Below are 144179 nucleotides of genomic sequence, written 5' to 3' on the forward strand. Positions count from 1 at the left end.
AGTAGACAAGACCTCCATGATATGGAAAATAAAAAAAGTTTCACAATAAATTCTCATATAATTGGGATACATAATGCAATGAGAGAGCATATTGCTAAGGGGAACTTGAGTAATTAAAGAGATAATATAGCAGGAAAACACATTGTCACGAGGAGCTTATGTAATGAAAGAGACGATGCAACATGTAATAATATTGTTAGGGGGAGCTATATCACATGGATATATCATCAATGACGTGTCAACCACCCTTTGCCATTGATGTCAAATGGGGAAATAATATTGGAAAGAAACAAAGAGGAGGATGATGAAGTCAAAGGGAGCTTATGTAGCATGCCAATTTATGATCCATGTGTTGACATCAATGACAAAGGTGGATATTGTTGACATCAAGGAAATATCAGGTGCAGGATGTGCGAGATATCATCATGGATGCCGTTGATATGTTGGCTTCTATTGATGAGATGATGCAGTGCTGAAAGACTATCTCCACAGTTTGGACTCTGTTGACAATGTTCATACCCCACATTTGTTGGAGGTCTTTGAAGAAGTATGTCACTAAATTTTCCTTAGAGATCATTTTCATTAAGTTCTCTTTTTCATGTTGATTCTATTGATATGTGGAGTATCTCATTGGCCCTCATAGTTTCAGAAATATGCTTAGTCAAATTTGGTGCATCTAATTTATGGATGAAAGCACCAAAGCATGGATGATGTGGTAGCTTCAATGGATGATGACATGGCATCCATGTGGACTACTCCACCAGAAGATGCGCAAATGCTTCTATGTTGTTTATCTCTAACTGAGTTGGGACTATTCCCTTTTGACCTGAGACTCACTCTCACCCTCTCCCTCTGTAGTGAAAGAAGTTAGACACGAGTTACAATAAGAACACACGAAGCACATGAAACTCGTTGTTTGAAGACTATGTAGACCACTCTCATGTGCAGACAAGAAAGAGCTAAGGCATATATTTAATATAATGGCAACTGGTCCATCATACCGGATGGGACTCCTACACCAAACGATGTGAGGTCCAGTTGGTACTTCACGCCAGGGAGATCCCCTGAATGTTGGTGGGTCCAACACCATTGGTGGAGACGCGAGTTGTTTATGGATGAATGTCCTCTCACTGCCACTCATGAATCATCTTGTCAAGGAAGTAACTCGCACTCCTTCTCACCTAGGTACAACTCTGAAATTGATTACTCCTCACGTCCCAAATGTGAACATGAAATTTGATATAAACACCTTCGCTCTATCCATGCCATCACCCGTCACTTTTCCAAAGTAGCTATACTGATCCCAGGAATACAAGATCTTCCATAAACATCAAAGAAGCCAAATGCCACCCTCATAGGAGTTGTTGTCTCATCAGTGGAAGAAGTAGTTCTTGCTACTCTCTAAGGTCTGGCAGAAGATGTTGATAACAGAGACAAACCTTGAGTCTTCTGATAGGTAGAACATGACACCCTCATTATCATGGCCTCAGACTTTGGTACAAGAGGCAAAGGGGAAGGAATTGGAGGAGGAGGAGGTGAAGATGAGCCAACTGACTCATAGGCACAACCATCAGATTTTGAAGAGGATGAGGAAGATGATGAAGAACAAGACATCGCCGACCAAAACTGGGAGTGGATGTGTCAGGGACTATTGGCTCTCCGAGGCGCTTTGCACAATATGCCAAAGAGTTTGAAGAGGATGTTGAAAAAGTATGATCCTAACAAAATAGTGAAGGAAAAAGACAACTCGAAGAACTTGTACCTACAACTATAGACTTTTTCCATGTACTTTGGATGGCGGAGTAGCGGTATGGTATCACATCCTTCCTGTCAACTCCATCCAAAACTGGGGTATGCTCAATACAATGTTTTTGGAAAGCTTTGTTGATGATAAGACCCCTACCATGTTGATAAAAGAGTTAGGAAGTCTCAAGATGGAGTCGAAAGAGAAAGTGAAAGACTTCAATCAAAGGTGTTTACACATATTGAATAAGTTTCCAATAGACATAAAACCTCATGACTTCATCATTGTTGACTATTACACATACGCACTCCCAAGCAGTATTGTGAATTTTTGTCAAGCGAACTATGAAACCATCATTACTTAAAATTGAAAAGAGGTGATTCCTATGTAAAAATACCTGTGTGCAATTGGAAGTCATCAAGGATGATGAACCAGCAAAGGACTCCAAAGATGTGAGCAGGAAGCGCCAGGATGTTGCGAGTAAGGGGAAAGACATTGAAGAAGGTGACATTGAAACCCTTACTTCTCTTGTCAAAAAGTTGAAAATAGAGGTGTTTGAACTAAATAAATGAATATTCGAGATGTCTCCTAACAGTCGACCTCTGAGACAATAGAAGAGGCATTTCATCAGGAAGCAAAAAATTCCCATCTAAACTATGCAAAGCTCCAGCTTAGTGTTCCAGACGGAAATGTGTGCGAAATCTGATTTTTGCTCGTTCGACGAAGACCATCACACAGAAAGGACTTTTCTGGATTGGAAATTATTTATGGACTCAATGTACAATGGTATGAGAAATGTGGTAAAGAATGTGAAGTGTCAACCGAAAGATGAAGATGATGAAGAAGATGTTGGATGTGATGAGGCACAAGGTGCTCGGTAGGTGATCAATATGCATCAATGTGCATGTGCAACACAGAAAACGAACACTGAGAAGCAACCCCAAAAGAAAAATGGTGGATATAATCTTAGAAGTCAAGGGGCTCCCTTTACTATTGGGGAGTTGTAAGAAAAGCTAGAACTGATGAGGAAGGTTGATCTACCAGCCATCCCTAAGTAGAAAGCACAAAGAAATCCCGGGAAGACAACTGCAAACAAGAGTACATCCATGATCTGTAAACTTCAAAACACTTCACCGGAGAGTACAAACACAGGTCTAACACCAGACACCTCAGCGATTTTACCTACTCTTGACTACAATATTGTTGAAGATATGAAGAAAACAAGTGCAAACATCTCTTTGTTCGAGTTAGATAAGCTCAAGGGCAGCGGGATATTATGTTTCGTGCATTGGGGAAAAATCCATAGAGAGCACAACCTCTACCAACAAGGGAGTAAGCACATTTCCCGATTCACTCAAAACTATGCTCAACACACTCCGAATGGAAGAAGAAAACTCTATTTTCCCTCCATTCTTGTTGTCATTTAAAATCTTTAACTACAATGTTCACAACTACTTGGTTGAATCTGGCGCATCAGCTAATAGCATGCCACTCTCCATTGCCAAGAGGATCAATGTGCAATGGAGAAATACATCTGTACATATCATCCAACTAGATAGAACATGTGTATCAGCCATTGGTGAACTACAGGATGTGATCATTTGATTACCTCATGACAGTCGTGTTCACCAATGCATCAACATTGTCATTATGGGCATACCAGAAGCATACGGCTTACTGCTTAGTAGAGACTGGTCCAGCAAGTTGGATGGGTACTTTTCCACAGACTGGTAACAGTTACGGCTTCCGTACCAGGGAAAAAGTAATCATATCTAGATGTTATCTGAGAGATACATGAACCATAATGTCACTCCCATCAATGGTGAGAATGAACCATTGGCTTTCGCAGAACTCATGTTCAAAAACTGCCTCTTGGATACACAGCTAGGGTGTTATCTCACACAGCCAGCTCCAACCCCACCATGCATGTAGTTGGATCCCCTTCCTTGCCCAACTGATGGTAATGAAACATGTACAATACATTGTAACACTAATAGCAGTAGCAGTAGCAGCAGTAGTACCAGCACATCAAGTGGTCTATGTACAAACAAGTTGTGGACCATGTATTTTGACGGATCAAAGACATAAGATGGCTCTCTATCTAGGTGTGTCTTGATAGACCCAAAGCACAAGAAACACTTGATATCAAGTCACTTGGAGTTTAAGTGAACGAACAACAATGCTGAATATGAAGCACTCATATTGGGCTTGTACAAAGCCATTAGCGTCAATGTTGTTGTGCTCAAACTGGTAGGTGATTCAGAAATCATGGTATGAAAGGTACATAAAAACATACACTATTTATTACCTCATCTCAAAATTTCTTGACAAGAGTTATGGTGACTGATCTCTAAATTCCAAGCTTTCAATATCATTGTTGTGCCAAGAATGTGTAATGCAATTTCCAACTGCTAGGATGACACCACTTAGGGATAGGTTTAATGTTGAAATTTTGTATAAACATTCTATCCTTGATAACATAAATAACTTACACATTTTTTATGATGATCGATATATACTGCACTTCATGGCTAACGTTGATGTCTTTAAGGATGCAACGATTGACGAAGATGAGCACGGGAAGTCTCAGTAAGCCGCAACTGATGACAAGAAAGGAAACCTCATCCCCAAGGTTGTCGTATCTCTCAAAAATCTCTACCACAAGTAGAACCTCTTTCAAGGTCCAAGGAATAACAAATCCCACAGTTCCACCATGATGCATGAACAGATCAACCTCAGAACAAAACAAGGTCTAAAGTTCATCAATGTCGGTACATGTTGAATGTCGCAGGAGCGACAAGCCTTTATCCGCTTGTTCATGTAGTATCATGATGTGTTCATGTGGACATACAATGATATAAAAACATATGACACATGAATAATCCAACATGTGATTGCGATCAAAGAAGGTTTCAGGCCATTTCAGTAGAACCTACGAAAAGTACATCCGTCTCCTGAACCCCTCATACAGAAAGAACTGACTAAGTTGTTGGATTCTCAGATCACTTACAGAGTTTGTCATTCTACGTGAGTTTGCAACTTAGTTCCTATACGTAAGAAGTCCAGGGAGATCTTATTATGCGTTGATTTCTAAAACTTGAACCACACCTTAGACAAAGAAAACTACCATGTATCGTCGATGGAACATATTTACAGACAGTATCTGGAGCAGAAATTTTTTCTTTGCTCGATCATTTTTCAGGATACAACCAAGTTCTAGTAGGGGAACTTGATAGATTAAAATCTACCTTCTATAACCAGTGTGGAAAATTCATCTACAGAAGAATGCCAGTTGGGCTTGTGAACACATGCACAACCTTTCAGAGCGCCATGGACATCGCCTTCTGTGGAGTTATCGGACAGAGCATAGTGGTTTATCTTGACGATGTGAATTCCTTTTCCAGAAAACGAACAGACCACATATGCCATCTGAAGAAGATATTCAAGCGATGCCAAAAATACGGGATATCTTTGAATCCCAAGAAGAATGTATTTTCAGTGTCTGAGGGGAACCTCGTCAGGAACATCAGTTCTAGAAGTGGGATCAAGGTTGATCCGGACCGAGTTTGGATGATTACATAGATTCCTCACCCAGCCAACAAGAAAGCCATGTAGACCTTCCTGGGAAAGATCAAATTCCTCTGGAAGTTCATCTCAGATTATACACAGATAGTGAGACCTATGCAAGACATGATCAAGAAGGATGGAGCCTACATCTAGGGTAAGAAGGAAAAGAATGTATTCACCCATTTCAGGTAGGCTATAGTAGACTCACCTACACTTTACCGCCCCAACTTTAACAAGGATTTCTTGCTATACACCTTCGCCTCCAAAAATTTTCTTGTTGCTGTACTCACTCAGAAGGACGAGCTGAACCATGAATGTCTCATATCCTTCATGAGTGCAAGCTTGCAGGGACCCGAACTCAACTACCCCGCCATCGATAAGAAAGCATACATAATATACAAGGAGGTGAAACACTTTAAACCCTACTTGCTGAAGAACAATTGCATAGTCTTTGTGCCACACCTAGCAGTTAGATCACTACTTGTACAAGAAGAGCTGGGTGAAAGACATGTGAAGTGGATGATAGTATTGCAAGAGTATGATCTTGACATTAAGCCAGTTCACACTATCAAGGGCCATGGTCTCTGCAAACTCGCAGCTGAAGTAGTGCATGCATTGGAGGACAAAGAAGAGCTTGATGGCTGGGAGAAAGAAATCGAGATGTACGATGTAGAGCAATCACCGCCTACATCATACAGAAACTCTTGGTATGAAGATGTGCATGAGTACCTTGAGCATGGCACCCTACCCTCTCACTTTTCCATGAGATAGAAGAGGGCACTTCACCTAAAAGCATTACCTTATCAATTAATGCACAGAGTGCTTTACAGAAGGCACAACAACATAATTTTTCTCAGGTGCCTGGAGGCACATGATTTAGAGAAGGTCTTGCATGATCTGCATGATGGAATAGTCAGGGGCCATTTCGTGGGGAACACCACTGCACATAAAGTCGTGCCTGCAAGTGCCTGGTCTATCAGTGATGCACTAGCCAAACATGAAGGTCGGCAGCTCTGTTGCAACCTGTTGCAGTGAGTGAACCATTTCAACGGTGGGGCTTAGACATCATTGGGAAGATATTCCCACATTTGTCGAAACAACACACTACATCTTGACATCTGCAGATTACTTCACGCGGTGGATAGAAGTAGTTCCGCTTAATCAAGTAAACGACCAGGAAGTCATCAACTTCCTCTAGTAGAATATAATCTCACGCTTTGGCATTCCGGTATCACTTGTTTTTGACAATGCAACTTAATTTTATTCCTTAAAGATTTATGATTTTTCATTGCAATATGGTATCATGCTTAAAAAATCAACTAACCATTACGCAGAGCGAAATGGTCTCACTGAATCCATAAATAAAAACCTTATGTGCATCATCAAGAAGACCATTCACCTTGAACATCAAAACTGACACTTTTCTTTGACAAATGCTTTATATGATGACTGTGTAACACCTAAACCATCTGTGAACACTTCGCCATTACATACTGGTTTGTGGAAAATAAGCCATCCTCCCAGCAAGCATCTACTTGCCTTCTCTCCAATAATAAAAAGAATCTCAAGGCAAGACATGTATATTAGTTCAGTGTGGGATGAATACACTTCACAAGTTGCAAGAAGAAAGGATGAAAGAAAAAGAAAAATTCACACTCCACCAGAACCATATCAAGAGATGGTTCGACAAGAAGTTTACAAGGAATGCTAACTTCGATGTGGGTGACTTAGTCTTGAAATGGGACAAACCCCATGAAGACAAAGCAAAACATACGAAGTTCCAGTCCCAACGGATTGGTCCATACACTATCCAGGAAAAGCTTGGCCCACACACATACCATCTGCAATCACTTAATGGGAGGATTGAAAATCTTCCTGTCAATAACCAATACTTAAAGCATTCTTTTCAATAAGTCAAGGTCGCGCCCCGCGCCATGTACATAGTTTGCTTACTACATGTTGTCTTTTCACTTTGATTTGCTATTTTTACTTCACTTTGTTTTGTTTTCTTAATATCATGAAATTTTTGGTTTTGTCAATAAGTGATTCCCCCTACTAAGTTAAGGCTTTTGAATGAGTATGTTGTTGAGATCCAAAGTGTCTTGTGACACTATAGCACTTGGCCAGTCCTGTGTCTGTCTTCTCTATGCTTGATTATAACCTTCGGCCGATGAAGTATTGACGCAAAATATGAGTGTCTATAAGGGAAGCTCTGGTCTAACATTGAACTTATGTCCACACTAGAAAACCCCAAGCCTATACTCAGTCTTCTCCTCTGTGTCCTCAAGCTCATCCAACTAGTAGAAATGAAGAAGGGGAAAATCTAAATGGGAAAACCTAAATCAGAGTTATTACATGCATCTTTGAAGGAACAACCTCTTCTTCTCTCAATAATTTAGGATCCATATTCCGCCCCAAAAATAAATAAGTTCCTATGCAGAGAGGTGAAGCATGCAACTCCACCGGGGTATTGACTAGGCTCGCTCGTAGTGGAGAAATGCATGTGTTCTTGCATGACTCCATTGGGGTACTATCGAGGCCTACTGGAAATTGAGCAACACCAAATATGCAAACTTATACTCTGAAAATTTTAAACTCACGAGCCAAACTACCCTTCCCGATTTGAAACATTGTGATCAAGCTGAAACTTGTTGTTGTGTTTGACTGAGTTGGAAAAAGGTGAACCATGTCTACCCATGGGGTAAGTGGGGAAACCGAAGTAACCTACATAGGAATTCAATACTCCCTAATAGACCAAGGCATGGCATTGTCGATGAACTGAGACAAAGAAGCTCGTATTCAACCAGTGTGTCGCCAAGTGTTGTAGCGCTACAACACCCTCCAAAATTTTCGCTCGCATCAAATTTCAGAGCCTTCCTTATTTTTTCCATGATGATTGAAAACACTCAGGCTCATCTCATGAGCTTGTGTCGAGTCTTTACACCCTCTTAGCTTCACCATTCACCAATCGTCTTTTAGCATGTTGGTTGCAATGTCATGCTTGCGATCTTGTTCTGGCTATGTTCAAGGTTTGGCTTGTAGGTTTTAACCCCATACAGAAATTACCTGCATACGAATTCTTAAAACACAGAAAATAAACAATGCGAGAGCATAACACATAAAACACATATACATAGATATTTCCCCTAGATCCCAAAACTGGGACTACGAGCTTGATTTTTCATTATGTTCCTTTCAATGTTATTATACACACACACACACATATATATATATATATATATATATATATATATATATATATATATATATATATATATATATATATATATGCCGAAGCATCCAATACCATGGACCAAGAACAATCACGTCCAAAACCATGTGCGAAAACCATGCACAAAACCATAGGTAGGTCCGCCCAACCTAATATAGGGTCCCAAAATATAACACATCCGAGCATGCCTTTGTGTGTACAATTTGTGTTCGCTATGTAAGATTTTGTCGCAATTACACACGAAGTTGTATGCAATGTCATGCAAGTGTCATCATGATCATTCAATGATATATCTCAAGTATCGCACTTGACCGGAACAGTCTAAGCTCTCATTGACCAAGCAATGTTGCCCAGAGTTGCGCAAATATTGAGGTTTCCCTCCAGGCAGTTTGCAATGCACAATCTTGGAATCATCCTCACTGACATTCATCTAGAGAAATGCAAAAGTATCCCAAGAAGCTATCTTAGTTTGCTCTTCTTGCAAGCCTATCCATCAAACCTCCCACTCGTCAACCAAAGAATTTGACTTGGGCAGTGACCCAGGGATGCACTCATCCCTAAAATTGTGCAAAAGATGCCTACCTGTATGATTGCACTTCGTGAAGAAATTGTGCATACAAGAGGGAAAAGAAATCGTTGCTTTACACTGCATTGTCTCTGAAAATTGTGCAGTTTAGTGAGTCAGCCACCCTGCTGACTTTCTTGCCACTCGTCCTGAAAATTGCACAGTTTTCATGGATTTTCCACCTACTGCCTGACACCCCGCTCAGCCTAGAAAATGCGTAGGCATTTCCTGCATGAATACCTCCTAGATCCGTGCAGTTTTGTTCAACAAGCTCCCACAACCTGCTCCTGGCCTCCTCTGGAAATCGGTGCAGTTTTCACTGCCAGTGCCTGCTACTGCCCGCACTACCTTCCTTGAAAAAATTGTGTAGTTCTACCTCCCAGCTGAGCTAGATCTTGCAGATTTCACTATTTCCCTAGACTACTCAACCCATCCTCTTAGTGGCCTCTGCACAGTTTTTCCCGACAGTTCCATGAAGACTCGCTTCCTGGCATAAAATGTGCTTTGCATAGTTTTAGAGCTTTGTCCTCTCTTCCAGGCACTTGTACCCAGGAATGAAAGATGATGCATCATGGTAGACTAGGGGGTTTATGGATTTGATGTCATCTCATCATCAGTGATTGCAGAGACATGTACATAAATGAGACATGGTGCGACGATGAACGAGATGAACAAGGAGTGCATGCTAGGAGACTTGTTCATGATGGATGAATACATGAAGCATGCCAAGTACTAGGGAAGGGGATACATGCAAATGAAACATCAAGCGAACACCAAACCATGGAAGGCTCTAAACACCTTTTCATGTAGATGTGAAGCTATGATACACCATGAGCACAATCATCACTCAACAACACAACAACTTGACAAGGACACCACCATCAACATGAACATACTAACAATGTCATGTTGATTGATGTCATGAGTAATCTCGGCCACATCACTATTGTGGGCCATACTACTGTAATTAATGTAATGTAACATGGAAGTCCAAGATACCCACATACGAAGTTGAAGAGTCATGTCAGTTGAAGAGTCATGTAAGTCAAATAGTCATGAGGGAAGTCAAAGAGTCACAAGGGTCAAGTTCACCCTTGACTATATATACCCCTCATTTGTATACTTAAGGGACTTTTCACCTTGACTCCTCCCACATATCCTTGAGCATCTGTAGTATTTTCTTTGAGTACATAACTACGATGACATTACTAACACAAGAAATAACCAACATGTATGCATGAAAAACACATCAACGATTAACATGCATCCATAAAAATCAAAACTAGCCTATCGAGTCGATGTGTTTGAACCTAAAAGCTCTGGTACCACCCTGTAACCACCCCATCTCAAATTTACCCAATTGCACTCGCTTGCTAGGGTAAACATGAGATGAAGAGTCACTATGACACGACCCGACCTCCAAGCTTTAGTTATGAAAGTGGGGCTCACAAACGTCTTCTCACAAACATCACTTAGGGACAAAAGGAGCACCCAAGGTGACCAAACCATAAGTTGGGGCTTCTTTTCTCAGATATTAAGCCACAAACTAATGTACAAATAGGAAAGAGTGTAGTTATAGGCCTCCAACCGCACACATGACACTACTTCCATACGATTATAGCCCAAAATATCAAGTTCAAAGGGTGCGTTCCCAAGATATGAGCCATAATTCCAGGCCAACCTCTAGACCACTGTCAAGAACTATCTGAGGCTTTACAAAATCATTGCTGACATCAGGAAAATGCCAAATATTCAAACTTGAATCAAGATCATGAAATAGGATTCCTAGCACACAGTGGACATTTCATCAAACACATGGAAAACATGTAAGATACAGGTCATGAATGCATATCTGATCATAAAGTGTGAGATTCATGTGAGAATCACCAAGGAGGCTCTATTCCCTCTCCACATAGCAGCAACAAAACTTACTAATCCATACATTCATCAATAAATCAATAACTAAATGACACTCGACAAGAGCCATAGATAATACACATCATGTAGCCAACATATAACTAGAAAATATCCAACATAGAAACCATGGTTTGGTGATAATTCTACAAATACTCATATATTTTAACCCCACCAAATCCAAGTGAAACTAGAATGCTCCATGCATGCTCCAAGAATGCTCTAATTTTTCAAGAGTATGAGAGAATGAGAGGATAAGAGAGAGCTCAAAAAGTGAACTTACAAAAAGTTGTGAACTTGTCCCTATAAGCCTTCTTATCATTCAGGCCTCTATTTTCTTCATTTTCCCTCATTTTTATTCATTTTTCTCCTATTTTTATTTATTTCATAAACCAACCTAGATCCATCTTAACCCCCTGGTCTATCAAGCACCGAGAGTGATCCAATCTCTCGAGGCGCAAACCTCTTTTTTTAGTGAAAAAATTGAGGGAATGTTTGCACCTCGAGAGATTTGATCCCTGTCAAAGCTTTAGAGATACGGGTTTAGATGAATCTAGGTCGTTTTCAATCATGTGTGGTCATACAAAAATTGTTGAACATCTAATTATTTTGATCATTTTAAATATAATAAATATTTCTAAGATTAATGGGGTCAATTTAATTTTAAATTTTCTTAGTTACCTCATTTTTTTGATATGAGATAGACCGTTAGTAACTTTAATGATGAGAAATGATGAAATAAATTTTTTTAGTGCAAGGTGGCGAGGCAACAATGTTGAATGATACAAAATGTGAATAATAAGAATATAGTCAATTACAAACAATCTTCATTGTGATCAATCTGAAACTATTTTCTTCTACTGTTTATTGTCACACCTATTAATTTTTCCATTTTCTCATATTGATCATATGAAAAGGGCAATTGAAATCATATACCACTCAAATATTTAACTCGAGCTACTACATTAAACATCATACCTCATCTCTATTTCTCTCCAATATTAATAGTAGTTTTCTCCAAAGTCAATAATTTTGACTTATGGATTGTTAAAACCCAAATAATTTCCAATGATACTTATTCTTTATTACAACATTTGAATGCAAAGTGATTAACAATGTTGAATGATGGAAAATGGGAATAATAAGAATGTATGCAATTACAAATATTTTATAGTTTTAGGAAGAAAACATTTCGGGTAAGTGAACATTTTAGATGAAAATTCAAGTATTGTATTTATGGTTGAATTATTGTAACACAGAAGTCAATTCATGTCATGAATAATTTTTATGTGCTTATACTTAGAGAGAGTGTGTATGTTTTGGGGTTGATAAGGAGAGATAAGGGGAGATGGAGGTGGCAGAGATGTGCACACACTGAAATCAATGGAAAATATTAATCTAATTACTTTGAAATTATTATACATCATACATCTAGTTGCATCAAATCAGAAATCAAAATCTACACTGAAATAAATGCATCTAGTGAAAACAATCAAGTACGATTAGAAATCAACATCTACACTAAAATCAATGCATCTAGTGCAAGAAATCAAATAAGATTAGAAATAAATATCTATGCTGAAATCAATGCATCTAGTGGAAGCAATCAAATATGATTAAAATCCAATATCTACACTAAAAACAATGTATTTATTGAAAACAATAAAATAGGAGTAGAAATCAACGTTTACATTGAAATCAATGCATATACTGTAAGGTATTAAATAGGATTAGAAATCGACATCTACATAGAAATCAATGCATATAGTGTAAGGTATTAAATAAGATTAGAAATCGACATCTACACTGAAATCAATGCATCTAGTGCAAGTGATCAAATATGCTTAGAAACCAATATCTACACTAAAACCAGTGCATTTGGTGCAATAAATCAAATAGGAGTAGAAATCAACATCTACATTGAAATCATTGCATCTAGTGTAAGGTATTAAATATGATTAGAAATCAACATCTACACTAAAATCAATGCATCTAGTGCAAATGATTAATTAGTATTACACAGTAACAACTACACTAAAATCAAAACATCCATTTTAGTGAAAAACCAAAATATTCATGAATTTATAGATCTAACTTCTATGTCTGTATTTGTCTCTATGTGTCTCTTTATTCTTCCCTCTCTCTCCACCTTCCATTATGATTATGTCTCCCTCCCTCTCTCTTCTCTCTCCCCCTCCTTCTCTCCCTCGTCTCTCTCTCTCTCTCTCTCTCTCTTCCTCTCCCTCCCTTTCTCTATCTTTCTCTTCTTCCCTCTCCCCCCTTGTCATCTATATATATAACTCCCTCCATCTCTCCTTATTTGTATCTCTCTCTCTCAACCCCCTAAACGCTCTCTCTCTCTCTCTCTCTCTCTCTCTCTCTCTCTCTCCATATATATATCTCTTCTTCCCTCCCTCTCTTTGTATCTCTCTTATTCCCGCTCACCCCCTCCATCTATATCTCTATCTCCCTCCATCTCTCCTTTATCTCTATATCAGCCCACACACATATACTCTCTCTCCATATCTATCTATCTATATATCTCTCCCTCTCCTCTCTATCACTCCCCCCCCCCCCTCTCTCTCTCTCTCTCTCTTCCCTCTTGCTCTCCTCTCTCCCTCTCTGTGTGTTCATCTCTCCCTTGTCAGTCCCTCTCGCTCTCCACCTTTCTCTCTACATGTCTTTCTTCCCCTTCCAAATCCATCTCCCTCTCCCCTTCTCTCTCCTCTCACTCTCTCAAGTCCTCTCTCTCTTCCTTCCTTTCTCTCCCTTTCTCTCACACCTCCCTCTGTCCCTCCCCCCCATCACACTCTTCACTCTTCCTCTGTCTCCACCCTCCAACTCTATCACTATCTCCCTCCCTCTCTCCTTCTCGCTCTCCCCTTCTCTCACCCCTCTATATCTATGTCTCTCTATCTCTCTTTTCCCCTTCTTTCCCTATCTTTCCCCTCTCCTTTTCTATCTCTTCCATCGTCTCCTTTCTGCCTCATTCTATCTTCATCTCTCCCTTGTCATTCCCTTTCTCTCTCCACCTCTATCTCTCAACTTCTTTTTTCTTTTCTCCCTCTCTTTCCCCCTCCAAATCCATCTCTCTCTCCCTCCCTCTCTCCTCCTCTCTCCCATGTCCTCTCTCTCTTCCTTCCTCTCTCTCCTTGTCTCTCCCACCTCTATGTCTCTCTCCCCCACTCTCTTCCCCCTCCATATCACTCTCTCTCTTAAATATCATTCCATTGTATTGTACTAAATAAAGTTTTAAATAAATAAATAAATAAAATATTTGTTGTGAAAGATTAAACCTATATTTTGGATCAATCATGTAAGATAAAATACAATAAAAAAAAACATAAAAGAATCATGCACTCTCTTTCCTCTATCATTGTTAGTCACTTTTCTTTCTCTCTTCACTTGGATCCTTAGTTAAGATGCATCTATCCTAGTTCATTATAATATTATTTATATTATATAAACTTTACACACACACACACACACACATATATATTTTCTCACTTTTAATTTACTAAAACCTAGATTTAATCTCTATGGGATATTTTTAGTAGTCGCGAGGATGGCCAGTTTAGATATACCTCAAAAGTAATTATAACCTTTTTGCTTTTAGATTTAATTAAAAAATGTTATAAAATTAAATAAAAATAAAGTATTTGTAAAACATATTGATTTTGAAATAAGTTATGGTTTTTGGGCATGTGGTAATGATAAGCCATGGTATTGGCCCATTGTATTGTAAGAGAATAATTAAAGACTAGATCCATAACATAATAATCAAAGTCATAGATTGCCCATGGTATTAATAAATCATGGTATTAGCCCATGGTATTATGATTTTCGTCTCTCCTCTCCCTCTATATATCTTTCTCTTTTGGGTATTGGCCCATGATATTGTAAAAATACCTATTTAGAAGTTAATAATATGCGTGATAAATATTCATGATTAAAAATGTTCATAATTTTATTAACAAAAAACCAAATTACACTATAAAAAGAAATTGAATTTAAAAAATATCTCACATCTCACATCTAGCACCTAGACATCTAATGCTCAAATCTCACATCTAACGCCTACACATCTATCGCTTACATCTCACATCTAATGCTCACACATCCACCTTATAATGGGCTCTATAGCCCCTCTCTGTGCAATAAAATGTCAATTAATGCCTCTTTGCCTTTGCGAATGCCTTTGCCAATTTTGATAGCCATAAATTAATCACGAGTGGTACCCATCACTATGTTTTGTCCAACATTTAACTTGGAATATGTGTTCCATGACCTTGGTATTCTATTCGTTTATAGGTAAAATCAACTAGGGGTTGTTAGAGAACATGTTTATCACTAAAAAAATGCAAATTCTATAAGTTAAAATAGTAATGCTTGAAGCCAAAAATTAGAAATGGACACCAAAATGAGTCAAATATAAATATATAAATAATTAAAAAATAACAAAAATATAAGAAAATCTGAACACTTAGTTTCATCTTGTCCAAAATACTAAACTATGTCATTCATTCATGTGTAGAGCTCACTGAAAAAGTGCACTAAGTTATGAATTAAGCAGCCTAGATCAATCTTAAATCCTAATAGAAGGATCAAATCTCTTATTGTGCAAACCTATTTTTTTAGTGCAAAACTTGAGAAAATGTTTGCACCTCTAGAGACTTGATCCCTCTCTGCACTTAATAGATTGAGAGTTAAGATGGATCTAGGATGGTTTGATATATATATATATATATATATATATATATATATATATATATCTAAGCTCAATAGTTAAGACGGTCTACTTGAAGTTTTATCACTAAACCCTAGAATATAATAAGCTTCTATACAATAAAACCCAATATAAATATATACCTTTTCCATTGTTATTATTACTATTATTTTTTTCATTTGACTAAGGAAAAAAGTTTACATTACATATGTATACTTATGAGGACATTTAAAAAATATTCAAATATTTAACTCCTACACTTCTCCAATCTAATGCCTACACATCTAACATTTAACATGTAAAGTCTAACATCTACCCCATCTCACATGTACACATCTACCATCTAACATGTAACTTCTAACATCTACCCCATCTAACATGTATCATTTACCCATCTAACATGTAATGTCTAACATCTACCTCATTTTGGGTTGTAGAGCTCCTTTCATGACAATAATGACATATTTTGATGCATGAAAATCTCTTCAAAATCAACAAATGGGTTCACTTGATTTAATTTCAATTAATAAAGCTATAAAAATAGAATTATGAGGTTTTTTTTTCAAAAAATGATGTGAAAACAATTAAATAGAGGAATGAAAAATTATTTGGTTAAACTATGTAATCCATTATTTTAAATAAGAAATTGAGAAAAACAAAGATTCAAAATATTTTCCAAGAATTCACACATGAATCTCAACTAAAATATCATATTGGGTAAAGATGAATTTTGTAAATAGAGGAATAAGATAGAAAAAAGTATGAATATGTAGGTAAAAAGAGTCAGAGTTTTGGAGAGATTATGAAAAGAAACAAGAATATTAGAGAAATTGTGTAACCTTCCCCTTTCAGATTAAATGAATAGGAGTTGTCTTTACTGCTACTTTTTGGAAGCTTTTAAGGTAGGTTTTTCTGGTCAAATTTCTCTAATTGAAATCACAAGTTTGATGGGTAATCGCAATCCAAGTGCACTAGGGATTTTCAATTGTGATGAATCCATATATAAAGTCAAAAAACTAGTTTAAATAACACAAATCAAGATTAGTGAATTGAGGATTCTGTGATCCATAACATTTATAAGAAAAGTTTCCGCTGAAATCACATGTAGAAAACCTTTGTCTACGAGTTTAGAACGAACTAGTCAAGAGAAGTTGTCACCTCAAATTTTTCCACCCGCTGAAAGTCCAAAAAGTCTAAAAACAACTCCAAATAAATATACATATCTAATGTATGGTGTTCTGAAACATTTGATTGAGGCTCTAAGTTAAATTCTCAGGTTTTCAACTTCACTATGAAGTTCTAAAGTTTCCAAGGTTTCCGGTACAAGTTTTTGACATCTAGTAGCTAGAATGTATCGAGGTAGAATCTCTTAGCTAGAATGATTTGAATGTATCTAGGTAGAATCTCTTAGCTGGAATGATTTGAATGTATCGAGGTAGAATCTCTTAGCTAGAATGATTTATGTTAGAAGTGCCAGCAAAATGTAGCACACAGCCTTTATAATATGCGGTTTGATAGACATCGAAATTTTGGGATGTGGATAGAGTGATTCGACCTAGATTCAATCCAGTTTGAGAGTTATGGAGAGGATCATCCAGATCCCAGATTCATCCTCAAGAGTAACCAGACATCTAAATTTTGGGATGTGGATAGAGTGATTGGACCTGAATTCAATCCAGTTTGAGAGTGATGGAGAGGATCATCCAGATCCCAGATTCATCCTCAAGAGTAACCAATCGACACCCTCTGAACCCAAAATCAGTCTGGTAAACCCTTTAATAGGGGTGTACCCTATCATTAAAGAACGAACTATGAGGTTTGTGATCGTGGGTTAAAGTTTCCATTGTTAAGAGTACCCCAAAGATCCAATATGTGTACCCATCACATATTTTAAACTTGTAAATTAAATTCAAACTATGCAACCTATAATGTAATATACAATTTGAATTACAGAAAACATGAGAGTAATGCACTGAGTTGCACACAAATACAAACATAGGTCGATGATTAATCGCATAGCATAATGCCAAACTGTGCAATCTCTAACTTATTTGTTTAGAAATGACATCCCAAACTTTTAAGTAACCGAATAAAACATACTGATGAAATATATAAATATGTCCTCCTGACTTTAAATACGCTGAAGGGCAGAAACCAACCACCATTCAAGCAACAAAAGTCATTCACCATTATTGTCCTCTGGGTATTCAATTTTGAAATGATCCAACACTGCCTTGCCATTAAATTCCTTAATTCTCCATATTCTCATGAATTCTCCAAACTCATATCCTCTGTACAGAGCTGGATGTTGTTCATCAACCAGGGATGCTGCAGGAGCAATGGAGGCATCGGGTGAAGGGACAGGAAACGTAACAACTGATATACGTGCAGTGGACGCGTTCGTCGTTGCTCGATGCCGAACACTCCTGAATCTTCCATTGCTCACTACCTGAAAAATCATTGTCATTAATAATTCCATGGTCAAGAAAAATTCTATTAGATCAGTTTTTGGTAATTACCTGCAGTTGATCTCCCAAATTGACGACGAAGGCGTTAGTTATGGGTTGTACGGAGACCCATTTTCCATTTTTGAGTACTTGCAAACCATTAACGTCGCCTTGCATTAGAACAGTGACGCCACTTGAGTCTGAATGGCTTGGTAAACCAAGGGTAAGATCTGGGTTTGGGCATGGAGGATAGTAATTGGTAACCATATCTTGGCCGTTGTTTCCAAAGCTATTCAAGTAATGAGAGTCCAGCCCTAGAGCTTCAGAAATGGCAGCCAGTAGCCTTAAAACCAGTGCTCTCACCGCCATAGAATACCTGGCTGTGATGTCTCTGTCACCAAAACATAGATTGGTCAATTTGTTTGTTGTTCGGGCTATATATAGAGATTTGGGAATGAAATCTGAGATATTTTGTAGTCTTTAGATATTAGTTTGGTCAAAATTATAAATTTAAATGATAAAAATAAAAATGATAATTCCATAAACTAAATATTTTATAAAAATTTAACCCAAAATTAACTCATCGAAAATCATATGTAACCCAAAAGGAAACCTGGAAAGTGAACTTCTTAAACCACCATAGAAGCCCAAGAACGTAAAACATCAGCAATTAGAACAATTTATAATTGATTACCTGTAGGCTACAGGTTTTTCAGGCCAAGAGTTCATGACTTCCTCCAGAGGATGACATGGGTGAGTCAGACCTTCTCTCCAGTAAATGACCTTTTCTTTGCTAAAACTGGTGATCGTAGAAAGCCGAACCCTCTGCTTTGGGTCCTCTGAGTAGAGGCATGCTCGGTCCTCCACAGGCATTTCGAAGAATTCTTTAGCGATTTCCATCATGCTTTTCATGACTATCGCTGGCACGCCATGGTTCACTATCTGGCCTCAACAATATGCAACAAAATTGTTTGCAACCATAGCAATTTTGCACCCAGTCGAGAAAGTTGTGGGTGGAGTCATCCATGGTGTGTAATGTTGATTTAAATATTTTAATGAGATGTTGATGCATAAGCTTAAGTCCATTGCAGATTTTTAGAATATTTCAGAATTGGGCAAAAAAAAATTGACTGTGTTCATGTCCATCAAATTGTGAATATTCAAGTAATCTGCAATGACTTAGGAATTTTCATGCATAAGTCTCTGTTATTTAAAAATTTAGAAAATCTTTTATATTATTTCTATGAGTTTTTATTATTTTGTTTTCGGTATATTAGGAGGGATTATCACTATTTTTACAGTAGTTTTAGTGAATCTAACAAATAGATTATTAGAAATCAAAATTTGCAATTGACATAAAATCAGAAGAGTCAGATGAAATCATAACCCTAAATTAGACACTGGGAACCTGATAATTGACAGTCCAAGATTGCAGATGAGTTGGAAGTGAGGTATATGGTCTACCTGGAAACAGCCATCCTCCTCCAATGCATGCTGGATTTGATGGACCACCTCTGCTCTGTTAGGTGTAAAATTTTCATTATGCATTAACAGCTAACAGCCCAAGATCATCAATACCGAATATTTCACAAACAGAACTTAATATGATAGATGACATACCTTGATTAACAGCGGAAGATGTAATGGCTGCCATCTACTTTGATCTGACTCCTGACTGTTCCTCTTCTTCAGAATTCGGTTTCTCTCCTCTTGCCCTCACTTCCTTTATGTGCTTCTTGATGGAGAAGAATGCAACTCTTGTGTGTGGGAGAGAGAGGACCCAATCCTTTATATATTATTTAACTCTAATTCGGTACGTCCATCATATACCAATTCAACGCTTAAGATCTAATGCTTTAGATTAGAAACTGCTTTAGTGCTTTAATGCTTTAAACTTCTTTAGTGCTTTAATGCTTTAATGCTTTTCACCGGGTCACATTAAGGTTTAGAAACTGCAGATTTCTTACATTCTCCCACTTGACCCGATTATTCATAATATTAAGCGTTGAACATCATACTATGATAAATTGCTGAGAGTTATGGCGGTTGTGCACTATTAATTCAATTCATTCCCTTCCATATACTACAATACCAGCAATCCATCAATTCATACTCATAATTTATATAAAACAACATAATGGTCCACATAATGTCTTATATCATAATGATTAAACATAATATCTTTATAAGACTCTTTCTTGTTTAAAATTACATAAAATACGTACTACTTCATTAAAACAAGAGACACATAATTGTATATCAGAAACACATAAAAGAGCTCAGAATGTCACACATCAATTATCATTAATACAACCAAGATCCATTCTTTGAACATGTTCCTTAAATTGTCTTGGTTGTAACCCTTTCGTCAAAGGGTCTGTAATCATAAGTTCTGTCCTGATGTGCATGATTGACATTCTTTGTTTCTGAACCTCATCTTTCACAACAAGATACTTCAGTTCTTTATGTTTGGCACCTTTAGAATACTTGTCGTTCTTTGAGAAAAATACTGCTGCAGAATTATCACAATAAATTTTCAGCAGCTTGCTAATGGTGTCGACAACCGCAAGTCCTGAAATAAAGTTCCGCAACCATAATGCATGAATTGTGGCTTCAAAACATGCCACAAATTCTGCCTCCATAGTGGATGAAGCAACGATAGTCTGTTTCGCACTTTTCCATGATATGGCACCTTGAGGAAACATAAACAGGTAACCAAAAGTCGATTTTCTAGTATCGATGTATCCAGCAAAATCTGAATCGCTATATCCAATCACTTCCGATTCATTGGATGAGCATGTAATCTTTCGTTGAGAGAAATTCCTTAGTCTCATGCAATATACTTAAATTATTTGCAGCAAGCAAGACGTCATCAACATAAAGGACCAGATAAATAAACTTGCTCCCACTGATCTTTCGGTATATACAGTGATCAACCGTATTTTCCTTAAAACCAAAAGATGTAATAATGGTATTGAACTTAATATACCACTGCCGGGATGCTTGTTTAAGCCCATATATTGACTTCTTAAGTTTACACACCAATTGTTCTTTACTTTCTACAGAAAAACCCTCAGGTTGATCCATATAAACATCCTCATCAAGATCTCCATTCAGAAAAGCTGTTTCACATCTATTTGATGCAACTCCAAATCATAATGAGCTACTAATGTCATTATTATTCTTAGTGAGTCCTTTTTCGAAACAGGAGAAAATGTCTCCTTGTAATCAACACCATCTTTCTGAGTGTAACCCTTAGCAACAAGTCTAGCTTTATACCGTTCGATATTACCACTAGAGTCGTGGTTTTAAAAACCCATTTGCTTCCGACTCTTTTACAGCCATGTGGTAACTCAACGAGATCCCAAACTTCATTCTGTTGCATGGATTTTAGTTCTTCTTTCATGGCATTAATCCATTCCTTTGACTCTTTATTTTCTACAGCATGTGAAAACGAAACTGGATCCTTATTGATTCCAATATCATAATCTGATTCTTGCATATAAACCACATAATCATTAGAAATAGCTGACCTACGATTTCTTTGAGGTCTTCTTAATGCTACTTGTTTTGGTTCATGCATATCAGCATTATGTAAGTCATTTCCTTCAGGAAGTACTCATTTATATCATGCTGTTATACAACAGTTGGAACAACATTTGGAGTAATAGTAGATGGAGGAACTATTCTAGGCAATGTAACATTTACCCTTGTTTCCTTTATTTCTACTATTTCTCTTCGAGTACTCCCACTGACTTCACCATTCTCAATGAATCTTGCATTACCAGTTTCTACAATTCTTGGACTATGATTAGGACAGTAAAACACATACCCTTTAGATTTCTCAGGGTATCCTAAAAAATACTCACTGATCGTTCGAGAATCTAATTTCTTTTCATGTGGATTATAAATTCTCGCTTCCGCTGGACAACCCCAAACATGCAGGTGTCTTAAGCTAGGTTTCCTGTTAGTCCATAACTCAAAAGGAGTCTTTTGAACAGCTTTACTAGGAACCCTATTCAACAATTAATTAGCGGTTTTGAGAGCATACGACCACAAATTCTTAGGTAGTGTAGAATCTGACATCATACTCCTAATCATATCTATTAACGTCCTATTGCGCCTTTCTGCTACACCATTTTGCTGTGGTGTACCTGGCATTGTGTATTGCGCACATATGCCATGACTTTCGATTGCAAATGGACCTGGACACTGGCCTGACTCATTATATTTACCATAATATTCACCACCTCTATCAGACCTTATGATTTTCACCTTTTTATCTAATTGCCTCTCAACTTCCTTTACAACCGTCTCAAGGACATTCACAGATTGAGATTTTTCATGAAGCAAATAGACATAACCATAACGGGAAAAATCGTCAATGAAAGTGATGAAATACTTTTCTCCATTAAAGGCTGAAGTGTCCATAGGTCCGCAAATATCAGTGTGTATTATTTCAAGAAGTTGGCTGCTTCTGGTGGCTCCTTTCTTATTATGTTTGGTTTTTTTACCTTTAATACAATCCACACATAATTCTAGATCACTAAAGTCCAAATTTGACAAAATTTCATTACTTACTAATCTCATCATTCTTTCTTTGGATATATGACCTAGTCGTTTATGCCACAAGAAAGCAGAATTTTCATTCAACCTGCTACGTTTACATCCAACATTATTTACTACATTCAACAAGGAATTCGCATAAGTGTCATTCAGTTTCAATTTATATAAACCATCAATTAGAATACCAGAACCAACATTATCAGTATTCTTATATAAATCAAAACAGCCAGATCCAAACATACATCTAAAACCAGAATTATCCAACTTACTTACGGAAATAAGGTTTCTAGATAATGAAGGTACATAAAGGGTACTGTTTAAGTCTAATACATATCCACTTTCTAGAATTAGACGATAAGTCCCAATGCCTTCAATTGAAGATTTCATTCCGTTTCCCATAAAGAGAAAACGATCTTTATTTGGATTTATGGTTCGGATCGTAAGAAATCCCTGCATATTGTTGGAAATAACTATAAGCTCATAACTAACGCGATTCAGATGTAGACATAATAGTATAATTTAGCACTCCTTTGGGTAGATACTATCTTATACTTAACATAATTAAATACCAAAACATAAGTAGGTAATAAATATATTTAATTAAATAGAACTGACATCTTTGGATGATCAATATTTATTTAATCAAAATATCTATCAAACCTCATCATGTCAACTAGTTATAGAACAAGACTTTCCTTTGGGTAAGTTCTCAGGTTCTATCATTAGTGACGCCAATTTTTAATTGGTATTATTATAACTGGCAATTTCTAACATTAATCATTATGTCACTTATGCACTAAATGATTATTCTGATTTTGACCAATTTGGTGATTAACAAAATCATAAATCTCATGTGCACAAATAACTTATAACACATACCTTATGCAAAAAAACATTCTGATTTTGACCACTTTGGTGATTAACAAAATCATAAATCTCAAGCGCATAAATAATTTATACCTTATGCAAAACAATCAGTCATAGAGCAATTACTTTTATGCCCAAATTTCAAACAATTATTTTGTACCAGTAAACTTTAATTGTGCAAAGCCAAAACAGTAAATCTGATCAATTCTTTTATGATTGAGAACAGAAATTGGCATATTATCACGAGCACCAATACTCTCGATAACTCAAATAATATAGACCTTATTTCGAAATCAGACGTCTTAAATTTGAGAGTCCTGGCATTGTATCAGTCATTATACTCAAAATTTAGTAGAACAAAGTTATGCTATTAAACGAGATACAGTTTCGAACACTCTAATTTTAACTTTGGCTTGAAACTTGATCTTTGCCCTTGCATCTCAAACATAACATTCGTTACAGATTAATTTTCGTTCTCGCTGAATACAATTTTTCTTATCAAAATTTTTAGACTACGACCTCAAATCTTTAGCTCAACGTTAAAACATCGAATCATAACAGCAAGTAAAAATTCTTCGTTAACGTATGGCGGGGCAAATCATAATCATGGTCCTCCACAGTAAACATTATTTACTAAGACCTTAGTCGTTATGGTCTTGGTTTGTTTCAAACGTCAAAGTGATAATAAGTACAAGAAGTATTTTGTCTCATTAAAAAGCAATATGAAACTTTGCCCAAACATCTAAGGGCTTTGCTTGAATTCGATAAGGGTTGTACAAGCAAAACCAAGGTATTTACTATTTATCCCTAGATCGTGAAAATTCAAAGTCATAAATCCCGTCTATGTACCAAAACAATTCCAATTCATGGAAGAAAAAGATCGTCACGAAAACATAAACCCAGTTAGCGGGATCATAGCGGCGATCGGATCTCCAAAAGACCAAAACCATGTAATTCATACACATTTCTTTAATTCGATACCATGTAATTCATACACATTTCTTTAATTCGATGACAGGGAAGAATTCAATATCCTTTTCGAATTTAACCCAGGAAACACAAAAAACTTGATTAATTCCCAGAAAACCCAGCAGATCATTGACAAAGGAATAATGATACAGAGGCGCCCTGCTAACAAATTTTCTGGTATTGGTTTTACTTTCTGTTACGGTACTTTTGTCATAGTCCTATATATCTATGCACTGATGGTTTAATATTAGCAAATATTCAACCTATGCAAAGATTAAAGATTAAATGTCAAGTTTGACTTATTCTTACATCTTGAAGGCCGTATGAAAATGAGAATATATGATGGACAAAGCTATATAACGAGACGAACGTTTTGTAAGACCTAGGGGATCAAAACATTGTTGCATGTCGTATCTCATTTTATAATTCAATCATAACAGACATGCAAACAGATATTTTATAAAGCCCCGCAAAATCCCTTCTCATTAGAGATACGCGGGACTGAACGAAATAACGGGATTCTCCGAGGCTTGATTAATTTCGGAAAAACAAACATGAGAACAAATTGATCAATTGCAATCATAGGAAATATTCAGTTATTGATTAGGCTCCGATACCAAATGTAAAATTTTCATTATTCATTAACAGCTAACAGCCCAAGATCATCAATACCGAATATTTCACAAACAGAACTTAATATGATAGATGACATACCTTGATTAACAGCAGAAGATGTAATGGCTGCCATCTACTTTGATCTGACTCCTGACTGTTCCTCTTCTTCAGAATTCGGTTTCTCTCCTCTTTCCCTCACTTCCTTTATGTGCTTCTTGATGGAGAAGAATGCAACTCTTGTGTGTGGGAGAGAGAGGACCCAATCCTTTATATATTATTTAACTCTAATCTGGTACGTCCATCATATACCAATTCAACGCTTAAGATCTAATGCTTTAGATTAGAAACTGCTTTAGTGCTTTAATGCTTTAAACTCCTTTAGTGCTTTAATGCTTTAATGCTTTTAACCGGGTCACATTAAGGTTTAGAAACTGCAGATTTCTTACATTAGGGCCATCCAGGTCCTGGAGATCCACCACCGGAATGCCCTCCGAGTAAGACACCTCAGACAAGTGGGGGCGTTCACTGAGAGGCAGGATATATTTACCCTCCACCTCACTTCTGTTCACTCCATTGGACAGTAGCTTTTCTATAATGACATTGAGGTCGCTCTGAACCTCCTCTGATTTAGATGACATTTCTGTGAACCACTGCACAGAAGGAGATGTTTCGAATTGGCTTCTTCTAAGAAATAAATTGAGGTACACTACATGGAATGGAAGTAGAGGAGCATTCTTATTTAGTGCGCAACTATTATTATATTACTAAATATTTTTTACAACTCACTGTGTGAACAAGTATAGATATTTTTTACAACTCACTGTGTGAACAAGTATAATGTAATCTAGGGAAAGATAAAATAATTATTTTAAATAAAACATTTTATATAAAATTTTGTGGGTTAATTTAATTTAATTTTGAGTTAGTTTCTTATTTTATTTATTTTTGTTTGTTTGTTATTTTTCTATATATTTTAATAAGAAGGAGATATGTAATTTATTTGTTGTTAGTTAAAATATAGGAGATGTGTAATTTTTTTATTATTTAATAATGAAATTATGATTAATATAATAATAATAAAATATTTGTGAGTTTTAATTTGGATCAAATTGTGGGTTAATTTAATTTAATTTTGAGTTAGTTTTTTATTTTATTTATTTTTGTTTGTTTGTTATTTTTCTATATATTTTAATAAGAAGGAGATATGTAATTTATTTGTTGTTAGTTAAAATATAGGAGATGTGTAATTTTTTTATTATTTAATAATGAAATCATGATTAATATAATAATAATAATAAAATATTTGTGAGTTTTAATTTGGATAAATTTGATCCAGCATGATAAATGGAGAGTTACCATCATTTTTTTATATTAGTTTGTGAAAAAAGATTTTGAATATTAAAATATTTTAATATTTTTAAATTTTAATATTAATATTTTAATATTTTTAAATGTTTTATAAATATTTTTATATTTAAAAATTATTTTAATATTCAAAAACAATTTCACAACACTCCCTCAAGTGATCAAATCACTCAACTTGAAAACCCAAAAGGAGGTGTAATCAACTCCCTCAAGGGATCAAATCACTCAATGTGAAAACTCAAAAGAAGGTTTACACATGAGAGAGTAGATCCCTCTAAAGCCTTGATAGATTTGGACCTAAATGGATTTAGGTTTAGGTTGGTTAATATTTTGTATTATTTTATTACATTAGACTAATACTAAGATGATTAAATATTTGTTAAGTGTGAAGCACCCTCTCAAGTGCACCTCAGATTTGGACTTAAATGGATTTAGGTTGGTTAATATTTTGTATTATATTATTACATTAAATTAAGACTAAGATGATTACATATTTGTTAAGTGTGAAGCACCGTCTCAAGTGCACCTAAGATTTAGACTTAAATGGATTTAGGTTGGTTAATATTTTTTATTATATTATTACATTAAATTAAGGCTAAGATGATTAAATATTTGTTCATTGTGAAGCACCCTCTCAAGTGCACTACCAACATTAATGACTTGTTGTAACCTAAAAATGTAACAAGATATAAAATATAGAATTATGGTTTACCCAAATGTGAGATGAGAGTTAGGATATTATAAGTGGATCTCATGCAACACATCCCTTATTATTAAAAAATGATGTCAAAAGATAAGGAAATTTTTCTAAAAATATAAGGAGACATAAAATATAGAATTATGGTTTACCCAAATGTGAGATGAGAGTCACCATATTATAAGTGGATCCCATGCAACACATTCCTTATTATTAAAAGAGGATGGAAAAAAGTAAGGAAAATCTTAAGAAATATTTACACAGTCACTTTCATTCACTTAAATACCCACCTTTAATTGCCATTTATATACACTTCTTCATTATTTATTGGTAGAGCTCAATAACTTATTTAGGTAGTGCTCACAAAAACCAAGAGAGCTAAAGGGTGAACATGCTTTTAGAGTAATTGTAATTATCTAGAGCTAGAGCTCAATAACTTATTTTTGTAGTGTTGACAAAAAACCACAAGAGTGAAAGGGTGAACTTGCTTTTGGAGTAATTGTAATTATATTTTAATTTTTTATCTAGTTGTGGCTATTAAAAGGGGTTTTTTTCTACTTGATAATTACATAAGGGGAGAATTGATATCAATTTTTATTTTTAAACATTCTTTAATGTGCTTTTAAGCCTCAAAATATATGTAAAGCATGTTATAGGTTTTTAGTTGTTAAATGGTATTTTAGAGTAATAAAATATGACATTAAAATCCAATATATGTATTAATATGAAAAATAATAGATGTACATATAAGTGTTTCAAAGAATTAAAGAGACATCTTGAAATTATTTTGAAACATTGTATCATTAAGACATAGAAAGATGTATCTAGATTTTTTTTTGTGTATATTGCTATAGGTAAGTTATCTTGTTGCTTGACCTTTCTATAAACAAATTGTGCAAAATATTTTGAAATGCCGAAAATTTCTTCCACTCGGTTTTCAATAGATGGACATTGGGTGCATTGTTAAGACACTTTTTGATGTTAAGACATTACTTAACTCTCATTTGGTCTTTTGTTAAGCCACGCCTTAATGTTAAGGTTACTAGCTTAAAACCTATGGGTAGTAAAATCTATCTAGCTATGTTATGATGGTACTTAATCAATAGAGAGATTTAATGTTAAAAAAATGTAGCAAGAAAGGCTCAATTTGAATTTAGCCTTATTCAAATTGAGTAAATCGAATTTCCACATCAATAGGACAACTTGGAGGTAGTTAACTAATGTGACATAGATCTTGTCACTCACTTAGCTTAGAAAATTCGAGTTAGAGGGCTTGGAGTTTAGATATGCATGTGTGATTGCTAAATTTTAGTAATACAGTTCAGTCATTTTTAGTTGCATTCAGTTAACTAACCTATAGCTATTTATAGAGTGAGTTGAAGGTTAGTTGTGGAATGGAAAAGGAGTCTAACTCAGAGATCTATGAGTTAAACGATGAATCAACCCAAAATAACTAGTCCATGCAAATAATTTTAGTTCCTAATCCGAAGTGGAGATGGCAAGGAAGTCTAACATCAGTGTAGACTAGTTTTGAGTGTATAGGTGTTGCAAGAGTCATAAGATCAATCCTTGGGAATTGCACAATCAATTTGGAGGAAATTCCTATTTTTTTGGGGCTAATTTCCTCAGGTTTTTTTCATGGAAATAGGAGACTTGATGAGCGAATAATTGGCTAAGCATTGGCTAGAGTTTCTCATTGAGAAGAGAGCACAATTATTCTTTTGTAGGTTGAGCTCAAAGAGAGAGTTAGCAATTGTAATAGTTTCTCTATTCAACGGATTAATGCAAAGAGAATTAAGGGGGCTTTTCCTACTTGGGTTCCCATATAAATAATTGTGTATGTGTGGTTTTTCTTATTTCATGTCTATGCGCATTTTTTTAAATTGCGGTTTCCATTTAGAGTATAATTACGTCTCCTTTTTTTTTTCAGTTTGAAATCTTAAGCAATTGCAATTTCTATCAAATTTATACATGGTATCCGAGCCCTAAATTCACATTAGAACTAGTATTTTGAACTTGTCTCTTAGGAATTTTGTGTAGTAGCTTCAGTGCAACAATTGTTCTTCAGGATCGGGAGAATGTCTTTCAACATAGTGAGATTGGACTATGTCGTGGAGGGTACCTCAAATTTCATAGCTTCGAAGGATCAAATGGAAGTAGTGCTCAATGAAAAAGATGTGTTAGAATATGTTAAAACTAACATTGCAAAACCACAACAGTGTGATGCACAATAATTAACCCAATGGAAGAATGATGTTGCAAAGGCCAAGAGAATTTTTCTCGAAGGTGTGAGATACCATGTGGTCTCAAATTTCCATGGAAAAGAGACACCATTTGTTATATTGAACACAATCACCGAGCTATTAGAAAATAGCAGCGACCATAGAAAATTGGCCCTGAAAGACAAACGTTGAAACATAAGAATGCAAACGAATGATATTATTCCACACTATCTCTCTAGGTTTACTCAAGTTTGTAATGATCTTGGAGGGGCTAGGGTGAATTTTGGAGAAGATGTCCTCGTGAGCCTAACTCTTATAGGCCTTCCAAAATCCTTGCACATCTACTAGGAGTCTGTGAATGGAAGGGAAAATTACTGAATTGGGAAAGGTTATGGTCTGATTTGGTTCAAGAAGAGTTCGAGAGAAATAACTGAGATGGAACATCATCCAAAGTTGAGGATGAAGAGAATTTTTCCTTGGTTGGAAAGTGGAAGAAGGGAAAAGCGAAGAAGACCCATAGCAAACCTGAACCTAGCCAAAATAATCAAAATAAGAAATACTTGAGAAAGATAAAATTCTCCCACTTCCACGAATTTGGGCATTATGCAACAAAGTGCCTACACAAGAAGTCTACCAAGAAGCCTTTAGGAGAAGAAGGAGGTGAAGAATTAGCTTCATAATTCAAATAAAACTTCACCCCAATAGCGTCCATGGCTCACACTATTATGGGGAGTGTGTGGTACCTTCATTCTGGTGCCTCATTCCATATGACAAGGTTCAAGGATTTTTTTAGTAACCTCGAGGAGAAGGATCTCCATATGCATATTAAAATGGGGCATGATGGGAGGTACAATGCTACTAGAATTGGTACTATCACCTTTGAGAGGGAGAAAACCTCTCCTCTTTGCCTCAAATATGTTATGTTTGTACTTGAGGTGAAGAAGAACCTGATATTTGTAGCAGTATTGGAGGATAATGGCTTTGGTGTTATTTTTAGTAAAGGGAAAGCCTTTCTTAGACATGTAGCTACGAGGAAAGTGAAGAAAATTTGGGTTCAAGTGAAGAATCTATACAAACATGAGGAGAGAGAGTGCACTGCATTGAGCAATAAGGGTGAATAGGTGCAACATCGATATGTTGGAGGACTTTAGCACAAGATATTGGGTCATCTACACCATGATGCCTTAAAATTCATGCAATAAATTACCAGCAATGTCCCTTGAATAACAAGATGTTTGCAAGGGCTTCACATTGGGGAAATATGTGAAATCCACTTTCAGTGGCCAAGGTAACAGAGAAGATGCAATCTTGGAGTGAGTCCACTCTCATGTTCATGGACCCTTTTCCTACAACCTCCACAACAAAACACAATTACTATGATTTTTGTATTGATCGTTTTTCTAGAAAATGTTGGATTTTCTTTAACTCGAAGAACGATAAAGTTTTCTCAAAATTTGTTGAATTTAAGGAATTGGTTGAGAAGGAGATTGCGAACAAGGTGAAGGCTCTTAGGAGTGATAGTGGAGGTGAATTTATTTTACATGCACTCAAGGATTTCTACGAAAAAGAATGTATTTGAAGAGAGTTGATAGCACCCCATCACCCACAACAGAATGGGGTAGCCAAAAGGAAGAACACAAGGATAGTGGGAGTAGCAAAGGCCATGTTGCATGATTAGAGGTTTTCATTGCATCCATGGGCATAAGTATGCAATACAACAGTTTAATTGTAGAACGAGTGTCCTCATACAATACTTGGCATGATCACACCGGTGGAACCTTTCTCTCAGAGAAACCTTAATGTGTTTGATTTCAGAATTTTTGGAGCTTCAGTTTATTGTGATGTCACCAAATATTCAAGGAAGAAACTTCGAGCCTAGAAGAGAGTTGGGAGTTTTTGTAGGATACACCAAAACTCCACACAATTATCAAGTTTATTTACCTTCACTGAGGATGACAATTCTGAGGAGAGATGTCAAGTTCGATGAGGAGAAGGCTATGATATGCTTTGTGGAATGAGAGATGAGTATCCCACCAAAGCAGGAGTTTGTAGGACCAAAGGAGGAGCCTCAGCATGAGCTTTAGGAGGTATTGGAGTAGCCACATGTAGTGGAGCATACAGGATGCAGAGTGGAGGTACCCACTTAACCAAAATCTTCTAGATACGGGAGAAAGAGAACAAAAGAAGCTGATATATTGTTGTAGGATGCAAGGGAGAATGTGAGAGCCCCCACATCACAGCGCAGGAAGAGGAGGTCACATGGTAGGTACACTGACTACATGGGTCTCATGACAAAGCTCATTGAGACAGATCCTTCCTCATTTGAGTAAGAAGTTTCTCAACCTATTTAGGTTGATGCCGTGGTGGAAGAATACAAATCCATCATGAAGAACGTTGTATGTGAGGTCGTGTCGAGACCAAAAGGGAAATAAGTGATTGGTCCACGATGGATCTATGAATTCAAGCATGAAGCTAATAGAAGCATCAAGAAGTACAAAGCCGGATTTGTGGAGAAAGGATTCTCTCATATAGAAGTTGTGGACTATGAGGAAAAAAATTCACCGGTTGCAAAATATTCCTCAATCATATCGATTCTAGTGTTGGCCTTGTAGATGGGGTGGAAAATCCACCATATGGATGTCAATACTGCCTTTCTCAACAATGTTGTTGAGGAGAAAATTTACGTAGAGGATACACAAGGATTTGAGAGATATGATTGAGAGTCACATGTGTGCACACTCAAGAGAGCATTGTATGGTCTCAAATAGGTGCCCTCAGCATGGTACACTTGGATCAATAGTTATCAACAGTTATACCACTTTAGGTCAAGATTTTGATGCAACCATTTATAGGCAGCTTGCAGGGTCTTTGATGTTTCTTGCGAATATAGACCTGAAATTTGCTATGTAGTAAACCAACTGAGTCAAGCTATCATGAGGCCTACCAAACTGTATTTGAAGGTAGAAAATCATGTATTACGGTACCTTAAAGGCACTACCGAGTATGGATTATGGTATAGGAGGAAAGGAGTGAACACCCAAGGCTTCAGTAATGTAGATTGGGTAGCAAGCCCATCAGACATGAAAATTATTTCACGTGCTATATTTAGTGTTTAGTTTACAACTATTTCGAGGTACAGTGGGAAGAATAGGGATGTGGCGCTCATCTTAGCAGAGGATGAATACATGGTTACAAGTCAAGCAACATGTCAGGCCATATGGATGAGGAAAATAATTGCGAGATTGTTTAGTTATGAGATGGTTCCGACTATGATATATTGTGATATTGATAGTTGCATTAAGCTCTTTGAGAATTTGGTATTTTATGATAGGTTGAAGCACATTGATATCTGGTATCATTATTTGCTCGACTCTGTGCGGAGGAGAATTATGTTGCTACAGTACATTCCAACTGAGGAGCAAGATGCTCACATATTGACAAAGGCATTGTCAAGAGGTAAATTTGAATTCCACAGGTGCAAGATAGGGGTGGTGAAAAATCCCTTTCTCGCTAAGAGGGAGTTTTAAAAAATTGGAGCAAGAAAGGTTCAATTTCACTTTAGCCTTAGTCAAATCTAGTAAATCAAATTTCCACATCAGTAGGACAACTTGCAGGTAGTTAAAAAGTGTGACATGGATCTTGTGACTCAGTTTGGGAAGAAAATTTAAGTTAGAGGGCTTGGATTTCAATTATGCATATGTGATTGCTAAATTTTAGTAATATAGGTCAGTTATTTTTAGTTGTATTATGTTAACTGACCTCTAACTATTTATAGAGTTAGTTGAAGGTCAGTTGTTGAGTGGGACAACATTCTAACTCAGAGACTTGTAAGTTAACTCATCAGTGAACCGAAAATAGATAGGGCATGTAAAGAATTCAAGTTCCTGAGGTGAAGTGGATATGAAAAGGCAGTGTAACATCAGTGTAGACTATTTTTGAGTGTACAGGTGTTGCATGAGCCAAGAGATCAATCCTTGGGAATTGAATAATCTCTTTGGAAAAAACTCCTATTTTTTTGGGCTAATTTCCTCAAGATTTACGTGAGGAAATAAGAGGCTTGGTGAGAAAATAATTGGCTAAGTTTTGGCGAGAGTTACTCATTGAGGAGAGAGAACCATTCTTATTTTGTAGGTTGAGTTCAGAGTCAGAGCTAGCAATTGTAATAATTTCTCTATTCAACTCATTAATGCAAAGATGCTCGAGCAGTTTTTCCCTGTTGGGTTCCCCTAGAAATCACTACGTATTTATGCTTTTGATTATTACATGTCTATGCACGTTCTTCTAAATTTTGGTTTCCATTCCACATACTAGTCGAGTACAATTATATCTCTTGTTTTTGAGTTTGAAATCTTGAGAAGTTGCAATTTCTATCAAATTTCTAAAGTTAATTGTTGCTTATTAGATATCAATAAATTGACAACTAGTGTATTTGAATAATGTTAAGAGGAGACTAAATTGTTAAACTAGGTTGGAGTTATTTCAAAAGGCATAACTACTTGTTTTGTGGTATAAGCTCACATTAATGCTATAATATATCGATGGAATGTGGTACATCCTCTTGTTAAGATATATAAACTGAAAATTTTGTTCTAATAATTTTTTTTAATATTTTCTATTTATATTTTTGAAAATATTTTAGTTTCTAATATTACAATTAGTTCATTTTTTAAATAGGTTTGGAACCTATATTGATAATTCTAACCTAAGATAATTTAGGTTATTATTCAATTTGTTATCTATCTTAGAGAACAAATTCAATTTGTTTATTTATGTTTTAGATAGGTTTGAAACTTTTGAAATATTGATAATTATAATCTAAGATAATTTAGATTATTGTTCAATTTATTACCTATTTACAAACCTTTTAGATGAAAAAATTTGAAGACCTAACATGCAAAGCCTATATTAACAAGTCTTATAGAGCACATTAGTCCCTACCAATGAAGTTAGAAGTTATTCTCTAGAAAAAATTGCATTAGCTAAATTAATAGTGGTTAATTGGAAATTAAATCATATAGTATAGCTTCAGCAGAAACTAATAAATTGAGATGTGAAGTGGATAAATTAATTTCTTTCTTAGATAAAAGGACTTGCATAAATTTTTTGTTGAGTATGTTGTCATTAAGGTCAAAGCAGGAGCATGGGAATGATGTACTGGATATTTTCATTCATGTCCTAGGTATGTCAGTTGTCATGGATGAGATGATGTAGTGATGAAAAAATAGCTCCAGGTTTTGGACTCCCTGGACGATGTTGTAGGGTAGAGGATCCCTCGCCTAACGGTTTTGGGGCTTAATGCCCACAATTTTGGGCAATGGTATTGTAAAAGCTCTACGAAGTGCACAGAGCATGAATTGTAATGAGTAAAGTCAAAGGGTTGTCTGCCCTCAAATAATGTAAGGTAATTTAAAGTGAGTCAGCCTGCCCATGGTCTACGAACCATGGGAATGTAAAAATAGAGCGAGGCTCTAAGTGTAGAAGTCAATTTTTGCTAGTTTGGATCTCAAGTATTATGTGTTTTTGAATGTGATATTTGCTCTGAGTCTGTAAGTCCGAGTCTTAGGTGGTAGTAGTAGAAGGAGATTCTGCAGCTGTGTGCACAGAGGCTTGGCAGAGTCCGCAGCTGGGTGCACAGACACTTGCAGCTCAGTGCGCAGGGCGGAGTTGGGATTGTAACGGGACATAAGTTAATAAAAGCTAAGTTGATTTTGAAATATTGTGCATTTATTCACATATCTGTATGTTTATATTTCTATTATATGTTTATTCATCTCTTTACAGTTTATGGTTGTGCGCACTGGATATAAATGTTGAATGATTGATAAAGATTACTGGGCCTACAAAATTAAGTCAGATCTATAATAATAACACAGTAAGGTTAGAGGATCTAGATAGCGCCCCTTCATGCTCTGTATAGAGCTACGCAAAAGTCAGAGAGCTACGTGGAGCTTCTCTACTATGCAGGATCAGTTCACAACCTTTCCAAATCTCATCAAGACATCCCTAGGGTGTGGAAATCTAGTTCCAACACCCTCCCATACTACCTGGGGTGAGACCTCAGTCCGCGCTCTATGGACTGTTGCCGAAAGGGCCTGTAGTTTCAAGATTTGTTTGGCTAAAACACTTATGAACCTCGGTCATGCCCTAATAAGCCAACAAATGGTTCCATTGCCAGGACCAGGATCTGCCTAAGGGATGTCTAATGTGGGAAAACTGGAACCCAATGAAGAAGGAAATTGAAGAGTGGTTAGATCAGAAGATTCACGAGTTCGCGACACAGGAAAACTGAACTCCGTGGCTGTCTGAGAATAGGTGGCTGGATCGCTACGTATACATGGAAATCCCCAAGATTTTCCTTGCCTCCTTTCCAACAAAATTGTATGATTGGATTGCGAGATTAGTCTACAGCCACGAAAGATATAATCTCAACAACCTAATAGTGTGGACTCTAGAGTTGGTGTGTAGGTTAGAGGCATCAGAGGACAAGTTCGCAAGAGTTGTGGACCACTGGCTCAACCGGATAATAGGGGGATTCATCATTGAGTTCGTGATAGACACAACCGTGAGCTACAACAAAGTAGAACGACGGTTTCTCAAATGACCGCGAGGTAAGTACATTAAGTCCTTGAATACCTGGATTAAGATGTTGTTATGTGAAAAGATGGTTATGCGAATACATTAATGTTTGGTACAACACGGAGTGGAAAGATTTACAAAGGTAGTGAGGGATTAAAGAACAGACCCCTCATTTCACCTTCGCGAGAAAGCTAGGAGGATCTCGCTTTGTTCTCACCGATAAGTGTGGTCCAGTTGATAAAGCAGTGCATTCCGCTGTCACTACCCCCATCCATGCCACGACATGCGTCACCTCCCTCACCTTCAACTTCACCCACTCCACCCATACTGATCCGGATTTAAGCAGGAACGCAATAGATTACAGAGATAACCATAAATACAGAGATGCGATAACCATACAAAAAAAGATGCAGCGGAAATAATACTTCATTTCATTAATGGAGAATACTGAAATATGCTTACAAATAGAAATAACCCAGCTAGGGCGATGGTAGCTTATCTCTGAGAAGAGATGTGTTGGCTACATGCCTCTGAACTATTTCAAACTGTCTTACAATGAGGCTCGAGGGCCTATTTATTGTTGAGAAACAATGGAAAACCCTTCACATTCCAAAACCTAACCCTAGAAGATGAAACGCCAAATTGTGGGCCCCATTTTTGGGTAAGTTGGTACATCAACTTCCCGGGGTCGTAACTTTGGCGTACAGTCTTTGTTTTATGCGCATGATAGCCCGTTGGAAAGATCTCTATGAGGACTACAACGGAAAAGACGATTCTTTATCCCAAAAAACGTCGTTTAGGGCCTAAAAACAGCTCCGGAAGTTTAGGACCCGAAAAACTACTAAAAATAGTAAACTGCACTATAATTAAGGAAACTGAAAATGTTGAGAGGAACAATGTTGGGGGTCCAGGTGGACTTGGCAGGTGGCCACCAATATCCACCTGGATCATTCCTCCCCCCTTAGGAAGCAATGGTCCCCATTGCGTTGAGTTCCTCCTTGAGATGAGGAAGCTCCTGCTGAGCTGGGTCTCTGGTGAGCTGTTCTGCAATCTCTGATGTGTCCAGAAATGGTGGGGAGCATGGTCGAAGACGGTCCACATTGAACACTCGGTGCAAGCGAAGGAATGGAAGAATGTTGTGCTTCAAAGCATTGTTTCCCGTAGCCTTGTTACTGGTGTAAGGACCATGTCGAAGTGGTCTGAGTTTCTCATGGGTTCTGGTAAGGCGCTCCCTCTGCAAATGTAGCCAAACTTTGTCGCCCACCTGAAACTTGTGTGGTACCCCTCCGGGTAAGGAGAAGTTGTTCCCGTGTTCTGTCACGACTGTAACCCTCTGTTGCTGCTGCTGTGTGGAGGAACCCTTCGCAGGGGTTATGGATGTAGCAACGATCTTCCCCTTACTTTGGGAGCGAACCAGACAGAAAATAAATTTCCTAGTCTGTGAGATGAGCTTGCTGCCTTTATTAACAGTGATCAAAGAGGTGGCAGTAGGTGGGGCTACCTCCGGTATCCTATATAATGAATTATACAACGAAATGATGACGGTGCGAGGCCTTGACTCATACACAGCATGTCGCCTCCACAAGTATGGCTGGCCTAATAGTACATCACAAACATCCAGAGGTGTAACATCACACAATACCTCGTCTGTGAAGGGCTTGATGCTGTAGGGAAGGTGGCACTCCTGGCAAACTTTGAGATCTCGTCCTTCGTGAAGCCAACCGATACTGTACAGCTGTGGGTGTGGTGTAGTTGGTAGGCCCAACCGCTTCACGACCTCTACTGAAATGAGGTTCTTTTGGCTGCCACTGTCGACAATGAATTGCAGCGGTGAACCCTTCACCCACATCTGTGAGTGGAAAAGACGTTCCCCCTCCTCTGGATCTTCAGGCTCATTTTTCTGGATCTTGGCAGTAGCAACAGTGGCATTGGGATCCGCATCAATGATCTGCTTCCCTTTGTCATTCCCCTTATTGGGTTCTAACTCAGAGTCGGAACATGCATCTGATTCAGAAGCCTTCAACTCAGCCACCAGCGACTGCTTGGTCCGACACTCACTTGTGTTATGAGTGGGACTCTTGTGGAACTCACACCACTTTCCTGTGTCCTTCTTCGGCTTCATGGTGTTTTTCTTTTCTTGCAGCTTAGAGGGGTTGTCTTGGGTCACCCTGCCTTGGCTTTGTCCTTTGGGCTTCGGATTTGTAGATCCAAAGTCTCGCTTCTTATGTTTGAACTTTTGCTCGATTTTGACAGCGTATCAGTATGCTGTGCCGAGTGAGGAGATGTTCAAGAACTCCATCTCTTCCTGGATGTATCTGTGTAGGTAGCCACGGTATTTGAGTACCAGATGCATCTCAGAATCTTTGATACCCAACTGTGTGCGAAGGGTATGAAAAATATTTGTGAACTCTGGTACATCTTGGTCTCGTCCCTGCCGTAGTGTGGTCTGTTTGATGTATTTGTCCTCATAGCTTTTGACAGGGTAGTACTGCTCCTTGATGGCATCCCGGAAGTCATTCCAAGTGGGTGCGTCCGAAAACAGTGAGCCTGTACTTTCATCCTTCTGCTCGTAGTATGTTTCCCACTAGTCCTTGACGTGGGCGGCTGCTTTGAGAAGAGAGAAAACAATATTTTCCTGACTTGAAAATTCATGAACAAAAAAATACCCATCTAGCAGATTTAACCATTTATCTACGGCATCTGCGTCTATTTGACCCTCGAAGATGGGGATTTTGAAATTAACTTGTACCTTAAATGGTGTGGCGTTTCCAGAGTAGCTGTTGGAAGCCGATGCGTCGCCTCTGGGTAGCCGCTGAAGGATCTGCGCAAAGCTATCCATCATCGCGTTCCTTTGCCGCTCGAGGGCTTCTTCGAGCAAGATTCTGATAGGATCTCCTGCCCCCTCGTCTTTCTTCTCATCCGCCATGGGAGGTCGTCGAGATTTGCGAGGCTGGTCTTGCAAAGGTTCGACCAATTCAAGCCCTAACTCCTTATATCCCGACCTCGTTGGGGACATGCAAAGAAAAACAGAGAAAAAGCAGACCGCTCTGATACCACTGATCCAGATTTAAGTAGGAACGCAATAGATTACAGAGATAACCATAAATACAGAGATGCGATAACCATAAAAACGGAGATGCAGTGGAAATAATACTTCATTTCATTAATGGAGAATACTGAAATATGCTTACAAATAGAAATAACCTAGCTAGGGCGATGGTAGCTTATCTCTGAGAAGAGATGTGTCGGCTACATGCCTTTGAACTATTTCTAACTGTCTTACAATGAGGCTTGAGGGCCTATTTATTTTTGAGAAGCAATGGAAAACCCTTCACATTCAAAAACCTAACCCTAGAATATGAAACGCCAAATTGTGGGCCCCGTTTTTGGGTAAGTTGGTACATCAACTTCCCGGGGTCGTAACTTTGGCATACAATCTCTGTTTTACGCGCATGATAGCGCGTTGGAAGGATCTCTATGAGGACTACAATGGAAAAGACGATTTTGTATCCCAAAAAACGTCGTTTAGGGCCTCAAAACGGCTCTGGAAGTTTAGGACCCGAAAAACTGCTAAAAATAGTAAACTGCACTATAATTAAGGAAACTGAAAATGTTGAGAGCAACAATGGTGGGGGTCCAGGTGGACTTGGCAGGTGGCCACCAATATCCACCTGGATCACATACTAACCCCAAAATTCAGCATGGAAAACGCGATCAAGTTACCTGTATTCAGAGGAGTAGGAAATAAGGACCCAAATCAGTTCTGGTTCATGGTAAGAGCAGTATGGGAAACGTAAGCGGTTATGGATGATAACATCAAGAAGGCTACATTGGTGAGCATGCTGCAGGATCATGCATTGACGTGGTATATCAAGCACTCTAGCGATCACTCGAACACAAGGATAGCTCAGATCAAGAATGCATTGAACATAGAATTTAGCAGGCTGAAATTTGAGATGCAGTAAATCATTGGGTTCAAAGAGATCGTGATGCTCTCGGGCGAGACCCCCTGGGATCTGGATAAACAACTGAAGAATATGATTTTCAAGGCTAATATGACTCTCTCAGATGTGCAGCACTGCGCATGGTTTGTGTCATCCCTGACACCGCACCTGAGGACGGCGCTGTCACAACAGAAGCTTTCAACCCATGTTGAAGCATTGGAGATGGCAATGAGGTTGCATGAGACTCCAATACAAGATCTTGGGTTGGGAGTTCAACAAATCCATGTGAAACTACATAACCTATGCTTGGAGATGTAGAGTCTGAAGCAATATAGGGCACCGCGGCTGGAGGCGCATGAAGAAGTGTGGTGTATAAAATGTAAAGGTCAGGGTCACAACAAGGATCATTGTCCCGTATTCGCGAACTATTTGGTAGGAGGGGGGCCAATGACGTTGAGACTAGAAGCATAGGAACGGCCGAGTGCAACACCAGCATTATGGTGTGCGATCTGTCAGATAGGAGGGAAACATACGACAGAAAATTGTCATCTATTGCAGAAGTATACACAGGGACCACAATAATTGTTTTGTAAGTTCTACAGTTGAGTAGGACATGACGAGCGCACATGTCACAACTATGAGCTAACGATGGATCGGACTCTGACATATAGGATGCAAAAAGAAACGCAAGGCCTCAATCCAGCTGTAGGGATGGCACGTGCAGGATTTCACGGCCGAGGTTGAAGACAAGGAGGAGTGGGACCAAGAAGGGGTCGTAGACGACTAGTTTGCTACAATTGCTGAGGACCAGGGCAATATGCACGTGATTGTACTAACCCAACGATAATGTCTTGTTCATATTGTGAGTAGTTTGATCATGAGATGGTGGATTGTGCTACGTTAATCCCACAGATGCATGAAAAAGGAGTACTCTAGTCCCTCCGACTCAGAACATCCAAATGATGAAATCTAAACCCCACGATGAAGATCCGAACGTGAACATAATGCTGAGAAGTGGCACGACCACAGGGTAAGATAAGGGAAAATAGCCTGAGGAAGATACATCGATTCGCAAGGCTCCCGTAAAGGAACCTGAGTTTGACTTGGAATGTACAAAGGAGACGTTTATGGTAGCTACGAAGAGCTTCATGGAGGCCTCCAGTTCAGGTAGTAAGGAACCACCAAAGTCGGGGATGGATCCTTCCATGCTTACTACCTTTATGGAGACCTACATGAATTTGTTGCGAGACAATAAGGCAGTTAAAGGACTACAAGAATTGATCACCAGGTGTGCGGGGTTGGGAGAATCGTGCGTAGTCTAGAAGCTAAGGAAGCGTAAATTGCGCATGGGAATGGAGATGAGATTGATGACACAGATTGGTGAATACAAAATGGATCAGGTTATCCTGGACCTCGGGTCAGATGCAAATGTGTTACCTAAGAAGACCTAGAAACGCATGGGCAGGCCCACATTGAAGTGGTCCCATATTCAATTACGGATGGTGAACCAACAAAAGATCTTGCCCATGGGAAGGCTACAAGGAATTACAATTGATATTGAAGGCACGAGCACACAGACCGACTTTGAAGTGATAGAAATTGTCGATGATAGCAATCCTTATCGCGCATTGTTAGGGATAGACTGGGCGATTGACATGAATGGAGTCTTCAACCTGAAGAAGAAAAAGATGGTATTCGAGCAAAATTCCTTACGCGTAGTAGTCCCGCTAGACCCCGCTGAAGGAGCACGGTACACTGAACCTATGCACGATGATGGAAGCGACGATGAGATGGATTGCCTTTACAAGATAACTGTGCACGATCAAGATTGGGTGAATCCGATTATAGCTGGACGATATCATGGGAGCGCGCAGGATCCTACACCTTAGATTCAGATGAAGAAGATGAGTGCTGGCATAATCAGTTGAATAAGGTAACAACGTTGAATTGTAACACAATGACTCGATCCCTGCGTTGTGTAACAACATAAGCACATGACCTACCAACATATGATGGATTGACAATGGTGGACGAATGCTTGAGAAATTTTGAGAGCACAGTTCCAGAACAACAATGTTTCGATGCGTTGAAATGGGCACTACGCGGAACACCTGTGCGCTGGTGGGGAACACACCAAGGAAGTTTTGAGAATTGGCACAGATGTAAGAGGATGATGTGCCTCTGGTTTGGGAAACGAAAACTATGGATAGAAGATAAGTACGATGAACGAGATGACCCATGTGCACAGTTTGCAAAATTGATGAAGGCCTACGAAGAGGAACCACAGCCGGAATTGGTACACATGTTATACCATTCTTTGGATGTAACAACCATGAACTAGTATACTGAGACATAACTCCGACATGGTACGGGCAAGTGGGATGTCTTGTGTGAGGGATTTTCGCTAACATTCAAATTTGAAGACCGGTGGTCAGATACTATTGATGACGCGCTGCAAGTGGTAAAAGCCGCCATCTTCAAAATACCGCCGGAGCCAATGGAGGTGCTTCAACTAGCATGGAAAAACCAGTTAAGTAGTACCCTAGAATGTTATAACATGCAGGCATAAGAGGATGAGGACGACTCCTCAAAGGTTAATATTGTAGAAACCGAAGGTTTTCACGAGGTTCGAGGACCATCAATTGAGGATCTCCATGTCACCGTGCCACTCAAAACAAGACAGGTAAATATTGGCAAAGAAGTGGAGCCAAAGTATGCGACACTTGGAGACTATTGGGATGATGCTACGGTAGATAAGGTTGTTGAGTTACTCCATGAGTATCAAGACTTGTTCCTGACCAAAATCATGGACTTAAAGGGGATCGTTGGTGACTTAGGGGTGATGCGGATCACCCTGAAACTGGATGCGAAGCTGGTGAAGCAACGACCTTACTGCTTGAATCCAAAGTATAAAGAAAAGGTCCACGAAGAATTAGACAAAATGATCGGAGCAGGGATTATCGAACCAGTGGAAGAATCTGACTGGGTGAGTCCTATGGTAGTCTAGGAGAAAAAATAGAAGGGCAAAATTAGAATATGCGTAGACCTCAAAACTCTCAACGACGCCTGCGTTCACAATCCATTCTCAACACCCTTCAGAGATGAGGTATTAGAAAATGTGAGCAGCTAGGAAGCATACTCATTCACGGATGGCTTCTCTGGGTACCATCAGATTAAGATCATGCTGGAAGATAGGATCTAGACAACTTTTGCAATAGAATTGGGTTGCTTTCAATACAGTGTTATGCCCTTTGGACTCAAGAACATGCCAGCGATATTTTCATGGATAGTGGTGGCCGCGTTCAAGGAGTACATGCACAAGTTCTTGGAGGTCTATCTGGATGATTGGACTCTTTTTGGGTTAGTTAAACACCATATCACAAGCTTAAAATTGATGTTGGATACTTGCTGATGACATGAGATTGAAATGAACCTTAAAAAGTGCACCTTCCTCGTTCCCTTTGGAAACCTGCTCAGCCATGTGGTCTGCAAGCAAGTTCTGATGGTGGACCCTGTGAAGATTGCTATGATTTTAAATCTTGAAGCGACGTGCAGCATCAAACAACTCCGTGCTACGTTGGGGCACACGGGTTACTATAGGAAGTTTATTAGAAGCTATTCCCAAATAATTGCGCCCATGGAAAAACTCTTGAAGAAGGACACTACATATTGTTGGAGTGATGATTGTATGAAATGTTTGGATGTTCTCAAGGAGAAACTGGCATCTGCTCCCATCTTGGTTGTCCCAAACTAGGATGTTGAATTTCATGTACATGTTGATGCATCGTGTATCACGTTGGGCGCTATACTTACGCAGGAAGGTGCGGAAGGCATGGATCACCTGATCGTGTTCGTGAGTTGGCAGCTGTCCAAAGCTGAAAAGAACTATTCTACCACTGAGCACGAAGGATTGGAAATGGTATACGTGCTCGAGAAATACCATCACTATTTACTTCGTGGGCACTTCAAGATGTATACTGATCACTCCACGTTGAAATACCTGGTGAACAAGCCTATGTTGGGGGGCGAATATGCAGATGGCTATTACTGTTTCAAGAGTATGACTTTGAGGTCATCATAAAGTTGGGATGCTTAAATGCGGGACTAGATCACCTATCATGAATTGAGAACGACGGGGAGCCAACAAATTTGAAGGAGGGACTACCTGATGCATAGCTATATGCAATGTGTGTCGCGGATAGCCACTTCGAAGATATAATCCATTTCTTAACCACAGGGACTGCACCATAGGGACATTCAGTCTACAAGAAGAAAGAATTGGTGGTACGCGCAGTGGATTTTTTTGTCTTCGTAGGGAACCTCTACAAAATGGGAAACGATGAGATATGATGAAGATATGTACCTAAATTTGAACAAGGACAGATCCTCGCAGAAGCACATGGGGGGTGATGTAGGAGGAAACTATCCGGGATGGGCGACAACACAGAAGATTCTTGGCACTGAACTATGGTGGCCAACCCTACATCAAGATTAAAAAGCATATTGTCCAGCCTATGACGTATGTCAACGAACTAGGAAACCATCATGAAAGGATGATATGCCACTCAATCCACAGATGATAGTGTATCCATTCAAAAAATGGGCGATAGACTTTATGGGGCCGATCAAACCTTAGGGGAAGATGGGTGCGCACTACATCATCATCGCGGCATAGTACCTGACTCGATGGGTGAAAGCATAGCTGGTTAAGGACTGCACGGCTTGCACTGCTACAAAATTTTTGTTCGATAACGTGTTGACACGGTTTGGATGCCTGAAAATCCTAATGAGTGACCACGAAACGCACTTCCTAAATGAAAAGTACGTTGTACCATCCACAAGCTAATGGGATAGTAGAAGCATTCAACAAGATTCTAAGACTACGCTGACCAAAGTATGTAACATGTAGCGCAGTGACTGGGACTTGTGCATACCTACCGTATTATGGGCATACAAAACCACATGCAAGAAATTGACGGGTCAGACACCTTTCAAGTTAGTCTATGGCACGGAAGAAGTCATGCGAATGGAGTACATCGTACCCAGTTTGTAGATAGCAGCAATGATAGGCATGTCAAACTGTGAAGCCTTGGAAGAGAGGCTCACGCAATTGGAAGAACTTGAGGAAGAACATTTTTTTGCGGGATTCCATCATCAGGTACATAAACAACGTGAGAAATCTTGGCACGATCGCCATATCAAGTTGTGCACATTCAAGATAAATGATTTAGTGTTACTATATGACAGCAAGTTCGAAAAATTTCTTGGAAAATTCAGAATGCATTGGTTGGGACCATATGTGGTAGAAGAGGTCACACACGAAGGCGCTGTCCAGCTAGTCAAACTTAATGGAGAGCCCTTCCCAGGAAGAGTAAATGGTAGTTGCCTGAAGCCATACACAGGTGCGTCAATTGTCTAACTAACTAACTGAAGCACAATCTTAATGCTCTAGATAGTTGAAAGAGAGTGCGGGACTATAAAATAGTCTGTTAGAGAGTTAAGTGACAACAGGGGTGCGTGCAGGGTCAATATCTCACAAGCGTCATGCTCGCGCAGAAGGGGTTGCGCTGCTGCACGAATAGACAAGGAAGTGACCATTGGTATCACTGTTCATAACAAGATGTCTAAGTTAAGGTGAAAGGGAGCGAACATAGGGCAATTAAGATACGAATTAAGAGCCAGATTCAGAATGTTGTACCGTAAATCTCGCATTAATGACCCGAATAAGGGGGAATGGTCAAATTTGAATTTCAACGGGCCTATAAATCACAACTCGGCATCCACCAAACAAAATGTGGAATCTTGAGAATTAAGTTATTGTGCTATCTAATAGGTATGGACCCATCGGGCTTCGACGCTTTGCGAGTAAGCCCAGTGTTTGCAACATTCCCAAAAGAGATGCAGGACCTTCGAGACAATGCAATGCCGACACCCAAGGACATTGCTCCAAGCCCAACGCCAGCAGTGGGAGATGGACCGGAAATTCCCAAATAGGTAGCAGGACCGGTCTAGATGTTGCCGCGAAACCCGCGGTCTAGTAAGCGATCTATGAAAGAAAAGGGAAAGACGGTGAATATTGAGACAAAAGACGAAATTTTGTTTAAAAGTTTGTCTCTGGGCAGTGTGCCCAAGATGAAACTTGAAGATTGGGACCTCGCAGACAACAAAAATTCTCTTGCAAAAATGCAACACAAGCTTCAATAGACATTGAGTATACTAAACTAGAGATCGCAAGCTTCCTACTCTTGCACAAAAAGTTGACGCATTTGACATCTCAGCTAGAGCTAAAACCCTATGAGGGGTCGCTTTTGTGAACCTAGCAGAGAAAAATGACCATCATCAGTTAAGAAAGTTAGTAGGGGCAATGGAGCAGGAGCTTGAAGAAGCGTTGCAGGAGGCAATGACGGAGCACCAGATTGTAGTGCATCACTCATCGGGATGGCGGACCATGAAGCCTTGGCAACGAAACTCGCCACACCAATGGAGTGACTTGAGGGTGAGTCACGATGTTTGTGTTCGTGCCTATTAGGCAGCGGATCCCCCACGTAACGGTTTTGGGGCTTAGAGCCCACATTTTTGGGTAATGGTATTGTAAAATCTTTGTGAAGTGCACCGAGCATGAATTGTAATGAGTCAAGTCAAAGGGTTGTCCACCCTGAAATAATGTAATGTAATTTGAAGTGAGTCGGCTTGCCCATGGCCAACCTACCATGGGAATGTATAAATAGAGTGAGGCTCTAAGTGTAGAAGTCAATTTTTGCTAGTTTGTATCTCAAGTATTATGGGTTTTTGAATGCGATATTCGATCTAAGTTTGTAAGTCCGAGTCTCAGGTGGTAGTATTAGAAGGAGGCTCTGCAGCCATGTCTACAGAGGCCTGGTAGAGTCCGGAGCTCGGTGCATGGACCCTTGCAGCTAAGTGTGCAGGGTGGAGTTGGGATTGTAAAAGGACAGAAGTTAATAAAATCTAAGTTGATTCTGAAATATCGTGAATCTATTCAGAGATATGTATGTTTATATTTATGTTATATGTTTATGCATCTCTTTACAGTTTATGGTGGCGCGCACTCGATATAAATGTTGAAAGATTGATAAAGATTACTGGGCCTACAAAAGTAAGTCAGATCTATAATAATAACACAATAAGGTTAGAGGATCTAGATAGCACCCCTTCACACTCTGTACAAAGCTACGCGAAGGTCAGACAGCTACGCGGAGCTGCTCTACTACGCAGGATTGGTTCGCAACCTTTCTAGATCTCATCAAGACATCCCTAGGGTGTAGAAACCTGGTTCTAGCACCCTCCCATACTAGCTCAAGTGAGACCTCAGTTCGCGCTCCGTGGACTGTTGCCGAAAGGGCCTGTAGTTTCAGGATTTGTTTGGCTAAAACACTTCTGAACCTGGGTCAGGCCCGAATAAGCCAACAAATGTTCATACCCCACACATGTTGCAAGATTTTTAATAATTAGGTCACTGAATTTTCCTTGGAGATCCTTCCCATTGATTTCTTCTTGTCATGTTGATTATACTAATATGTGAAGTAGCTTGTGGGCCCTCACAGTTTGATAAATATGCTTAGTCAAAGTTGTTGCACACAATTTATGGCTCAAAGCATCAAAGCATGGATCATGTGGTAGTTTTAATGGATGGTGACATGGCATCAAAATTATGTGGCAAAGAAGAAGGCCCCGTAAAATTGATGATATGGAAAATTATTATTAGCTCGGAAAAGTCATAAAAGAAAAAGTTCCCTTGTTAAATCAAAATGAAATGGTTGAGGGTATCAAAATTCAATTCTAATGTATCTGAGTTTTTAATTTTGAAAATTCAAATGGGCAAAAATAAATTTGGTGGGAATTCTATCTAAAATTTAAATCTAATAATTCCTTCTAAATAATGAAGTCGTCTACCCTATTTTAGAGTCTTCCAAACACTACAGAAAGGATCTAACTTCCCTACCTATGTATGTACTTGAGAACATAACTCTCGTGACTTAGATTTGAATTTTTTCGGCCGTGTAGATGATTGTAAAATCAGATGAGAGGCTTTGGCTTCTATTTTTTTTTTTCGGTCTTGGCACTTGGGTTTCATTATTTACACTTTGTAGGTTTTGGCCCTCTCTAGGGCATTAAATTTTGAGTGAAGGTTTAATCACTCCAATTCTTGGAACATACCAATGAAGATGTTATGTCATTGACCTCATTACACCACTCTGTATGGACCTGCATCTTATGACATGGTGAAACCCTATTAGGGTAATATCTCAATACATGGAGGATCTAGTCTCCTATCTCTGTCAGTTTTTAGAAACTACGAAGAAGCCCTATCTTTTTGTTCATTCATCTGAAGTATTATGAAACTCTGAAAATGAATTCACTAAGTCTTTAATGTTTAGTATATATTTTCTTGTAGCTTTGATTTAATTTAAAGAATGGGACGTAACTCACTCTAGCACAACGTTGTTAATACTTCAGTCTTGGAACCTTTTGAATTGTACACCAATAGTGATGATTTCAAGAATATTAGCCTATATCGAACCCCAATTCTATGTAGAACTGTGTATAATCTCCTATGCCCTCATTTGTGTTATGATTGCAACCCAGAACATAACTTGAATAAGGTCTCAATCCCTAAGATATTCACTTAAATTACCTTGCCTATGTTCCACATATTAGAACTTGTTATCTTTGTTTTGAATGATTACCAGAAGAAGTGAATAAGTTTAAAGAATTTGTCCTTGTCATATATATATGTGTAGTGACGTGTTTCTAATTTTCGTGTCATAAAGCCTTGTTGAAAAACATACACTTATTGATTTGTCTACAAGAAGGAAGTCAATCCGACCTCACTAGAATATTATGGGAGCATCAATCCAAATTTATATAGTGACAAATTTTGCATTTCAAATGGCCTTCAAACCCTTAGAGTGAGATTTGTAGAATTATAGACCCTCTTGTCTTCTAAGCTAAACTGTGTGTTAACCATTGATAAATAAACAAGGGACAAAGGTGCTTGGAAAACTAGTATAAGAAATTTGCCGCATCACATTATTATATTTAGGGTGTTTCACTAGTGTGTTCACATATCACATTGGTATCTAAGGGGAGAGACAACAATACACAATAAAGCATTGGGCAAAATTGCGAATGACTTTCTCTATGGTTCGGTCACATTTCTCATAGACAATGGGATCACATTGATTGTTACAACCATGTCTGTATGATGTTTGTTTGATTTCATATTGATAGTAACCTTGGGAATAATGATGTATGGATGTGTCCTTGTTTGACTAAATGATGCGTGACTGAGTGATCATAGATTACCTGTAAAAAACTAGCTTGTTTGGAGAATGCAGTTAGACTTAATCATTCCTCTGTAATTCCTATTGTTGAAGGTTGGAATAGGTTTTGAAAAGTGAAATGACGTTGGTGTTTGTAGCCACATTGATTATAGTTTGTAGTGACCTTTGATATAACTGCAACCTTCTTATATCAAAAATTTGTATATGACGATAATATTAAGATATGGAAGTTATATAGTATATGGTTAGAACCTTGATGATGGGGATGTAATCTCAAGGATATGACCTTGTTGACATGAAAATGACCCTATGACATGAAAATGGCCTTCATGACTGTGTATTTGATACATATTGTGTGAGATATATATATCGCAGTGTGGTCATGATGTGTCTTGAAGTAATTTTTATGATGGGATGGTAGTCACCTTATTATTATGGTAGTTTCTTTCTTACATAATAATATACTTACTACATGAAAATAACATAATATTATAAAAGTCACCATGATGTTCAAATAACATAGATGGAAACAACTATGAGGATGGTACTTGTTTGATTAGGGTTTGGTAGAAGTAACAATGGGAGAAGTGAATGACACTATTATCAACAATGATAACAATAAGTGGAAGTAATAACAACACTCTCAAGGGTGGATAGAAGGAACAATAATTGACAGTTGGAGAAGTAGTGGTAGCAGTGGAAAGTTGGAGGAGTGGTTGTTGTAGTAGCAGTCAGAAATAATTTAGGAGATGCATAAGTAGATAATAGTAGAAGTGGCAAGTAGAAGAAGAAACAATAATGGACAGTGGTGGCAATAGTGGACAGCCGTGGCATAGTTAGTCCAACAACAAAGGTAGAAACTTGTGATGCAGAGCTAATTGTAGTTGGGCCATTTTCCCTATTAAGAGTGCCTAAACTTACATTGGGAGAAATTTCTTCCTTCTAGCCATGCTAGTAAAACCCCTTGGAAAGCCTTGTACTTCCTTCTAGTTTAACTAGTAAATTTGTATGTACATCATACATAAAAAAGTACTAGTTAAGATAAAATTATTGTTTACTAATCATTTGATCTCATGTTTTTAATGTGTTTGTTTTAATGCTCTAAATATCTAAGAATAATATAACCAATTGTGTAAAATAAGGGAAAGACTAATTCACTCCCCTCTTAGCATTTCCAACAATTGGTATCAGAGCATGTCCTTCTTTGAAGCTTAACTTCTTGAAGGCATATCCCTAGCATTCGGATTTGATTGGTGGAGACTATAGTTGAAGATAAGATAGTCGATGATCTTGAAGAATATGTTAATTCCAACAAAGACAAACTTCACAAGGTGGAATAGGAGAGGGATTTGAAAAACTATTTCTATAATAAGATTCATGCAGAACATGAACAGTTGAAGAAGGAGAATATGAAGCGTTACGATAACTGAAGATGGTTTTTAGTTGAAGTCATGCAACTTCAAGACCAAATTAAGAAACAAAAAATGCCATAAAAATATCATGAAATTGATGAAGAAAAGAAGGAACTAGATCAATCACAAGCACGTTCTAAGAGGAAAATAATAATGAAAGCACCTTGAAAAACCAACTCAAGGAAAAGGAAAATGAAAATCCAAATAAATGGAACAAGCAAGGTAAGGAACTTGGAAGAAAAATCACTATCTTGAAGAGGGAACTTGAAGAGGCCAAAAGGACTGAGGAAGTATTAAGAAGTCAAATGAAGCCTAAGGAAGAGGATTGTATAAATCATGAACAATAAATTGTCACCTTGAGAGAATAACTAGACAAGACAAATAAAAAATTAAGGAGCTCAAAGGCGTTTGATGACATTCTCAATTTCCAAAGAACACCACTTACCAATATAGGTCTTCGATATGTTAGTGAGTCCTCTTGTTGAAAGAATGAAGATGTCAAACAGGAAGACATGTCACATGAAAAATATGGAGAGAAACCTCATGTCAAACATGAAGAGAATCCACATGACAACGAAGAAAATAACCCTCATGCCAAAAATGAAGAGAAGCTAAAAATCAAAGTTTTGTACGAGTCAACCCACAATTGAAGCTTGAAGAAAAATGCCTCAAGAATTCAGTATGGTGCATTCATGAGACCAAATTATAGGAGAGCATTCAGAAGTGGATAGTAGCAAAGATATTATTAAGGGCTAGATACCTTTAAGAGATCATCACCCTATACACCTAGGTATGTAGGCACATTTCATGGTTATTGTTATGCATGTTCTAACTATGGACATAGAGCTACAGAGTGCAGGGAATATAGTAGGAGTAATGACAGAGGTTTCTTTCAAGGCCTTACATGCATATTTTCTGGAAGAAAAGACAAAGTCCCATATGCCTATGACAGTAGAAGTTATAACACCTTTTCTCCATTGCTTAGACTAGATGATGAGTGCTTCCTATGTCACAACTTTGGTTATTGTGAATGAGGTTATAGAAGAAGCTTGAAGTTGACCCCACAAATCCAAGAAGGAAGGACATTACCTAGGAAAGTAGACAAGACCTCCATGATATGGAAAAAAAAAAAGTTTCACATTAAATTCTCATACAATTGGGATACATAATGCAATACGAGAGCATATTGCTAAGGGGAACTTGAGTAATTAAAGAGATAATATAGCAGGAAAACACATCGTCACGAGGAGCTTATGTAATGAAAGAGATGATTCAACATGTAATAATATTGTTAGGGGGAGCTATATCACATGGATATATCATCAATGACGTGTCAACCACCCTTTTCCATTGATGTCAAATGGGGAAATAATATTGGAAAGAAACAAGGAGGAGGATGATGAAGTCAAAGGGAGCTTATGTAGCATGCCAATTTATGATCCATGTGTTGACATCAATGACAAAGGGGGATATTGTTGAGTATTTTGTCATTGGCATCAAGGAAATATTAGGTGCAGGATGTGTGAGATATCATCATGGATGTCGTTGATATGTTGGCTTCTATGGATGAGATGATGCAGTGCTGAAACACTATCTCCACAGTTTGGACTCCGTTGACAATGTTCATACCCCACATTTGTTGGAGGTATTTGAGGAAGTATGTCACTAAATTTTCCTTGGAGATCATTGTCATTGAGTTCTCTTTGTCATGTTGATTCTATTGATATGTGGAGTATCTCATTGGCCCTCATAGTTTCAGAAATATGCTTAGTCAAACTTGGTGCACCTAATTTATGGATGAAAGCACCAAAGCATGGATGATGTGGTAGCTTCAATGGATGATGACATGGCATCAATGTGGACTACACCACCAGAATATGCACAAATGCTTCTATGTTGTTTATCTCTAACTGAGTTGGGACTATTCCCTTTTGACTTGAGACTCACTCTCACCCTATCCCTCTATAGTGAAAGAAGTTAGACACAAGTTACAATAAGAACACACGAAGCACATGAACCTCATTGTTTGAAGACTAAGTAGACCCCTCTCATGTGCAGACAAGCAAGAGCTAAGGCATATATTTAATATAATGGCAACTGGTCCATCATACCGAATGGGACTCCTACACCAAACGGTGTGAGGTCCAGTGGGGAGTTCATACCAAGGAGATACCCTGAATGTTGGTGGGTCTAGCACCATTGGTGGAGACGTGAGTTGTTTATGGATGTTCCTCTCACTGCCACTCATGAATCATCTTGTCAAGGAAGTAACTTGCACTCCTTCTCACCTAGGTGCAACTATGAAATTGATTACTCCTCACGTCCCAAATGTGAACATGAAATTTGATATAAACACCTTCGCTCTATCCGTGCCATCACCCGTCACTTTTCCAAAGTAGCTGGACTGATCCCAGGAATACAAGATCTTCCATACACATCAAAGAAGCCAAATACCACCCTCATAGGAGTTGTTGTCTCATCAGTGGAAGAAGTAGTTCTTGCTACTCTCTAGGTTCCGGTAGAAGATGTTGATAAGAGAGACAAACCTTGAGTCTTCTGATAGGGAGAACATGACACCCTCGTTATCATGGCCTCAGACTTTGGTACAAGAGGCAAAGGGGAAGGAATTGGAGGAGGAGGAGTCGAAGATGAACCAACTGACTCATAGGCACGACCATTAGATTCTGAAGAGGATGAGGAATATGATGAAGAAGAAGGACATCGCAGACCAAAACTAGGAGTGGATGTGTCAGGGAATATTGGCTCTCCGAGGTGCTTTGCACAAGATGCCAAAGCGTTTGAAGAGGATGTTGAAAAAGTATGATCCTAACAAAATAGTGAAGGCAAAAGACGACTCGAACAACTTCTACCTACAACTCTAGACTTTTTCCATGTACTTTGGATGGCAGAGTAGCGGTATGGTATCACATCCTTGCTGTCAACTCCATCCAAAACTGGGGTATGTTCAATAAAATGTTTTTGGAAAGCTTTGTTGATGACAAGACCCCTACCATGTTTATCAAAGAGTTAGGAAGTCTCAAGATGGAGTCGAAAGAGAAAGTGAAAGACTTCAATCAGAGGTGTTTACACATATTGAATAAGTTTCCAATAGACATAAAACCTCATGACTTCATCATTGTCGACTATTACACATATGCACTCCCAAGCAGTATTGTGAATTTTCGTCAAGCGAACTATGAAGCCATCATTACATAAAATTGAAAAGAGGCGATTCCTATGGAAAAATACCTGTGTGCAATTGGAAGTCATCAAGGATGATGAACCAGAAAGGAATCCAAAGATGCGAGCAGGAAGCGCTAGGATGTTGCGAGTAAGGGGAAAGACATTGAAGAAGGTGACATTGAAACCCTTACTTCTCCTGTCAAAAAGTTGACAACAGAGGTGTCTGAACTAAAGAAATGATATTCGAGACGTCTCCTACCAGTCGACCTCCGAGACAATAGAAGAGCAGCATGTCATCAGGAAGCAAAAAATTCCCATCTAAACTATGCAAAGCTCCAGCTTAGTGTTCCAGATGGAAATGTGTGTGAAATCTTATTTTTGCTCGTTCCATGAAGACCATCACACGGAAAGGACTTGTCTGGATTGGAAATTATTTGTGGACTCAGTGTATAATGGTATGAGAAATGTGGTAAAGAATGTGAAGTGTCAACATAAAGATGAAGAAGATGTTGGATGTGACGAGGCACCAGGTGCTGGGTAGGTGATCAACATGTATCAATGTGCATGTGCAACATAGAAAACGAACACTCAGAAGCAACCCCCAAAGAAAAATGGTGGATATAATATTATAATTCAAAGGGCTCCCCTTACTATTGGGGAGTTGTACGAAAAGCTTGAACTTGTTAACACCCAGGTTGTTACCTATGACTCCCAAGGGAATACGGCCGGGGTAACCACTAACCAATCTTTGGATCACAGTTCCTAGCCAAACTGTAATCAGAGAGGGCTCTCTCTTTATGATTTGTCTCTGTTTTGATAGTTTTTTAGGCTAGGTATTATGCTCAGGTTTTTGTTTTTTGTTTTGGTTGAAGGATTTCTTTCAGGGCTTAAGATGCAGTGTTCAGAGAATAGTATATCATTGGGCAATGGAGTCTAGAGCTATGAAATGCTTTGAAATGCAGGAGTGGTGATGTTCAGACTGCAGGGCCTATTGTGTATCTCAGACAAACAAATTTAAACTTATGTGGTGAAGCATGGTCAGCCAACAGAAAGCAATTAAGAATTCTCTATTGAGCTGGTGATGTGAAAGTGAAACATGTTGCACAGGAGCAAACTTGAATTCTTGAAACAAAGCTCACTCTGAAAGATATATTCTGAAAGTGCAGCAATTAAGAATTACACTTATGAAGATTATAGCTGAAGAAAACATTCATTAACAACGTAGATTGAACACAGGGTATTGCATGAATAAGTCCTGAAGGTTATTCTTTTTCTTTGTTGTCAAACACTTAGAAATTAGAAACATATATGAATTTTAATAGATCGAAAATGCATAACAAAGAGAGTTACAGAAACTTATTGTATTGTGAGATACACAGGAATCCAGCAGTTTTCAACAGACACCAGAACGCATTCAACACTTCAGAAATCTGAGAAATTCCATCACTTTCTTTATTAAACTCTGAAAGAATTACAGCCTAAGAACTTCTTCAGGAGAAATCAACAACAACCCTGCAAGCTTGTGCGAGGGGCAAATATATACAAAACGTATTACAAAATATCTCAGGCGTTGAGTCATCTGAGAAATGAAATATCTTCACCAACTTTTCAAGATATTTAGATTAGAAAGTTATTACATCATTGAATACAAAGTAAATGCATCTTTATGTTTGTCAGAAGATATTTTGGCCTTTGGAGGCCACTGAGTCGGTTGGAGTGATCTGCATTTATACTGAGAAATGCGCTTTTGGAGCTGTCCTGCTGTAGCTTCTCGGCCTGGACACCTGTAGCTTTTCATCTTGCTTTGTTGGTTGTAGGTTCTGCTGAGTTGGCTCAGCTTTCATCTTTAATGCATGTTGATTTTATTAAACTGTGCTGTGCATGACAATTCATATTTTTATGAACAAAATTTGGTGAATGGCTCACTGTTTACAAAATCGTTTGTATTGCCTTGGTCCACCAGTCCTGTGTAGGTAATTGATGCCTGAGGATTGCATCCATAGTCTCCTCCGCCTCTGTATACTTATAAAAATTTGGAGCTACTGCAAACAAGTGTTCGATTTCATTCATTATAAAAAATAAACTTTCCACTTTGTTGTAGGGAGTTTGTCCTGTAGCTGGCCCTGTTTCTTGTGAGGTGCTGGGCTTCTCATTGATCTGACTTGTGGCAAATGTATTCACCCTTTTGGCATACTGTTCATGTGTGAATAGTCTCCCTGAGCTGTTTAGTAAGCTAGGAAGCCCTCTGTTTTGTAGCACCTGAAACTTCTCCATGAACCTATTCACCTCAGTCTGCATGTCTTGGGTTCTTCTCTCTAATGTCTGCACTAGATTTCTCAGAGTAAGAACCCTCTTGATCAATTGAATGGTCTCAGTCCTGTTCGGAATTCCCATGGTAGCTAACTGAGTACTTGTCTTATGATTAAGCACATTAATCATTCTGGTGGCAACTTCAGGCATATTGCTCAGGGCATTCCTTGATCTGTGAATCTCAGCCTGTGCCTTTGGAATGAGCTCTAGCTGCTCATGGATGGTTTCAATATACGGACATTGGTCAGTAATAGACTGGCAAATATTAGCCCACAACACTGTTCTAAGCTCAGCCACAATTTTTTCTAACTTAAGCTCATTTTCCAACTCTTTGATCTTATCTTTGAGGGCTTTTACTTCCCTGCCCTTTTCTGCCACAGCCTGCTTTGATTTGTCATATCTATCATTGACTTTGGCCAATTTCTCCCTGGTCTCATTTAATTCTGTCATTTGAGCTTCGAGGGCTTGAATCTCAGTCCTTAGCTTCTGCATATCCAAGCTTTGGGCCTGTTCTGTTGTTGGTGGTGTTGAAGTAGAAGGTGCTGCTTGATCAGTCTGCTGAGGAGGAGGAGTAGTAATGGGAGCAGTTTCCTCAAGATTAATGATTTGAGGAGGAGACCGAGAGGTCTGGCCTTCTTCTCTTTGTTTGAAGGTTGCCTGTAATGCTGCCTGTGCAGCCTCTGATTCTCCCAGCTTTTCTTGTGTCTCGATAAGCTGTTTATAGAGAGTCACCAGCAGAGTTGTGGCATCTTTATCATGCCTTTGTTGAGCTACTTCATCTGTTTGAGGGTGAATCATGGCTGGGAGTTTGATCTTTCTCCTTAGAGCTACCATATCAGCATCCCTCAATTTCAATATTTCCTGTATTCCCTTGATATCTTTAGGATCATGTCCAATCTCAATAATTATATCCTCTAAGGACCTTATTCTGTTGTCCTTTGCCTGGGATGATGCTCTCTCCAACTCTAGTTGAGAGGCTGTATTATTAAGGCTACTTTGTAGCCTGTAGTTGTCCAATGTTTGGTCTGCTAGGGAAGCATACACCATCTCACTTGTCTGCTTATGCAATTCAATTTTGTCCATTGGGTGAATGTCCTTGGCAAGGACCTCAAGATTGGTCCTTAAGTAATCAGAATGGGACTGTGGCTGCAATGTAGTTGGAATGAAGTGGCTCATGATCATCTTGCCCTCACTAACATCAAATGCAGACATTAGGCGCTGCTGGTTGGTGGGAGCCATTTTCAACAGATGGTTATATAGCTGTATTTTTATTGGCTCACTCCTCTTCTTTATTTCAATGAACTGTTGCTTAATGCTCAGTTCTCCGTCCCTCTGCTGGCTAGAGGAGTTGACTTCTCCTCCTATTGTTCTATCTTGTTCCTGCTGTAAGGAACTGGCGGATGCTTCTCTGCTTGGTGGGCCCATGCCTAATGACTGCCTTATTGTCATATCCTCTTCAGAAAAATCATTCAATCTTTGCCTTTTTTCTCCATGATTTATAGAAGATGTTAGGGGAGTCTCTTTGTCTCTCTTTCTGCTTACATCCTCCTTTTGTGGAGTCTGGAGGATTGATGCATCAACTGATGTTTCTTGCCTTAGAGGCACAGTTTGCTGTAGCTGTTGCTCAGTGGATTTTGGGGCTTCCACTATTTGTTCTGGCTACACAGGCTGTTCCTGCCTTTGTTCTTCCTGTTGTTGCTGTTGTTGTTGTTCTTCTTGCTGCTGCACTTCTCCCTGCTGCTCCATCTCTTTATCTGTTTGTTCTTGAGTCATAGGAGGTAGTTGTTCCTCCTCCACATGCTTTTCTTTGTCTTTGCTGGATGCTTGCTGAGTTTTCATGACCGCTTTCTGATGTGTTGTTGAAGATGAGGCAGCTTCTCCAAGTTGCCTTTGGTATGAGAAAGAGACCTGTCCACAAGTTTCCAAGTCAGCCTCCTTTTGTAGATTTCTTGCTTCATTCTCTAGCATCTGCTCTTTAGTAATTGGCTCTTCTAGAGTGCCTCCTTTCCAGCTCAAGGCATTAGCATACTTCTCAATATGAGGCAACTTCACATGTGCATATGTGCCTAATTTGTGTTTTATTCTCCTGAGGGAAATAAAGTGATTACGGTCATAGGGTAACCATCTGAAGCTGGTTTGAAATCTGAGGCCCTCTAGGATTGTATCTGCCTCCCTCCATCCCTCTTCTCTTTTGTTATATAAGAAAGGACCTAGCTGGCTCCTTACCTTCAATTGCACTTTCTTGTTTTTACTTTTGAAATGGATGTAGTTAGCATTTCCAAACTGTCTGAAGTATTCTAGGGCAAAGAGCCTCATGGGGACATACCTTGGAAGCCTAAAAGGGTCCAATTCACAGCCATAAATTCTGATTAATGTGTGGTGTTTGTAGAAGTACCAATCACCAATGTTGTAGGCTTTAGAGAGGTGGAGGACTCTTTGCATCCCATCAATTAGCCTTGGAGGAGGTACACCATATAGCAAGGTCATTGCTGGGAAAATGAACAAGTCTATGAACTCACAGTATGTGTATGGTGAGAGAGAAGCACAATGAAAAACTGAAGACCAAAAGACAACTGATCTTGGAATTCCCTGGGCATTTAGTTTCTTGAGGGGAACAGGGAAGCTGTCTGGTTGATAGAACAAGAACAGATGGTAGATGTATGAAGTGAATCTGAACACTCTTTCCCTTGGTAGATTCATTAGCTGCATTCCCGGGGAAAATATGGACAGCATTTCCATTATGGTGTCATCAACATCTTCAATTCCTTTATACCCCAGGACATAAATGATCAAGTCCACTAGCATTCTGCCCAAGTCATTCAGGTACTCATACCCAATAGGAGGAGTTCTTACAGTTTCAGAACCTGAATCTACAAACAACTGGTTGATCTTGACAATCTGGGCATGTGACAAATTAGTTCCCTTCTTTACTAAATCCAGCATGGACAGGGGTGTCAATGGTCTTGCAGTGTGGAAGTGGAGCATCTCATTAATGGTTTCTCGAGTGATGTAGAACAACACTGAACCTGTAGGAGTAAGAACAACTCTTTGGCAAGGATCATAGCATTCCTGGCACTTGTGGATCAAGTCTGGAAGGGGATTGACTTGAGGGAGGTTGTAAATGGGCAAATTTGAATCCCAAATCCCTAAAATATCAGCCCCACTAAGGTGCTGGGCTTTTATTTGATTGATCATATGAATATTATACTTGGAGCCCATTGGAAACCAATCTAACATTTGATAATCCAGGTCCCCCAGGGGTTTCCAATTTATCTCTTTTTGAGGGGCATTCAGAGGCTGGATGTTTAGAGTTATTGGTGTCTCCATGGCTTCTGGGGCTCTTGATTTGTATGTAAACCGGTTCCAATTGAACAGAACGACACAGAGGAGTGTTTCTTTGCAAGGGAGGTGAAATATAATAAACAGAAGGCAAATTGAGTAAAACAGCATTTGAAATACTGTTTAAAAGACTGATAAAACAGTAGCAGGACTGAGCAAAGTGTTTTCTGTGGTGAATTTGGTCAGTTAAGGTTCCTAGTTCACAACTGCGCGAACTAGCTGTGAATTTCAACTCAATTTATCAAATGCGGCCCTGCAGGAGTTTAATGGCTTCACTGGCTGGATATAAGTGCAGGTCACTGTGTGTTTGACGGTGAAAACAAAGTTTTACAGTTTGTTAACAGTTTATTTGCGGAATTATGGATAAAACCAGGCTTATGGGATGATTTTGAAGAATACCTGGTGAATTCGTCGGCAAGAGTTGCGAATACAGGTGCAATGGAGGCTCTGGCGGTCTTGGAATCGACTTTAGCAGGCTGGTGCTGGTTTGGACGTGAGCAGCATGCAAAAATAGCAGTAGTGTCTTTTGCCAAAAGTGGAAAAAACACGAGATTTTGGCCTAAAAATGGATTTTTGGCAATATTGGCGCGTTTTTGGGATGACGTCAGCATGACATCATCGGGTGGGGTCGGAGTCGGATGACGTCAGCACGATGTCACCGAGTGATGTGGCAGGTCCTGGTTGGTCCACGGATATGCTGAAGTGGCGGACATGTCAGCGAAGGGACGGACGAATGAGGTGATGCGACGGCGGAGTGGCAGCGACGTGGCTCTGACGTGGGCATGACATGGGACCAACAAAACCAGGTGATAAGTGAAACAATGGTAACAGTTTTCTCGGACCGCTTACAATACGGCCCCGGTTTTGTCAGAGGCTGACCCGAGAAGCTGTGAGGGCGACGCGTGGCGGAGACCTGACGTCACCCTCTGACAGTTTCTTGGGTGCTAAACGTCGGACCTCGGGCCCAACCCGATATGGATAATAGCCGTCCGATCAATGTTGCCCGATCGGACGGTTGACGGGTTGACGATGTGGTCGATCGATACGGACGCGAGCGGGGATTAAATATTATTTGTTTTGGATTTTGCGCCCGGCAGAAAAACATTAGGATAGGGTGTTTTGTAAAGGTTTTCAATGTATTTTGAGAAATCAAACATATGCGCCGAAACTTTGGATAAGTGCCAAAAGGTGGGTTTTTTGGGTTTTTTCACAATTTCAAAGCAGGTTATGGGTAGGAGGGGTTTTTTGCAAGGTTTTTTGGGGATTGTTTGGGTTTTTCTTAGTAGGGGGAAGGTGAGAGCTTAGGGGAAAGGTTGTTGCTCATAACCAAAGGTTAGAGCAGCCCCACGACAGGGTTGACCACAGTCCCAGGTGGACTAAAGTCTCCCTTTAGAGAGACATATTTAGCTATAATGCTAAAAGGAGGATATTTATAGAATGCTTGGGGGTTTATACACCATGGTGTTAATAATACTAGGGAAAGGGTAACATAGGGGAATTACATAATAGAGTTAGAGTTAATATGGGGGAAAATGTGAATGAGGGGGGAAAATCACTAAGTTTATTTGAAACTTACTTAGTTTAGGGAGTAGATCAAAATGAAAAGAATTTTTAGACAAGAAATGTGGCTTCTAAAAAGATTAAGAACCACCATGAAACCATAATTTCTTCCATGAATCTCAACTGATGAGGGAGTGTTAGTAATGAAATGGAAAAAGGGGAAGAAGGGAGGTTAGACATGCTTCTTTGCTTGCTGCAACTTGATGAAGAATAACACCTTCTCAATTCATTGATTTTGCTTTGGTAAACAAAGTTAGCACACATGCAACTTATAAGAAATTACCTTTCTGCAACCCCAACTGCATACCCATCTATTTGCCTAGAATTTTTTTATTTCTTCTTGGAGTGTGCATTTAGGCTTGCAGACCCTTACTTGCCTTTTCTTTTCTTTGGCTTTTTCTTTTGTTTTTCTATCTACTTCTACCCTTATTTCTTCCAAGGTCCCAGATTAAGCTGTTGGGAGCCTTTCTTCTCTACCTAAACTACTTGTCTGCCAAGATTAAACAATTTGTACAGACTTCTTTCTCTATTCTACAACTGAAAATTCAAAACATGGCATGATCCAGATTAGGCTGTTGGACCATCCATCAAAATTTGAGTCCCCATCAAGCTATAAGCACAGATTATATTCTTATGGAAATATGTGATCTTTGCATCATCAAAGCAGAGCATATTTGGACCTTTTCAATGCCAATCATGAAATATGAAACCTATTGGTATAGGTAGCTAACAATGGCTCCACATGGGGATGGTTTTTCATTTGAAAGACCAAGAACAACAGGTCAGATTGCCTTTCCCCTTGACTGCTCTTGCCAATCTTGAAGTTTGCTGCTTTGAAATGCCAAAATTGTGTGCTTCTCTTCTTGGTAGACCTCTGATTCTATTCACCTTTTGCTAGCAGTTTTAAGGAAACTTTGAGAAATTGCATCTTTACATGTTGATAGAAAATAATATATACATCTGGATATGTACAAGGGAAAACTCAGGCTGCACTTATGGGTGATATTCAAAATAGTGCTTCAGCATCCTGCCATTCACAATACCTTCATCCAAGTCAGTTTCATTAAGACTCTTAAGGAAATAAGTGTTGTTTCCTTGTACTGCTTGGACAGCAAATGGTCCTCTCCAAAGGGAATCGAATTTTCCATTTTTTCCCTTATCCTCTCTTCTTGAATCCCACTTGAGGACTTTGTCACCAATGTTGAAATCTTCTTCCTTAGTTCTCCTATCAAAGGTCTTCTTTAATTTTTCTTGTAGAACTTGAACTCTGCTGAAAACTTGGTCTCTCGTTTGCTGTAAACATATGATTTGATTGATTCTTCTTTGCATATCATTTGGTTCAGCTTGGCTTTCTTGAAGAAGTTTCATAACAGGTACCCCTAGTGATGAGGGAAATTTGGCTTCTAATCCATAAACCAACTCATATGGGCTGGTCCCAATTGATCTTTTGGTTGTTAGTCTATCTGCCCATAGAGCATTTACAAGCTTCTTATGCCAATTTTTTTTGTTCTCTTCTAGCACTTTCTTTATGATGTTCACCAGGCTTTTGTTTGATGACTCAGCAAGGCCATTTCCTTGGGGATAGTATGCAGCAGAATGGCCCAAGTTGATGTGAAATTTATGGCAAAAATTCACCATCTTCTTGGACCTGAAAGCAGCAGCATTGTCTGTTATTATTTTATCAGGACAACCAAATCTAGCCAATATGTTGTTCTCCAAGAACTGAATGATAGTGGAATCATTTGCTTGTCTGCATGGAACAGCTTCAATCCACTTGGTGAAGTAGTCTGTGGCTGTTAAGATCCATCTATGTTGGCCTGAAGATGAGGGATGAATTTCCCCAATGAAATCCAAGCCCCATTGTTGAAAAGGTCTCTCTGTTGCAATAGGCCTCAAGGAAAGTGGCAGCAGCTGTCTCTTTCCCTCAAACACTTGACATTTATGACATGAGGTTGTGAATTTCTTGACATCAGAGAACATGGTGGGCCAGTAGTAACCAGCCCTTAGTATTTTATCCACAGTAGACTTCCAGTACAGGTGTCCACCATAGTCACCTGCATGAAACTCCTTTATGATATTGTCAGTTTCATTCTCGATTAGGCAGTTTAGCAATATTCCTTCATGGTTTTTCCACACTAAATTTCCATCCATAACACAGAATTTAGAAGCTTTCATTTTTAAGAACCTACATTTAGTTCTGGACAACCCTAGGGGAGCACACAGGTTTTGCAATACATAGCATATGTCAGAGTACCAAGGGGATTGTTCAAAGGCTACATTGATCTTTGGAGTCGCCAGCTCCTGTTTACTGTCCAGCTGGTTGATGTCTAAGGCTTGGAAATTTTATTCTATCATTAGTTTGGCCAAACCTTGCCCTTTTATTAGTTTTGTAGGTTTTATTTCAATATCAAATTCCAAGATGTTTGCAATCCACTTTCCTCTTTTGCCCTCTAAATTTTCTTGGGTGAGAATGTCTTTGAGAATAGGACTTGGTACATAAGCTATAACATGTGAATAAAGGATGTAAATCCTAAAGTCCTTAATGGCTTTGACCAAAGCATAAGCTTGCTTTTCCATGATTTGATACTTTAAAGGTGCATCTCTAAGAGCTCTGCTAAAGAAAGCAATTGGATTTTCATTTCCTTGGTCATCTTTCTGTAACAAAACAGCAGCAATTGTATGCTGAGAGGCAAAAGAGAAAATGATAAATTCTCTGTCAAATTCAGGATTGGTCAACACTAGGGTTTGGGTAAGGGCTAGTTTTATACTTTCAAAGGCTTGATTGGCTTCAACAGTCCACTTGACTTTTGAATCTTTCTTTAGCATGTTATTTAATAATCTGATTAGTTCTGCTAAGTTTGGGATAAACCTTCTCAAGAAATTGATTTTTCCCAAGAATCCTTGCAGTTCTTTGACATTTCTTGGGTGAGGCATTTGTAGGATAGCTTGTATCCTGTCTGGATCAATTCTTATGCCATCCTTTGAAATGATGTGTCCTAAGAGCTTACCCTCTTCCAAACCAAAGAGAGATTTCTTGGGATTCAAGGAAATTCCATATTTTCTGCATTTTAGGAAGATCTGCCTCAAATGTTTTATATGTTCTTGGTTCGATTTTGAGAAAGGTGTAAGGTCATCTAAGTAAATGACAAGGAAGTCATGAATCTCTTTGGAAAAAGCAATATCCATTGCTCTTTGAAAAGTTGCCCCTGCATTTTTCAATCCAAAAGGCATTTTCACATATTTGAAAGTTCCCCATGGGGTTGTGAATGCCGTTTTGTCTTGATCATCAGGGTGCACCAGGATCTGATTGAAGCCTAAAAATCCATCCAGTAATGAGATCCTTGAGGCCCCTACCACTCTTTGGAGAATGTGATCCATCTTGGGTAAGGGATAGTTGTCTTTGAGGGACACTTGGTTCAGATTTCTTAGATCCACACACAGCCTTATTTCACCAGTTTTCTTTCTTGTAGGGACTAAGTTGGAGATCCATTCAGAGAATCTGATTGGTGCTATGATGCCTGCCTTGAACATTTTTTGTACCTCTTGTTCCATTGCTGGGAGAAGCATTGGATTGATTCTCCTTAATTTTTGTTTAAAGGGCTTTTGATCAGGCTTGAGAGGGATTGTATGCTGGATAACAGAGGTGTCATAGGACTTTAGGTCCTCATAACTCCATGCAAAAACATCCTGGAACTCTTTAAAGAGGTCAATGTATTTAGGCTTTTGGTCAGGAGGTAAAGAAGCAGCCAATTTAATTATTTTGGGCTTGCCAATGGTACCAATGTTGCATTCTTCAATGGCTGCATTTAAGGGCTGCATTTTTGGTTTTCTGGGAATATCATTTGAATCAAAGATGTCCTCTAGTGGAGTTAGGCCTGTTGGTAGAAAATTGTCTTTCAGCTCTATGATTTCAGTTTCAGCATTGGCCACTTCCTCACAATTGATTGATTGAATTTGCTGAATGTTGTCCTTGTTGAAAATAGTTGGATTTAGCATCTGTTTTGCTGTTCTAGGTGATATTGGGTGAGTAATCTTTTGAAACTGTATTTGTGATGGACTTTCTCTTTCAAGTATTTGTGATTGACTTGCTGTATCAAGTATTTGTGATTGACTTGCTGTATCAGTGTCAATATTTAATCCTGCAAATTCTTGTTGCAGAGTTAAAAAATGGTTTATTTGCACATCATCCTCAAATACTTGCCAATCATTAACATTGTTTGGAATGGAGGGTCTGTGTTTTACCTCAGCTGTAAAACAATGATGGGGCTCAAAAGGCAGCTTGCAGGTACTTGCAAATGTGGCTAAACTATGAGCATGCAGATTGTGGGTTCTAGGAATTTTAGTGATTTGGAATTCAGAGAAAAAGTTTAGTACCTCAGCAACAACAGACCTATAAGTCCTTAGTCTTTTGTCATTGGTGACAAAGTTTCCCTTCACTTGTTGGATAACTAAATCTGAATCACCCATGATTGAAACCCTGACAGCTTGTAAGAACTGTACTAATTTGAGGCCTAGTAAAAGAGCTTCATATTCTGCCATATTATTAGTACATCTGAAGTTTAATCTATAGGCTCTGCCTTCTGCATGACTATTTTCTTTATTGTGTACCCAAACTCCGGCTCCTGCCCCTAATTTGTTGACTGAGCCATCAAATTCAAGGAACCATAGAATATCTTGTTGTGAAGGAGATTTAACAATCTGTTCATGGGCTGGCAAAGTAAGTTGAAGTTGTGGTTTTTCATATGGCTTGTCTTTTAGGACAGTCTCATCATTTGATTGGATATTCTTGACAACTAGGGCAGCAGCAGCATCTAGTGTTTGATTGACTGTTGTTTCATGGGTGGTAATTCTTTCATTTGAGTCTTCCTCCTGTATGAGCATCTTGGTTTCAACCTCACCTTTTGAGGGAGTTGTGCTGTCATTGAAGAGAATGTATGAGTCTATGTCTGAATGGACAGCATATATGGGAAAGTTTTGAGGCTTTTCTTCACTGCTGACCATGTATTTCATGAGTGTTTCTCTGTACAGTCTTCTTGGTTGCCCAAAAACAGAGATGGTGGCATATGACATGTCTAATTGTAGGGAACCTTGGAGTTTAGCTCCCCATGATCTTGATAACAACATCCCATACTTAGGTGGGATATCAGCAACTACCACATCCATTAGGATTGTTTTGTTTGGGTATTGAACCAGAGACACACCTAAATCTTTTATGAGACCCAGACACTTGACTTGGCTGGAGTCAAAGGAAAACAGGTCCTTGTATGGTCTTGTTATATCTAGATTCAATCTCTCCATGACTGCTTTTGGCATGAGATTGTGAGAGGCACCTGAGTCAAACATTGCATTATGTAATATTTTATCATGAATATGTAAGCTGACATAAAAAGGTAATACCCCTGTGGCTACCGTTTTTCCATCCACTTCTGGGCCGAACAGTAATTCTGGGGTGTCATCCAACACATTGACATCATCTTTGTTGCTAGTGAGTTGAAGGGACTTTTTGATCTGTAGTTTATATATGTCATGCTTGGCTAGTTCTGAGAGAGGAATTGCTATCTTTAGTTTGCCAATTTCGGTTTCTAGGTCAAAGGGTCTTTCAGATTGGGTCTTAGAGTTATGGATAACAGTCCTTTCCTTGTTCATTAAATCTTCTTCTTGATTTTTATCTTGACTTTGGGACTTATCCTTTTTACTCATCTCTTGAGGAGTAACACTTAACTTAGTTTGAGAGGATGAAGTGGCCATAGGCTGCTGTTTTAAGGACAGTGGTTTAGTGATCTCTTCAATAATTACTTGTTCTGCAGGTGAATTGGTTTTGTCATTAGGCTCTGTGACTATGGCTCTTTTAGGCCGCTGATTATCCTTTATCTTTTCAGGCTGATTTACGTTCACAGTTCTGCTCCTTAGCTTGTATTGTTTATGGACTTCATAGACAACAGTGTCATAGCCTTGTTTAAAGTCAAAGGATTCACCTGATTTAGTTTGGAACAGTTTGATTTCATCATCCTCATGATCTTCTTGTGTCAAGAAAACTTGACTTTCACCATCTAGACCTATTAAATTAATCTCAGGATCTTCATTGGGCTCTGTTGATGTGGAAGTTTCTGCATAATTTTCTTGGAAAGGGGGTCTTATGTCTTGATCAGCACTGGCTTTGCCAACATTTGGGTTCTGAGTTCTCCTAAAATTTGGATTCCTAGGAAGGTTGTTTTGTGGTGCTTCCCATGATGATTTTCTCTCAACCGATTCCACCCTATCACCCAATCTTTTCATTCCAGTGAGTATTGCATCCAGTTTTTGATCAAAGGCAGAGGGTTCCTCCTTGAAAACAGTCCTCTTTTCCAACCTTGCTCTGTTTCTTTTGGCAATCAGGTTAGCTTCCACTGTGACAGCAACCCTTTGGGCCTCTGCAAGGGACTGAGGATCTCTTTCTTTTAACTGATAAGCCATGTCAGGGTCAAAACCATCAGGGAATTTATACAAAGCTAAATCAGGAGGGGGTCTTAAATTTTGTGGGATTGCGTTATATACATTGTTAAATCGTGCAAAATATTCCAAAACAGTCTCTTGGGGACCTCTTTTGATAGTGTCATATTCCCCAAGTATGTGCAGAGGATCTTTCTTCTCCTCCCATCTGCTAGTAAAGGCTTGATACAGTTCATCAGGGGTTGTGATGGAATTTGCATTCAGGGATCTAAACCAAGTTCTTACATCCCTAGTTAGGCTTTGAACAAACATCCTCATTCTGACATTGTCATCATCTATTTCATAGGTCTCAAAATGATCTTGCATCCTATTAGCATGCTGGACAGCTGTCAGAGGGCCATTGGAGTCAAAATATGAAATTTTGGTTTGGTAATCTTGAGGTAGAGCTGCAACATTAGCTGGTATTTGCAAGGGTGCATATCTGTTAGCCATATTTACAGGGTTCTGAGGTTTAACAGGGGCAGTTGGGATAATAGGAACAATGGGTACCACAGGGGTAATAGGTAAGGGTGAACCTAGAGTGTTGGTCAAGGGGATATGTGCAGTGGATGGAGATGTGAGAGGAGGACTTTGAGATGTGGATGGTGAACTAGGGGAACTAGGGGTAGACCGGAAAAGGACCTTGCATGGAGTAGAGATAAGGCTGGGATGATCTGAATCTGAGGTTAGATCAGCAGGCTGCTCCTGCCTTTGTTGCCTCCTAATGTTTCTAGGGATGGTATTTGGATTATCAACAATGATGGGTGGATTAGGGTCAGGATTTGCCCTAGTACGCTGTGGATTTTTCTTGGGAGCCAGCTTCTAACTGTTTTTTAGGATTTTATAGGAAGTTTATATATCTACAAGGACTGGATAAAGATTTTGGAATGGCTATTTATATTTCAAAGCTGAGATGAAGACTTACTGAAAAAGCTCTTCCCTAAAGCTGTCAATGTGACACAAAAACAACTTTGAGGCCTCCTGACTGAATTCAGGATTGATTTGCAACTTTGAGAGATGTATAGGAATTGGAAAATCCTAAGAAGTCCCCAGCGGAGTCGCCAATTATGTTAACACCCAGGTTGTTCCCTATGACTCCCAAGGGAATACGGCCGGGGTAACCACTAACCAATCTTTGGATCACAGTTCCTAGCCAAACTGTAATCAGAGAGGGCTCTCTCTTTATGATTTGTCTCTGTTTTGATAGTTTTTTAGGCTAGCTATTATGCTCAGGTTTTTGTTTTTTGTTTTGGTTGAAGGATTTCTTTCAGGGCTTAAGATGCAGTGTTCAGAGAATAGTATATCATTGGGCAATGGAGTCTAGAGCTATGAAATGCTTTGAAATGCAGGAGTGGTGATGTTCAGACTGCAGGGCCTATTGTGTATCTCAGACAAACAAATTTAAACTTAAGTGGTGAATCATGGTCAGCCAACAGAAAGCAATTAAGAATTCTCTATTGAGATGGTGATGTGAAAGTGAAACATGTTGCACAGGAGCAAACTTGAATTCCTGAAACAAAGCTCACTCTGAAAGATATATTCTGAAAGTGCAGCAATTAAGAATTACACTTATCAAGATTATAGCTGAAGAAAACATTCATTAACAACGCAGATTGAACACAGGGTATTGCATGAATAAGTCCTGAAGGTTATTCTTTTTCTTTGTTGTCAAACACTTAGAAATTAGAAACATATATGGATTTTAATAGATCGAAAATACATAACAAAGAGAGTTACAGAAACTTATTGTATTGTGAGATACACAGGAATCCAGCAGTTTTCAACAGACACCAGAACGCATTCAACACTTCAGAAATTTGAGAAATTCCATCACTTTCTTTATTAAACTCTGAAAGAATTACAGCCTAAGAACTTCTTCAGGAGAAATCAACAACAACCCTACAAGCTTGTGCGAGGGGCAAATATATACAAAACGTATTACAAAATATCTCAGGCGTTGAGTCATCTGAGAAATGAAATATCTTCACCAACTTTTCAAGATATTTAGATTAGAAAGTTATTACATCATTGAATACAAAGTAAATGCATCTTTATGTTTGTCAGAAGATATTTTGGCCTTTGGTGGCCACTGAGTCAGTTGGAGTGATCTGCATTTATACTGAGAAATGCGCTTTTGGAGCTGTCCTGCTGTAGCTTCTCGGCCTGGACACCTATAGCTTTTCATCTTGCTTTGTTGGCTGTAGGTTCTGCTGAGTTGGCTCATCTTTCATCTTTAATGCATGCTGATTTTATGAAACTGTGCTGTGCATGACAATTCATATTTTTATGAACAAAATTTGGTGAATGGCTCACTGTTTACAAAATCGTTTGTATTGCCTTGGTCCACCAGTCCTGTGTAGGTAATTGATGCCTGAGGATTGCATCCATAGTCTCCTCTGCCTCTGTATACTTATAAAAATTTGGAGCTACTGCAAACAAGTGTTCGATTTCATTCATTATAAAAAATAAACTTTCCACTTTGTTGTAGGGAGTCTGTCCTGTAGCTGGCCCTGTTTCTTGTGAGGTGTTGGGCTTCTCATTGATCTGACTTGTGGCAAATGTATTCACCCTTTTGGCATACTGTTCATGTGTGAATAGTCTCCCTGAGCTGTTCAGTAAGCTAGGAAGCCCTCTGTTTTGTAGCACCTGAAACTTCTCCATGAACCTGTTCACCTCAGTCTGCATGTCTTGGGTTCTTCTCTCTAATGTCTGCACTAGATTTCTCAGAGTAAGAACCCTCTTGATCAATTGAATGGTCTCAGTCTTGTTGGGAATTCCCGTGGTAGCTAACTGAGTACTTGTCTTATGATTAAGCACATTAATCATTCTGGTGGCAACTTCAGGCATATTGCTCAGGGCATTCCTTGATCTGTGAATCTCAGCCTGTGCCTTTGGAATGAGCCCTAGCTGCTCATGGATGGTTTCAATATACGGCCATTGGTCAGTAATAGACTGGCCAATATTAGCCCACAGCACTGTTCTAAGCTCAGCCACAATTTTATCTAACTTAAGCTCATTTTCCAGCTCTTTGATCTTATCTTTGAGGGCTTTTACTTCCCTGCCCTTTTCTGCCACAGCCTGCTTTGATTTCTCATATCTATCATTGAATTTGGCCAATTTCTCCCTGGTCTCATTTAATTCTGTCATTTGAGCTTCCAGGGCTTGAATCTCAGTCCTTAGCTTCTGCATATCCAAGCTTTGGGCCTGTTCTGTTGTTGGTGGTGCTGAAGTAGAAGGTGCTGCTTGATCAGTCTGCTGAGGAGGAGGAGTAGTAATGGGAGCAGTTTCCTCAAGATTAATGATTTGAGGAGGAGGCTGAGAGGTCTGGCCTTCTTCTCTTTGTTTCAAGGTTGCCTGTAATGCTGCCTGTGCAGCCTCTGATTCTCCCAGCTTTTCTTGTGTCTGGATAAGCTGCTTATAGAGAGTCACCAGCAGAGATGTGGCATCTTTATCATGCCTTTGTTGAGCTACTTCATCTATTTGAGGGTGAATCGTGGCTGGGAGTTTGATCTTTCTCCTTAGAGCTGCCATATCAGCATCCCTCAATTTCAATATTTCCTGTATTCCCTTGATATCTTTAGGATCATGCCCAATCTCAATAATTATATCCTCTAAGGACCTTATTCTGTTGTCCTTTGCCTGGGATGATGCTCTCTCCAACCCTAGTTGAGAGGCTGTATTATTAAGGCTACTTTGTAGCCTGTAGTTGTCCAATGTTTGGTCTGCCAGGGAAGCATACACCATCTCACCTGTCTGCTTATGCAATTCAATTTTGTCCATTGGGTGAATGTCCTTGGCAAGGACCTCAAGATTGGTCCTTAAGTAATCAGAATGGGACTGTGGCTGCAATGTAGTTGGCATGAAGTGGCTCATGATCATCTTCCCCTCACTAACATCAAATGCAGACATTAGGCGCTGCTGGTTGGTGGGAGCCATTTTCAACAGATGGTTATATAGCTGTATTTTTATTGGCTCACTCCTCTTCTTTATTTCAATGAACTGTTGCTTAATGCTCAGTTCTCCCTCCCTTTGCTGGCTAGAGGAGCTGACTTCTCCTCCTATTGTTCTGTCTTGTTCCTGCTGTAAGGAACTGGCGGATGCTTCTCTGCTTGGTGGGCCCATGCCTAATGACTACCTTATTGTCATATCCTCTTCAGAAAAATCATTCAATCTTTGCCTTTTTTCTCCCTGATTTATAGAAGATGTTAGGGGAGTCTCTCTGTCTCTCTTTTTGCTTACATCCTCCTTTTGTGGAGTCTGGAGGATTGATGCATCAACTGATTTTTCTTGCCTTGGAGGCACAATTTGCTGTAGATGTTGCTCAGTGGATTTTGGTGCTTCCACTGTTTGTTCTGGCTGCACAGGCTATTGCTGCCTTTGTTCTTCCTGTTGTTGCTGTTGTTGCTGTTCTTCTTGTTGCTGCACTTCTCCCTGCTGCTCCATCTCTTTATCTGTTTGTTCTTGAGTCATAGGAGGTAGCTGTTCCTCCTCCACATTCTTTTTTTTGTCTTTGCTGGATGCTTGCTGAGTTTTCATGGCCGCTTGCTGATGTGTTGTTGAAGATGAGGCAGCTTCTCCAAGTTGCCTTTGGTATGAGAAAGAGACCTGTCCACAAGTTTCCAAGTCAGCCTCCTTTTGTAGATTTCTTGCTTCATTCTCTAGCATCTGCTCTTTAGTAATTGGCTCTTCTAGAGTGCCTTCTTTGCAGCTCAAGGCATTAGCATACTTCTCAATATGAGGCAACTTCACATGTGCATATGTGCCTAATTTGTGTTTTATTCTCCTGAGGGAAATAAAGTGATTACGGTCATAGGGTAACCATCTGAAGCTGGTTTGAAATCTGAGGCCCTCTAGGATTGTATCTGCCTCCCTCCATCCCTCTTCTCTTTTGTTATATAAGAAAGGACCTAGCTGGCTCCTTACCTTCAGTTGCACTTTCTTGTTTTTACTTTGGAAATGGATGTAGTCAGCATTTCCAAACTGTCTGAAGTATTCTAGGGCAAAGAGCCTCATGGGGACATACCTTGGAAGCCTAAAAGGGTCCAATTCACAGCCATAAATTCTGATTACTGTGTGGTGTTGGTAGAAGTACCAATCACCAATGCTGTAGGCTTTAGAGAGGTGGAGGACTCTTTGCATCTCATCAGTTAGCCTTGGAGGAGGTACACCATATAGCAAGGTCATTGCTGGGAAAATGAACAAGTCTATGAACTCACAGTATGTGTATGGTGAGAGAGAAGCACAATGAAAAACTGAAGACCAAAAGACAACTGATCTTGGAATTCCCTGGGCATTTAGTTTCTTGAGGGGAACAGGGAAGCTGTCTGGTTGATAGAACAAGAACAGATGGTAGATGTATGAAGTGAATCTGAACACTCTTTCCCTTGGTAGATTCATTAGCTACTCATGAATCTTTTCTGCAATATAGGTAGCATAGTCATAGTGTACAGCAGGAGGCATTCCCGGGGAAAATATGGACAGCATTGCCATTATGGTGTCATCAACATCTTCAATTCCTTTATACCCCAAGACATAACTGATCAAGTCCACTAGCATTCTGCCCAAGTCATTCAGGTACTCATACCCAATAGGAGGAGTTCTTACAGTTTCAGAACCTGAATCTACAAACAACTGGTTGATCTTGACAATCTGGGCATGTGACAAATTAGTTCCCTTCTTTACTAAATCCAGCATGGACAGGGGTGTCAATGGTCTTGCAGTGTGGAAGTGGAGCATCTCATTAATGGTTTCTGGAGTGATGTAGAACAACACTGAACCTGTAGGAGTAAGAACAGCTCTTTGGCAAGGATCATAGCATTCCTGGCGCTTGTGGATCAAGTCTGGAAGGAGATTGACTTGAGGGAGGTTGTAAATGGGCAAATTTGAATCCCAAATCCCTAAAATATCAGCCCCACTACGGTGTTGGGCTTTTATTTGATTGATCATATGAATATTATACTTGGAGCCCATTGGAAACCAATCTAACATTTGATAATCCAGGTCCCCCAGGGGTTTCCAATTTATCTCTTTTTGAGGGGCATTCAGAGGCTGGATGTTTAGAGCTATTGGTGTCTCCATGGCTTCTGGGGCTCTTGATTTGTATGTAAACCGGTTCCAATTGAACAGAACGACACAGAGGAGTGTTTCTTTGCAAGGGAGGTGAAATATAAGAAACAGAAGGCAAATTGAGTAAAACAGCAATTGAAATATTGTTTAAAGGACTGATAAAACAGTAGCAGGACTGAGCAAAGTGTTTTCTGTGGTGAATTTGGTCAGTTAAGGTTCCTAGTTCACGACTGCGCGAACTAGCTGTGAATTTCAACTCAATTTATCAAATGCGGCCCTGCAGGAGTTTAATGGCTTCACTGGCTGGATATAAGTGCAGGTCACTGTGTGTTTGACGGTGAAAACAGAGTTTTACAGTCTGTTAACAGTTTATTTGCGGAATTATGGATAAAACCAGGCTTATGGGATGATTTTGAATAATACCTGGTGAATTCGTCGGCAAGAGTTGCGAATGTAGGTGCAATGGAGGCTCTGGCGGTCTCGGAATCGACTTTAGCAGGCTGGTGCTGGTTTCGACGTGAGCAGCATGCAAAAATAGCAGTAGTGTCTTTTGCCAAAAGTGGAAAAAACACGAGATTTTGGCCTAAAAATGGATTTTTGGCAATATTGGCGTGTTTTTGGGATGACGTCAGCATGACGTCATCGGGTGGGGTCGGAGTTGGATGACGTCAGCACGACGTCACCGGGTGATGTGGCAGGTCGTGGTTGGTCCACAGATATGCTGAAGTGGCCGACATGTCAGCGAAGGGACGGACGAATGAGGTGATGCTACGGAGGAGTGGCAGCGACGTGGCTCTGACGTGGGCATGACATGGGACCAGCAAAACCAGGTGGTAAGTGAAACAGCGGTAACGGTTTTCTCGGACCGCTTACAATACGGCCCCGATTTTGTCAGAGGCCGACCCGAGAAGCTGTGAGGGCGACGCGTGGTGGAGGCCTGACATCACCCTCTGACAGTTTCTCGGGTGCTAAACGTCGGACCTCGGGCCCAACCCGATATGGATAATAGCCGTCCGATCAATGTTGCCCGATCGGACGGTTTACGGGTTGACGATGTGATCGATCGATACGGACGCGGGCGGGGATTAAATATTATTTGTTTTGGATTTTGCGCCCGACGGAAAAACATTAGGATAGGGTGTTTTGTAAAGCTTTTCAATGTATTTTAAGAAATCAAACATATGCGCCGAAACTTTGGATAAGTGCCAAAAGGTGGGTTTTTTGGGTTTTTTCACAATTTCAAAGGGGGTTATGGGTAGGAGGGGTTTTTTGCAAGGTTTTTTGGGGATTTTTTGGGTTTTTCTGAGCAGAGGGAAGGTGAGAGCTTAGGGGAAAGGTTGTTGCTCATAACCAGAGGTTAGAGCAGCCACATGAAAGGGTTGACCACAGTCCCAGGTGGACTAAAGTCTCCCTTTAGACAGACATATTTAGCTATAATGCTAAAAGGAGGATATTTATAGAATGCTTGGGGGTTTATACACCATGGTGTTAATAATACTAGGGAAAGGGTAACATAGGGGAATTACATAATAGAGTTAGAGTTAATATGGGGGAAAATGTGAATGAGGGAGTAGATCAAAATGAAAAGAATTTTTAGGCAAGAAATGTGGCTTCTAAAAAGATTAAGAACCACCATGAAACCATAATTTCTTCCATGAATCTCAATTGATGAGGGAGTGTTAGTAATGAAATGGAAAAAGGGGAAGAAGGGAGGTTAGACATGCTTCTTTGCTTGCTGCAACTTGATGAAGAATAACACCTTCTCAATTCATTGATTTTGCTTTGGTAGACAAAGTTAGCACACATGCAACTTATAAGAAATGACCTTTCTGCAACCGCAACTGCCTACCCATCTATTTGCCTAGCATTTTTTTATTTCTTCTTGGAGGTTGCATTTAGGCTTGCAGATCCTTACTTGCCTTTTCTTTTCTTTGGCTTTTTCTTTTGTTTTTCTATCTACTTCTACCCTTATTTCTTCCAAGGTCCCAGATTAAGCTGTTGGGATCCTTTCTTCTCTACCTAAACTACTTGTCTGCCAAGATTAAACAATTTGTACAGACTTCTTTCTCTATTCTACAACTGAAAATTCAAAACATGGCATGATCCAAATTAGGCTGTTGGACCATCCATCAAAATTTGAGTCCCCATCAAGCTATAAGCACAGATTATATTCTTATGGAAAAATGTGATATTTGCATCATCAAAGCAGAGTATATTTTGACCTTTTCAATGACAATCATGAAATATGAAACCTATTGGTATAGGTAGCTAACAGAACTGATGAGGAAGGTTGATCTACCAGCCATCCCTAAGCAGAAAGCACAAAGAAATCCCAAGAAGATAGCTGCAAACAATAGTACATCCATAATCTGTAAACTTCAAAACACTTCACCGGAGAGTACAAACAGAGGTCTAACCCCAGACACCTTAGTGAGTTTACCTACTCTTGACTACAATATTGTTGAAGATATGAAGAAAACGCATGCAAACAACTCTTTGTTCGAGTTATCTAAGCTCAAGGGTCAGTGGGATATTCTGTTTCGTGCATTGGGGAAAAATCCACACAGAGAACAACCTCTACCAACAAGGGAGTAAGAACATTTCTTGATTCACTCAAAACTATGCTCAACACACTCCGGATGGAAGAAGAAAACTTTGTTTTCCCTCCATTCTTGTTGTCATTTAAAATCTTTAACTACAATGCTCACAACTACTTGGTTGAATCTAGCACATCAGCTAATAGCATGCCACTCTCCATTGCCAAGAGGATCAATGTGCAATGGAGCAATACATCTGCACAGATCATCCAACTATATAGAACATATATATCAGCCATTGGTGAACTACGGGATGTGATCATTTGATTATCTCATGACAGTCGTGTTCACCAATGCATCAACATTGTCATTGTGGACATACCAGAAGCATACAGCTTACTGCTTAGTAGAGACTGGTCCAGCAAGTTGGATGGGTACTTTTTCACAGACTGGTAATAGTTATGGCTTCTGTACCAGGGAAAAAGTAATCATATCTAGGTGTTATCTGAGAGATACATGAACCATAATGTCACTCCCATCAATGGTGAGAATGAACCATTGGCTTTCGCGGAACTCATGTTCAGAAACTACCTCTTGGATACACAGCTAGGGTGTTATCTCGCACAGCCAGCTCCAACCCCACCATGCATGTAGTTGGATCTCCTTCCTTGCCCAACTGATGGTAATGAAACATGTACAGTAAATTGTAACAATAACAGCAGTAGCAGTAGCAGTAGTAGTACTAGCACATCAAGTGGTCTATGTACAAACAAGTTGTGGACCATGTATTTTGACGGATCAAATACATAAGATGGCTCTCTAGCTAGGTGTGTCTTCATAGACCCAAAGCACAAGAAACACGTTATCTCAAGTCACTTGGAGTTTGAGGTAACGAACAACAATGTTGTATATGAAGCACTCCTATTAGGCTTGTACAAAGCCATTAGCGTCAATGTTGCTGTGCTCAAAGTGGTAGGTGATTTAGAAATCATGGTACGGTAGGTACATAAAAACATACAATATTTATTACCTCATCTCAAAATTTCTCGACAAGAGATATGGTGACTGATCTCTAAATTCCAAGCTTTCAATATCATTGTTGTGCTAAGAATGCATAATGCAATTTCCAACTACTAGGATGACACCACTTACGGATGGGTTTAATGTTGAAATTTTGTATAAACATTCTATCCTTGATAACATAAATAACTTACACATTTTTTATGATGACGAATATATACTGCAGTTCATGGCTAACGTTTATGTCTTTGAGGATGCAGCGATTGACGAAGATGAGCACGGGTAGTCTCAATAAGCCGCAACTGATGACAAGAAAGGAAACCTCATCCCCAAGGGTGTGGTATCTCTCAAAAATCTATACGACAAGTAGAACCTCTTTCAAGGTCCAAGGAATAACAAAACCCACAGTTCCACCATGATGCATGAACAGATCAACCTCAGAACAAAACAAGATATGAAGTTCATCAATCTCGGTACGTGTTGAATGTCACAGGAGTGACAAGCCTTTATCTACTTGTTCATGTAGTATCATGATGTGTTCATGTGGACATACGATGATATAAAAACATATGACACATGAATAATCAAACATGTGATTGCGATTAAAGAAAGGTTCAAGCCATTTCAAAAGAACCTGAGAAAAGTACATCCGTCTCCTGAACCCCTCATATAGAAAGAACTGACTAAGTTGTTGGCTTCTCGGATCATTTATAGGGTTTGTCATTCTACGTGAGTTTACAACTTAGTTCCTATACGTAAGAAGTCTGGGGATATCTTCTTATGCATTGATTTCTAAAACTTGAACCACACCTTAGACAAAGACAACTACCATGTATCGTCGATGGAACATATTTTACAGACAGTATCTGTAGAAGAAATGTTTTCTCTGCTTGATCATTTTTCGGGATACAACCAAGTTCTAGAAGGGGAACTTGATAGATTAAAATCTACCTTCTATACCAAGTGGGGAACGTTCACCTACAGAAGAATGCCAGTTGGGGTTGTGAACACATGTGCAACCTTTCAGAGCGCCATGGACATCACCTTCTATGGAGTTATCAGACAGAGCGTAGTGGTTTATCTTGACGATGTGAATTCCTTTTCCAGAAAACGATGAGACCACATATGCCATGTGAAGAAGATATTCAAGCGATGCCAAAAATATGGGATATCTTTGAATCCCAAGAAGAACGTATTTTCAGTGTCTGAGGGGAACCTCCTCAGGAACATCAGTTCTAGAAGTGGGATCAAGGTTGTTCTGGACCGAGTTTGGATGATGACATAGATTCCTCACCCAGCCAACAAGAAAGCCATGTAGACCTTCCTGGGAAAGATCAACTTCCTCTGGAATTTCATCTCAGATTATACATAGATAGTGAGACCTATGAAAGACATGATCAAGAAGGATGGAGCCTACATCTAGGGTAAGAAGGAAAAGAATGTATTCACCCATTTCAGGTAGGCTATAGTAGACTCACCTACACTTTATCACCCCAACTTTAACAAGGATTTCTTGCTATACACCTTCGCCTCCAAAAATTTGCTTGTTGGTGTACTCACTCAGAAGGAAGAGCTGAACAATGAATGTCTCATCTCCTTCATGAGTGCAAGCATGCAGGGACCCGAACTGAACTACCCCACCATCGATAAGAAATCATACACAATATACAAGGAGGTGAAACACTTTAAACCCTACTTGCTGAAGAACAGTTGCATAGTCTTTGTGCCACACCTAGTAGTTAGATCACTTCTTGTACAACAAAAGCTGGGTGAAAGACATGTCAACTGGATGATAGTATTGGAAGAGTGTGATCTTGACATTAAGCCAGTTCACACTATCAAGGGCCATGGTCTCTGTAAACGCGCAGCTGAAGTAGTCCATGCACTCGAGGACGAAGAAGAGCTTGATGGTTGGGAGAAAGAAATCGAGATGTACGATGTATAGCAATCACCACCCACTTCATACCCTCTCTATTTTCCATGAGATAGAAGAGGGCACCTCACCTAAAAGCATTACCTTATCAATTGATGCACTGAGTGCTTTACAGAAGGCACAACAAAATAATTTTTCTCAGGTGCCTCACGGCACATGATTCAGAGAAGGTCTTGCATGATTTGCATGATGGGATAGTCGGGGGCCATTTCGTATGGAACACCACTGCACATAAGGTCGTACCTACAAGTGCCTCATCTGTCAGTGATGCACTGGCCAAACATGAAGGTCGGCAGCTTCGTTGCAACCTGTTGCAGTGAGTGAACCATTTCAACAGTGGGGCTTAGACATCATTGGGAAAATATTCCCACATTTGTCGAAATAGCACACTACATCTTGACATCTACAGATTACTTCATGCAGTTGATAGAAGTAGTTCCGCTTAAGCAAGTAAACGACTAGGAAGTCATCAACTTCCTCTAGTAGAATATAATCTCATGATTTGGCATTCCGGTATCACTTGTTTTTGGCAATGAAACTTAATTTTATTCCTTAAAGCTTTATGATTTTGCATTGCAATATGGTATCATGCTTAAAAAATCAACTAACCTCTACCCGGAGGGAAATGGTCTCACTGAATCCATAAATAAAAACCTTATGTGCATCATCAAGAAGACCATTCACTTTGAACATCGAAACCGACACTTTGCTTTGAAAAATTCTTTATATGATGACCATGTAACACCCAAACCATCTCTGAACACTTCGCCATTACTTCCTGGTTTATGGAAAATAAGCCATCCTCCCAGCAAACATCTTCTTGCCTTCTCTCCAATAATAAAAAGAATCTCAAGGCAAGACTTGTATATTAGTTCAGTGTGGGATGAATACACTTCACAAGTTGCAAGAAGAAAGGATGAAAGAAAAAGAAAAATTCACACTCCACCAGAACCATATCAAGAGACGGTTCGACAAGAAGTTTTCAAGGAATGATAACTTCGATGTGGGTGACTTAGTCTTGAAATGGGACAAACCCCATGAAGACAAAGGAAAACATACAAAGTTCCAGTCCCTATGGATTGGTCCATACACTATCCAGGAAAAGCTTGGCACACACACATACCATCTGCAATCACTTAATGGGAGGATTGACAATCTTCCTATTAATAACCAAGACTTAAAGCATTCTTTTCAATAAGTCAGGGTCGCGCCCCACGCCATGTACATAGTTTTCTTACTACATGTTGTCTTTTTGCTTTGATTTGCTATTTTTACTTCACTTTGTTTTGTTATCTTAATATCATGTAATTTTTGGTTTTGTTAATAAATGCTTCCCCCTACTAAGTTAAGGCTTTTGAATGAGTATGTCGCTGAGATCCAAAGTGTCTTGTGACACTATAGCACTTGGCCAGTCCTGTGTCTGTCTTCTCTGTGCTTTATTATAACCTTCGCCCGATGAAGTATTGACGCAAAATATGAGTGTCTATAAGGGAAGTTCTGGTCTAACCTTGAACTTGTGTCCACACTACAAAACCCCAAGCCTATACTCAGTCTTCTGCTCTGTGTCTTCAAGCTCATCCAACTAGTAGAAATGAACAAGGGGAAAATCTAAATGGGCAAACCTAAATCAGAGGCGTTACATGCATCTTTGAAGGAAAAAACTCTTCTTCTCTCAATAATTTAGGATCCATATTCCACCCTAAAAATAAATAAGTGCCTATGCACACTCCTCTTTTAAAAAAAATTACAAAGGTGAAATAAGAGAAAGGCTTTCTACGCAGAGAGGTGAAGCATGCAACTCCACCGAGGTATTGACCAGGCTTGCTGGTAGTGGAGAAATGCATGTGTTCCTGCATGACTCCATTGGGGTATTGTCTAGGCCTACTGGTAATGGAGCAACACCAAAGATGCAAACTTATACTCTGAAAATTTTAAACTCACGAGCCAAACTACCATTCCCAGTTTGAAACATTGTGATCAAGCTGGAACTTGTTGTTGTGTTTGACTGAGTTGGAAATAGTTGAACCATGTCTACCCATGGGGTAAGTGGGGAAACTGAAGTGACCTGCATAGGAATTCAATACTCCCTAATAGACCAAGGCATGGCGTTGTCAATGAACCGAGACAAAGAAGCTTGTATTCAACCAGTGTTTCGCCAAGTGTTGTAGAGTTGCAACACCCTCCAAAATTTTCACTTGCATCCAATTTGATAGCCTTCTTTATTTTTTCCATGATGATTGAAAACACTCAGGCTCATCTCATGAGCTTGTGTTGAGTCTTTACACCCTCTTAGCTGCACCATTCACCAGTCGTCTTTTAGCATGTTGGTTGCAATGTCATGCTTGCAATCTTGTTCTGGCCATGTTCAAGGTTTGGCTTGTAGGTTTTAACCCCATATAGAAATTACCTGCATACGAATTCTTAAAACATAGAAAATAAACAATGTGAGAGCATAACACATAAAACACATATACACAGATATTTCCCCTGGATTCCAAAACTGGATTACGAGCTTGATTTTTCATTATGTTCCTTTAAATGTTATAATACACACACACAGATATGTATATATATATGCCAAAGCATCCAATACCATGGACCAAGAACAATCACGTCCAAAACCATGTGCGAAAACCATGCAAAAAACCATAGGTAGGTCTGCCCAACCTAATATAGGGTCCTAAAATATAACACATCCCAACATGCCTTTCTGTGTACAATTTGTGTTCGCTATGTAAGCATTTGTCCCAATTACACACGAAGTTGTATGCAATGTTGTGCGAGTGTCATCATGATCATTCAATGATATATCTCAAGTATCGCACTTGACCAGAACAGTCTCAGCTCTCAGTGACCAAGCAATGTTGCCGAGAGTTGCGCAAATCTTGAGGTTGCCCTCTAGGTAGTTTGCAATGCACAATCTTGGAATCATCCTCGCTGACTTTCATCTAGAGAAATGCAGAAGTATCCCAAGAAGCTATCTTAGTTTGCTCTTCTTGCAAGCCTATCCATCAAACCTCCCACTCGTCAACCAAAGAATTTGACTTGGGCAGTGACCCACAGCTGCACTCATCCCTAAAATTGTACAGAAGATGCCTGCCTGTATGCTTGCACTTCTTGAAGAAATTGTGCATACAAGAGGGACAAGAAATCGCTGCTTGAAACTGCATTGTCTCTGAAAATTGTGCAGTTTTGTGAGTCAGCCAACCTGCTGACTTGCTTACCACTCGTCCTGAAAATTGCACAGTTTTCATGGATAGTCCACCTGCTGCCCGACACCCCGCTCAGCGTAGAAAATGCGTAGGAATTTCCTGCATGACTACCTCCTAGATCCGTGCAGTTCTGATCAACAAGCTCCCACAACCTGCTCCTGGCCTCCTCTGAAAATCTGTGCAGTTTTCACTGCCAGTGCCTGCTACTGCCTGCACTACCTTCCTTGAAAAAATTGTGTAGTTCTACCTCCCAGCTGAGCCAGATCTTGCAGATTTCACTATTTCCCTAGACTACTCAACCCATCCTCTTAGTGGCATCTCCACAGTTTTTCCCGACAGTTCCATGGAGCCTCGCATAATGGCCTAAGATGTGCTTTGCGTAGTTTCAGAGCTTTGTCCTCTCTTCCAGGCACTTGTACCCAAAAATGAAAGATGATGCATCATGGTAGACTAGGGGGTTTATGGATTTCATGTCATATCATCATGAGTGATTGCAGAGACATGTACATAGATGAGACATGGTGCGATGATGAATGAGATGAGCAAGGAGTGCATGCTAGGAGACTTGTTCATGACGGATGAACACATGAAGCATGCCAAGTACTAGGGAAGGGGATACATGCAAATGAAACATCAAGCGAACACCAAACCATGGAAGGCTCTAAACACCTTTTCATGTAGAGGTGAAGCTATGATACACCATGAGCACACTCATCACTCAACAACACAACAACTTGACAAGGACACCACCATCAACATGAACATACTAACAATGTCATGTTGATTGATTTCATGAGTAATCTCAGCCACATCACTATTGTGGGTCATACTACTGTAATCAATGTAATGTAACATGGAAGTCCAAGAGACCCACATACAAAGTTGAAGAGTCATGTTAGTTGAAGAGTCGTGTAAGTCAAATAGTCATGAGGGAAGTCAAAGAGTCACAAGGGTCAAGTTCACCCTTGACTATATATACCCCTCATTTGTATATTTAAGGGACTTTTCACCTTGACTCCTCCCACATATCCTTGAGCATTTGTAGTATTTTCTTTGAGGACATAACTACGATGACATTACTAACACAAGAAATAACCAACATGTATGCATGAAAAACACATCAACGATTAACATGCATCCATAAAAATCAAAACTATCCTATCGAGTCCATGTGTTTGAACCTAAAAGTTTTGATACCACCCTCTAACCACCCCATCTCAAATTTACCCAATTTCACTGGCTTGCTAGGGTAAACATGAGATGAAGAGTCACTATGACATGACCCGACCTCCAAGCTTTAGTTATGAAAGTGGGGCTCACAAATGTCTTCTCACAAACATCACTTAGGGACCAAAGGAGCACCCAAGGTGACCAAACCCTAAGCTCGGGCTTCTTTTCTCAAATATTAAGCCCCAAACTAATGTACAAAGAGGAAAGAGTGTAGTTATAGGGCTCCAACCGCACACATGACACTAATTCCATGCGATTATAGCCCAAAATATCAAGTTCAAAGGGTGTGTTCCCAAGATCTGAGCCATAATTCCAGGCCAACCTCCAGACCACTGTCAAGAACTATCTGAGACTTTACAAAATCATTGCTCACATCAGGAAAAAGCCAAATATTCAAAATTGAATCAAGATCATGAACTAGGATTCCTAGTACACACTAGACATTTCATCAAACACATGGAAAACATGTAAGATACAGGTCATGAATGCATATCTGATCATAAAGTGTGAGATTCATGTGAGAATCACCAAGGAAATGGTCTCACTGAATCCATAAATAAAAACCTTATGTGCATCATCAAGAAGACCATTCACCTTGAACATCGAAACTGACACTTTTCTTTGACAAATGCTTTATATGATGACCGTGTAACACCTAAACCATCTCTGAACACTTTGCCATTACATCCTGGTTTGTGGAAAATAAGCCATCCTCCCAGCAAACATCTACTTTCCTTCTCTCCAATAATAAAAAGAATCTCAAGGCAAGACTTGTATATTAGTTCAGTGTGGGATGAATACACTTCACAAGTTACAAGAAGAAAGGATGAAAGAAAAAGAAAAATTCACACTCCACCAGAACCATATCAAGAGATGGTTCGACAAGAAGTTTACAAGGAATGCTAACTTTGATGTGGGTGACTTAGTCTTGAAATGGGACAAACCCCATGAAGACAAAGCAAAAGATACGAAGTTCCAGTCCCAATGGATTGGTCCATACACTATCTAGGAAAAGCTTGGCCCACACACATACCATCTGCAATCACTTAATGGGAGGATTGTAAATCTTCCTGTCAATAACCAAGACTTAAAGCATTCTTTTCAATAAGTCAAGGTCACGCCCCGCGCCATGTACATAGTTTGCTTACTACATGTTGTCTTTTCACTTTGATTTGCTATTTTTACTTCACTTTGTTTTGTTTTCTTAATATCATGAAATTTTTGGTTTTGTCAATAAGTGATTCCCCCTACTAAGTTAAGGCTTTTGAATGAGTATGTCGCTGAGATCCAAAGTGTCTTGTGACACTATAGCACTTGGCCTGTCCTGTGTCCGTCTTCTCTATGCTTGATTATAACCTTCGGATGATGAAGTATTGACGCAAAATATGAGTGTCTATAAGGGAAGCTCTGGTCTAACCTTGAACTTATGTCCACACTAGAAAACCCCAAGCCTATACTCAGTCTTCTCCTCTGTGTCCTCAAGCTCATCCAACTAGTAGAAATGAAGAAGGGGAAAATCTAAATGGGCAAACCTAAATCAGAGGTATTACATGCGTCTTTGAAGGAACAACCTCTTCTTCTCTCAATAATTTAGGATCCATATTCCGCCCCAAAAATAAATAAGTTCCTATGCACACTCCTCTTTTAAAAAAAATTACAAAGGTGAAATAAGAGAAAGGCTTTCTGCGCAGAGAGGTGAAGCATGCAACTCCACCGGGGTATTGACCAGGCTCGCTGGTAGTGGAGAAATGCATGTGTTCTTGCATGACTCCATTGGGGTACTATCCAGGCCTACTGGAAATTGAGCAACACCAAATATGCAAACTTATACTCTGAAAATTTTAAACTCACGAGCCAAACTACCCTTCTCGATTTGAAACATTGTGATCAAGATGAAACTTGTTGTTGTGTTTGACTGAGTTGGAAAAAGGTGAACCATGTCTACCCATGGGGTAAGTGGGGAAACCGAAGTGACCTACATAGGAATTCAATACTCCCTAATAGACCAAGGCATGGCGTTGTCGATGAACCAAGACAAAGAAGCTCGTATTCAACCAGTGTGTCGCCAAGTGTTGTAGCGCTGCAACACCCTCCAAAATTTTCGCTCGCATCAAATTTCAGAGCCTTCCTTATTTTTTCCATGATGATTGAAAACACTCAAGCTCATCTCATGAGCTTGTGTCGAGTCTTTACACCCTCTTAGCTGCACCATTCACCAGTCGCCTTTTAGCATGTTGGTTGCAATGTAATGCTTGCGATCTTGTTCTGGCTATGTTCAAGGTTTGGCTTGTAGGTTTTGATGAGCCCCAAAAATGTACAATTATTTGGGCTCATTCAACCTCCTAATTTGACTTAGTCCACCATTCTCATTTGTTTATTGCATGTTTTTGATTATTTTATGTTAATAGAGTGAATTTGGTTAGTCATTATGCCAGCAAGTCTAATGGGTGCTTTGTGTAGCCTTGTTGGTCAACTTGGAGACAAAATTGAAGGTCTTAATGAGCACTTGGCAGCCAAATTCGTGGGAGAACAAGCTAGAGGATTTGTAGGAACGTGTCCCCCTCATTTATGGACCCTTACCTCGAATTCTTCACCTCATCTCGGAGTTCAAAGGCCACCAAATCAATGAGCTCAAGGGCAGCCAAGCAAGTCAAGTTGGACTGCTGTTAACTACAAGTCTTGGGCAGCCAAGTCCCTAACTTTTAGGAGGACTGTTGGGTCCTCAAATTGTATAAATAAGAAGGCTTGGGGCCTCATTTTGGTTAGCTAGTTGGTAGTCATTTTTGTAGCTAGTTAGTCATTTTGTTTTAGCCATTATTTAGCTAGCTTGTAGTTCGATTTTAAGGCCATGGATTAGCTTTGCTTTCAGCTCATTCTCAAGCTCTCCTTATGGACAGTTTTGATGTACTTTTCATTTCTTGATTAATAAAGATGGATCCAGCTTTGCACCAGCTCTAAATCTTTCATGGGAGGTTGTAGCTCTTGGGTTTGGGCCCAGCTAAAGCGCCCAGTACCTCCCTTGTGTATCTTTATGTGTTTGCTGCGTTCTTGAAATAAAAATCTTCTCTTTAGATCTTGCTTTGTTATGGTAGTTGGTTTTGATGGGTAACGTAGCTTTTTATGCTTAGAATCGATTGGTAGGAGTTTGTTATGCATTTAGATCTTTTGGAATGCTCTTTCTCACTTGAAGTACATGGTTCTGTTTCCAAACAAACTTGTTGTTCATTTATTTCATTGACAATTAGATTAAGTTAGCTAGGACTTGGTTTGTTTGCAAGAATTCATTGATTCGTTTAAATGAGCATTGTGCAGGGCATCTCTATCATCTTCATCATCTCGTCAAGTTCTATTTAACCTCTGTCTCACTCATTTACCCTCCAACTCTCTCATTTCCCACATAGCTCCATCTCCTTCAACTTTCGTTGGTTCCATCCTTCCAATCATCAAACCATTGCATACACTCTTCCTTCATCTGATTTTCTAGCTCCTGAGCCATCATCAGGTCCATCTCCATCTCACTTAGCCTCCCACACCACTCCAACACTCCATCATCTCCCAAAACCTCCACGGCCAATCATCCTGTAGAATTGCATAGCCTTCCTGTAGAAACCTCTGAGTATCTTGTAGGATCCCCTACAGACATCCTGTAGGAGGCCACTCACTCGGTTGCTGAGCTTCTGAATGTGAGGAACCTCTGTGGATGGATGCTAAGGATCCCTAGGGACCTCTCCTAACCTCCCCAACCTTTCCCATGCTTTCCTTCCTTCTCCATCCCATCTGCACAACCAAACCCTAGTTAGCACAAAATCACAATCATTCCATACACTTAAAGGAAAAATACAAAAACATGTCTTTTATGATGCAAGTAGCTTAGATCCATGCATTTTCACTTATTAGAGGTAATGACAGCATTGGTGGAAGTTTTATTCACATTCTTTGCATTGTAGAGGTTAGACTAGTCAAATTAGGGTTTCCTAGGTTTACATGCTTTGATTTGCTTTCAGTTCATTTTTGTCAAGTAAAGTAGCTTTCCTTTGAGAATAGCTTTCGTCCATCAATTAGCAAGCTTCTTCTGAGAGCCTATAGAAGTTGGCTTGAGCCCTACCGGACTTGTGCCAGCTGACCAAGTGACAGCTGCGATAAGAGCTAGTACTTGTGCATATAGCACCGCCGCTTCCAAGTTTGTACGAACTACCGGGTTGATAAAATTAAGAGACAGGAAGCCCCAGGAGTTGTAGCATTATTGCTACAATACTGGAGCTCACCAGGTTTTAACCCCATACAGAAATTACCTGCATATGAATTCTTAAAACACAGAAAATAAACAATGCGAGAGCATAACACATCAAACACATATACACAGATATTTCCCCTAGATTCCAAAACTGGGACTACGAGCTTGATTTTTCATTATGTTCCTTTCAATGTTATTACACACACACACACACACACACACACACACACACACACACACACACACACACATATATATATATATATATATGCCGAAGCATCCAATACCATGGACCAAGAACAATCACGTCCAAAACCATGTGCGAAAACCATACACAAAACCATAGGTAGGTCCACCCAACCTAATATAGGGTCCCAAAATATAACACATCCGAGCATGCCTTTGTGTGTACAATTTGTGTTCTCTATGTAAGATTTTGTCGCAATTACAGACGAAGTTGTATGCAATGTCATGCAAGTGTCATCATGATCATTCAATGATATATCTCAAGTATCGCACTTGACCGGAACAGTCTCAGCTCTCAGTGACCAAGCAATCTTGCCCAGAGTTGCGCAAATATTGAGGTTGCCCTCCAGGCAGTTTGTAATGCACAATCTTGGAATCATCCTCGCTGGCATTCATCTAGAGAAATGCAAAAGTATCCCAAGAAGCTATCTTAGTTTGCTCTTCTTGCAAGCCTATCCATCAAACCTCCCACTCGTCAAACAAGGAATTTGACTTGGGCAGTGACCCAGGGCTACACTCATCCCTAAAATTGTGCAAAAGATGCCTGCTTGTATGATTGCAATTTGTGAAGAAATTGTGCATACAAGAGGGACAAGAAATCACTGCTTGACACTGCATTGTCTCTGAAAATTGTGCAGTTTAGTGAGTCAGCCACCCTGCTGACTTGCTTGCCACTCGTCCTGAAAATTGCACAGTTTTCATGGATTTTCCACCTGCTACCTAACACCCTGCTCATCGTAGAAAATGCGTAGGCATTTCTTGCATGAATACCTCCTAGATCCATGCAGTTTTGTTCAACAAGCTCCCACAACCTGCTCCTGGCCTCCTCTCGAAATCGATGCATTTTTCACTGCCAGTGCCTGCTACTGCCCGCACTACCTTCCTTAAAAAAATTGTGTAGTTCTACCTCCCAGCTGAGTTAGATCTTGCAGATTTCACTATTTCCCCAGACTACTCAACCCATCCTCTTAGTGGCCTCTGCACAGTTTTTCCCAACAGTTCCATGAAGCCTCGCTTCCTAGCCTAAAATGTGATTTGCATAGTTTCAGAGCTTTGTCCTCTCTTCCAGGCACTTGTACCTAGGAACGAAAGATGATGCATCATGGTAGACTAGGGGGTTTATGGATTTGATGTCATCTCATCATCAGTGATTGCAGAGACATGTACATAAATGAGACATGGTGCGACGATGAACGAGATGAACAAGGAGTGCATGCTAGGAGACTTGTTCATGATGGATGAATACATGAAGCATGCCAAGTACTAGGGAAGGGGATACATGCAAATGAAACATCAAGCGAACACCAAACCATGGAAGGCTCTAAACACCTTTTCATGTAGATGTGAAGCTATGATACACCATGAGCACACTCATCACTCAACAACACAACAACTTGACAAGGACACCACCATCAACATGAACATACTAACAATGTCATGTTGATTGATGTCATGAGTAATCTCGGCCACATCACTATTGTGGTCCATACTACTGTAATCAATGTAATGTAACATGGAAGTCCAAGAGACCCACATACAAAGTTGAAGAGTCATTTCAGTTGAAGAGTCATGTAAGTCAAATAGTTATGAGGGAAGTCAAAGAGTCACAAGGGTCAAGTTCACCCTTGACTATATATACCCCTCATTTGTATACTTAAGGGACTTTTCACCTTGACTCCTCCCACATATCCTTGAGCATCTGTAGTATTTTCTTTGAGTACATAACTACGATGACATTACTAACACAAGAAATAACCAACATGTTTGCATGAAAAACACATCAACGATTAACATGCATCCATAAAAATCAAAACTAGCCTATCGAGTCGATGTGTTTGAACCTAAAAGCTCTGATACCACCCTGTAACCACCCCATCTCAAATTTACCCAATTTCACTGGCTTTCTAGGGTAAACATGAGATGAAGAGTCACTATGACATGACCCGACCTCCAAGCTTTAGTTATGAAAGTGGGGCTCACAAACGTCTTCTCACAAACATCACTTAGGGACCAAAGGAGCACCCAAGGTGACCAAACCATAAGTTGGGGCTTCCTTTCTCAGATATTAAGCCACAAACTAATGTACAAATAGGAAAGAGTGTAGTTATAGGGCTCCAAGGGCACACATGACACTACTTCCATACGATTATAACCCAAAATATCAAGTTCAAAGGGTGCGTTCCCAAGATATGAGCCATAATTCCAGGCCAACCTCCAGACCACTGTCAAGAACTGTCTGAGGCTTTACAAAATCATTGCTGACATGAGGAAAATGCCAAATATTCAAACTTGAATCAAGATCATGAAATAGGATTCCTAGCACACAGTAGACATTTCATCAAACACATGGAAAACATGTAAGATACAGGTCATGAATGCATATTTGATCATAAAGTGTGAGATTCATGTGAGAATCACCAAGGAGGCTCTATTCCCTCTCCACATAGCTGCAACAAAACTTACTAATCCATAAATTAATCAATAAATCAATAACTAAATGACACTCGACAAGAGCCATAGATAATACACATCATGTATCCAACATATAACTAGAAAATATCCAACATAGAAACCATGGTTTGGTGATAATTCTACAAATACTCATATATTTTAACAGCACCAAATCCAAGTGAAACTAGAATGCTCCATGCATGCTCCAAGAATGCTCTAATTTTTCAAGAGTATGAGAGAATGAGAGGATAAGAGAGAGCTCAAAAAGTGAACTTACAAAAAGTTGTGAACTCGTCCCTATAAGCCTTCTTATCATTCAGGCCTCTATTTTCTTCATTTTCCCTCATTTTTATTCATTTTTCTCCTATTTTTCTTTATTTCATAAACCAACCTAGATGCATCTTAACCCCCTGGTCTATCAAGCACCGAGAGTGATCCAATCTCTCGAGGCGCAAACCTCTTTTTTTAGTGCAAAAATTGAGGGAATGTTTGCACCTCGAGAGATTTGATCCCTATCAAAGCTTTATAGATACGGGTTTAGATGAATCTAGGTCGTTTTCAATCATGTGTGGTCATACAAAAATTGTTGAACATCTAATTATTTTGATCATTTTAAATATAATAAATATTTCTAAGATTAATTTGGTCAATTTAATTTTAAATTTTCTTAGTTACCTCATTTTTTTGATATGAGATAGACCATTAGTAACTTTAATGATGAGAAATGATGAAATAAATTTTGTTAGTGCAAGGTGGCAAGGCAACAATGTTGAATGATACAAAATGTGAATAATAAGAATATAGTCAATTACAAACAATCTTCATTGTGATCAATCTGAAACTATTTTCTTCTACTGTTTATTGTCACAACTATTAATTTTTCCATTTTCTCATATTGATCATATGAAAAGGGCAATTGAAATCATATACCACTCAAATATTTAACTCGAGCTACTACATTAAACATCATACCTCATCTCTATTTCTCTCCAATATTAATAGTAGTTTTCTCCAAAGTCAATAATTTTGACTTATGGATTGTTAAAACCCAAATAATTTCCAATGATACTTATTCTTTATTACAACATTTGAATGCAAAGTGATTAACAATGTTGAATGATGGAAAATGGGAATAATAAGAATGTATGCAATTACAAATATTTTATAGTTTTAGGAAGAAAACATTTCGGGTAAGTGAACATTTTAGATGAAAATTCAAGTATTGTATTTATGGTTGAATTATTGTAACACAGAAGTCAATTCATGTCATGAATAATTTTTATATGCTTATACTTAGAGAGAGTGTGTATGTTTTGGGGTTGAGAAGGAGAGATAAGGGGAGATGGAGGTGGCAGAGATGTGCATACACTGAAATCAATGGAAAATATTAATCTAATTACTTTGAAATTATTATACATCATACATCTAGTTGCATCAAATCAGAAATCAAAATCTACACTGAAATAAATGCATCTAGTGAAAACAATCAAGTACGATTAGAAATCAACATCTACACTAAAATCAATGCATCTAGTGCAAGAAATCAAATAGGATTAGAAATAAATATCTATGCTGAAATCAATGCATCTAGTGGAAGCAATCAAATATGATTAAAAATCAATATCTACACTAAAAACAATGTATTTAGTTAAGGAATTTAGACTTCTGTGATCCATAACATTGTCTGGATATCTAGGAATTTAGACAAAAGATTGATTATGTGATTTTGCCGAAGATATCCAGACAATGTATTTAGTGAAAACAATAAAATAGGAGTAGAAATCAACGTTTACATTGAAATCAATGCATCTACTGTAAGGTATTAAATAGGATTAGAAATCGACATCTGCACAGAAATCAATGCATATAGTGTAAGGTATTAAATAAGATTAGAAATCGACATCTACACTGAAATCAATGCATCTAGTGCAAGTGATCAAATATGCTTAGAAACCAATATCTACACTAAAACGAGTGCATTTGGTGCAATAAATCAAATAGGAGTAGAAATCAACATCTACATTGAAATCATTGCATCTAGTGTAAGGTATTAAATATGATTAGAAATCAACATCTACACTGAAATCAATGCATCTAGTGCAAATGATTAATTAGTATTACACAGTAACAACTACACTAAAATCAAAACATCCATTTTAGTGAAAAACCAAAATATTCATGAATTTATAGATCTAACTTCTATGTCTGTATTTGTCTCTATGTGTCTCTTTATTCTTCCCTCTCTCTCCACCTTCCATTATGATTATGTCTCCCTCACTCTGTCTTCTCTCTCACCCTCCCTCTCTCCCTCGTCTCTCTCTCTCTCTCTCTCTCTCTCTCTCTCTCTCTCTTCCTCTCCCTCCCTTTCTCTATCTTTCTCTTTTTCCCTCTCCCCCCTTGTCATCTATATATATAACTCCCTCCATCTCTCCTTATTTGTATCTCTCTCTCTCAACCCCCTAAACACCTCTCTCTCTCTCTCTCTCTCTCTCTCTCTCTCTCTCCATATATATATCTCTTCTTCCCTCCCTCTCTTTGTATCTCACTTATTCCCTCTCACCCCCTCCATCTATATCTCTATCTCCCTCCATCTCTCCTTTATCTCTATATTAGCCCACACACATACACTCTCTCTCCATATCTATCTATCTATATATTATCTCTCCCTCTTCGTCTCCCTCTCTATCACTCCCCTTCTCTCTCTCTCTCTCTCTCTCTCTCTCTCTTCCCTCTTGCTCTCCTCTCTCCCTCTTTGTGTGTTCATCTCTCCCTTGTCAGTCCCTCTCGCTCTCCACCTTTCTCTCTACATGTATTTCTTCCCCTTCCAAATCCATCTCCCTCTCCCCTTCTCTCTCCTCTCACTCTCTCAAGTCCTCTCTCTCTTCCTTCCTTTCTCTCCCTTTCTCTCACACCTCCCTCTTTCCCTCCCCCCCATCACACTCTTCACTCTTCCTCTGTCTCCACCCTCCAACTCTATCACTATCTCCCTCCCTCTCTCCTTCTCGCTCTCCCCTTCTCTCACCCCTCTATATCTATGTCTCTCTATCTCTCTTTTCCCCTTCTTTCCCTATCTTTACCCTCTCCTTTTCTATCTCTTCAATCGTCTCCTCTCTGCCTCATTCTATCTTCATCTCTCCCTTGTCATTCCCTTTCTCTCTCCACCTCTATCGCTCAACTTCTTTTTTCTTTCCTCCCTCTCTTTCCCCCTCCAAATCCATCTCTCTCTCCCTCCCTCTCTCCTCCTCTCTCCCATGTCCTCTCTCTCTTCCTTCCTCTCTCTCCCTGTCTCTCCCACCTCTATGTCTCTCTCCCCCACTCTCTTCCCCCTCCATATCACTCTCTCTCTTAAATATCATTCCATTGTATTGTACTAAATAAAGTGTCTAAATAAATAAATAAATAAATAAAATATTGGTTGTGAAAGATTAAACCTATATTTTGGATCAATCATGTCAAATAAAATACAATAAAAAAAAAACATAAAAGAATCATGCACTTTCTTTCCTCTATCATTGTTAGTCACTTTTCTTTCTCTCTTCACTTGGATCCTTAGTTAAGATGCATCTATCCTAGTTCATTATAATATTATTTAGATTATATAAACTTTACACACACACAAACACACACACATATATACTTTCTCACTTTTAATTTACTAAAACCTAGATTTATTCTCTATGGGATATTTTTAGTAGTCGCGAGGATGGCCAATTTAGATATACCTCAAAAGTAATTATAACCTTTTTGCTTTTAGATTTAATTAAAAAATGTTATAAAATTAAATTAAAATAAAGTATTTGTAAAACATATTGATTTTGAAATAAGTTATGGTTTTTGGGCGTGTGGTAATGATAAGCCATGGTATTGGCCCATTGTATTGTAAGAGAATAATTAAAGACTATATCCATAACATAATAATCAAAGTCATAGATTGCCCATTGTATTAATAAATCATGGTATTAGCCCATGGTATTATGATTTTCGTCTCTCATCTCCCTCTATCTATCTTTCTCTTTTGGATATTGGCCCATGATATTGTAAAAATACCTATTTAGAAGTTAATAATATGCGTGATAAATATTCATGATTAAAAATGTTCATAATTTTATTAACAAAAAACCAAATTACACTATAAAAAGAAATTGAATTTAAAAAATATCTCACATCTCACATCTAGCACCTAGACATCTAATGCTCAAATCTCACATCTAACGCACATCTATCGCTCACATCTCACATCTAATGCTCACACATCCACCTTATAATGGGCTCTACAGCCCCTCTCTGTGCAATAAAATGTCAATTAATGCCTCTTTGCCTTTGCGAATGCCTTTGCCAATTTTGATAGCCATAAATTAATCACAAGTGGTACTCATCACTATGTTTTGTCCAACATTTAACTTGGAATATGTGTTCCATGCCCTTGGTATTCTATTCGTTTATAGGTAAAATCAACTAGGGGTTGTTAGAGAACATGTTTATCACTAAAAAAATGCAAATTCTATAAGTTAAAATAGTAATGCTTGAAGCCAAAAATTAGAAATGGACACCAAAATGAGTCAAATATAAATATATAAATAGTTAAAAAATAACAAAAATATAAGAAAATCTGAACACTTAGTTTCATCTTGTCCAAAATACTAAACTATGTCATTCATTCATGTGTAGAGCTCACTGAAAAAGTGCACTAAGTTATGTATTAAGAATGCTGATCTATTAAGCACTGAGAAAGATCAAATCTCTTATTGTGCAAACCTCTTTTTTTAGTGCAAAACTTGAGTAAATGTTTGCACCTCTAGAGACTTGATCCCTCTCTTCACTTAATAGATTGAGAGTTAAGATGGATCTAGGATGGTTTGATATATATATATATATATATATATATATATATATATATATATATAAGCTCAATAGTTAAGACTGTCTACTTGAAGTTTTATCACTAAACCCTAGAATATAATAAGCTCCTATACAATAAAACCCAATATAAATATATACCTTTTCCATTGTTATTATTACTATTATTTTTTTCATTTGACTAAGGAAAAAGTTTACATTACATATCTATACTTATGAGGACATTTAAAAAATATTCAAATATTTAACTCCTACAGTTCTCTAATCTAATGCCTACACATCTAACATTTAACATGTAAAGTCTAACATCTACCCCATCTGACATGTACACATCTACCATATAACATGTAACCTACCCCATCTAACATGTATCATTTACCCATCTAACATGTAATGTCTAACATCTACCTCATTTTGGGTTGTAGAGCTCCTTTCATGACAATAATGACATATTTTGATGCATGAAAATCTCTTCAAAATCAACAAATGGGTTCACTTGATTTAATTTAAATTAATAAAGCTATAAAAATAGAATTATGACGTTTTTTTTTCAAAAAATGATGTGAAAACAATTAAATAGAGGAATGAAAAATTATTTGGTTAATCTATGTAATCCATTATTTTAAATAAGAAATTGAGAAAAACAAAGATTCAAAATATTTTCCAAGAATTCACAGATGAATCTCAACTAAATTATCATATTGGGTAAAGATGAATTTTGTAAATAGAGGAATAAGATAGAAAAAAGTATGAATGTGTAGGTAAAAAGAGTGAGCGTTTTGGAGAGATTATGAAAAGAAACAAGAATATTAGAGAAATTGTGTAACCTTCCCCTTTCAGATTAAATGAATAGGAGTTGTCTTTACTGCTACTTTTTGGAAGCTTTTAAGGTAGGTTTTTGTGGTCAAATTTCTCTAATCGGAGGAATTTATTGAAATCACAAGTTTGATGGGTAATGCAATCCAAGTGCACTAGGGATTTTCAATTGTGATGAATCCATATATAAAGTCAAAAAACTAGTTTAAATAACACAAATCAAGATTAGTGAATTGAGGATTCTGTGATCCATAACATTTATAAGAAAAGTTTCCGCTGTAATCACATGTAGAAAACCTTTGTCTACGAGTTTAGAACTAGAAGTTGTCACCTCAAATTTTTCCACCCGCTGAAAGTCCAAAAAGTCTAAATACAACTCGAAATAAATATACATATCTAATGTATGGTGTTCTGAAACATTTGATTGAGGTTCTAAGTTAAATTCTCAGGTTTTCAACTTCACTATGAAGTTCTAAAGTTTTCAAGGTTTCCGGTACAAGTTTTTGACATCTAGTAGCTAGAATGTATCTAGGTAGAATCTCTTAGCTAGAATGATTTGAATGTATCGAGGTAGAATCTCTTAGCTGGAATGATTTGAATGTATCGAGGTAGAATCTCTTAGCTAGAATGATTTATGTTAGAAGTGCCAGTAAAATGTAGCACACAGCCTTTATAATATGCGGTTTGATAAACATAGAAATTTTGGGATGTGGATAGAGTGATTCGACCTGGATTCAATCCAGTTTGAGAGTTATGGAGAGGATCATCCAGATCCCAGATTCATCCTCAAGAGTAACCAGACATCTAAATTTTGGGATGTGGATAGAGTGATTCTACCTGAATTCAATCCAGTTTGAGAGTTATGGAGAGGATCATCCAGATCCCAGATTCATCCTCAAGAGTAACCAATAGACACCCTCGGAACCCAAAATCAGTCGGGTCAAACCCTTTAATAGGGGTGTACCCTATCAGTAAAGAACGAACTATGAGGTTTGTGATCGTGGGTGGGTTAAAGTTTCCGTTGTTAAGGGTACCTCAAAGATCCAATATGTGTACCCCATCACACATTTTAAACTTGTAAATTAAATTCAAACTATGCAACCTATAATGTAATATACAATTTGAATTACAGAAAACATGCGAGTAATGCACTGAGTTGCACACAAATACAAACATAGGTCGATGATTAATCGCATAGCATAATGCCAAACTGTGCAATCTCTAACTTATTTGTTTAGAAATGACATCCCAAACTTTTAAGTAACCGAATAAAACATACTGATGAAATATATAAATATGTCCTCCTGACTTTAAATAAGCTGAAGGACAGAAACCAACCACCATTCAAGCAACAAAAGTCATTCACCATTATTGTCCTTTGGGTATTCAATTTTGAAATGATCCAACACTGCCTTGCCATTAAATTCCTTAATTCTGTTGAAATCATAATTTCAACGCTGCCTACGTACGCAGCCCAAAACCACCGAATGAAACCATAAAACCGCCAAGGGATATCGCACCACTATCAAACGAAAAGCAGTTTCCGTATATTGGCCTCCGATGCATTTTGGTGCAGGCACGTGGCTCTCGCCTGACGTAAGCAACTCTGACATATCGGGAGGTAAAGCCCAGCATTAAACTGCCTTCCGATATCCACTCCAGCCGTCCGATCTCCTTGCGTGTTGTCAGCCGTCGATCTCCGAAGCTGCATACGGGCCTGGGTCAAATCAATTTTTACGTGGAGTGAATGACTTTTCGGTTGACCGTCGTAGTGGAATCAATGGTCTTTAATGTGTCTTCGTATATATTAGGTGGAGGCGTTAATTTTAGTCATGGGCATATGTTTAATATGGTGATGGGCACACGTCCCACATATATTATTATATTTTTTATATATATGTTTTATGTAGTTTAGGTGAGGCCCTTTAATATTGTTATGGGCACACGTTATATTTTCAATATGTGTTTCTTTTATGTTGTTATGTAAGTGCGGTGGTGTAAAAGTTTTTTTTGTTGCAGCAAAAAGAAGGTTGACTTCCATGAAAGCTATGGTGATGCACAGCAATGCATAATGTAAAAATGAAAACCGTGGGAGCGCATATGAAAATATGTATGTTCTTTTTACTGGTGGTGAAGCAAATTAAAATACCCCAAATGGTGGAGCGGATATTTTTTTTTGTTTAGTTGACCTTTGTTTTTTTAAAATGAAAATGCACAGCAGTGCGGGGAGTATGTAATTTTTATTACAGCAGTAAAGTTTTGTTTTACAGCAGCCTGTAAAAGTTGTTTTTCACAGCAGTGAATATAAGAAGGATTTTACAGTGGTAAATCTTTGTATCAGGTTTTAATGAATAGAATGTTTTTTTATGGTGAAATACTTTGTTCCTCAGTAAATTTTTTTTAGTCTCTCTGTGCATAAAAGATCCTGGAGTCAAAGAACAGAGCATTGTCTCTGTGTTTAGTTTGAATCTTGGTTTTGGTATTTTCTCCATGTAAAAATACCCAGCAGTGGTATCAGAGCAGGACCAGGCTCTTTAAAGAAGTTAAAGAAGCTGAAGGGAGAAGGTTGTTGCTGCAACAAAACTTCTCAGGCAGACAGAAGACTCAGACAGCAAAGGAGTCAGGTATTCCAAAAGTTTTTTTTGTGTTGCTGAAGAAACAGTCAGCTGTTTTAAACACACAGTCAAGGATTTAGAGGCATAGATCAGAATACAGGGAATGGCCAGCACAAGCACTGGTATGGGTTTGTTTAACACCCATCTCCCACAGTTTAATGGGAAGAACTATGACTACTGGTCAATAACTATGAGAGCGTTGTTTGCCTCTCAAGATTTATGGGAAATAGTTGAGGAAGGTTTTGAAGAAGTAGCAGATGAAAATGAGTTCAATGCACTAACTCAGGGAGAGAGAGATCAGCTGAAGAGCAATAGGAAGAAGGATGCAAAGGCCATTTTATTGTTGCATCTAGCAATAGACCAGAGTATATTTCCAAGGATAGCAGCAGCTAAAACATCAAATGAAGCATGGCAAACCATGAAGACAGCCTATCAAGGCATGGAGAGAGTGAAGACAACAAAGCTACAATTGCTGAGAAAGGATTTTGAAAACTTGAACATGAAGGAGTCAGACAACATTGAATCATTCTTCACTCATGTGATTGGTGTAATCACACAAATGAGAACTCATGGAGAAACCATTGAAGACAGAAGGATTGTGGAGAAAATATTGAGGGTCTTACCCTCAAGGTTCGATGCCATAGTCACCACCATTGAAGAGACAAAGGATCTCTCAAACTATTCAGTTGATGAGCTACATGCATCACTGATAACACATGAGCAGAGGTTGAGTAGGAATGAAAACTCATCTCTTGAGCAAGCCTTCAAGACCCAGATGTCCTTTGGAAGAGGAAGAGGTCAAGGCAGAGGAAACCGAAGAGGAAGAGGCAGAAGCCAGAACAGAGGTGGAAGGAATAGCCCATCAAATGCACAAGGAAGAGGCAGCAATCCAAATCAGAACCAAGGTCAAGGCAGCAGCCAACAAGGAGGACAACATCATACTCAAGGACAAAGGTATGATAAATCTAATGTTCAATGCTATTATTGCAAAAAGTATGGACATTATGCTAGTGATTGTAGAAGAAACAACATGATATGAACAACAGACAAAATGCAAATGTTACAAGAGAAAACAGCAGTCAAGAAAATGTCCTATTAGCTTGTAACATGGCTGAAACACATAGTGAGGACATATGGTTTTTAGACTCAGGTTGCAGCAACCATATGACAGGGAATATAGCCCTTTTTTCAGCCTTAAATCAGAATTTGAAATCAGAGGTCACACTAGGAACTGATAGTAAAGTGTCTGTTATGGGAAAAGGGGAAGTAAAAATATTTACAAAACAAGGAGAAAGGAAAACCATAGCAGATGTCTACTATGTCCCCGGAATGAGATGTAACCTATTGAGTGTTGGACAGCTTATCCAAAAGGGTTACAATGTTTACTTTGAAAATGATGTGTGCACCATCAAGGACATACCACCCAGAAAAAGATGCATTGCTGAAGTGAAGATGATAAGGAACAGGATGTTCCCTCTCCGGATCAGGGCAGAGTTGAAGAACAAAAGGGAAATGGCAGCAGTCACCCAAGAGGCTTTCCAAAGCGTGCCAAAGGATGAGAACTGGTTATGGCACTTGAGATTCGGGCATCTAAATTTTGGAGGTCTAAACTTATTGAGCAGAAAAGGAATGGTAAAGGGATTACCATTGATAGAGAAACTGGACAGCCTATGTGAAGGCTGCATTTTGGGAAAACAACACAGAGAAAGTTTTCCATCAGGGAAGAGCATAAGGGCAAAGACACCCTTAGAGATTATCCACTCAGATTTGTGTGGACCAATGCAAGCTCCATCATTAGCTGGCATCCAATATTTCCTAACATTCATTGATGACTGTACAAGAAAGACCTGGATATATTTCCTTAAAAACAAAAGTGAAGTGTTTGAGAAATTCCAAAACTTCAAGGCATTTGTTGAAAACCAAAGTGGGCTACACATTAAAGTTTTGAGAACTGATAGAGGAGGTGAGTATATCTCCAAGGAATTCCTAAGATTTTGTAGAGAAAATGGAATTCATAAACAGTTTACAACTCGGTACACCCCACAGCAAAATGGAGTTGCTGAAAGGAAGAACAGGACCATCATGGATATGGCGAGGAGCATGCTGAAGGCAAAGCATTTGCCAAATGAGTATTGGGCTGAAGCTATACATTGTGCAGTTTATATATTGAACAGGTGTCCTACAAAAGCAGTCTTGAACAAAGTGCCAGAAGAGGCATGGAGTGGAAGAAAGCAAGGAGTCACCCACATGAGAGTTTTTGGGTGTGTGGCCTATGCACACATACGAGATCAGCTAAGGAGGAAGTTGGACAGCAAAGGGGAGAAATGCATCTTCATTGGATACAGTGATGAATCCAAAGCCTACAGGCTGTACATTCCATCTACCAAGAAGTTCTTTGTCAGCAGGGATGTTCAATTCATTGAAGAGGAAGCTTGGGATGGAAGCATAGAGAAAACAGTGAATGTCAAGAACTGTTTGTCTCATGATGAAGATGAAGAGGAAGTGGCTGAAGTACATCCCCAAACAGCAGCGCCAACACAAGGACAGCAAGGGACACCATTGAGGACAACACAAGGACAGCAAGGTACACCATTGAGGATCAATGAGAGTGCTTCTCCAAGCACACCACAAGGAGGAAATTCAAGTGCATCTTCAAGCACTTGCACACCAAGTGAAAGAGGTAAGAAATTTAGAAATCTAAGTGATATTTATGATGAAGGAATGAATTCCTTATTTGCCTTGTATTGTCATGTTGATGATCCTATTCATTTCGAGGATGCAATCAAAGATAGGAAATGGATAGAAGCTATGGATGAGGAAATTAATGCCATAGAGAGAAACAAAACATGGGATTTGGTAGAGCTACCGAAAGGCAAAGAAGTCATTGGTGTGAAATGGGTCTATAAGACCAAGAGCAATGCTGAAGGCAAGATTGAAAGGCACAAGGCAAGGCTGGTTGTCAAAGGGTACAAGCAGCAGTATGGGAGAGATTATGAGGAGACTTTCGCACCGGTTGCAAGAATGGAAACCGTGAGAGTAGTGTTGTCCATAGCAGCACAAAACAAATGGAAAGTCTATCAAATGGATGTGAAATCAGCATTCCTAAATGGAGTGTTAATGGAAGAGGTCTATGTGGAACAACCTCTCGGATATGAGAAGAAAGGTGAAGAGCACAAAGTGTGCAAGTTGAAGAAAGCTCTTTATGGGCTGAAGCAAGCGCCAAGAGCATGGTACAGCAGGATAGATTCATATCTATTGGATAATGAATTCGACAAGTGTGAAGGAGAACCCACAGTCTACATCAAGGAAAAGGATGGTAAAATTTTAATTGTTGTCTTGTATGTAGATGATGTTATTTTCACTGGAAATGATATTTATCTTATTGAGAATTTTAAATCAGTCATGAAGGATGAATTTGAAATGACTGATATGGGTTTCTTGAGATACTTCTTAGGCATAGAAGTAGAGCAAAATGAAAAAGGGATTTTTATATCTCAAGCAAGATATGTAAATCAAATTTTGGGCAGATTTAAGATGGAAGAATGCAAGGCAGCAATCACTCCCACAGTGATGGGATTAAAAGTCAGCAGAGAGGACAGCAGCAAGGATTTTGATCCTAGCTTGTATAAAAGCATTGTGGGCAGCCTTATGTATTTAACAGCAACTAGGCCTGATTTAATGTATGCTGTTAGTTTGATTTCCAGGTTTATGGAGAGGCCAAAGGAGGCACATTGGCAGGAAGCAAAGAGAATTTTGAGGTATGTCAAAGGCACTAAAATGTTTGGAATTCTATATCATGCCTCAGAACATTCAGATTTGGTTGGGTACACAGATAGCGATTGGGCTGGAAGTGTAGATGATCGGAAGAGCACTTCCGGTTATGTTTTTAATATGGGTTCAGGAGCCATCTCATGGGCTTCTAAGAAGCAGTCCATTGTAGCATTGTCTACAGCAGAGGCTGAATATGTGGCAGCTACAGCAACAGCATGTCAAGCAGTGTGGATGAGAAGAATGTTGAGAAGCTTAGGCCAAGAGCAGACAAAAGCGACAGCGATCTTTTGTGACAATAGCTCAGCTATTGCATTGTCAAAGAATTCAGTGTTTCATAAGAGAACGAAACACATTGATACAAGGTTTCACTACATCAGAGAATTGGTGAACAATGGAGAAATTGTCTTGGAACATTGCAGGACTCAAGAACAGGTTGCGGACATCTTGACAAAGCCACTGGATCAGAAAAGCTTCGAATTTTTGAGGAAGTGTCTCGGTATGACCAAATGCCCAGCTGTTGAAATTAAAGGGGAGTGTTGAAATCATAATTTCAACGCTGCCTACATACGCAGCCCAAAACCACCGAATGAAACCATAAAACCGCCAAGGGATATCGCACCGCTATCAAACGAAAAGCAGTTTCTGTATATTGGCCTCCGATGCATTTTGGTGCAGGCACGTGGCTCTCGCCTGACGTAAGCAACTCTGAAATATCGGGAGGTAAAGCCCAGCATTAAACTGCCTTCCGATATCCACTCCAGCCGTCCGATCTCCTTACATGTTGTCAGCCGTCGATCTCCGAAGCTGCATACGGGCCTGGGTCAAATCAATTTTTACGTGGAGTGAATGACTTTTCGGTTGACCGCCGTAGTGGAATCAATGGTCTTTAATGTGTCTTCATAGATATTAGGTGGAGGCGTTAATTTTAGTCATGGGCATATGTTTAATATGGTGATGGGCACACGTCCCACATATATTATTATATTTTTTATATATATGTTTTATGTAGTTTAGGTGAGGCCCTTTAATATTGTTATGGGCACACGTTATATTTTCAATATGTGTTTTTTTTATGTTGTTATGTAAGTGCGGTGGTGTAAAAGTTTTTTTTGCTGCAGCAAAAAGAAGGTTGACTTCCATGAAAGCTATGGTGATGCACAACAGTGCATAATGTAAAAATGAAAACCGTGGGAGCGCATATGAAAATATGTATGTTCTTTTTACTGGTGGTGAAGCAAAGTAAAATACCCCAAATGGTGGAGCGGATATTTTTTTTGTTTAGTTCACCTTTGTTTTTTTAAAATGAAAATGCACAGCAGTGCGGGGAGTATGTAATTTTTATTACAGCAGTAAAGTTTTGTTTTACAGCAGCCTGTAAAAGTTGTTTTTCACAGCAGTGAATATAAGAAGGATTTTACAGTGGTAAATCTTTGTATCAGGTTTTAATGAATAGAATGTTTTTTTTATGGTGAAATACTTTGTTCCTCAGTAATTTTTTTTAAGTCTCTCTGTGCATAAAAGATCCTGGAGTCAAAGAACAGAGCATTGTCTCTGTGTTTAGTTTGAATCTTGGTTTTGGTATTTTCTCCATGTAAAAATACCCAACAAATTCTCCATATTCTCATGAATTCTCCAAACTCATATCCTCTGTACAGAGTTGGATGTTGTTCATCAACCAGGGATGCTGCAGGAGGAATGAAGGCATCGGGTGAAGGGACAGGAAACGTAACAACTGATATACATGCAGTGGACGCGTTTGTCGTTGCTCGATGCCGAACACTCCTGAATCTTCCATTGCTCACTACTTGAAAAATCATTGTCATTAATAATTCCATGGTCAAGAAAAATTCTATTGGATCAGTTTTTGGTAATTACCTGCAGTTGATCTCCCAAATTGATGACGAAGGCGTTAGTTATAGGTTGTACGGAGACCCATTTTCCATTTTTGAGTACTTGCAAACCATTAACATCGCCTTGCATTAGAACAGTGACGCCACTTGAGCCTGAATGGCTTGGTAAACCAAGGGTAAGATCTGGGTTTGGGCATGGAGGATAGTAATTGGTAACCATATCTTGGCCGTTGTTTCCAAAGCTATTCAAGTAATGAGAGTCCAGCCCTAGAGCTTCAGAAATGGCAGCCAGTAGCCTTAAAACCAGTGCTCTCACTGCCATAGAATACCTGGCTGCGATGTCTCTGTCACCAAAACATAGATTGGTCAATTTTTTTGTTGTTCGGGCTATATATAGAGATTTGGGAATGAAATCTGAGATATTTTGTTCACGCTGGCACGTCATGGTTCACTATCTGGCCTCAACAATATGCAACAAAATTGTTTGCAACCATTATATAGCAATTTTTCAAAGTTGTGGGTGGAGTCATCCATGGTGTGTAATGGTGATTTAAATATTTTAATGAGATGTTGATGCATAAGCCTTGAGCTTAAGTCTTGCAGATTCTCAGAATATTCTGGAATTGGAAAAAAAAAATTGACTCTGTCCATGTTCATCAAATTGTGAATATTCAAGTAATGTGCAATGACTTGCGAATGTTCATGCATAAGTCTCCGTTATTTAAAAATTTAGAAAATCATTTATATTATTTCGATGAGTTTTTATTATTTTGTTTTCGGTATATTAGGAGGGATTATCACTATTTTTACAGTAGTTTTAGTGAATCTAACAAATAGATTATTAGAAATCAAAATTTGCAATTAACATAAAATCAGAAGAGTCAGATGAAATCATAACCCTAAATTAGACACGGGGAACCTGATAATTGACAGTCTAAGATTGCAGATGAGTTGCAATTGAGGTATATGGTCTACCTGGAAACAGCCATCCTCCTCCAATGCATGCCGGATTTCATGGACCACCTCTGCTCTGTTAGGGCCATCCAGGTGCTGGAGATCCACCACCGAAATGCCCTCCGAGTAAGACACCTCAGACAAGTGGGGGCGTTCACTGAGAGGAAGGACATATTTACCCTCCACCTCACTTCTGTTCACTCCATTGGACAATAGCTTTTCTATAATGACACTGAGGTCGCTCTGAAACTCCTCTAATTTAGACGACATTTCTGTGAACCACTGCACAGAAGGAGATGTTTCGAATTGGCTTCTTCTAAGAAATAAATTGTGGTACACTACATGGAATGGAAGTAGAGGAGCATTCTTAGTGCGCAACTGTTATTATATTACCAAATATTTTTTACAACTCACTGTGTGCACAGAAGGAGATGTTTCGAATTGGCTTCTTCTAAGAAATAAATTGAGGTACACTACATGGAATGGAAGTAGAGGAGCATTCTTAGTGCGCAACTATTATTATATTACCAAATATTTTTTACAACTCACTGTGTGAACAAGTATAGATATTTTTTACAACTCACTGTGTGAACAAGTATATTGTAATCTAGGGAAAGATAAAATAATTATTTTAAATAAAACATTTTATATAAAATTTTGTGGGTTAATTTAATTTAATTTTGAGTTAGTTTTTTATTTTATTTATTTTTGTTTGTTTGTTATTTTTCTATATATTTTAATAAGAAGGAGATATGTAATTTATTTGTTGTTGGTCAAAATATCGGAGATGTGTAATTTTTTTATTGTTTAATAATGAAATTATGATTAATATAATAATAATAAAATATTTGTGAGTTTTAATTTGGATAAATTTGATCAAGCATGATAAATGGAGAGTTAACATCATTGTTTTTATATTAAGTTGTGAAAAAAGATTTTGAATATTAAAATATTTTAATATTTTTAAATTTTAATATTAATATTTTAATATTTTTAAATGTTTTATAAATATGTTTATATTTAAAAATTATTTTAATATTCAAAAACAATTTTCACAACTTATCCATCTTAACTCCCTCAAGGGATCAAATCACTCAACTTGAAAACCCAAAAGGAGGTGTAGTCAACTCCCTCAAGGGATCAAATCACTCAATGTGAAAACTCAAAAGAAGGTTTACATACGAGAGAGTAGATCCCTCTAAAGCCTTGATAGATTTGGACTTAAATGGATTTAGGTTTAGGTTGGTTAATATTTTGTATTATTTTATTACATTAAATTAATACTAAGATGAATACATATTTGTTAAGTGTCAAGCACCCTCTCAAGTGCACCTAAGATTTTGACTTAAATGGATTTAGGTTGGTTAATATTTTGTATTATATTATTACATTAAATTAAGACTAAGATGATTACATATTTGTTAAGTGTGAAGCACCCTCTCAAGTGCACCTAAGATTTGGACTTAAATGGATTTAGGTTGGTTAATATTTTGTATTATATTATTACATTATATTAAGGCTAAGATGATTAAATATTTGTTCATTGTGAAGCACCCTCTCAAGTGCACTACCAACATTAATGAGTTGCCTACGAATGATGTGTTTCTTCCTAACTTAATAAGTGAAGCATCAAGTTGTAATCTAAAAATGTAACAAGATATAAAATATAGAATTATGGTTTACCCAAATGTGAGATGAGAGTTAGGATATTATAACTGGATCTCATGCAACACATCCCTTATTATTAAAAAATGATGTCAAAAGATAAGGAAATTTTTCTAAAAATATAACGAGACATAAAATATAGAATTATGGTTTACCCAAATGTGAGATGAGAGTCACGACATTATAAGTGGATCCCATGCAACACATTCCTTATTATTAAAAGAGGATGGAAAAGAATAAGGAAAATCTTAGGAAATATTTACACAGTCACTTTCATTCACTTAAATACCCACCTTTAATTGCCATTTATATACACTTCTTCATTATTTATTGGTAGAGCTCAATAACTTATTTAGGTAGTGCTCACAAAAACCAAGAGAGGGAAAGGGTGAACATGCTTTTAGAGTAATTATAATTATCTAGAGCTAGAGCTCAATAACTTATCTTTGTAGTGTTCACAAAAAACCACAAGAGTGAAAGGGTGAACTTGCTTTTGGAGTAATTGTAATTATATTTTAATTTTTTATCTTGTTGTGGCTATTAAAAGGGGTTTTTTTCTACTTGATAATTACATAAGGGGAGAATTGATATCTATTTTTATTTTTAAACATTCTTTAATGTGCTTTTAAGCCTCAAAATATATGTAAAGCATGTTATAGGTTTTTAGTTGTTAAATGGTATTTTAGGGTAATAAAATATGACATTAAAATCCAATATATGTATTAATATGAAAAATAATAGATGTACATATACGTGTTTCAAAAAATTAAAGAGACATCTTGAAATTATTTTGAAACATTGTATCATTAAGACATAGAAAGATGTATCTAGATTTTTTTGTGTGTATATTGCTATAGGTAAGTTATCTTTTTGCTTGACCTTTCTATAAACAAATTGTGCAAAATATTTTGAAATGGCGAAAATTTCTTCCACTCGGTTTTCAATAGATGGACATTGGGTGCATTGTTAAGACACTTTTTGATGTTAAGACACTACTTAACTCTTACTAGCTTAAAACCTATGGGTAGTAAAATCTATCTAGCTATGTTGTGATGGTACTTAATCAATAGAGAGATTTAATGTTAAAAAAATGTAGCAAGAAAGGCTCAATTTGAATTTAACCTTAGTCAAATTGAGTAAATCGAATTTCCACATCAATAGGACAATTTGGAGGTAGTTAACTAATCTGACATAGATCTTGTCACTCAGTTAGCTCAAAAAATTCGAGTTAGAGGGCTTGAAGATTAGATATGCATGTGTGATTGCTAAATTTTAGTAATACAATTCAGTCATTTTTAGTTGCATTCAGTTAACTAACCTATAGCTATTGATAGAGTGAGTTGAAGGTTAGTTGTGCAATGGGAAAGGAGTCTAACTCAGAGATCTATCAGTTAAACGATGAATCAACCCAAAATAACTAGTGCATGCAAATAATTTTAGTTCCTAAGCCGAAGTGAAGATGACAAGAAAGTCTAACATGAGTGTAGACTAGTTTTGAGTGTATAGGTGTTGCAAGAGTCATAAGATCAATCCTTGGGAATTGCACAATCAATTTGGAGGAAATTCCTATTTTTTTGGGGCTAATTTCCTCACGTTTTTTACATGGAAATAGGAGACTTGATGAGCAAATAATTGGCTAAGAATTGGCTAGAGTTTCTCATTGAGAAGAGAGCACAATTATTCTTTTGTAGGTTGAGCTCAAAGACGGAGTTAGCGACTGTAATAGTTTCTCTATTCAACGGATTAATGCAAAGAGGATTAAGGGGGCTTTTCGTACTTGGGTTCGCCTATAAATAATTGTGTATGTGTCGTTTTTCTTATTTCATGTCTATGCGCATTTTTTTAAATTGCGGTTTCCATTTAGAGTATAATTACGTCTCTCTTTTTTTTCAGTTTGAAATCTTAAGCAATTGCAATTTCTATCGAATTTATACATGGTATCTGAGCCCTAAATTCACATTAGAACCAATATTTTGAACTTGTCTCTTAAGAGTTTTATGTAGTAGCTTCAGTGCAACAATTGTTCTTCAGGATCAGGAGAATGTCTTTCAACATAGTGAGATTGGAGTATGTCGTGGAGGGTACCTCAAATTTCATAGCTTCGAAGGATCGAATGGAAGTAGTGCTCAATGAAAAAGATGTGTTAGAATATGTTAAAACTAACATTGCAAAACCACAACAGTCTGATGCACAATAATTAACCCAATGGAAGAATGATGTTGCAAAGGCCAAGAGAATTTTTCTCGAAGGTGTGAGACACCATGTGGTCTCAAATTTCCATGGAAAAGAGACACCATTTGTTATATTGAACACACTCACCGAGCTATTAGAAAATAGCAGCGATGATAGAAAATTGGCCCTGAAAGACAAACTTTGAAACATAAGAATGAAAAAGAATGATATTATTCCACACTATCTCTCTAGGTTTAATCAAGTTTGTAATGATCTTGGAGGGGCTGGGGTGAATTTTGCAGAAGATGTCCTTGTGAGGCTAACTCTTATAGGCCTTCCAAAATCCTTGCACATCTACTAGGAGTCTGTGAATGGAAGGGAAAATTACCGAATTGGGAAAGGTTATGGTCTGATTTGGTTCAAGAAGAGTTCGGGAGAAATCACTCACATGGAACATCATCCAAAGTTGAGGATCAAGATAATTTTTCCTTGGTTGGAAAGTGGAAGAAGGGAAAAGCGAAGAAGACCCATAACAAACCTGAACCTAGCCAAAATAATTAAAATAAGAAAGACTTGAGAAAGATAAAATTCTCCCACTTCCACGAATTTGGGCATTATGCAACAAAATGTCTGCACAAGAAGTCTACCAAGAAGCCTTTAGGAGGAGAAGGAGGTGAAGAATTAGCTTCATAATTCAAATAAAACTTCACCTCAATAGCATCCATGGCTGACACTATTATGGGGGGTGTGTGGTACCTTCATTCTCGTGCTTCATTCCATATGACAAGGTTCAAGGATTTTTTTAGTAGCCTCGAGGAGAAGGATCTCCATATGCATATCAAAATGGGGCATGATGGGAGGTAAATGCTACCAGAATTGGTACTATCACCTTTGAGAGGGAGAAAAACTCTCCTCTTTGCCTCAAATATGTTATGTTTGTACTTGAGGTGAAGAAGAACCTGATATTTGTAGCATTATTGGAGGATAATGGCTTTGATGTTATTTTTAGTAAAGGGAAAGCCTTTCTGCGACATGTAGCTACCAAGAAAGTGAAGAAAATTTGGGTTCGAGTGAAGAATCTATACAAACATGAGGAGAGAGAGTGCACTGCATTGAGCAATAAGGGTGAAGACGTGCAACATCGAGATGTTGGAGGACTTTAGCACAAGATATTGGGTCATCTACACCATGATGCCTTAAAATTCATGCAATAAATTACCAGCAATGTCCCTTGAATAACAAGATGTTTGCAAGGGCTTCACATAGGGGAAATATGTCAAATCCAGTTTGAGTGGCCAAGGTAGCAGAGAAGATGCAATCTTGGAGCGAGTCCACTCTGATGTTTATGGACCCTTTTCCTACAACCTCCACAACAAAACACAATTATTATGATTTTTGTATTGATCGTTTTTCTAGAAAATGTTGGATTTTCTTTAACTGGAAGAATGACAAAGTTTTCTCAAAATTTGTTGAATTTAAGGAATTGGTTGAGAAGGAGATTGTGAACAAGGTGAAGGCTCTCATGAGTGATAGTGGAGGTGAATTTATTTCACATACACTCAAGGATTTCTACGGAAAAGAATGTATTTGAAGAGAGTTGATAGCACCCCATCACCCACAACAGAATGGGGTAGCCAAAAGGAAGAACAAAAGCATAGTGGGAGTAGCAAAGGCCATGTTGCATGATTAGAGGTTGTCATTGCATCCATGGGCATAAGTATGCAATACAATAGTTTAATTGTAGAACCAGTGTCCTCATACAATACTTGGCATGATCACACCGGTGGAACCTTTCTCTCAGAGAAACCTTAATGTGTTTCATTTCATAATTTTTGGAGCTTCAGTTTATTGTGATGTTACCAAGTATTCAAGGAAGAAACTTCTAGCCTACAAGGGAGTTGGGAGTTTTTGTAGGATACACTGAAACTCCACACAATTATCGAGTGTATTTACCTTCACTGAGGATGACAATTGTGAGGAAAGATGTCATGTTTGATGAGGAGAAGGCTATGATATGCTTTGTGGAATGAGAGATGAGTATCCCACCAAAGCAGGAGTTTGTAGGACCAAAGGAGGAGCCTTAGCATGAGATTTAGGAGGTTCTGGAGTAGCCACATGTAGTGGAGCATACAGGATGCAGAGTGGAGGTACCCACTTAACCAAAATCTTCTAGATACGGTAGAAAGAGAACAAAAGAAGATGCTATATTGTTGTAGGATGCAAGGGAGAATGTGAGAGCCCCCACATCACAGCGCGGGAAGAGGAGGTCGCCTGGTAGGTACACTGACTACATGGGTCTCATGACAAAGCTCATTGAGACAGATCCTTCCTCATTTGAGTAAGAAGTTTCTCAACCTATTTAGGTTGATGTCGTGGTGGAAGAATACAAATCCATCATGAAGAACGTTGTATGCAAGGTCATGTCGAGACCAAAAGGGAAATAAGTGGTTGGTTCACGATGGATCTATGAAGTCAAGCATGAAGCTGATAGGAGCATCAAGAAGTACAAATCCAGATTTGTGGAGAAAGGATTCTCTGAGATAGAAGGAGTGGACAATGAGGAAAAAAAATCACCGGTTGCAAAATATTCCTCAATCATATCGATTCTAGTATTGGCCTTGTAGATGGGGTGGAAAATCCACCATATGGATGTCAATACTGCCTTTGTGAACAATGTTGTTGAGGAGAAAATTTACATAGAGCATACATAAGGATTTGAGAGATATGATTGAGAGTCACATGTGTGCACACTCAAGAGAGCATTGTATGGTCTCAAATAGGTGACCTCAGCATGGTACACTTGGATCAACAGTTATCTCAGTGAATTGGGCTTCACCAAAAGTCAAGCAGATGCAAACCTTTATCACATTGTGGAAAATGGTAAGTTGGTTATTCTTGTTTTACATGTTGATGATTTAATATTTACAGGTGACAAGCATCTGATCTGATTTTGCAAGGAAATTTGAGATGAAAGAGATGCGCATCATGCATTACTTGCTCAGGTTGGAAGTATGGAAAGGTGATGGAGAATTGTTTATGTCTTAGGGGAAGTATGCCTCCAAAATACTTCATAGATTTAACATGGAGAATTGTAAGCCCATTGGCACACCTCTAGTTACAAACTAGAGGAAGGAGAATACCACTTTAGGTCAAGAGTTTGATGCAACCATTTATAGGCAGCTTGTGGGGTCTTTGATGTTTCTTGTGAATATAGACCCAAAATTTGCTATGTAGTAAACCAACTGAGTCAAGCTATCATGAGGCCTACCAAACTGTATTTGAAGGTAGAAAATCATGTATTAAAGTACCTTAAAGGCACTACCGAGTATGGATTATGGTATAGGAGGAAAGGAGTGAATACCCAAGGCTTCACTAATGTAGATTGGGTAGCAAGCCCATTAGAAATGAAAAGTATTTCATGTGCTATCTTTAGTGTTGAGTTTACAACTATTTCAAGGTACAGTGGGAAGAATAGGGATGTGGCGCTCATCTTACCAGAGGATGAATACATGGTTACAAGTCAAGCAACATGTGAGGCCATATGGATGAGGAAAATAATTGCGAGATTGTTTAGTTATGAGATGGTTCCGACTATGATATATTGTGATATTGATAGTTGCATTAAGTTGTTTGAGAATTTGGTATTTTATGATAGGTTGAAGCATATTGATATCTGGTATCATCATTTTCTCGACTCTGTGCAAAGGAGAATTATGCTGCTACAGTACATTCCAACTGAGGAGCAAGATGCTCACATGTTGACAAAGTCATTGTCAAGAGGTAAATTCGAATTCCACAGGTGCAAGATAGGGGTGGTGAAAAATCCCTTTCTCGCTAAGAGGGAGTTTTAAAAAATTGTAGCAAGAAAGGTTCAATTTCACTTTAGCCTTAGTCAAATCTAGTAAATCAAATTTCCACATCAGCACGACAACTTGCAGGTAGTTAAAAAGTGTGACATGGATCTTGTGACTCAGTTTGGGAAGAAAATTTAAGTTAGAGGGCTTGGATTTCAATTATGCATATGTGATTGCTAAATTTTAGTAATATAGGTCAGTTATTTTTAGTTGTATTATGTTAACTCACCTCTAACTATTTATAGAGTTATTTGAAGGTTAGTTGTTCAGTGGGACAACATTCTAACTCAGAGACTTGTATGTTAACTCATTAGTCAACCGAAAATAGATAGGGCATGTAAAGAATTCAAGTTCCTGAGCTGAAGGGGATATGAAAAGGCAGTGTAACATCACTGTAGACTATTTTTGAGTGTACAGGTGTTGCATGAGCCAAAAGATCAATCCTTGGGAATTGAATATTCTCTTTGGAAAAAACTCTTATTTTTTGGGCTAATTTCCTCAAGATTTACATGTGGAAATAAGAGGCTTGGTGAGAAAATAATTGGCTAAGTTTTGGCCAGAGTTACTCACTGAGCAGAGAGAACCATTATTATTTTGTATGTTGAGTTCAGAGTCGGAGCTAGCAATTGTAATAATTTCTCTATTCAACTGATTAATGCAAAGATGCTCGAGTAGTTTTTCCTTGTTGGGTTCCCCTAGAAATCACTACGTATTTATGCTTTTGATTATTACATGTCTATGCATGTTCTTCTAAATTATGGTTTCCATTCCACATACTAGTCGAGTACAATTATGTCTCTTGTTTTTGAGTTTGAAATCTTGAGCAGTTGCAATTTCTATCAAATTTCTAAAGTTAATTGTTGCTTAATAGATATCAATAAATTGACAACTAGTGTATTTGAATAATGTTAAGAGGAGACTAAATTGTTCAACTAGGTTGGAGTTATTTCAAAAGGCATAACTACTTGTTTTGTGGTATAAGCTCACATTAATGCTATAATATATCGATGGAATGTGGTACATCCTCTTGTTAAGATATATAAACTGAAAAAAAAAATTATAATAATTTTTTTTAATATTTTCTATTTATATTTGAAAATATTTTAGTTTCTAATATTACAATTAGTTTATTTTTTAAATAGGTTTGGAACCTATATTAATAATTCTAACCTAAGGTAATTTAGGTTATTATTCAATTTGTTATCTATCTTAGAGAACAAATTCAATTTGTTATCTATCTTAGAGAACAAATTCAATTTGTTTATTTATGTTTTAGATAGGTTTGGAACTTTTGAAATATTGATAATTATAATCTAAGATAATTTAGATTATCCTTCAATTTATTACCTATCTACAAACCTTTTAGATGAAAAAATTTGAAGACCTCACATGCAAAGAGTATATTAGAAAATCTTATAGAGCACCTTAGTCCCTACCAATGAAGTTAGAAGTTATTCTCTAGCAAAAATTGCATTAGCTAAATTAATAGTGGTTAATTGGAAATTAAATCCTATAGTATAGCTTCAGCAGAAACTAATAAATTGAGATGTGAAGTGGATAAATTAATTTCTTTCTCACATAAAAGGACTTGCATAAATTTTTTGTTGAGTATGTTGTCATTAATGTCAAAGCAGGAGCATGGGAATGATGTACTGGATATTTTCATTCATGTCCTAGCTATGTCAGTAGTCATGGATGAGATGATGCAGTGATGAAAAAATAGCTCCAGGTTTTGGACTCCCTCGATGATGTTGTAGGGTAGCAGATCCCCCGCGTAACGGTTTTGGGGCTTAATGCCTACAATTTTGGGTAATGGTATTGTAAAATCTCTACGAAGTGCACGGAGCATGAATTGTAATGAGTAAAGTCAAAGGGTTGTCTGCCCTCAAATAATGTAAGGTAATGTAAAGTGAGTCGGCCTACCCATGGTCTACGAACCATGGGAATGTAAAAATAGAGCGAGGCTCTAAGTGTAGAAGTCAGTTTTTGCTAGTTTGGATCTCAAGTATTATGTGTTTTTGAATGTGATATTCGCTCTGAGAGTGTAAGTACGAGTCTTAGGTGGTAGTAGTAGAAGGAGGTTTTGCAGCTGTGTGCACAGAGGCTTGCTAGAGTCCGCAGCTGGGTGCGCGGACACTTGCAGCTGAGTGCGCAGGGCGGAGTTGGGATTGTAACGAGACATAAGTTAATAAAAGCTAAGTTTATTTTGAAATATTGTGCATTTATTCACATATTTGTATGTTTATATTTCTGTTATATGTTTATTCATCTATTTACAGTTTATGGTTGTGCGCACTCGATATAAATGTTGAGTGATTGATAAAGATTACTCGGCCTACAAAATTAAGTCAGATCTATAATAATAACATAGTAAGGTTAGAGGATCTAGATAGCGCCCCTTCGCACTCTGTATAGAGCTACGAAAAAGTCAGACAACTACGCGGAGCTTCTCTGCTATGTAGGATCAGTTCGCGACCTTTCCAAATCTCATCAAGACATCCCTAGGGTGGAGAAATCTGTTTCCAGCACCCTCCCATACTACCTGGGGTGAGACCTCAGTCCGCGCTCTGCGGACTGTTGCCGAAAGGGCCTGTAGTTTCGGGATTTGTTTGGCTAAAACACTTATGAACTCGGGTCAGGCCCCAATAAGCCAACAAATGGTTCCATTGCCAGGACCAGGATCTACCTAAGGGATGTTTAATGTCAGAACACTAGAACCCAATGAAGAAGGAAATTGAAGAGTGGTTAGATCAGAAGATTCACGAGTTCGCGACACAGGAAAACTGAACTCCGCGGCTGTCTGAGAAGAGGTGGATGGATCTCTACGTATACACAGAAATCCCCAAGATTTTCTTTGCATCCTTTCCAACAAAACTCTATTATTGGACTGCGAGATTAGTCGACAGCCACGAAAGGTATAAACTCAACCAACTAATAGTGTGGACTCCAGAGTTGGTGTGTAGGTTAGAGGCATCAGAGGACAAGTTCGCAAGAGTTGTGGACCACTGGCTCAACCGGATAATAGGGGGATTCATCATTGAGTTTGTGATAGACACAACCGTGAGCTACAACGAAATAGAACGACGGTTTCTCAAATGACCGCGAGGTAAGTACATTAAGTCCTTGAATACCTTGTTTAAGATGTTGTTATGTGAAAAGAGGGTTATGCGAATATATTAATGTTTGGTACAGCACGGAGTGGAAAGATTTACAAAGGTAGTGAGGGATTAAAGAACAGTCCCCTGATTTCACCTTCGCGAGAAAGCTAGGAGGAGCTCGCTTTGTTCTCCCCGAGAAGTGTGGTCCGGTTGATAAAGCAGTGCATTCCGCAGTCACCACCCCCATCCACGCCACGACATCCGTCACCTCCCTCACCTTCAACTTCACCCACTCCACCCATACTAACCCCAAAATTCAGCATGGCGAATGCTATCAAGTTACCTGTATTCAAAGGAGTACGAAATGAGGACCCAAATCAGTTCTGGTTCATGGTAAGAGTAGTATGGGAAGCGTAAGCGGTTATGGATGATAACATCAAGAAGGCTACATTAGTGAGCGTGTTGTAGCATCGTGCATTGACGTGGTATATCAAGAACTTTAGTGATCACTCGAATGCAAGGATAGCTGAGATCAAGAATGCATTGAATAGAGAATTTAGCAGGCTGAAATCTGAGACACAGTAAATCATTGGGTTCAAAGAGATCGCGATGCTCCCAGGCGAGACCCCCTGGGATCTGGATAAACAACTGAAGAGTATGATTTGCAAGGCTAATATGACTCTCTCAGATGTGCAGCACCACGCATGGTTTGTGGCATCCCTGACACCGCACCTGAGGACGGCGCTGTCACAACAGAAGCTTTCAACCCATGTTGAAGCATTGGAGATGGCAATGAGGTTGCATGAGACTCCAATACAATATCTTGGGTTGGGAGTTCAACAAATCCATGTGAAACTACAGAACCTATGCTTGGAGATGTAGTGTCTGAAGCAATATAGGGCACCGCGACTGGAGGCACATGAAGAAGTGTGGTGTATAAAATGTAAAGGTCAGGGTCACAACAAGGATCATTGTCCCGTATTCGCGAACTATTTGGTAGGAGGGGGGCCAATGCCGTTGAGACTAGAAGCATAGGAACGACCGAGTGCAACACCAGCATTATGGTGTGCGATTTGTCAGATAGGAGGGAAACACACGACAGACAATTGTCATCTATTGCAGAAGTATACACAGGGCCCACAATAATTGTTTTGTAAGTTCTGTAGTTCAGTAGGACATGATGAGTGCACATGTCGCAACTATGAGCTAATGATGGATCAGACTTTGACATATAGGATGCAAAAAGAAACGCAAGGCCTCGATCCATCTATGGGGATGGCACGTGCAGGATTTCAAGGCCGAGGTCGAAGACAAGGAGGAATGGGACCAAGAAGGGGCCGCAGACGACTAGTTTGCTACAATTTCGAAGGACTAGGGCAGTATGCACGTGATTGTACTACCCCAACGATAATGTCTTGTTCATATTGTGAGTAGTTTGATCATGAGATGGTGGATTGTGCTACGTTAATCGCACATATGCATGAAAAAGGAGTACTCCAGTCCCTCTGACTTAGAACATCCAAACGATGAAACCTGAACCCTGCGATGAAGATCCCAATATGAACATAATGCTGAGAAGTGGCACGACCACAGGGTAGGACAAGGGAAAATAGCCTGAGGAAGATACATCCAAGGCTCCTACAAAGGAACTTGAGTTTGAGTTGGAATGTACAAAGGAGATGTTTATGGCAGCTACGAAGAGCTTCATGGAGGCCTCCACTTCAGGTAGAAAGGAACCACCAAAGTCGGGGATGGATCCTTCCATGCTTACTACCTTTATGGAGACCTACATGAAGTTGTTGTGAGACAATAAGGCGGTTAAAGGACTATAAGAATTGATCACCAGGTGTGCGGGGTTGGGAGAATCGTGCATAGTCCAGAAGCTAGGGAAGCGTAAATTGCGCATGGGAAGGGAGATGAGATTGATGACGCAGATTGGTGAATACAAAATGGATCAGGTTATCCTGGACCTCAGGTCAGATGCAAATGTGTTACCTAAGAAGACCTAGAAATGCATGGGCAGGCCCACATTGCAGTGGTCCCATATTCAATTACGGATGTGAACCAAAAAAATATCTTGCCCACGGGAAGGCTACAAGGAATTACAGTTGATATTGAAGGCACGAGCACACAGACAGACTTTGAAGTGATAGAAATTATCGATGACAGTAATCCTTATTGCGCATTGTTAGGAATAGACTAGGCCACTGATATGAATGGAGTCTTCGACCTGAAGAAGAAACAGATGGTATTCGAGAAAAATTCCTTATGCGTAGTAGTCCCGCTGGACCTCGCTGAAGGAGCACGGTACACTAAACCTATTCGTGATGATGGAAGCGATGATGAGCTGGATTGCCTTTACAAGATAACTGTGCACAATCAAGATTGGGTGAATCCGATTATAGCTGGATGAATCTCATGGGAGCACGTAGGATCCTACACCTTAGATTCAGACGAAGAAGATGAGTGCTGGCATAATCGACTGAATAAGGTAAAAACATTGAATTGTAACACAATGACTCGATCCCTACGTTGTGTAACAACAAAAGAACATGAACTACCAACATATGATGGATTGACAATGGTGGATGAATGCTTGAGAAATTTTGAGAGCACAATTCCTGAACAATAACGTTTCAATGCGTTGAAATGGCCACTACGCGGAACACCTGTGCGCTGGTGGGGAACACACCAAGGAAATTTTGATAATTGGCACAGATGTAAGAGGATGATGTGCCTCTGGTGTGGGAAACCAAAACTATGGATAAAAGATAAGTACGATGAACGAGATGACCCGTGTGCACACCTTGCAAAATGGATGAAGGCCTACCAAGAGGAACCACAGCCGGAATTGGTACACAAGTTCTACCATTCTCTGGATGTCATAACCATGAACTAGTATACTGAGACATAACTCCGACATGGTACGGGCGAGTGGGATGTCTTGTGTGAGGGATTTTTGTTAACATTCACATTTGAAGACCGGTGGTCAGATACTATTGATGACGCGCTGCAAGCGGTAAAAGCCGCCATCTTCATAATACCGTCAGAGCCAATGGAGGTGCTTCAACTAGCATGGAAAAACCAGTTAAGTAGTACCTTAGAATGTTATAACATGCAGGCAGAAGAGGATAAGGATGACCCCTCAAAGGTTAATATTGTAGAAACCGAAGGTTGTCACAAGGTTCAAGGACCATCAATTGAGGATCTCGATGTCACCGCGCCACTCAAAACAAGGCAGGTAAATATTGGCACAGAAGTAGAGCCGAAGTATGCGACACTTGGAGACTATTCGGATGATGCTATGGTAGATATGGTTGTTGAGTTACTCCGTGAGTATCAAGACTTGTTCCTAACCAAAATCATGGACGTAAAGGGGATCATTGGTGACTTAGGGGTGATGTGAATCACCCTGAAATCGGACGCGAAGCTAGTGAAGCAACGACCCTACTGCTTGAATCCAAAGTATAAAGAAAAGGTCTGCGAAGAATTAGACAAAATGCTCGGAGCAGGGATTATCGAACCAGTGGAATAATCCGACTGGGTGAGTCCTATGGTAGTCTAGGAGAAAAAATAGAAGGGTAAAATTAGAATATGCGTGGACCTGAGAAAGCTCAACGACGCTTGCGTTCACGATCCATTCTCGACACCCTTCACAATGAGGTATTAGAAAATGTGGGCAGCTGGGAAGCATAATCATTCACAACTGGCTTCTTTGGGTACCATCAGATTAAGATCATGCTGGAAGATACGATCTAAACAAATTTCGCAATAGAATTGGCCTGCTTTCAATACAGTGTTATGCCCTTTGGACTCAAGAACATGCCAGCGATATTTTCATGGATAGTGGTGCCCGCGTTCAAGGAGTACATTCACAAGTTCTTGGAGGTCTAACTGGATGATTGGACTCTTTTTGGGTTAGTTAAACACCATATCGCAAGCTTACGATTGATGTTGGATACTTGCTGATGACACGAGATTGAAATGAACCTTAAAAAATGCACCTTCCTTGTTCGCTTTGGAAACCTGCTCAGCCATGTGGTCTGCAAGCAAGTTCTGATGGTGGACCCTGCGAAGATTGCTATGATTTTAAATCTAGAAGCGCCGTGCAGCGTCAAACAACTCCGTGCTACGTTGGGGCACACGGGTTACTATAGGAAGTTTATTAGAAGCTATGCCCAAATAATTGCACCCATGGAAAGAATCTTGAAGAAGGACACTACATATTGTCAGAGTGATGATTGTATGAAATGTTTGGATGTTCTCAAGGAGAAACTGGCATCTGCTCCCATCTTAGTCGTCCCAAACTAGGATGTTGAATTTCATGTACATGTTGATGCATCGTGTATCGCGCTGGGCACTATACTTACGCAGGAAGGTGTGGAAGGCATGGATCACCTGATTGTGTTCGTGAGTCGGCAGCTGTCCAAATCTGAAAAGAACTATTCTACTACTGAGCACGAAGGATTGGAAATGGTATACGTGCTCGAGAAATACCATCACTATTTACTTGGTGGGAACTTCAAGATGTATACTGATCACTCCACGTTGAAATACCTGGTGAACAAGCCTATGTTGGGGGGCGCATATGCAGATGGCTATTACTGTTTCAAGAGTATGACTTTGAGGTCATCATAAAGTTGGGATGCTTAAATGCGGGACTAGATCACCTATCACGAATTGAGAATGACGGGGAGCCAACAAATTTGGAGGAGGGACTACCTGATGCATAGCTATATGCAGTGTGTGTCGCGGATAGCCACTTCGAAAATATAATCCATTTCTTAACCACAAGGACTGCACCATAGGGATATTCAGTCTAGCAGAAGAAAGAATTGGTGGTACGCGCGGCGGATTTTTTTGTCATCGCAGGGCACATCTACAAAATGGGAAACAATGAGATATTATGAAGATATGTACCTAAATTTGAACAAGGACAGATCCTCGCAGAAGCACATGGGGGGGCTATAGGAGGAAACTATTCGGGATGGGCGATAACACAGAAGATTCTTTGCACTGAACTATAGTGGTCAACCCTACATCAAGATTAAAAAGCATATTGTCCGGCCTATGACGTATGTCAATGAACTAGGAAACCATCGTGAAAGGATGATATTCCACTCAATCCATAGATGATAGTGTAGCCATTCGAAAAATGGGCGATAGACTTTGTGGGGCCGATCAAACGTCAGGGGAAGATGGGTGCGCACTACATCATCACCACGATATTACCTGACTCGATGGGCGAAAGCATAGCCGGTTAAGGACTGCACGGCTTGCAATGCTGCAAATTTTTTGTCCGATAACGTGTTGACACTGTTTGGATGCCTGAAAATTCTAATGAGTGACCACGAAACGCACTTCCTAAATGAAAAGTACGTTGTACCATCCACAAGCTAATGGGATAGTAGAAGAATTCAACAAGATTCTGAGACTACGCTGACCAAAGTATGTAACATGCAGCACAGTGACTGGGACTTGCGCATACCTACCGTATTATGGGCATACAAAACCACATGCAAGAAATTGACGGGTCAGACACCTTTCAAGTTAGTCTATGGCACGGAAGCAGTCATGCGAATGGAGTACATCATACCCAGTTTGTAGATAGCAGCAATGATAGGCATGTCAAACCGCAAAGCCTTGGAAGAGAGGCTCATGCAATTGGAAGAACTTGAGGAAGAATAGTTTTTGGCGGGATTCCATCAGCAGGTACACAAACAACGTGAGAAAGGTTGGCATGATCGCCATATCAAGTTGTGCACGTTCAAGATAAATGATTTAGTGTTGCTGTATGACAGCAGGTTCGAAACATTTCTTGGAAAATTCAGAATGCAATGGTTGGGACCATATGTGGTAAAAGAGGTCACACACAGAGGCGCTGTGAAGCTAGTCAAACTTAATGGAGAGCCCTTCCCAGGAAGAGTAAATGGCAGTCGCCTGAAGCCATACACAGGTGGGTCAATTGTCTGACTAACTAACTGAAGCACATTCTCAATGCTCCAGATAGTTGAAAGAGAGTGCGGGACTATAAAACAGTCTGTTAGGGAGTTAAGCTACAACAGGGGTGCGCGCAGGGTCAGTATCTCACAAGCATCATGCTCACGCAGAAGGGTTGCGCTGCTTCACGAATAGACAAGGAAGTGACCATTGGTATCACTGATCATAACAAGATGTCTAAGTTAAGGCAAAAGGGAGCGAATAGAGGGAAATTAAGATACGAATTAAGAGCCAGATTCGGAATGTTGTACCGTAAATCTTGCATTAATGACCCGAATAAGGGGGGAATGGTCGAATTTGAATTTCAACGGGCCTATAAATCACAACTGGTCATCCACCAAACAAACTGTGGAATCTTGAGAATTAAGTTATTGTGCTATCCAATAGGTATGGACCCATCGGGCTTCGACGCTTTGCGAGTAAGCCCAGTGTTTGCAACATTGCCAAAAGAGATGCAGGACCTTCGAGACAATGCAATGTCGACACCCAAGGACATCGCTTCGAGCCCAACGCCAACAGTGGGAGATGTACCGGAAATTCCCAAATAGGTAGCAGGACCAGTCTAGATGTCGCCGCGAAACCCGCGGTCTAGTAAGTGATCTATGAAAGAAAAGGGAAAGACGGTGAATCTTGAGACGAAAGACAAAATTTCATTTAAAAGTTTGTCTCTGGGCAATGTGCCCAAGATGAAACTTGAAGATTGGGACCTTGCGGACAACAACAAGTCTCTTGCAAAAATGCAGCACAAGCTTCAATAGACATTGAGTATACTAAACTAGGATCGCAAGCTTCCTACTTTTGCACAAAAAGTTCATGCATTTGACATCTCAGCTAGAGCTAAAACCCTATGAGGGCTCGCTTTTTGTGAACCTAGCAGAGAAAAATGACCATCATCAGTTAAGAAAGTTAGTAGGGAAATGGAGCAGGAGCTTGAAGAAGCGTTGCACGAGGCAATGACGGAGCACCAAATTGTAGTGCATCACTCATAAGGATGGCGGACCATGAAGCCTTGGCAATGCAACTCGGCACACCGATGGAGTGACTCGAGGGCGAGTCACGATGTTTCTGTTCGTGCCTACTAGGCAGCGGATCCCCCGAGTAATGGTTTTGGGGCTTAGAGCCCACATTTTTGGGTAATGGTATTGTAAAAGCTTTGCGAAGTGCGCAGAGCATGAATTGTAATGAGTCAAGTCAAAGGGTTGTCCACCCTCAAATATTGTAATGTAATTTGAAGTGAGTTGGCTTTCCCATGGCCTGAAGACCATGGGAATGTATAAATAGAGTGAGGCTGTAAGTGTAGAAGTCAAATTTTTGCTAGTTTGTATCTCAAGTATTATGGGTTTTTGAATGCGATATTCGATCTAAGTCTGTAAGTCCGAGTCTCAGGTGGTAGTAGTAGAAGGAGGCTCTGCGGCCATGTCTACAGAGGCCTGGTAGAGTCTGCAGCTCGGTGCGTGGACCCTTGCAGCTAAGTGTGCAGGGTGGAGTTGGGATTGTAAAAGGACAGAAATTAATAAAAGCTAAGTTGATTCTGAAATATTGTGCATCTATTCAGAGATCTGTATGTTTATATTTCTGTTATATGTTTACGCATCTCTTTTGAGTTTATGGTTGCGCGCACTGGATATAAATGTTGAAAGATTGATAAAGATTATTGGGCCTACAAAATTAAGTCAGATCTATAATAATAACACAGTAAGGTTAGAGGATCTAGATAGCGCCCCTTCACACTCTGTAAAAAGCTACGTGAAGGTCAGACAGCTACGCGGAGCTGCTCTACTGCGCAGGATTGGTTCGCGACCTTTCTAGATCTCATCAAGACATCCCTAGGGTGCAGAAACCTGGTTATAGCACCCTCCCATACTACCTCAAGTGAGACCTCAGTCCGCGCTCCGTGGACTGTTGCCGAAAGGGCCTATAGTTTCAGGATTTGTTTGCCTAAAACACTTCTGAACCTGGGTCAGGCCCCAATAAGCCAACAAATGTTCAGAACCCACACATGTTGTAGGATTTTTAATAATTAGGTCACTGAATTTTCCTTGGAGATCCTTCCCATTGATTTCTTCTTGTCATGTTGATTATACTAATATGTGAAGTAGCTTGTGGGCCCTCACAGTTTGATAATATGCTTAGTCAAAGTTGTTTCACACAATTTATGGCTCAAAGCATCAAAGCATGGATCATGTGGTAGTTTTAATGGATGGTGACATGGCATCAAAATTATGTGGCAAAGAAGAAGGCCCCGTAAAATTGATGATATGGAAAATTATTATTAGCTCGGAAAAGTCATAAAAGAAAAAGGTCCCTTGTTAAATCAAAATGAAATGGTTGAGGGTATCAAAATTCAATTCTAATGAATCTGAGTTTTTGATTTTGAAAATTCAAATGGGCAAAAATAAATTTGGTGGGAATTCTATCTAAAATTTAAATCTAATAATTCCTTCTAAATAATGAAGTCGTCTACCCTATTTTAGAGTCTTCCAAACACTACAGAAAGGATCTAACTTCCCTACCTATGTATGTACTTGAGAACATAACTGTCGTGACTTAGCTTTGAATTTGTTCGGCTCTGTGGATGATTGTAAAATCAGATGAGAGGCTTTGGCTTCTATTTTTTTTTTTCAGTCTTGGCACTTGGGTTTCATTATTTACACTCTGTAGGTTTTGGCCCTCTCTAGGGCATTAAATTTTGAGTGAAGGGTTAATCACTCCAATTCTTGGAACATACCAATGAAGATGTTATGTCATTGACCTAATTACACCACTCTGTGTGGACCTGCATCTTATGACATGGTGAAACCCTATTAGGGTAATATCTCAATACATGGAGGATCTAGTCTCCTATCTCTGTCAGTTTTTAGAAACTACGAAGAAGCCATATCTTTGTGTTCATTCATCTGAAGTATTATGAAACTCTGAAAATGAATTCACTAAGTCTTTAATGTTTAGTAGATATTTTCTTGTAGCTTTGGTTTAATTTAAAGGATGGGACGTAACTCACTATAGCACAACGTTGTTAATACTTCAGTCTTGGAACCTTTTGACTTGTACACCAATAGTGATGATTTCAATAATATTAGCCGATATCGAACCCCAATTCTCTGCAGACCTGTGTATAATCTCCTATGCCCTCATTTGTGTTATGATTGCAACCCAGAACATAACTTGAATAAGGTCTCAATCCCTAAGATATTCACTTAAATTACCTTGCCTATGTTCCACATATTAGAACTTGTTATCTTTGTTTTGAATGATTACTAGAACAAGTGAATAAGTTTAAAGAATTTGGCCTTGTCATATATATATGTGTAGTGACGTGTTTCTAATTTTCGTGTCATAAAGCCTTGTTGAAAAACATACACTTATTGATTTGTCTACAAGAAGGAAGTCAATCCGACCTCACTAGAATATTATGGGAGCATCAATCCAAATTTATATAGTGACAACTTTGGCATTTCAAATGGACTTCAAACCCTTAGAGTGAGATTTGTAGAATTATAGACCATCTTGTCTTCTAAGCTAAACTATGTGTTAACCATTGATAAATAAACAAGGGACAAAGGTGCTTGGAAAACTAGTATAAGAAATTTTCCGCATCACATTATTATATTTAGGGTGTTTCACTAGTGTGTTCACAAATCACATTGGTATCTAAGGGGAGAGACAACAATACACAGTAAAGCATTGGGCAAAATTGCGAATGACTTTTTCTATGGTTCAGTCACATTTCTCATAGACAGTGGGATCACATTGATTGTTACAACCATGTCTGTATGATGTTTGTTTGATTTCATATTGATAGTAACCTTGGGAATAATGATGTATGGATGTGTCCTTGTTTGACTAAATGATGCATGACTGAGTGATCATAGATTACCTGTAAAAAACTAGCTTGTTTGGAGAATGCATTTAGACTTAATCATTCCTCTGTAATTCCTATTGTTGAAGGTTGGAATAGGTTTTGCAAAGTGAAATGACGTTGGGGTTTGTAGCCACATTGATTATAGTTTTCAGTGACCTTTGATATAACTGCAACCTTCTTATATCAAAAATTTGTATATGACGATAATATTAAGATATGGAAGTTATATAGTATATGGTTAGAACCTTGATGATGGGGATGTAATCTCAAGGATATGACCTTGTTGACATGAAAATGACCCTATGACATGAAAATGGCCTTCATGACTGTGTATTTGATACATATTGTGTGAGATATATATATCGCAGTGTGGTCATGATGTGTCTTGAAGTAATTTTTATGATGGGATGGTAGTCACCTTATTATTATGGTAGTTCCTTTCTTACATAATAATATACTTACTACATGAAAATAACATAATATTATAAAAGTCACCTTGATGTTCAAATAACATAGATGGAAACAACTATGAGGATGGTGCTTGTTTGATTAGGGTTTGGTAGAAGTAACAATGGGAGAAGTGAATGACACTATTATCAGCAATGATAACAATAAGTGGAAGTAATAACAACACTCTCAAGAGTGGATAGAAGGAACAATAATTGACAGTTGGAGAAGTAGTGGTAGCAGTGGAAAGTTAGAGGAGTGGTTGTTGTAGTAGTAGTCAAAAATAATGTAGGAGATGCATAAGTAGATAATATTGTAGTGGCAAGTAGAAGAAGAAACAATAATGGACAGTGGTGGAAATAGTGGACAGTCGTGGCATAGTTAGTCCAACAACAAAGGTAGAAACTTGTGATGCAGAGCTAATTGTAGTTGGGCCATTTTCCCTATTAAGAGTGCCTAAACTTACATTGGGAGAAATTTCTTCCTTCTAGCCATGCTAGTAAAACCCCTTGGAAAGCCTTGTACTTCCTTCTAGTTTAACTAGTAAATTTGTATGTACATCATACATAAAAAAGCACTAGGTTAAGATAAAATTATTGTTTACTAATCATTTGATATCATGTTTTTTATGTGTTTGTTTTAATGCTCTAAATATCTAAGAATAATATAACCAATTGTGTAAAATAAGGGAAAGACTAATTCACTCCCTTCTTAGCATTTCCAACAATTGGTATCAGAGCATGTCCTTCTTTGAAGCTTAACTTCTTGAAGGCATATCCCTAGCATTCAGATTTGATTGGTGGAGACTATAATTGAAGATAAGATAGTTGATGATATTGAAGAATATGTTAATTCCAACAAAGAGAAACTTCACAAGGTGGAATAGGAGAGGGATTTGAAAAAATATTTGTATAATAAGATTCATGCAGAACATGAACAATTGAAGAAGGAGAATATGAAGCGTTACGATAATTGAAGATGGTTTCTAGTTGAAGTCATGCAACTTCAAGACCAAATTAAGAAACAAAAAATGGCATAAAAATATCATGAAATTGATGAAGAAAAGAAGGAACTAGATCACCTCACAACCACGTTGTAAGAGGAAAATAATAATGAAAGAACCTTGAAAAACCAACTCAAGGAATAGGAAAATGAAAATCCAAATAAATGGAACAAGCAAGGTAAGGAACTTGGAAGAAAAATCACTATCTTGAAGAGGGAACTTGAAGAGGCCAAAAGGACTGAGGAAGTATTAAGAAGTCAAATGAAACCTAAGGAAGAGGATTGTATAATTCATGAACAATAAATTGTCACCTTGAGAGAATAACTGGACAAGACAAATAAAAAATTAAGGAGCTCACAGGCGTTTGATGACATTCTCAATGTCCAAAGAACACCACTTACCAATATAGGTCTTCGATATGTTAGTGAGTCCTCTTGTTGAAAGAATGAGGATGTCAAATAGGAAGACATGTCACATGAAAAATATGGAGAGAAGCCTCATGTCAAACATGAAGAGAATCCACATGACAACGAAGAAAATAACCCTCATGCCAAAAATGAAGAGAAGCTAAAAATCAAAGTTTCGTACGAGTCAACCCACAATTGAAGCTTGAAGAAAAATGCCTCAAGAATTCAGTATGGTGCATTCATGAGACCAAATTATAGGAGAGCATTCAAAAGTGGATAGTAGCAAAGATATTATTAAGGGCTAGATACCTTTAAGAGATCATCACCCTATACACCTAGGTATGTGGGCACATTTCATGGTTATTGTTATGCATGTTCTAACTATGGACATAGAGCTACAGAGTGCAGGGAATATAGTAGGAGTAATGACAGAGGTTTCTTTCAAGGCCTTACATGCATATTTTCTGGAAGACAAGACAAAGTCCCATATGCCTATGACAGTAGAAGTTATAACACCTTTTCTCCATTGTTTAGACTAGATGATGAGTGCTGCCTATGTCACAAATTTGGTTATTGTGAATGAGGTTATAGAAGAAGCTTGAAGTTGACCCCACTAATCGAAGAAGGAAGGACATTCCCTAGGAAAGTAGACAAGACCTCCATGATATGGAAAAAAAAAAGTTTCACAATAAGTTCTCATACAATTGGGATACATAATGCAATAAGAGAGCGTATTGCTAAGGGGAACTTGAGTAATTAAAGAGATAATATAGCAGGAAAACACATTGTCACGAGGAGCTTATGTAATGAAAGAGATGATGCAACATGTAATAATATTGTTAGGGGGAGCTATATCACATGGATATATCATCAATGACGTGTCAACCACCCTTTGCCATTGATGTAAAATGGGGAAATAATATTGGAAAGAAACAAAGAGGAGGATGATGAAGTCAAAGGGAGCTTATGTAGCATGCCAATTTATGATCCATGTGTTGACATCAATGACAAAGGGGGATATTGTTGAGTATGTTGTCATTGACATCAAGGAAATATTAGGTGCACGATGTGTGAGATATCATCATGGATGTCATTGATATGTTGGCTTCTATGGATGAGAAGATGCAGTGCTGAAAGACTATCTCCACAATTTGGACTCTGTTGACAATGTTCATACCCAACATTTGTTGGAGGTCTTTGAGGAAGTATGTCACTAAATTTCCTTGGAGATCATTGTCATTGAGTTCTCTATGTCATGTTGATTCTATTGATATGTGGAGTATCTCATTGGCCCTCATAGTTTCAGAAATATGCTTAGTCAAACTTGGTGCACCTAATTTATGGATGAGAGCACCAAAGCATGGGTGATGTGGTAGCTTCAATGGATGATGACATGGCATCCATGTGGACTACTCCACCAGAAGATGTGCAAATGCTTCTATTTTGTTTATCTCTAACTTAGTTGGGACTATTCCCTTTTGACTTGAGACTCACTCTCACCCTCTCCCTCTGTAGTGAAAGAAGTTAGACACAAGTTACAATAAGAACACACGAAGCACATGAACCTCGTTGTTTGAAGACTAAGTAGACCACTCCCATGTGCAGACAAGCAAGAGCTAAGGCATATATTTAATATAATGGAAACTGGTCCATCATACTGGATGGGACTCCTACACCAAACGGTGTGAGGTCCAGTTGAAACTTCATACCAAGGAGATCCCTTGAATATTGGTGGGTCTAGCACCGTTGGTGGAGATGCGAGTTGTTTATGGATGAATGTCCTCTCACTGCCACTCATGAATCATCTTGCCAAGGAAGTAACTTGCACTCCTTCTCACCTAGGTGCAACTCTGAAATTGATTACTCCTCACGTCCCAAATGTGAACATGAAATTTGATATAAACACCTTCGCTCTATCCATGCCATCACCCATCACTTTTCCAAAGTAGCTGGACTGATCCCAGGAATACAAGATCTTCCATACACATCAAGGAAGCCAAATACCACCCTCATAGGAGTTGTTGTCTCATCAGTGGAAGAAGTAGTTCTTGCTACTCTCTAAGGTCTGGCAGAAGATGTTGATAACAAAGACAAACCTTGAGTCTTCTGATAGGGAGAACATGACACCCTCGATATCATGGCCTCAGACTTTGGTACAAGAGGCAAAGGGGAAGGAATTGGAGGAGGAGGAGTCGAAGATGAACCGACTGACTCATAGGCACAACCATCAGATTCTGAAGAGGATGAGGAATATGATGAAGAAGAAGGACATCGCAGACCAAAACTGGGAGTGGACGTGTCAGGGAATATTGGCTCTCCAAGGTGCTTTGAAAAAGATGCCAAAGCGTTTGAAGAGGATGTTGAAAAAGTATGATCCTAACAAAATAGTGAAGGCAAAAGACGACTCGAACAACTTCTACCTACAACTCTAGACTTTTTCCATGTACTTTGGATGGCGGAGTAGCGGTATGGTATCACATCCTTCGTGTCAACTCCATCCAAAACTGGGGTATGTTCAATAGAATGTTTTTGGAAATCTTTGTTGATGACAAGATCCCTACCATGTTGATCAAAGAGTTAGGAAGTCTCAAGATGGAGTCGAAAGAGAAAGTGAAAGACTTCAATCAGAGGTGTTTACACATATTGGATAAGTTTCCAATAGACATAAAACCTCATGACTTCATCATTGTCGACTATTACACATATGCACTCCCAAGCAGTATTGTGAATTTTCGTCAAGTGAACTATGAAACCATCATTACTTAAAATTGAAAAGAGGTGATTCCTATGGAAAAATACCTGTGTGCAATTGGAAGTCATCAAGGATGATGAACCAGAAATGACTCCAAAGAGCAGGAAGCGCCAGGATGTTGCGAGTAAGGGGAAATACATTGAAGAAGGTGACTTTGAAACCCTTACTTCTCTTGTAAAAAAGTTGACAACAGAGGTTTCTGAACTAAAGAAACGAATATTCGAGATGTCTCCTAGCAGTCGACCTCCCAGACAATAGAAGAGGAGCATGTCATCAGGAAGCAAAAAATTCCCATCTAAACTATGCAAAGCTCCAGCTTAGTGTTCCAGACGGAAATGTGCGCGAAATCTGATTTTTGCTCGTTCCATGAAGACCATCACACAGAAAGGACTTGTCTGGATTGGAAATTATTTGTGGACTCAGTGTACAATGGTATGAGAAATGTCGTAAAGAATGTGAAGTGTCAACCGAAAGATGAAGAAGATGAAGAAGATGCTGGATGTGATGAGGCACCAGGTGCTGGGTAGGTGATCAACATGCATCAATGTGCATGTGCAACACAGAAAACGAACACTGAGAAGCAACCCCCAAAGAAAAATGGTGGATATAATCTTAGAAGTCAAGGGGCTCCCCTTACTATTGGGGAGTTGTAAGAAAGGCTTGAACTGATGAGGAAGGTTGATCTACCAGCCATCCCTAACTAGAAAGCACAAATAAATCCCAGGAAGACAGCTGCAAACAAGAGTACATCCATGATCTGTAAACTTCAAAACACTTCACGGGAGAGTACAAACACAGGTCTAACCCCAGACACCTCAGTTAGTTTACCTACTCTTGACTACAATATTGTTGAAGATATGAAGAAAACACGTGCAAACATCTCTTTGTTCAAGTTACCTAAGCTCAAGGGTCAGCGGGATATTCTGTTTCGTGCATTGGGGAAAAATCCACACAGAGAACAACCTCTACCAACAAGGGAGTAAGCACATTTCCTGATTCACTCAAAACTATGCTCAACACACTCTGGATGGAAGAAGAAAACTCTGTTTGCCCTCCCTTCTTGTTGTCATTTAAAATCTTTAACTACAATGTTCACAACTACTTGGTTGAATGTGGTGCATCAGCTAATAGCATGCCACTCTCCATTGCCAAGAGGATCAATGTGCAATGGAGAAATACATCTGCACAGATCATCCAACTAGATAGAACATGTGTATCAGCCATTGGTGAACTACGGGATGTGATCATTTGATTATCTCATGACAGTCGTGTTCACCAATGCATAAACATTGTCATTATGGACATACCAGAAGCATACAACTTATTGCTTAGTAGAGACTGGTCCAGCAAGTTGGATGGGTACTTTTCCACAGACTGGTAACAGTTATGGCTTCCGTACCAGGGAAAAAGTAATCATATCTAGGTGTTATCTCAGAGGTACATGAACCATAATGTCACTCCCATCAATGGTGAGAATGAACCATTGGCTTTCGTGGAACTCATGTTCAGAAACTGCCTCTTGGATACACAACTAGGGTGTTATCTCGCACATCCAGCTCCAACCCCACCATGCATGTAGTTGGATCTCCTTCCTTGCCGAGCTGATGGTAATGAAACATGTACAGTAAATTTCAACAATAATAGGAGTAGCAGTAGCAGTAGTAGTACTAGCACATCAAGTGGTCTATGTACAAACAAGTTGTGGACCATGTATTTTGACGGATCAAAGACATAAGATGGCTCTCTAGCTAGGTGTGTCTTGATAGACCCAAAGCACAAGAAACACTTGATCTCAAGTCACTTGGAGTTTGAGTGAACGAACAACAATGCTGAATATGAAGCACTCATATTGGGCTTGTACAAAGCCATTAGCGTCAATGTTGTTGTGCTCAAAGTGGTAGGTGATTTAGAAATCATGGTACGACAGGTACATAAAAACATACACTATTTATTACCTCATCTCAAAATTTCTCGACAAGAGATATGGTGACTAATCTCTAAATTCCAAGCTTTCAATATCATTGTTGTGCTAAGAATGCGTAATGCAATTTCCAACTGCTAGGATGACACCACTTAGGGATAGGTTTAATGTTGAAATTTTGTATAAACATTCTATCCTTGATAACATAAATAACTTACACATTTTTTATGATGACCAATATATACTGCACTTCATGGCTAACATTGATTTCTTTAAGGATGCATCAATTGACGAAGATGAGCACAGGCAGTCTCAGTAAGCTGCAACTGATGACAAGAAAGGAAACCTCATCCCCAAGGGTGTGGTACCTCTCAAAAATCTCTACCACAAGTAGAACCTCTTTCAAGGTCCAAGGAATAAAAAAACCCACAGTTCCACCATGATGCATGAATAGATCAACCTCAGAACAAAACAAGATATGAAGTTCATCAATCTCGGTACGTGTTGAATGTCACAGGAGCGACAAGCCTTTATCTTCTTGTTCATGTAGTAACATGATGCGTTCATGTGGACATACAATGACATAAAAACATATGACACATGAATAATCCAACATGTGATTGCGATCAAAGACGGGTTCAAGCCATTTCAGCAGAACCTGAGAAAAGTGTGTCCGTCTCCTGAACCCCTCATACAGAAAGAACTGACTAAGTTGTTGGCTTCTCGGATCATTTATAGAGTTTCTCATTCTACGTGAGTTTACAATTTAGTTCCTATACGTAAGAAGTCCGGGGAGATCTTCTTATGCATTGATTTCTAAAACTTGAACCACAACTTAGACAAAGACAACTACTATGTATCGTTGATGGAACATATTTTACAGACAGTATCTGGAGCAGAAATGTTTTCTCTGCTTGATCATTTTTTGGGATACAACCAAGTTCTAGAAGGGGAACTTGATAGATTAAAATCTACCTTCTATAACAAGTGGGGAACATTCACCTACAGAAGAATGCCAGTTGGGCTTGTGAACACATGCGCAACCTTTCAGAGCGCCATGGACATCGCCTTCTGTGGAGTTATCAGACAGAGCGTAGTGGTTTATCTTGATGATGTGAATTCCTTTTCCAGAAAATGATCAGACCACATATGCCATCTGAAGAAGATATTCAAGTGATGCCAAAAATACGGGATATCTTTGAATCCCAAGAAGAACGTATTTTCAGTGTCTCAGGGGAACCTCCTGAGGAACATCAATTCTAGAAGTGGGATCAAGGTTGATCTGGACCGATTTTGGATGATGAAATAGATTCCTCACCTAGCCAACAAGAAAGCCATGTAGACCTTCCTGGGAAAGATCAACTTCCTCGAGAATTTCATCTCAGATTATACACAGATAGTGAGACCTATGCAAGACATGATCAAGAAGGATGGAGCCTACATCTAGGGTAAGAAGGAAAAGAATGTATTCACCCATTTCAGGTAGGCTATAGTAGACTCACCTACACTTTATCGCCCCAACTTTAACAAGGATTTCTTGCTATACACCTTCGCCTCCAAAAATTTGCTTGTTGTTGTACTCACTCAGAACGACGAGTTGAACCATGAATGTCTCATCTCCTTCATGAGTGTAAGCATGGAGGGACTCGAACTCAACTACCCGCCATTGATAAGAAATCATACACAATATACAAGGAGGTGAAACACTTTAAACCCTACATGCTGAAGAACAATTGCATAGTCTTTGTGCCACACATAGCAGTTAGATCACTTCTTGTACAACAAGAGCTGGGTGAAAGACATGTGAACTGGATGATAGTATTGCAAGAGTATGATCTTGACATTAAGCCAGTTCACACTATCAAGGGCCATGGTCTCTGCAAACTTGCAGCTGAAGTAGTCCATGCACTGGAGGACGAAGAAGAGCTTGATGGTTGGGAGAAAGAAATCGAGATGTACGATGTAGAGAAATCACCACCCACTTCATACCCTCTCACTTTTCCATGAGATAGAAGAGGGCACTTCACCTAAAAGCATTACCTTATCAATTGATGCATGGAGTGCTTTACAGTAGGCACAAAAACATAATTTTTCTCAGGTGCCTTGAGGCACATGATTCAGAGAAGGTCTTGCATGATCTGCATGATGGGATAGTCGGGGGCCATTTCATGGGGAACACCACTGCACATAAAGTCATGCCTACAAGTGCCTCGTCTGTCAGTGATGCACTGGCCAAACATGAAGGTCGGCAGCTCCGTTGAAACCTGTTGCAGTGAGTGAACCATTTCAATGGCGGGGCTTAGACATCATTGGGAAAATATTCCCACATTTGTCGAAACAACACACTACATCTTGACATCTACAAATTACTTCACGTGGTGGATAGAAGTAGTTCTACTTAAGGAAGTAAACAACTAGGAAGTCATCAACTTCCTCCAGTAGAATATAATCTCATGATTTGGCATTCCGGTATCACTTGTTTTTGACAATGAAACTTAATTTTATTCCTTAAAGCTTTATGATTTTGCATTGCAATACGGTATCATGCTTAAAAAATCAACTAACCACTACTCAGAGGGAAATGGTCTCACTGAATCCATAAATAAAAACCTTATGTGCATCATCAAGAAGACCATTCACTTTGAACATCGAAACCGACACTTTGCTTTGACAAATGCTTTATATGATGACCGTGTAACATCCAAACCATCTCTGAACACTTCGCCATTACTTCCTGGTTTATGGAAAATAAGCCATCCTCCCAGCAAACATCTTCTTGCCTTCTCTCCAATAATAAAAAGAATCTCAAGGCAAGACTTGTATATTAGTTCAGTGTGGGATGAATACACTTCACAAGTTGCAAGAAGAAAGGATGAAAGAAAAAGAAAAATTCACACTCCACCAGAACCATATCAAGAGATGGTTCGACAAGAAGTTTGCAAGGAATGCTAACTTTTATCTGGGTGACTTAGTCTTGAAATGGGACAATGTTATGGACATTCTTGTGCCTTACAGCTATAAGCATGAAATGTCCATAATCTAAGGGATCCAAAGTCCCTAAACATGTTGTTCCTACCCCTAGAGGAACAAGGCTAACAAACCACAGCAATTCACAGAAGTTCTCCACCAGAAACTGCTCAAAAACAAGCCAATTCAGGATCAATTCAGAGGCTCCACTAGTTGTCTGCGCTGAAATGAAAAGTCTGCACTGGCTACCTGCACTGCAACGTAGGTAGAAGCACTACCAGGGTGCGCTGAGCGGGAATTGACAAATGGCAAGTTAATTCAACGAGGTGTCAAGACCCTGGAAGCTTCCAGAATCTTCTTTAATGACACTTGCCTCAGTGAATTCGACTACTGATGAGTAAGAGGTTCTCAATCTCCAAGTGGAAGCAAGAACCTCCAAGTGGAAGCAAGAACTGACAGAGGGTGAGGACACTAGTCAGATCTCAAGCTGACTCATCCTCTCTCCAAACATGTATATATGGATCTCTCCTCCATGAGATCTAGAGGCTGGAATTTTGTTATTGCAAAGAATTGTTGTTGGTTTGAGACTCGAATCATTGGGTGCTTAATGCTTTGAGGGAAGGTGAAGATAGGAATTTCATTTGCTGGGAAGGAGATGCTGGATTGGAGCCCTCTGGGTTGTATCTCTTCCTGAACCTTGTTATTAATCAATAAATCTATCTTGGTTTCTCCTATATACTGATGTATCTTTGATGTATGATTGCATTAGTATGTTTAGTTTATTTCTAATCCTGAACTAGTTATGAATATGAATCTATGCCTTTGTGTAGTGTTCTCTTCTTGTGATCTTGCAGAAACCTCTTGAAGCTGGGCGAGCGAGAAGGCAAGTAGTTGGGAACTCCCAAAGAGAAGAGAAACCGGATCGAGGGACAAAGGGAAGACACCGATTAGTCCATCCATCTCTCTTCATTCTTAATTCATAAAGGAAGAATACTAGAATAGCTGTTTCTGTTTGTTGCTAAGGCACTGTCACACCTTAGGTGGATAGGATCATCCTGCATAGGCATTTTTCCCCACGACAAATTGGTGACTCCGCTGGGGAGATCTGTTTAGTCATTTTATTTGTGTCTCTATCATTGTTTGTTTCATAAACTCAACGGCAACAATCGAACTGCATCTCCTATTCTTAGATGCAAAGTAGACAACTGCTGCTTTGATCCAATCACTGGATTTGTCTATGATCTGAACAATGGACTCACAAATGATTTGATGATCCTTTGTGATAGATCTTAGCCCTCCCTCAAAGCATCCCTTTAATTGTACGTTGCTTGTTGCTTTGATTTGGCATGAAACTGTGGATTAAATAGCAAGCTGTGACCCAGAACCCAGTTAGAAACTCTCGTTTCTCCTTCAGCGCAGACCCTGTGAAGAGGTTCTGCATTTCAACGCAGGTCCCGTGAAGGCTACCCGCGCTGAATGTCAAAACCCCTGTGTTGAGGGTGCGTTGATCCAGCTAGGACTTGTACAGCTCGGGTTCTCTGCTTTGTTTTGCCATGTTTATATCTCTGATTTTTGCAGCCTATAACCAGCATAGGTACCTCTCTGATAACTCTGTTTCTCTGCTTAAATTCCGCCTCCTTTTGTACAAAAAGACTGTGAGTGTTTTTATGTGTTTGTGGCATCATTTATAGTTTTCCTTTGCAAGAGTGAAATAGTCAACCTGTAGCACTTGATTCAGATCTGTTGATTGTGATCTTAGGAGAGAGTTCATTGGCTGTTTACAATTGATTATACATTTACTTTTGCTTTTGGTTTGAGTTTGTCTCTTTTAAGTGTCAAAACAAGTATTCATTTCGAAAATCGTTAAGTGTTGTAATCTCTTCTACCCTTTCTGATTTCGAAAAAGTAAACTTGTTTGTATTTGTCATTTAAAAGCAAATTCAAAGTTGTACAAAAAGCTTTTTTTTTAGGCATCAATATTAAGAAAGTGGGAAACAAACACCTGCATTGTGCATTTGCATCTTGATAGTTTGCATGCTTGATTTAGGAAAAGTGCATTAGAGTGTGCTGATTGCTCTTTGAGAAAAGATGATGTCTTTCTTTTCCCTTTGTAGCTAGGATTCTCATAGTTGAAAAGATATAAAGCTTGCTTATCATCTTTAGACTGCATTTAGGAATTGTATCATACATCTCGTGGCGAACCTCAAAAGGCAAACTTAAAAAATCAACCTAAAATAAATTGAATGAACTTAACAATGCTTTGTAACTTAACACACAACATAGAGGTCTAGGCTAGAGACGTGTTCCGGCGTCGTAAAGCCTGGTGACTGTCAATCTCGCTGATGGTGGGTGATTCCTCCTGAGGGACGATAGCGCCAATACGGATTGTGCTCCCACGTACCGTCGAGTATATATTGGGAGACCCCTATAGGCATAAAACCTTTATCCTTAGGAAGCTGTGTTGGCTGCCCTACTGATCGCAATGCACTGAACACAGCATTCAGGAAGATCGACCGCCCATACCTTAAAAAGTATTCTGCGGTTTTGCGAAAAGTTTGGCACACCCTCTGCCTAGAACTCCAGAGCAGTTCATTTTGGCCTTTTTCAGACTCTATAACGGAAAAAGTCACTTCGGGCTCGTTAAAACATCGAAGGAGACTAGAGTCATCTTTAGCTTTTTCTCGACTTTTTAAAATTGAAAAATCAAGTTGTGTCTAAAGCGTCGTTAAAATTTATTTTAAACGGAACAATCACCCCTTCTTCCTGTGTTGATCTTTAGGTTGAGAAAATGGAGCACACCAACCAAGGAATTCCCCTTGGTGGAAATCCTAGTCCCTTCTCCTCTTGGGGAGATGTTGGTGTGCCCCATATGGCCACATTGTCGCTTCCAGGACTGACAATTGGCCTGCCGGTCTAGCTCTTTTCAACCAATGTCGTTCAGAACACCACTATTCCTGGACAGTCGAATCAACAGTTAGACCAGACCAGAGTTACCCACCAACCTTCTACTTCATCTAATTCTCCCTCTCCTCCTTCCTCTTCGCTTGACGGAACTGGTAAAACAAAAAACCAAGTTCCTGAGGAGAAGAAGGAAAACAAGAAGAAAGAGAAGAAGAAGAAGGAGCCAAAAGCGACTGGGGGAAAACAAGTGGCGTCTGAAAAAATCCACACACAGCACTGACTAGGCCTAAATCGCCATGTGTCATATGCAAGGGACACCACTTCCACAAAGATTATCCCTGCATCCCTCGGATTCTAAAGGACTGGTCTCCCCGTTTGCACAATTCGGTGGCGTCAACTTCTGATAGCCATGTTGACAGCTCACCGTCAACTAGTGAAAGTGAAGTCACAGGATAGAGAGGGAAAGCTAGATTTCCCTCCAAACTGTGTGAAGGCGACCACGCCATCCACCGTTGTCCCTTCTTAGATGAGGCTAAAAGAGTTTTGGAAGATCGCCCGATTTTACGAGTGCAACTTCCTCCTGGATATCAAAAACTCCTGCCGAGTCCTTCACCAGTTGAGAACCCACCTGGCCCACTCAGGTGGTCAGCCGAAGCACCTATCATTGAGGATGAACCGTCTGAACCCATACCTGACGAAAGTCAAAAAGTTGAGGCGGCAGTTGACCCGGTTTTGCCTTCAGAGGCTCTATCTTCGAATGATACCATCACAAAGGAGAATAAAGATGACACTGTCCAAATTCTCTTCATCAACACAGACTCTGACGAACAAGGGGGCAGTTTGCCCATTCCTTCATCGCAGGAAGGAACTTCGTTAGAGTCATACCCGGCCGTATATTCGGTCCCACCACCAAGCAACCTAGTTGTCTCGTTCGACTGGAACCAACTAGGCAGACCCTATTTGCCAGCAAGCATACCATTCAGAATTATCGTTCAAATATACAGAATGGTAATGGTTGGCACCATCATTGATGAGGGGGAATCTGTGAGTATCCTTTCCTCTATTTCTTGGAAAGCACTTGGTTCGCCAGCGCTTTTGCCTGAAATGAGAAATCTGACAGGCTTCGATAAAGGAACCAATCGACCTTTAGGGATTCTTCCCAATGTGCCAACACATTGAAAGGGAAGACCATTCAAATGAATGTGATGGTCATTCAAGGACCCTTGGATTATAACCTACTCCTTGGACGAGACTATATATATTGCATGGGAGCCATCGCCTCCTCACTCTTTAGAGTAATGTGTTTTCCGCACGAAGGAAGAGTGGTCAAGCTCGTGGATCAGCTTTCATTTCCTGGATCACGCATCACAAATATGTTGGAAATAATACTGAGAGGGGGGGTGAATCAGTATTATCAGATCAATCAAACTTTTTCAATGCTCAGAAACATATACGCTACTTCAGTTAAGTGAACCAGCGTGTACACGCTACTGTGACTAAGTAAAACAGCGTATAAGAAGAAAACTCACAATTTAGTTAGCTTATTCTTCAGTTAAGTGCATCAGGACATTATTCACCACATTAACAGTAAACATGTGCAGTATAACAGAACAGATCAAAAGCCACACACATGAACACCAAGATATAAGGTGGAAACCCAATGTGGGTGAAAACCACCTGCTGCAAGTTGTCTCTATCTTTCTTTAATATGAAACTTCAGTTTACAATCTTTTGTACTGGTGCAGCCTTATACCAGTACGCAGGCTACAACCTGCAGAAGGCTACAACCTTCTCTCGTTCTCCAAACTTCCTTGGAAGGGAGCTCCAACCCCCTTTGCTCTTGTACTAGCCAAGATACTAGTACGTAGGTGCTGACCTACAATCTTCTTTCTTTCAGGTATCACTTTTCATACATTTTCAGACTTGGATATTCCTGAAGCACAACATTACAATCTGAATACCACAATTCATTCAATTTCCACAATAGATCATTGAAGCATAAAACAACCAAACTTTGAATCACTGAACCACTGAACCCTGTCAATCACCAGTTACCAGAACACAGAGCAGACTACAGAACTCTGCAATAACAGTCAGACCCCACTGTAAAACCCAAAATCAAGCTTCAAAAGATATACGCTACTTCAATGAGCAAAACCCGCGTATACACGCGCTTTTACCGAAGTCAACCTGCGTACAGATCTAAAAATAAACTTTCTCAATTTGCAGCTGTACCAGACATTAGTTAGACCCAGAACATAACATTGCGACAATATGCAGATCTAGAAATACGCATAATCAACCATATCATGATAGTTCATTTCAAACCATTAGATCCCGATCTATCCTTAGATCTAGTCTTCCATCAACCGATGTGATCTCTCCTTGGCTTAGATCAAGCAACCCAGAACCTGCATATCATATCTCTTTCTCTCTTAGATATTCAAGCCTTGTCAAAAGATGATTTTGCCTAATGATCTTCTTCTCCTTATATAGTCTTAGGCCTAGCTCAATACCAAGAGCCAAAACCATAGTAACACAATACCATCAACTTCAAAACTAGGGATCGACACGCCCGTCGAGACACAATGATCCGAAATCATAGGCACAACTTCCAAGGACTAACCACCATGGACCAGAGATACTTTTCCACATACACGCTCTTTTTCTGAATCCAACTAGCGTGTACACGCGACTTGGGCTTAACGAACATGCGTATATGAACTTCCTTGGCATGCTGTACTAAGATCTGTCTTCTGATTAAGTTGCCATCACCTGTACCAACCTCTGAGCACCTGTACCATCCTCTGAGTGAGTTGCCATCAAGGACAACACTTGAATCATAATGCCAACAATCTCCCCCTTTGGACTTGATGGCAACCACCACACCAAGTCACTCTCCCCCTTTGACATCAAGGGCAAAGGGCTGTGCTCCCCCTGAGGACATGCTGATACCTCTGCTTGGCTGTGCTGACTCGTGCTCCCCCTGACAGTAGGCCAGATCTGCAAAAGATGTTCTTCAACAAGAACCAAGACTTATATATCATAAGGGACCGTCCTATCACCAAAAGACTCAATACATACATCCATACTCCCTACCAAGAGGGGACATATCAGAAACAACCAATTATATTACAGCATTCATCCCAGGCATAGTGGGGAAACCAACATAGGCCGTTACATGACCTTGACACCATAAAAGAGATATGACAAGAGAGATACATGACATAGAGACAACAGATCTAGACCAAGACTTAGGAAAGGCACCAGCAGCATCTGATAAACATCTTGTTAGATCAGCAACCAGGATTTCTTTCTGAGCTCCTTCTCCTGAAACCAACAACCAAAACATCTGAATGCCAACAATGCTTTATGAGACTTTTAAGCTGCTCCCCCTGAACCTGTGCCTGTTGCACTCCCTGAAACTGTGCCTGAAGAATTCTGACATTCCCATTGCTGTTCAGAACTCCAGAGTTTTCCCTTGCTGTTCAGAACTTCATATACGCGATTTTTCCTGTATAAAACAGCGTATGTACGCGGATATACTTTCTGCAACAAGCGTCCAACATACACGCGACTTACCCATCATGAATCCGCGTATATACGCGCATATCCCTTCCGTAACCTGCGTATACCAACTTTTCTGTAAACAAACTTTAACAACAGGATGAAGCATCAACTACTCCCAGCTTTTGTCTGAGATATTCAAAAGTTTCCCTGGGCAGTGGTTTTGTGAGAATATCAGCAACTTGCTCCTTAGAAGGAACATACTCCAACTTGACCTTCTGCTCAAGCACTTGTTCCCGAAGAAAATGGTACTTGATTGGTATGTGCTTGGTCTTTGAGTGCATGACTGGATTCTTTGAAATGCTGATTGCACTTGTATTATCACATAAGATAGAGACAGGTGGAGTGCAAGTGATTTGAAAGTCCTGCAAGGTCTGCATCATCCAAAGAAGTTGTGTGCAACAAGATGCTGCAGCCACATATTCTGCTTCAGCTGTAGATAAGGCAATCGAACTTTGTTTCTTGCTGAACCAAGATACTAATCTGGAACCCATGAAGAAAGCACCTCCACTTGTGCTTTTCCTATCATCCACACTTCCAGCCCAATCTGCATCTGTGTAAGCATGAAGAGTGAGATCTGTATTTCTAGGATACCATAAGCCATAGTTTTGGGTCCCTTGAAGATATTTGAAGATTCTTTTGACTGCCTGAAGATGAGTTTCCTTTGGGTTGGCTTGAAATCTTCCAACCATTCCTACTGCATGTGTAATATCTGGTCGAGTACCTGTCAAATAAAGCAAACTCCCAATCATGGATCTATAAGTGGGTTGGTGAACTGCTGCTGATTCATCATTTGCACTGAGGCTGCATCCTGTAACCATGGGTGTACATACTGGCTTTGACTCTTCCATGCCATACTTCTTCAAGATCTGCTTGAGGTATTTGGTTTGAGACAAGAAGATACCTCCTTCATTTTGTTGGATTTGCAATCCAAGAAAATATGTCAATTCTCCAAGAAGTGACATTTCGAATTCTTTCTGCATAACCAAGGCAAAGTTTTGACTCATAGTCTCTTCATTGCTGCCAAAAATAATATCATCTACATAAACAACAAGAATTAGCAATTTGTTATTTTCAACTTTTATATAGAGATTGCTATCTGCTGATCCTTTTGAAAAGCCTTGTTGGTGAAGATATTTGTCCAACCGATAGTACCAAGCCCTTGGAGCTTGTTTGAGTCCATAGAGTGCCTTTTTCAATCTGCATACAAGGTTTGGATCATTCCCAAGAATGAAACCATCTGGCTGCTCAATATATACTTCTTCTTCTAAGTCTCCATTCAGGAAGGCTGATTTCACGTCCATTTGAAATACCTTGAAGTTTTGAAAGCTTGAGAGAGCAAGGAACATTCGGATGGCCTCTAGTCTTGCCACAGGAGCAAAGGTCTCTTCAAAATCTATTCCTTCTTGCTGTGCATACCCTTTACAAACAAGTCTGGCCTTGTTTCTAATTACTTCTCCATTTTCATTTAATTTATTCTTGAAGACCCATTTTGTTCCTATTACATTCTTATCTTTTGGTCTAGGAACTAATTCCCAAGTGTTGTTCTTTTCGATTTGCTCAAGTTCTTCATCCATTGCTTTGACCCAACATTCATCTTTGCATGCCTCTTTCACATTTTGTGGTTCAATGGAGGAGAGTAGTGCCAAGTAGCTTGAAGCTTCTGCAAGTGTCCTTCTTGTTTGTACTCCTGCTTCTTTCTGCCCCACAATCTGAGTTTCTGGATGATTCTTTTGGACATATCTGGATGGAGTCTTCTCTTCTATTCTTGTCTGCTCCTCTGGTTCTTCTTGAGATTCTTCTTCTTCTTGAGGTTCTTCTTCTTCATCATTTCGCCTTTGAGAGTAACCTTCATCTTCTTCAATGTCTTCATGATGAACTTGCCTAGGAATATATCCCTTCTCATCAACCACTATATCAATACTGTCAACAATTCTGCCAAGTCTTTTATTGTAGCACTTGTATGCTTTGCTATGTGGAGAATAACCAAGAAGAATGCCCTCATCTGCTCTAGGTTCAAGTTTGCCAAGTTGCTCATCAGTATTCTTAATATAACATTTGCTCCCAAAGATTTTGAAATGCTTCACGGAAGGAGTTTTACCACTCCAAAGCTCATGAGGTGTTTGAGTGCTGTTTACTCGAACATTTGTTTTGTTAAGAATGATAACAGCAGCATGTGCA

General features: G+C 39.1%; 2 protein-coding genes across 2 annotated transcripts; both read right to left on the reverse strand.

Moving 5' to 3' along the window:
- Positions 1 to 17843: 17843 nt before the first annotated feature.
- On the reverse strand, positions 17844 to 18569 carry LOC149148154 (protein DMR6-LIKE OXYGENASE 2-like). Its single transcript, XM_089437801.1, has 2 exons — positions 18268 to 18569; positions 17844 to 18197 (listed from the first exon to the last, which is right to left on the reverse strand). The coding sequence occupies exons 1-2, from the start codon at positions 18562 to 18564 to the stop codon at positions 17928 to 17930; spliced, it is 567 nt and encodes a 188-aa protein (XP_089293927.1). The 5' UTR covers positions 18565 to 18569; the 3' UTR covers positions 17844 to 17927.
- Positions 18570 to 25598: 7029 nt separating this feature from the next.
- On the reverse strand, positions 25599 to 105652 carry LOC149148155 (protein DMR6-LIKE OXYGENASE 1-like). The gene is made up of 3 exons (XM_089442091.1): positions 105348 to 105652; positions 104454 to 104772; positions 25599 to 25862 (listed from the first exon to the last, which is right to left on the reverse strand). The coding sequence occupies exons 1-3, from the start codon at positions 105650 to 105652 to the stop codon at positions 25599 to 25601; spliced, it is 888 nt and encodes a 295-aa protein (XP_089298217.1).
- Between the last annotated feature and the right edge of the window lie 38527 nt (positions 105653 to 144179).

Source organism: Pinus tabuliformis, chromosome 9 (genome assembly GCF_031772625.1).
Source record: "Pinus tabuliformis cultivar Carrire ecotype Pingquan chromosome 9, CPIR1, whole genome shotgun sequence".
Classification (NCBI taxonomy): Eukaryota; Viridiplantae; Streptophyta; class Pinopsida; order Pinales; family Pinaceae; genus Pinus; species Pinus tabuliformis.

What these genes read in the sequence shown, in the direction of transcription:
- LOC149148154 (XM_089437801.1), bottom strand. Translation starts at nt 18,564, where the DNA reads ATGGCGGTGAGAGCACTGGTTTTAAGGCTACTGGCTGCCATTTCTGAA. An exon ending in ATTTGGGAGATCAACTGCAG is followed by an intron (nt 18,198 to 18,267) that starts GTAATTACCAAA and finishes ATGATTTTTCAG; the next exon opens with GTAGTGAGCAATGGAAGATT.
- LOC149148155 (XM_089442091.1), bottom strand. Translation starts at nt 105,652, where the DNA reads ATGTCGTCTAAATTAGAGGAGTTTCAGAGCGACCTCAGTGTCATTATA. An exon ending in CTTAGACTGTCAATTATCAG is followed by an intron (nt 104,773 to 105,347) that starts GTTCCCCGTGTC and finishes TTTTGGTGACAG; the next exon opens with AGACATCGCAGCCAGGTATT. An exon ending in ATTTGGGAGATCAACTGCAG is followed by an intron (nt 25,863 to 104,453) that starts GTAATTACCAAA and finishes CCTTCTGTGCAG; the next exon opens with TGGTTCACAGAAATGTCATC.